The sequence below is a fragment of the Erigeron canadensis genome, chromosome 9 (assembly GCF_010389155.1).
Source record: "Erigeron canadensis isolate Cc75 chromosome 9, C_canadensis_v1, whole genome shotgun sequence".
Lineage (NCBI taxonomy): Eukaryota > Viridiplantae > Streptophyta > Magnoliopsida > Asterales > Asteraceae > Erigeron > Erigeron canadensis.
In genome coordinates, this window is record NC_057769.1 from 3134943 (window position 1) to 3279121 (window position 144179).

At 32.7% G+C, this 144179-nt stretch overlaps 15 protein-coding genes across 17 annotated transcripts; 10 read left to right on the forward strand and 5 right to left on the reverse strand.

The window, feature by feature from the left end:
* Positions 1-3170: 3170 nt before the first annotated feature.
* LOC122582465 (protein SOSEKI 5-like) lies at positions 3171-4790 on the forward strand. The gene is made up of 3 exons (XM_043754859.1): positions 3171-3461; positions 3535-3604; positions 3826-4790. The coding sequence occupies exons 1-3, from the start codon at positions 3263-3265 to the stop codon at positions 4610-4612; spliced, it is 1056 nt and encodes a 351-aa protein (XP_043610794.1). The 5' UTR covers positions 3171-3262; the 3' UTR covers positions 4613-4790.
* A 7118-nt stretch (positions 4791-11908) lies between these two features.
* On the forward strand, positions 11909-12487 carry LOC122581522 (protein ALP1-like). The gene has a single exon (XM_043753752.1). The coding sequence runs from the start codon at positions 11909-11911 to the stop codon at positions 12485-12487; it is 579 nt and encodes a 192-aa protein (XP_043609687.1).
* A 597-nt stretch (positions 12488-13084) lies between these two features.
* Positions 13085-20190, reverse strand: LOC122582848 (methyl-CpG-binding domain-containing protein 7-like). Its single transcript, XM_043755283.1, has 11 exons — positions 19945-20190; positions 18747-18899; positions 18604-18642; positions 18391-18492; positions 18017-18136; positions 17892-17939; positions 17762-17800; positions 16975-17124; positions 16676-16840; positions 16355-16595; positions 13085-13297 (listed from the first exon to the last, which is right to left on the reverse strand). The coding sequence occupies exons 1-11, from the start codon at positions 20125-20127 to the stop codon at positions 13272-13274; spliced, it is 1266 nt and encodes a 421-aa protein (XP_043611218.1). The 5' UTR covers positions 20128-20190; the 3' UTR covers positions 13085-13271.
* A 4948-nt stretch (positions 20191-25138) lies between these two features.
* LOC122580848 (zinc finger protein ZAT12-like) lies at positions 25139-25867 on the forward strand. Its single transcript, XM_043753001.1, has one exon. It carries the CDS (start codon positions 25248-25250, stop codon positions 25701-25703), a length of 456 nt encoding a protein of 151 aa, XP_043608936.1. The 5' UTR covers positions 25139-25247; the 3' UTR covers positions 25704-25867.
* Positions 25868-32293: 6426 nt separating this feature from the next.
* LOC122581524 (zinc finger protein ZAT1-like) lies at positions 32294-39202 on the forward strand. Its single transcript, XM_043753753.1, has 2 exons — positions 32294-33000; positions 38749-39202. The coding sequence occupies exons 1-2, from the start codon at positions 32540-32542 to the stop codon at positions 39200-39202; spliced, it is 915 nt and encodes a 304-aa protein (XP_043609688.1). The 5' UTR covers positions 32294-32539.
* Positions 39203-40986: 1784 nt separating this feature from the next.
* On the reverse strand, positions 40987-45658 carry LOC122581762 (ras-related protein RABE1c-like). Its single transcript, XM_043754037.1, has 9 exons — positions 45387-45658; positions 45170-45300; positions 43236-43308; positions 43041-43141; positions 42268-42333; positions 42062-42159; positions 41907-41969; positions 41688-41780; positions 40987-41226 (listed from the first exon to the last, which is right to left on the reverse strand). The coding sequence occupies exons 2-9, from the start codon at positions 45240-45242 to the stop codon at positions 41143-41145; spliced, it is 651 nt and encodes a 216-aa protein (XP_043609972.1). The 5' UTR covers positions 45243-45300; positions 45387-45658; the 3' UTR covers positions 40987-41142.
* A 4258-nt stretch (positions 45659-49916) lies between these two features.
* LOC122582067 (40S ribosomal protein S15a) lies at positions 49917-52374 on the reverse strand. The gene is made up of 4 exons (XM_043754417.1): positions 52268-52374; positions 51663-51813; positions 51411-51571; positions 49917-50194 (listed from the first exon to the last, which is right to left on the reverse strand). The coding sequence occupies exons 2-4, from the start codon at positions 51793-51795 to the stop codon at positions 50096-50098; spliced, it is 393 nt and encodes a 130-aa protein (XP_043610352.1). The 5' UTR covers positions 51796-51813; positions 52268-52374; the 3' UTR covers positions 49917-50095.
* Positions 52375-55484: 3110 nt separating this feature from the next.
* LOC122581538 (actin-depolymerizing factor 1) lies at positions 55485-59430 on the forward strand. Its single transcript, XM_043753767.1, has 3 exons — positions 55485-55625; positions 58302-58567; positions 59017-59430. Exons 1-3 carry the CDS (start codon positions 55623-55625, stop codon positions 59165-59167), a joined length of 420 nt encoding a protein of 139 aa, XP_043609702.1. The 5' UTR covers positions 55485-55622; the 3' UTR covers positions 59168-59430.
* An 11646-nt stretch (positions 59431-71076) lies between these two features.
* On the forward strand, positions 71077-72485 carry LOC122580856 (CLAVATA3/ESR (CLE)-related protein 46-like). 2 transcript variants are annotated; one of them, XM_043753009.1, is made up of 3 exons: positions 71077-71193; positions 71428-71495; positions 72149-72485. In XM_043753009.1, exons 1-3 carry the CDS (start codon positions 71094-71096, stop codon positions 72224-72226), a joined length of 246 nt encoding a protein of 81 aa, XP_043608944.1. In that variant the 5' UTR covers positions 71077-71093; the 3' UTR covers positions 72227-72485. The 2 variants fall into 2 exon arrangements, with proteins under 2 accessions (XP_043608944.1, XP_043608945.1); XM_043753010.1 differs by having other exon boundaries at positions 72152-72485.
* Positions 72486-72999: 514 nt separating this feature from the next.
* LOC122581229 (inner membrane protein ALBINO3, chloroplastic) lies at positions 73000-79407 on the reverse strand. Its single transcript, XM_043753403.1, has 11 exons — positions 78903-79407; positions 78436-78546; positions 78120-78194; positions 77048-77108; positions 76570-76643; positions 76105-76209; positions 75564-75671; positions 75371-75474; positions 74287-74436; positions 73811-73934; positions 73000-73191 (listed from the first exon to the last, which is right to left on the reverse strand). The coding sequence occupies exons 1-11, from the start codon at positions 79230-79232 to the stop codon at positions 73099-73101; spliced, it is 1335 nt and encodes a 444-aa protein (XP_043609338.1). The 5' UTR covers positions 79233-79407; the 3' UTR covers positions 73000-73098.
* A 1799-nt stretch (positions 79408-81206) lies between these two features.
* LOC122581525 lies at positions 81207-82154 on the forward strand. Its single transcript, XM_043753754.1, has one exon. It carries the CDS (start codon positions 81207-81209, stop codon positions 82152-82154), a length of 948 nt encoding a protein of 315 aa, XP_043609689.1.
* A 1545-nt stretch (positions 82155-83699) lies between these two features.
* On the reverse strand, positions 83700-86351 carry LOC122581527 (WUSCHEL-related homeobox 2-like). The gene is made up of 2 exons (XM_043753757.1): positions 85985-86351; positions 83700-84073 (listed from the first exon to the last, which is right to left on the reverse strand). The coding sequence occupies exons 1-2, from the start codon at positions 86349-86351 to the stop codon at positions 83700-83702; spliced, it is 741 nt and encodes a 246-aa protein (XP_043609692.1).
* Positions 86352-95022: 8671 nt separating this feature from the next.
* Positions 95023-96274, forward strand: LOC122582624. The gene has a single exon (XM_043755041.1). The coding sequence runs from the start codon at positions 95129-95131 to the stop codon at positions 95984-95986; it is 858 nt and encodes a 285-aa protein (XP_043610976.1). The 5' UTR covers positions 95023-95128; the 3' UTR covers positions 95987-96274.
* An 8899-nt stretch (positions 96275-105173) lies between these two features.
* Positions 105174-106939, forward strand: LOC122581926 (dof zinc finger protein DOF1.1-like). The gene is made up of 2 exons (XM_043754246.1): positions 105174-105279; positions 105521-106939. The coding sequence occupies exons 1-2, from the start codon at positions 105226-105228 to the stop codon at positions 106529-106531; spliced, it is 1065 nt and encodes a 354-aa protein (XP_043610181.1). The 5' UTR covers positions 105174-105225; the 3' UTR covers positions 106532-106939.
* A 27267-nt stretch (positions 106940-134206) lies between these two features.
* On the forward strand, positions 134207-138118 carry LOC122581885 (putative E3 ubiquitin-protein ligase XBAT31). 2 transcript variants are annotated; one of them, XR_006321057.1, is made up of 9 exons: positions 134207-134464; positions 135206-135268; positions 135360-135431; positions 135511-135632; positions 135729-135869; positions 136301-136408; positions 136743-137007; positions 137232-137701; positions 137777-138118. XR_006321057.1 is itself a non-coding variant. In XM_043754200.1 (8 exons), the coding sequence occupies exons 1-8, from the start codon at positions 134285-134287 to the stop codon at positions 137628-137630; spliced, it is 1350 nt and encodes a 449-aa protein (XP_043610135.1). In that variant the 5' UTR covers positions 134207-134284; the 3' UTR covers positions 137631-138118. The 2 variants fall into 2 exon arrangements, 1 of the variants encoding a protein (XP_043610135.1); XM_043754200.1 differs by having other exon boundaries at positions 137232-138118.
* The last annotated feature ends 6061 nt before the right edge of the window (positions 138119-144179 follow it).

The window sequence follows — 144179 nt, forward strand, 5'->3', positions numbered from 1 at the left end:
GCACTTACCGTGTTGAGACCTCTAGCTTGAATTATGTGCTTAAAACTATAACCAATCATACAAATCACTCCATATTTCACCTTATTTCGTTATGAAATCCATAATTGTTCAATGTTGTGTTGTTTATAATGATGAATCGAAAGAAAGAACAAATCGAAGTCAAATTGAAAAATCCGGTTGAAAGGTTAAAGAATATGGTCATAAATGAAATTCAACTCACTTATCCATGTAAGTTGATCAAAAGAACCAAAAATTGAAATGTTCCTAAATCATTCTAGTAAATCAACCAAATGAGAATCCTTATCGCATTTCATTCCATTATTTCCATTAAACTTGTATGAATACCGAAGTGATAGTTTGAGTTATGAGGTCTTGGTTCGATTTGTGTACTAGCCTATGACTTTTAGTGTGCAATAATGACTTGAGAGCTTCATATATATATATATATATATATATATATATATATATATATATTATTAGCACATATTTTGCTAATTCATTCAAAAATATGAACCGAAGGGAGTGCATATTGTGAGAGTGTGATGCATGTATTGTGGCAAACTTGAGGTTTATTAAGTTTAATTGCACATTTATATATTTTTATTTGCTAGTCGTAAATCTTTTGATAGTTGTAAGTCTCATGAGTTGGTTGTGTTATGTGGTTTGGTTTGCATTGCTTAGTTTTGCCCAAGTGTACTTTGAAGGTTGCTTGAAGATCGAGTTTTACAAGTATGTATAGTTGATATAATTCTTATATGGTGTTTCTTTGGTGATAAGAAGTATTATAGGATTGTAAATTAGCTTTGACACATAATGAATGTCTTTTCGGGACGAAAAGAGTTAAGTTGGGGAATGTGATAAACGCCTAGAATGCATGATCTTAAGATGTAAAATCGAATTTTTTTGTGAAGCTTAATAGACAATTAGGGGTACCTTTATGTTTGTTAAGTGTTTCAGGCACTAGATGATGAAATGGAGCTAATTGAATCAAGAAACGAGTCAAGGAACCAAGAAGCAAAAATCTGAAATTTTGAAGAAACAAAGGGCGTAACTTACGCCAGACTTGGTAGTAGGTTACGCCAGTTGAAAATACAAGGGGCGTAACTTACGCCCAGGGGGGTAGTAGGTTACGCCAGTTGCTGTGTGAAAATTCGAATTTTTTTGGTTTTAATTATTTCCAGTTTATATTCAATTAAAACACGACTTGGGGAAGTTACCACTCATATTTTCTCATCCCTGGAGCAGTTCCTAACATTCCCAAGACCCTAATTTCATCATCAAATCACAATTCCATAGAGATTAAAGTCTTAATTGAAGAATCAATGATGATATCAATGATGAAGATTTTAGGCTAAATTTTCTTTTGATCATTCTCATGTGAACAATTATGTAAGACAATTGTATTCAACTTTTCTTATGTTCATGTTGGATTAGATGTTTAATTTCTCATTAGCTTTTTAACATCTAATGTTGTTTAGATTGTTTGAATGATTACTAGTTTATAATTTTGAATGAATTCCATCTATCTTTTGATTTCAAATTATTGTTAATCAATTATTATTGGAAGAATCTCTTATGAACTTGTAATCTTGTTAATGAATAGATAATTTAGTTGTGTCAATTCACCGGTTTTCATTATCGTGAATCATCACAACCTAATTGATTAGTTCTTAGCATTCATTCAATTCAAGCTTATAACGAATCATGTCTATGTGATTTTCAACGAATATAAGTTAGGTTATACTTTTGAAAACATAATTTGAAGCATGAGAATAATCCCCTTTATTATCATTGTTTAATTTGTTAATTTCATAATTAGTTTTAGTTTTTAATCAAATCAAATCAACAATCAATCGGTTTTAAGTTTATGTCTAGATTAATTAATTCTTGTAACTTGTTTAACACTTTCCCATGATTCCCTGTGTAAACGATACTCGACTTACCTTAGCTAATTAGTGGTATTTAGTTTATATTTTTGATCGGTCCAACGACAATGATCAGGTGTTCAACATAGGCTAGATACTCCTCAAATGTTAGGTTTGTATATTTGTATGTTAGACTTTTGTAATCGGTGGCTATAGCTCATACGAGTAATATTCATGTATCAGTAGTTTTTTTGCTTTGGAAATCAATATAAAATTTGCGTTTTGGAATTATCTTTACTGTTACAATGGTCTGTTGTTGCTACAATTTTTGTGAAGGGTTCCATAACATTTTAACATGCCCATCATCGCTCCATAGTTCATACAACTATTGTTGTTATTATTATTTTTAAATCACTTTATTATAAATACGTAGAATTTTCAAGAAATTAGTCGGAAGTTGAGATATTATTATTATTATTATTATTATTATTATTATTATTATTATTATAAGTCTATTATCGTTAATTTTATTTTTATAAGACATCACTTTCCAATTTCCATTTAAAATTAATAAGATTTACAAAAATTAGCAAGAACTTAAGATAGGCTCTCACTCCTCTATCTATAACAAAACTAATCATATTATTATTATTATTATTATTATTACTCAGTAAAATTATTATTATTATCATTATAATTGTTACTTTTATTAGAAATTAATAAGATTTACAAGAAATTAGTAGAAACCCGAGATGCTACTACTGCTAACTATAGTCAATTTATTGAAGAATAAATTTATTTACAGTTCAAATGATCATCTCTTTCTAAATCTAACAAAAACATAAAAATTAAAATCAATAATGGATTAATCAGTTCAAATTTCAATGTCGATTTCATTGTTATCCTCTTGGATCAATGTTAACATTGTGTGTAACTAGATGATGAGCATATGATACACATATCTTGTAAATGCATATGTGAAACAAAAAGAACTCGTAAATACAAGAAATTAAATAATCTATTTCATACTTACTCCATGTAAAATAATTAAAAATACATCACCAGTTCACCACATGTCAACATTAAAAGGAATTAACTTGTATTCCCAGATGAAAAAGTGAGTATTGTTTGAAAAGACCAAAATGACAAGTTAAAAAATTAATAATATCTCAATCACATGTCAAACAATTTAATTCCACAGCTACCTATACACTACATATGGCCTATGAAAGTGAGTACTATAGTTATACTAGTTGTACAAATATAAACGACAAGAACCACCATCCTTTTTCAACTCTTTATTTTGTTTATTTGTGCAGTGTCTCAAGCATCTCATTTTGAATAAATCTTCCCATTTCAATTCCCTCCTTCTCACAATTTTTTTTTTTTTTTTTGCAATGGACCTTCATCATCATCATATGTCCAAAAGATGGAGTGACCAACAACTAAGTCCCGACCGTACTAAAGTTTGGATCGAACCTCCTCATAAAAAGCGTCGAGTTCCTGTTGTTTATTATCTTTGTCGTAATGGCCAACTCGAACACCCTCATTTCATCGAAGTTCCTCTTTCGTCCCCTGACGGACTTTATCTTCGAGGTATATCCCAATATTTTTATTTTGTCACCCATCACTATAATAAGTCGTGTAACGTTTTCTTATTTCTTTTTAGATGTAATCTATCGACTTAATTCTCTTCGAGGTAAAGGAATGGCTGCATTGTATTCATGGTCTTCTAAAAGGTTAGTTTTTTCATGTCACATTATGTTATTTTGTTCATTTATATAATGTTATAGAAATGCTTATAGGAAAAATACCAATTTTTTAAATCTACTTCTAATATGGAGATTATTTTTTTTATATAAACTAGAAATTTTGTGCGGTCTTACTCGCACATATCGGACACCTTTTTTTTTTTAAAAAAAAGATACGACTTTTAACTGTTTTTGTTTATGTTGTGTAGGACTTATAGAAGTGGATTCGTGTGGCACGATTTATCCGAAAATGATTTTATATACCCGGCACACGGGCACGAGTACATTTTAAAAGGCTCCGAGCTCGTCTACAATAATAATAATAATGACTCATCATTCGGTCTAAAATCCGACGAAGCAATGTCGAAGAAAACATCCTTGTCCGACATTAATTTTTCGGTCAATAATACTGGAAGTGGAAGGAACCAATCGTGGACCGGGATCGATGACAACGAGTACAAAGTTTATTCTGGGGTGTCCTCGGCCGTCAGAGTTGCCGCAACTCAGACGTCCAAAAACCGACGACGAAGAGCGAGCGTTGATGAAATCGAGATTTCACCTCCGCCATCAGACTCGAGCACTGAAACGCTCGAGTCACTAATGAAATCGGATGGTAGTGTAATCGTACGGTCAGAAGAAATAGATGATAAAAATGTCCACTTAAATCCAACGGTTGGAAATAAAATGAAGGCATCGTCCGTGCTAATGCAGCTGATCACGTGCGGGTCGATTTCGTTTAGGGATTGTGGGCCTGGTGAGAAAAGCCCATGTTTTGCATTTGATTCGGGTTGTAAATCTAGGATGATGCCACGTGGCGAAGAAGGGAGTGATCGAACGGTGAAGATTGTAGGTGAAGGAAGAGGGGAGAACGGTGTCACTTTGGTGAGGAAAAATAATACGGAGGATAAAGAATATTTCAGTGGGAGTTTAATACAAACAAAAAAGGATGAATTTCCAGCTTTAAAGAGGTCAAATTCCTACAATGCAAATGGCTAAAAAAACTACGAGTACTTTATATGATATTAAAAAATCGAAATACGATTTTATTTTAGTTTTTATTGTAAGTTAGTGTGAGTTTTTTTTAATTATTATTATTTCGCCATCATAAATTTGTGGATGTTTCTACCACGTGTGTAAATGAATGCTTTCGTTATAGTATTTATTTTGTTTTTAATTTTCTTGTACCAGCTGTTAATGATTTTTTTTTTTTAACATTAAAGTTGTTAATTTTATTGCTATGAAGACTGACTAGAAGTTAGAAAGTACATAACGATGAACAGGGAAATTTCGATGTAGCTAATTACCTCTTTTATGGAAATATTCAGGATACATTAATTTCGGTGTAGTTACCTTTTTTATATATGTAGCTTATTTCTAAAATAGAATTATTTTTTGCGTTCATAATAAGTACGAAATGAAATGAGGCATGCCCACCAGAATTCATTATTGATTACAAAACGATTAATTATGTTGCATTGTAGTGATGTTGTACCCACCGTTACCCAGGATAAAGTCTCACCCTAGAAATGCTAAGAGGTCATCTAAGGTATCACATAGCCTGAGAAAAAGAAGATAAAAACGAAAAAATACGATCATATCACTTCCTTAAATAAAGGAGATCGTTACCAAAGATAAGAAATGCGTTGGAGACTTTCTCTCCACGAAAAACCACTATAAGAGGGGGAAAACCCTAAATCATTATCATTATGCTCATCAAGGGAAAAACCCTAAAAGCATATATACAAGATCCACGGAAAAACCCGAAGAGATCTAAATACATCTAAACCGGCGTACAAGGGAGGAAGACTCCTACCAACAAGGAATCGCCGTCCAATCCATCAAACACCCCCAAATCTCTTAACCTAATCTAGTGTACAAACAGGTGTATATTAAACTTATTTCAATAAGTAATTAGAGTGTATGTTAAAACTTAAAAGGGATTTTTTTTTTCTTTTTTAATTTCTAATTTTATAAGAAAAACTAAAATGATATATTTTTCCCATTCAATAAGAGTGGAATTTGATCTATTTGACACATATAAAGTGTAATTAATGCATCAAATATTAAAGTAAAAATAATCTATTTTTTAAGACATATAATAATACCTTTTTTATTTTAAAAACTAATGTATTAATTATATTTTATGTATATCTTAACTCTTAAGTATCTACATGGTTATGGTAAAAAAAAACAAACTAGATATAATGTTCGGGGTAAACGGTAATAATCAGTGGCGGCTCAAAGATTTTGGAGGCCTCAAACGAAATCAATTTTGAGGGCCTAATTCATTACCATATAAATTAAAGTAAAAAAAAAATAGTTTGACTTTTGTTATTCAACAACCGATAATAAAAAAGATGCATATGTTGATGCAAAAAACAAAAAGATGTTACTACAATGCAAATTTGTACTTAGTTCAAAATCCAAACATTAAACTAATATACAGAATATTGAGGCCTTAAGATTTTGAGGGCCTAAAGCGATCGCCTAATCTCATAGTACTGTTGAGCCACCTCTGTAATAATGCACACACTCGAAAGGTTTTACTGCTATTTGACCAACATAATAAATTTACATCGATTCACCAAATTCACAATGCAAAAATATGGACTACTGTCGTTATAAGAAGGTACATAATTATTCATCCTCCAGACCTTTTTCGTACCAAGATTCGATATTATTTGATTCTCTTATCCAGTTTTTACCCAGCAGTCAACAAAATTTGAACTGCATCTTTTGATGGTACAACTTTCCTTAAATATCAATTAATTGTGTTCTGTCACAATTCATCAATATTCCAAAATAGAATAGGTTGAAAAGTAATCATGAAGTCATACAATTATTTCCTTTAAACGTTTATACGAGTAATATGCAAACAAAATACTTCAGTGAAAGTTTAAGTTGTTATATATACAAAAATGTATAGTGGATGTTAAATCCAAAAATTTAAATATATATGAATTAGTAGTGATAGACCGAAAACAATATAAACAATTTCTAAATTAAAAACTGAATTCTTTTAGATGTTTCTAAAACATGTTTGTAGCTTTTCATAGAGAAATCCCTTTCCATATCAATAAATATCGACACGAAAATTCTTTTTCTTGGGTCAGAAAATTCCCTGGAAAATCACTTTCTCATTAAAAGGTATTTACAGTAATACTTCCAACTACTGTGATGTAATGGGCATACCTGTCGTATGGTCCTGGTCGTATGGGACTATGGGCCTAGTTTATTTTTGGCTCCATATTGTAAGAGAAAAATAAAACTCTGTTTTTCCTCTTTTCAAGTTCATTGGTTACCAATTCATGGAGTGATACCTATTATCAATGCAGTTTGAGTTTATGTGAATGAGGTTCAGGGACGTTGATTCGATCCTTAAGGATGAGGTGGGTGTTTTACCGGCATCAACAATTTTCCGGAGAGATCATAATCCAATACATGATTAAAAAGATATAGTGGTCCTCTCAATTGAATATAACTTTGTACATAGATATCGAAACTTCTTTAATAAAAAAAATGTTAAAAAGTTGAAAATGTTACTAGTGTTGAAGAAAATTACGTAAATAAAAAGGATTGTTATAGTAATAAAGGCCATGGTTTTTCATGGGCCAATTGGAATACTGACTGGATGACTGGGCTAAATTAAAAGAATGTGCGAATGTTGGACTTTAAGTTGGAGCCCACTTGTTAAAATATAAAATGTTGTTAAAATAGTCCTCTAGGTTTACCTCTGAATTTGACTCAATGACTTTTAATCTTTATTATTTAGAACTATAATTACAACTTTAGTTGATCAAACAACTGCTTAATTGTATTTGACTTACTTATAAATAGAAGTATTGGGGTCAAAACCCTAAAATACAATCGCCGCCGAGTTAGCAGTATCTTTCAGTGTGTTCCTAACAAGAATCGTTTGTTTTTTTACGTAACTAGTACTTAATTGTGTTTCCGCAACAGTGTAAGTACATTTTCGTATATGTTAATTTTTCATGATTTAGTTACCTGATCTTTAAAGATCACGACGTTTATTAATATCTAAATCAGTTTTAAACTTTGAAAAATCTAAACTTTGATCAGATGTTACCAACTATTTCAAATTTATGTAGTTGACGAGGATCTAAAAGTAGCTGATTCTGCTACCAAAATTTACTAGGTGAAAATTTCTTTAACTTTTGACAAATTCAAATAGTAACTGCTTATTCTCCCAATTCAATCTCAAAAGGGGAGATGCGATAGAAGTACATTTCATCTTGAAATTTTATGAGCTTAATAGATACTATAGTTAAATTGGGTAGGTTATAAATCTTCTCAAAGAATATCCCAAATTTCACTTGCATTAAAAAGAGGATATGTTTTTTCAAGTTGATTTTGATTTCTATCTAAGAGTGGTTACAAGTTGAAAATGTAATTTTCTTTTCTGATACTTACACGTAGTAAGACTTGTAAGCCATGACACTTCTATGATTTTATAGGGTTAGTCACTTAGTCGAACATATAGACTTTCTTAACATTTAAGAATCCTTGATAAAAAGAAGTTGAGAATAAAATCTACTTCCACACATTTCCTTTTTTGACATAAACATGTCGCATAAATATTTGAATGTTATACAAAACAGGTATTTGTTGTTTGGTCCACAGAATTTCACCAATGATCAAAATTATGTTTGTCAGTAGTCATCATTAACAATTTAACATTTTGGGTTTATATTTTGAAATAGATATTGTGCTGAAAAATGGCTCCAATAAGATCAAGGAAAGGTAAGGAGATAGTGAAATTCAATGACAAAAGTGAATTTAAGTGTCCTGAACCGATTCGAGATGAAAGGGTGGTATTCTCCAGAAACATTGCTGGTATGTTCTTTTGAAATAATTTTTATACCTTTACTTCATATAAAATGTCAAATGGTTGGACAAAAGTAAAATTTTTAAGTCAAAAGTTGATTTTAGCCACTCACCTTTTAATTAAGGGAAAATTACACTTTTGGTCCCTGAACTTGACACATTTTTCACTTTTAGTCACTAAACTTCAAAAATTGCAAATTATACACTGAACTTGACACATTTTTTCACTTTTGGTCATTGCGTCAACTTTGTTAGTTTTTTTCCGTTAACTTGCCCAGATTCGTTAATTTTTTTTCCACTTTTCGTCCTTCCTATTATTCCATAACTAAAATTGATAATCGGTCCAACTTCACATCTTATATATTGTTTTGGCTGATTAATGAAAATACATATTCATTTATTATGTTTTGAAACAATTTTTTTATGTTTACAGTTTACTATCTATTGGTTATACAGTAGTTTAATTAGGTGAAATAATTGTTTTTTATTTTTAACGACGATGAAATAATTGTTATTGAAATGTTTATTTATAAAGATTAATTTATTTAGTGACTATGTTTGAATTTTGAGTCTTCTTATATAGTTTTTATTAATTCATTTTATTAATTATTAATAAACGAAAATAAAAATAAGATATTGTAATGTTTATCTAAAGTAACGTGTTGTAGGTTTTTCTGATAATATATAACGCCTTATGATTTAACCGTAAATATTTTTGTCTATGTTATATAAATTTGTTATAGAACATATAATAATGAACTAATTTTTAAATATACTTTTCATTGATTTAATTTACACCAACTACTATATATTACAAATAAAAATGTTTAGAGTCAAAGTTAAAAGTAAAAATACTAAGAAAAAATCAAAATAATAACATTTAAAATTGGACGAATAAGGTATATATAAAAAAAGTAGGTAAATTACACTTTTAATCACTGAAGTTTGTCTATTATCGATTTTAGTTATGGAATAATGGGAAGGACGAAAAGTGGAAAAAAAACTAACGAATCTGGACAACTTAACAGAGCAAAACTAACGAAACTGGGCGCAGTGATCAAAAGTGAAAAAAAGTGACAAGTTCAGTGTATAATTTGCAATTTTTGAAGTTTAGTGACTAAAAGTGAAAAACGTGACAAGTTCAAGGACCAAAAGTGTAATTTTCCCTTTAATTAAGGTTATCTAAACTATTATTGACTTGTTTATTGTTAACAAAACAATCACGCTCAATTCGTCTATGGTGACATAAGGATGAATATAACTTTCCAACCCAAATTTTCTCTTGTTATCCAACCTCCAAAGTGGGACCGAAACCAGTATCTACTCTTGTTAGTTCTCAAAATAGGAGACCGTAAAGTATCAAAAAGTGCTATTGAATTTAAAAAAAAAAAAAATCAGTACCATGTTTTAGTGATTTTCAAGACCCGTGTCGTCAATATCAATACCTGTAGGGGTCGGTATCTATCCACGCCCATTCCTACCAATTTCACATATTTTCCTCAATTCTTTCATACTTGGTTCTAAACCTCTCTCTCTCATCTTTACCATCTGTGCATACTGCATACCGTTATATACACAAAGCCAACAAAATTTTCTTTTTTGAATGACATAAATGTTACTAAATTGTAACCAAAATAGCAATATACTAGCTATTATGAAGTACAAAAAATCTCAAACTACATAAACTAGATTTTTCCTGGCTTTGACTATAAAAGTAGCAAACTATTGTTATCGGCATCATTATACGGATTATTTGAATGCTAGTATATTTACACCAAAGGTATCCTGGTACATATTGAAAGTTTCTTTCCATCTCAAAACAATCCAAAAAAGAAAAAATATATGAGAAAGACCATCAAGGTATTCAGTTTTTATCCCAAATTAATCCGATTATCCATCAATTTTACATATCAGAACTTTATGTGAGCTGACAAAGTAGCCCTTTCTTTCAATTTTTTCATATGATAAGGATGTGTTTGGTAGATTGGAATTGGAATCAAAAAAAATGAAATGATTTCATTTCCACTTTTGATGAGCAAAATGATAATGAATGGAAAAGTAAATGATTTTGTTTTGTTTGATTTTCATCTAAAATAAAGGAAAATGCAAATAAATGTAAGAGATTTTTTTATTTTTATTTTTTGAAAGAGAGTTTCATCTCTCAAATGAGTTTATATAAAGTTGGTTGAATCATTTAGCTTTTTAGTACTACACATTGTACTATTTAACATTTCTCAAGTCAATTTCCTCCTTGTTACCGAACAAGATTTCTTCACCGATTTCATTTCTCTTTTATTTTATTTTTCTGTTTCATTTTATTTCTTTAAGTTTCTTACGACCAAACGTGCTCACTAGTTTGTAGGGTAATGAGCCTTTTCATTAACTTGTTATTTCATTTCGCGCTCAAAAGGCAATGAGACTTTTCATCATTTTTATGTTTCATATCAAACGCACTTAAAATTTTACAAGGGAATCAGCCTTATCATCATTTTACAAATTCTCGGTATGTTATTTGATTGCAAATTGTAAAAATTAAAATTAACCTATATATATGAAATATGAAATGTTCAATAAACAGTTATCTTAATGAAGAAATTTGAATACTAGCTAGGTAGGAGTGTTCGATTCTTTCGTCGACATCCAACTTAACGATATTTAAATTGTGTTAGGTTTTCTATTTTCTTATCCATATGTGGTTTATCAAGCGCCTTACTCGACAACTCAAATGTTTGAATTATATTGTTCCTATGTTATACACTTATACCTAAACCTTACTACTTATTCCTATGTTTAAACTTTAAACTTGAGTTCGACTCATTTGGGCTAGAGCCTCACTAGTTTGAGCTGAATTTTTTCGAGCTCATTGAATCTTAATATCAAATCTATGCTCCACCCCTGTTTGGAAAATGATGACTCGAAACAAACAGAATAAATATAAACAAGTTGAAATTGACATCTCTACTTGACCTCACTCGTCTCTTTGCAGGTCTTTTATCTCCAGCACCGGGCTTGGACAACTTCAACTCCTTTTTTAAGATTTCAAAAAGAACTTTTACCTACATACGTTCGATTGTAAGGGAAGGTATGCAATCTAAAGCTCCAAAAGCCACATTCTTAGGTGGCCAACAAATGTCTATAAATGACAAAATAGCCATATCTTTGAAAAGATTAAACAGTGTTGATTCAAATGAAAACATAGCGTTTCTATTTGAAACGGATCAGCAGACCATCAATGAGGTCACATGTCGGTTCGTGAATACACTAAAAGCACACTGTGTCCCCTACATTTCATGGCCTTCGGAACTGGCACAGATAAAATCGGGGTTTGAGAGAATTGGTGGAATGCCAAACTGTTGTGGTGCAATTGAAATTACTCACCTGAAGATGTATCTGTCTGATTCTGAACGTAAATCCAAGGCCTGGCTCGACCGGGCAAACAACAACAGTATGAAACTGCAAGTAATTGTGGACTCAACAATGCAGTTTATTGATGTGCATGTGGGGCTTCCTGGATGTTTAACTGCTGAAAAAGTCCTTCCTTTGTCAGAGTTCTATAATCTGGCTCAAAATGGAGAGAGGTTGAACGGGAATGAAATGGATCTTTCCCAAGGGACAACAGTTCGTGAGTATGTAGTTGGAGGGTCAGGTTTTCAGCTCCTGCCATGGCTCATAACTCCATATTGTGAAGAACAACCGACTGAGGAACAAAACGAGTTCAACGACATTCACTTGGCAACCAGAATGGTTGCTAAACGGGCTTTGAAGAGGTTGAAGGAGGTTTGGTCAGTGATTGACGGCGGCATGTGGCAGCTTGACAGGAATCAGTTACCATACATTGTTCTCGCGTGTTGCATACTGCATAACATCCAAATTGCCAAGGAAGGTGATGGAGTGTCAGATGTGTCAAGCATGTTGTTTGATCACGACCCCGGGTATCCACCTGAAAAAAGTGCATTTGCCGATGAAAATGCTGAGATCGCGCGGGACAATCTGCGTCTCTACTTGGCCAGAAAAGATATAGCATGAGGCAGTTTCTCGTTTGGTTCTTTCTTTTAGCAACAAACACATATGATTAACATGCTACTATCGTTTATTTCTGTTTGGCCAATGGAATTTGGATTTTTCTAGAGTTTAAATATATTTCATTATATGTTGTTTCAAATTCCAAGATAGAGTCAGTGTCAGCATAACTATGTTGATAAAGTATGTATGCCAAATTGTTGATAAAGTAATACTGTACGGGTACTATACTACTACTAACCAACTATTGTTTTCAAAAGGATTGGTTGTATGCCAATTTGTTGCGGTTCCATTGAGGCCACTAATCTTAACTCTTGAGTTGTACCCGATGATACTTAAGGTGAAACTATAGTGTGCCTTGACCATCAGAAATTGTGGCAAACCCAAAAAATGCGGTTTCTGGATGTAGCTACAAGCAGGATGCTAGGACTTGTGACATTCTGTGAGGAACCGGAATTCTTTTACTTGGCTGGAAGGAGAGAAGTTAGATGGGAATGACATTGAGCTTCCAAGGGAACAAAAGTTAGAGGATTGTTCAGCTCCTGCCTTATTATCGCGTTTTCTTTTTGATCAATGCTACTCTTACTCATTAAGATTTGCATGTCTTAATAACATGTCAATCGATTCATTAACTTATCATTTTATATCCGATAGCTGAACAGGCAAGACAAGTCCTGGTACCATAACATATATGCATTGCTAAAACATAAACATCACTAGTTACGACTTTTGTACAAAACTTTCTCTAAATACCTCCAAACTTGTCTGTGCCATCATCTGAACTAAGAACTCAAAAAGCCAGCCTTTGGTTTGTTCCTGGCAATAACACAAAAAGATATTATCAATATTGATCAAGTATTTATTAGCGGTTGTTTATGTCTTTATGATATGATTCTGCTACGAAGCACAAAGTCAGGGGGATACATATAGTTTTTTATTAACTAGTTTATCTGATTATTGTTAATTAGCTTTATAATTTGTGGGATAAGTAAAGTTTCTGGAAAAGCATTTAATTATAAATAAGGCATTACGGCTGTAATTCTCGGATGATGAATAGATTAAATTAAGATTTTATACTTTTGGGAGATCAATGTTTCTTGAAATACAGGAACTTTTTATTGTTTTTTGTCCTTTATATTGTTTGATAGTGATGATTGGGATCAATGTAAGCTATCCAAGACTGTTAAAGGAAAAGCTGTTTATGCAACGGTGGTAGCATGTTTAAAACGGTGGTCGATGCAGATTGGAAGCCTTCCATGGGTTTTTTATATGGTGAGCTAAAAGCAGCAAAAGAAGAAATCATAGTAGCTTGTCGCAATAATAGGAAATGTATGACCCTATTATGAATATCATTGAAGAAAAGATGGAAGGTAGACTGAATACTAGCCTACACATGGCAGCCTACTTTTTAAACCCTTTCTATCTTTACAACAATCCAGAAGTCCAAGACGATGTTGCTGCGAATGATGCGGTTGTTGAAATTATTGAAACTTTATATTCTGATAATGTTGAAGAGGCTGATGTAATCTTGACGCAGGAGTTTCCAATGTACAAAGGTAAACTTGAAAAGTTTGGTCGATTGTTTGCAATCAAAGGATGTGAAGTGAACCATGATAAATATGATCCTGGTAATTCATCTGTCTCCTGTTCTTTCCCATTCTGTTCTGTTTCTTTTGTATTCTGTTATGGTTCGTTTCTCTTCTCGATAATTTGCATGTTTTATATTTTTAGCAAATTGGTGGTCAACTTTTGGTGGTTCGGCTCCTTGTTTGAGAAAGATTGCTACAAGGATACTATCTTTAACCATTAGTTCGTCGGGATGTGAAAGAAATTGGAGCACGTTTGAAGGGGTAAGTGACTTTAAGTCTTAAGTAAGATGTACGATATGTAATATAATTATATAAGTATATAACATTTACAATGCACTTAAAATTCTTGTTGCATAATTCTAACTTTTAGGTCCATACAAAAAAAGAGAAATAGGCTTGAGGCAGCCAAATTAAACAATCTTGTCATTGTTCAATTCAAATGCCAATTTGATGGAGAGAAACACTAAGAGAAAGGCAGGTCATGAAGTACTTCTACCACCTGATGCAAATGCAAGTAAGGCTCAAGAGTGGATTGTTGATGGGATTGTTGATGAGCACGTTGATGAGGTTGAGCCGCGGGACCTCGAAGAAGTGAAAGAGTATCGAGAGAACTTTTTGAGGATGATTTTGTATCGAGTGAGGATGAAGATGAAGATGAGGATGAGGTTGAATATGAAGATGATAGTGTTCAAATCCTTGAACAATATGGACAAAATGATGATGGGAAAAATGATGATGAAGAATGATTTTATCAAGTATCAACTAATAGTCTAATACAGTATTATGTTTAATTTTCAAGCTTTTGAAGAATTATGTTATTGTTTTAGACAATTATGTTTTGAGTATGAAGTGACATTTATGTTTAAGTATGAAATGACAATCATAACCATGCTTAAGTAGTTAAATACGAAGTTTCTTATATATTTTTACTTTTATATTACATATAACTTTATAAATTTTTATATTTATATATAAAATAGTCAATCCGATATCTCCCCGATATCTCCCCGATTTTTCAAAATCTCCTGTCTCCCCACCTTGCCGATCCGATCCCGATCCACGAGTTCTACAACATTGGCCATTAATACGAATCCAACCAATTCTTATCAATTAGTATTAGAGGCTTGGTTTCAAGAGTTAGAAGGTAGGTTGGATTTTGGGCTAGCAAAGTTAAAGACAGAACTAGAGGCAGATTAACTATTTTCAGGAACAACCAGTTCACGGGAAGGATTGTTATATAAACTGATGCATTTCTCAAGTTTATAATATGTTAACTAGTCATCCATTGTTTACTGGATAGACCAATTCTTTAGGAGAGTTTACTAGCATTTTCAGTTGGTTGAAGTAGTGGCTTTGGGTTAGGAATATATTCTTTTTTTCTAGGAGTTTAGTTGTAGCTCTACATCTGTAAATTGAACATGTCAGTTTGTAGTACCGTATCCAATTTTCACTACAATAAACCTTCCACTATATATCTGTTGCCTTTCTCAATTTCTCCCACTTTGTAACATACTCGCCTGTAGCCAAAACCAGGAACCTTGCCCAATGTGGAGAAGAAGATGAGCATTAAAGCAGTGAGAACATCTTGGGTTATTGAGAGAATAACAAGCAATGTACTTCCACGGGATTTAACAAGATCTCGGGAAGGAATAGACAAAGAAACCTTTCAATATACATGCTTACGGGGCATCAAATGTACATGTTTATCAGCTGGGCATAGTCACTGAGACGAGGGGCTGTGGCCCACAGACAACTTTATCGGCTTATAGAGAAAGGAAGATAGGTCACTCATACTTTATGAACAGCCATGGGGTCTCTTTCGTGGACCTGATACTTTTACTAGACATAGTGCTCAAAGAAAGCTATGGGATCCCGGAATCATTAATTGCAAGTTTTTAAAGCAACACCTTGAGGACAATGGTGTTTCACAAGCAGGAATACTGACACGAACCAGAAAGTTAGGGGGTTGAGTGTCGCTTTTTATTAACTTGTTTAATTAGTTTATTGTTAATTAGCTTTATAGTTGTTGGGTAGATTAGGTTTCTAGGAAGTATGTTATTACAAATACGAATTGGGTTGTAATTCTTGGATGATGAATAGATTGAATCAAATTTTTATACTTTGGGAGGTCCGTGTTTCTTAAATTACATAAACTTTTTATTGTTATTTGTTCTTTATACTGTTTATTAATACGGATCCACCTTGTTCTCATCAGTAACCATCCGAACAATATTACTACAAGAGACTTATGATTTCAGTAATTAATTTATTTTACATTAAATACCTGTGCTACCGCATCTTGAAATTGATGAATTACGAGTGATATTGTTAAGAGCTAATGTGAATTTCTCTCCCCATTGCTGCTGCAGAGAATCAGAAACCGGTGTATCACCGACAAAAGCGTTCCAAGTTTCTGCTTCGGTGCTACCAACAACCCAATTAATCTTACTTGGAGGATTGCTAAATGATGATTTTTGCACTTTTCTGAAATCTCTTTTCTTGCATGAAGCATATGAACTGCGCCTCTACATAAACAAAAGCATTGCCAAATTGTAAGTTTCTAATTGATACTTAGTGGATGAAACGTTAACTTGTAACAATTAACCTTTCTAGGAGTAGCTGATCTGAAAGCCCTGGCGAGGGGTACATTGTCTTCTATTTGTTCTTCTGGTACTACTGATTGTGGTGAACTATCTTCCAGCTCTGCTAGGTGCTTTTGGACAGCTGTCTTAGATCGGAACTTCTGTCCAGTTCCTGGCTCATAATAATACTGCAAAACAGTAGGAAGAAAAAAGAATATTTTCTTCAATTTCAGTAGTTATTTCATGCCAGTTATAATAAGGGTGGGTGAATTAATAAAGAACAGAGAATATATACATTCATGTAGAGGAAATGTAAAATTACCCTGTCAGCACAATGGTTACCCGACTTTCGGGGCACCACTTCCACAATCCAACCATCTGGGAGTTTAAAATGGGAGGTGGATGGAGACCTTGTTGGGGTTACAGTAACCAATTGATATTGATTATCATTACCTTCTTCAAAATCTAGCATCTGTATCATTAGAATTATGCACAGGTATTACTGTCAAAAGTAGGGACAACGTAAGTTTTGTTGAATTTCTTCATGCACTGTATCCGCTAGATAATAGTCTGATCAATAAAGGTATCTAAAAGTAGCACATTATGTTGATAAGCGTAAAAAGTAGCACCTTGTCATGCATGTGATATATGGAACATATCATTTTATCATACCAACTCAGAGGGAGTAAACATTTTACGGGGTATCTGGATGTTCATTTTGAACATCATCATGTGATATTGAGTGATTATAATCTTAATCAGCTGTAATAAAACGTGTTGTACGAAATAGTGTTCAGATATGCCCCGACTGATTGAAGTAGTAAAAATTACTCGTAGATAATTAGATGTGTCCCTTAAACTACTTTTAAGGAAGAAATAGAAAGGAACTGTTTTTCCGTGTTTTGTTGAACCTGATATAAAATTGATTATTCAAAACTGATCAACAGAGCTTAAACAAATAGAAGCATAGTATGCTTATCCAAATATAAACAAAATGATTATTGCAGCTTCAAGTAGTAATAATTAGATAACTACTTCAAAATGCAAATATAAATACCCCCTTAGTCTATAATATATTAATATACGTTGTTTCGCAGCTACAAGTTTACCTGTCCACCAGAGACGATCATCTTCCGATAGCCACTTGTCTGCAAAGGCTAATAAACATAAACAAAACATATATATATATATATATATATATATATTCTCCAAATGTCATTTGTGGATCTAAAAATTTACCTGTCCACCAGAGTCGATCATCTTACGATAGCCAATTGTCTGCAAAGGCTAATAAACACAAACAAAACATATCATTATATTGTCAAATGTCATTCGTGGATGAAGAAATAAGCTGCGGATCTCACCTTCTCATTGTATGTAAGTCTATTGGCTACTGATTTAGAAGGTATAATTCCTTCTATAAGGTATCTCTCCACGTCTTTAAGGGATCGAAACTTACGTCCAGTTATTGGATCATAGTAGTACTGCAGAGAATTATTAAAACCAACTAGTTAATCTGAACCCCATATTCAACTACCTTTTTATGAAAGAAGTTGTTTAAGCAAGAATTCAAAAGGAAAAATAAAAGAATCTGGTTCCGCGTCCAGTTTAGTACGGGATCGGTCCAGTTCTTGGTCACTAAATTTTCAGTTTCAGTTTGGTACAGGTCTGGTCTAATTTTGAATTGTTGCACACCCCTGTGCGCATATTTATTAGTGTTAAAGCAAATTCATATTACCTTGTCACTACTAGTATTTCCAGACTTACGAGGAACTATCTCCACAAACCAATCTTCAGGTAGAGTAAACTTTGTGGTGATCCAATTTCTTCTAGGACTCATCTGCAACAAACATTTTTTCACAAAATTTCTCCATGAAATGATATTCCACTATATTAGCAGTTATTTCGGGCGCTAAAAGTTCCAAATGACTAAGAAACAGATGAATCTCACACTTTCTCCAGCTGTGATCATCGTTCGATCCATCGAATTCTATAAAATACCAAGAATACAAGCATATTACACCGCTGACATGTTAATACTATAAGATATAAATCATTTTCTTTGTTATACCTTAGGCCAGATATAAGCCTCACCTTAATTTCATAGTCAACTCTTAAGGGCTTAGGCTTGGGCTTGAGTTTGAGTTTGATTTTCAGTTTGGTAGCTTGATATACTTCAGGATTCAGGTATCTCATAATGTCATACCTTGATCGAAATTTTCGCCCTGTTTCTGGATCAATGTAGTACTGCATAATGTCGTCACAATACAAAACTGTTTTAGTTTAATGCTAACTATAACATGTAGAGGACAATAAAAGTCATAATCGAAAATCAACCAAAATTGTACAGGTTTAATATCACATTATTAAAATTAAGACCAATCAACTAAGCATTTCAACAGGCAGCTTGACGTGATGCTGATTGCATGTGCCTTATGGAGACATTTAGTGCCGGTTCCAAATGATTCCGGCTCAATGGTTGCCCGGTAAGCCAACCTTTTTGCTAGGTAACGTTTTAACGCTTCTAAAAGAATATGACACGTCACTATATCTTCTCCTTAGTTAAGAATATGACACATCACCCTCTCTCCCCACTCTTTGACACCTCCACCTTCCACATATTTACAGCATCACCGCTGGTTTGACATCACAGACTCCTACAGACTGGTAGAGAGGAAACCACTAGAAACCGGAAAAGATAACAAAGAAACCTTCGGAAACAATTCACCGTCACTACTTTGACCCTAAAACTTGAACAACGACAAATTGAAAATAGACGACAATTCTTCCAAATCACCAGCTAATCCAATCTACATTTCCCATTTTCACCACAACGTTAAAAAACGTTTTAAAAAAATCCGGTAAGCGTTTCAAATATATACCATTTCAGTACAAAATCTATCATATGTATCTAACTTAGAACACTTCGGCTGTTCGCGTCAAATTTCAATACAGTTATTGTATGTGTCCGACTATCCGTGGTGCTTCTGCTGACGTCAGCAAAAAATACTACACTAGATAACAATATTTGAAAATCTATATATACAATTATTATAGATACATTTTTCATCCCTAAAAATAATTAACATCACATTTCAATTAAAAGGATCAATCTAGAACTTGCACAAAATGTTAACTAAAAACATGCAACCACATTACAAGGCATAATATAATTCAAAATCGATTATGTAACTAAAATACATACTTATATACATATATAAAAACATAAAATGTAACTAAATATATTTAAAAATAAATAAATTTATTAATTAACATGCAACATAGAGATAACCGTATCGAGACGCGTGCCATTGGAGCGAGGGACCTGCTGAATAATCCAACCGGCAGGAACAGATAACGGAGGGATAACGGAACTAGAAACGGAATGTGAGACAGGAGTAACGGCGAGTTGACGGTGCAAGTTGTAATCGTCACCGTCGTTGACGGTGGACAGTTCCGGCTGCAGCTCCGGCATTTGTACTTGTAACTTGGTAATTATTTTGGATTTTTTGGTATTTATCTGGTGAAGTTATTCAGTGGCAAGTTTTGCCCAAATGGTTTTAACTTTTAACTGAGCAACTAATTTTGGGCTTTTGTTTTTCACCTTATAGTCCCTGAGGTTTTTACATTTTACTAGTATTCATTAACTAAGTATTTAAAATAAGAATCACATTTTTTATATTTAATCATTAAAATTTTATAAACATGTCTTATAAAAAATATAGAATTTCTTTTTATAGTTTAAAAAGACATAATGTATCATAAATTAATTATACGATATACTTAAATAAAACAAATGATTGGTATTTCATTTCATCATTAAACCATTTACAAAAATCACCATGAAAAGTTGTCAGATACAGCTAATAAGTAATACTAATATTTGTTCCTGTTGTATAGCACGAACTTTAAACTAGTAATTTATGCATGTTCATAAACTCTTCTATATGTGGATGGTTGAAAATTATAAAAAGAAGTTTACTAAGTTTACTTTTAATGTCACATTGCTAAAAAAATAATCAACAAGTTTACTTTCATGTGCGAGGTCATAATCGATAAGTCACTCATGTGCCATATTTATATTTAAACATCCTTCGACTTCATCCAACATGAGAGGCCAATATGAGATGATTTTTCTTTTAACAATCTTCGAACATTTCCATGTTCCACTATGTGGCATAATAGGGAAAAAGTCATGCATTGCAATATTTCTGTATTCGAAAGGTCTTTTAGACTTTTACATCCCAAAAAAAGAAAAAGAAAATCCCTTTAAGAAACTTTTCTAACACTTCAACTATGTGAAAAGATTTTAGATGAAGACCAATATTACATTTGAAAAACGTCCAAGTTTCTAAGAAACAAGGAAGCAAATGACATTACCAGCATGACCTTTCGTTTTTGAAATTTAACAATGACAAAATTAATCAGGGCCCACCTCAGCCTTGTGAAATGTGATCAAGCTAGCTAACAGTACATCCACAAATTATGGTAAGAAACTAAAAATTCTACTCAATGATTTAAAAGGTTACTATACGCATCTAAATCTTTTCAAAGACGACAATCACTTGTTTAGTTGGGTATATATAAACTTGACATGTTAAACACGTCAGATATGAAAGTTGTATATATTTATGACTTTGAAGACGGTTTTTTTTTTATGGGTTTGATAACATTCAAATAAATCAAATGTACTTTTTAATGTCATTATCTCATATATATATTTTCTAGCTTTTGGCAACAAATACCAGTTATATATTTATAAACATCTAGAAGTAAATTGTTTTTTTTTGCCTCTTGAAACAATTAAGTTGCATGAACTGAAAGGGAGACAGTACTTAAGCATACATACAATTTCCAAATGTTCGCCAGCACTTGCTTGATCATGTGCGACTTACTATCCAGTGAAGCAAATCGTCGATAGCATATATTCTCCAAATGTGCGTTGGCTACTGTTAACTGAATAGTGAACCAACTAGTAAAGCTTGTAAAATGCGTGAAATGTGTACTCAAATTCTTAATATCTATGTTTTTTTGATAAAAGAAAAGCTCTACGCCTCTACCTATTAATTTATTTTTATATTTAAAGAGAATCGCTACGTATTTGTTCAGATTCAATATAGTTTACATACTACCCTAACCAAAATTAAAACCATCTCAAATATGCATTAAGTATGTTAGGTGAAACTAGATTTATGTCCGTACAATGCGGCGACAGTGGGGTAGTGATGTCGGAGGTGGGGGCGTGACGGAGGCGACGATGGTGATGAATGTAAAAGCAATTGATGCTAAAGGTGATATTATAGTTATTTTAAGTGTTGAAGGATTTATACTGTTAATTATTTCATTAAGGATTTAAGGGTATTATAGGTATATTAGATAGAGATGTTTAAATTAGTGAATAGAGTTGAAGGATATTTTTGGTTTTTTAAATACGAAAAGTTTAAGAAAAAAAGAGCTACTTTGTTTTATTAGATAATATAGATGGGTTAATAGGTTGATAAGCTTAAGTTAACACCCATATTTAGAGCATTTTTTATTCATAAAAACAACCACCGGAATGGTAATATTGTTCAACATTTCATAAGTTATCACATCAGCGTAGATTGTAATCGTATACTTTAATGAAAACCCTCATATGATAAAGTTCATTGCATTTGGCGGTTAGATACAAAATAATTTGCAGTTATGACAAAGTACCCGACAATTCCATTTTACTTTGTTTGATAGATGAAGATATCTGAACGAAAGTAATTAAATATTTTTTAAATATGCATATTATAATAATCATACATAATTATAACGTTGTATATAATAATATAGAAATTAACCCGATCAAAAAGTTTTAAAAATAACCAATAATCAGCTAATGCCTAATTTACTACTATTCGGGAATAATAAAAATTCTTACAAAGTGTGAAGTTTGTTATTTAATATGTGGGAAAATGAAAGCACATTCGTTGAAAATTTGTGGGTAAAAAAATGATATCTATGGTAAAACTGTGGAAACATAATCCGTGGGAATTTTGTAAAAAGTCAATTTGTTGAAATCCATGGAAAAAATCAATGGAAACATGTGGAAGCAACATCAATGAGAAATCGGTTGAAAATTAAAATCCAAGGGAAATTGTCGGAAATAAAAGTTCGTGGAAACACTATGGTATATACAGTGTGTGGGAAATCCGTGAGAAGCTAGATAAAGTGTGTGAGAAATTGGTGAGAAGTGAATCCGTGAGAAAATTTCCCACGAATTTTTGCTCATGGGAAAGTTGTGAAATTATAAATTGGTCGTGGAAAAATTCATGAGAAAATGTTACCAAGCCCCTTTAACTGACAACCAACGTCCATGAAAAATCCGTATCAAATTTGTCTTTGTCCACATATTTGGCTGTGGGAAATCAATGATTTTGTGATAATGCTTCTCACAAATTTGAATATTTACTTTGATAGTTTATAATTTAGTTATATCATTTTTTATCGCTAATACTATGTGCCACTTTTTCAAACAACTGAAACAAGTGTACTCGACACACTACACGGGATGTTAATCACTTAATTGTATGTTCATAACAAAACCTTTTTAGCAATTTTTTTCCACATGAGTTCACCTTTTTTCGGTTTTTGGCTTGACCCGGCCCTGCCCAACCTACGCAACCCGTGACCCGAAAATGCAACAAAAGCTTGACCAGTGACCCGACCCATTAGCCCTTCGGACGGGTCGGTTCAGGCTGGTTCCGGCTCTGGTCACGGGTTTCGGTTTTTTTTCTCATCCCTACTGTGATATATAGAGTGTGTGAGAAATCCGTGGGAAACTAGATTAAGTGTGTGAGAAATTAGTGGGAAGTAAATCTGTGGAAAAATTTCTCACGAATTTTTTGCTCGTGGGAAAGCCATAGAAAATATAAATTGGTCATGGGAAAATTCATGAGAAAATGTTACCAATCCTCTTTAACTGACAGCCAATATTCGTAGGAAATGTCTTTTTCCACATATTTGGTCGTGGAAAATTAGTGATTCTTTGATAATGCTTTTCACAAATTGAATATTTACTTTGATAGTTTAATTTGGTTAATTATATCATTTTCTGGGAAGGTTAGGTAAAGCATGCAGTAGTCCATAGTTGTCGACTCGTAACTTTTGATTCGACTCGAAAACATAATATTTTGACTCGTGACTCGAATCGTGAGTTGACTCGTAAGAGTCGGGACATTTTTAAGTCCTACATAATTTAGTATAATTATCTATATGTGACGTTTGTAGAAGTATATTAAGTTCGTTATCTTAATAAATTTACCAAAATATTACTTATTCGATAGTTTTTGAGACATAAACTTACAATTTATCTCCAAATTCGAAAGTAAAATGATCAAAACTACATAGATAACACCCAAAATAATGGAGCAAATTAAGTATAATATATAATATATAACCATAGTATCAAATTAAAATAGTTATAAGTTTGCGACTCGTGACTCGGTCCAAGTTTACATAGCGACTCGTAAGAGTCTGGACAAAAACGAGTCACCTAACGAGTTGACTCGTTTTCGGTGTAAATTGACTCGACTCGTATGAATCAACTCGTGACTCGTAAGAGTTTAACAACTACCTATCTTAGGTAAAGCATGGGGAAATTATGTAAAATTTAAGGAGGGTTTATGTAAAATTCAGGGGAGGTTATGTATATTTATCAAATTCAAAGATTTAATTTATAAGTTTTTTTTTTAATGGGGCAGTACCTAAGCTTAGGTAAAGTCTGCAGTATGAATCATTTTCCTATCATTTTCTATCGCTAATACAATGCGCAACTTTTTCAAACAACTGAAACAAGCGTACTAGACACACCACACGGGATGTTAATCACTTAATTGTATGTTCATAACAAAACCTTTTTGGTAATTTTTTTTCCACATATGAGTTCCCACTCTCTGTATAGATGACGCATAACAACGTGGCCGTCACACTTTCAAGTCTTCAACGAACCTTCTCGAACATTTACATGATGATGTAGACCAATCCAATTTCAACTAGTATAACTTTACTTGTCCTCCAATGTTTATCCAATTAATTAATTAATGCTATAGCTACCTATTCATATAGTTGAAACAATAAACAAGTGAAGTAACACTTCTTTTTTTAAACAAAGTAAACAAACTCAATTTTAATTTTTTTTATCTCATTGATATTTAAAATTAACTTATATTAATATTATCACACGTTTAAAAAGCTTCTATTAGTCGTCTAATAAATTTCGTTAAAACCCAAACGATTTTTTATTCATTTAATTTTATAACTAGTTTTTAAAATACTCCTACTTACTCCGTACTAATTATTAAATTTGAAAACAAAATCGTTGCGTAGCTCATCACTGACGCGGCTTACACGTTAACTTTCTTAATCAACAAGACACTCCTACACGCATACTTACATCCAGTAGCAACCGTCCCACATCGTCATATGTATATAAATATCCTTCTCCTATATCTATATGTTTAACCACTCGATCGACCAAAAATTAAACATTCACAAAAAAAAAAAAACAAATCAATCATTCAAAGAACAAAAGTACGCATTATAAACACTCCAATTATATTGATCAAAATGACGGTTAAGAGACCATTAGAAAACGATACCGAGATAGAAACAATGGCCATGGCCAACTGCTTAATGCTTCTATCTCGTGTAGGAAAAACCGGTTCAGATTCATTATCTGAACCGGGGAGGTTGTTCTACTGCAAGACGTGCAATAGACCGTTTCAGTCGTTTCAAGCACTAGGTGGCCACCGTGCAAGTCATAAACGACCAAAGTTAAATGATTTGCTTAAGCAATCTCCACCGAAACCGAAAACACATGAGTGTTCGGTTTGTGGACAAGAGTTCGCGATCGGTCAAGCTTTGGGTGGTCATATGAGACGGCATCGTGACGAAGTTACGACGAAAAGTGTTCACACGGTGGTCAAGAATGAAAGTGAGAAAAGAAGAAGTTTGTTTTTGGATTTGGATTTGAATCTGATGCCATATGAGAATGATTTAAAGTTGTGGCCTATTGTTACTTAGATATGTACGTACGTACGTAGTTACCTAGATAGGCCGGTACGGTTTTGTTATGGATCTGTTTTATTTGAAATTGTTTGTATAGAAGAGTTCTTTAATTATTTTTTGAGCTACGAGCTATATATCATGGTTTTGGAAATATATATATAGCTAGAGTACGTTTTGTAGAAAGATGACTTGATATTATCGGATACAGTTATATATTTGATTATGGATATAAATGTCTAGCTAGCTTGTTGTTTGATATATCGATCATTCATGATGCATTAATATGGAGATAGACGCGCGGATCGAAATAGAATTGCATATAGACATATAGTAGGGGGCTTTTATTTTGATATATTTTGTAAGTAATTAATCTTGTTTCTAGCTCGTAACATCGACTGCAAGCAGATTTTGATGGATGTTTGACTTCTGTGCGGATCAGATTTTTTGGCTATGTCGATCTATACTGCTCAATTTATTTAATTTGGGACCAACTGATCAGCTGCTGCAGGTGGAAATTCAGACCTCTTGAATCGCCTCTGCTCAACTCCTGGATTAATTGATTGGTTCAGAAGCTTATTTGTTTGGCCCACGAGTTGGGTTTTAAAAAGATTGCCGCCCTAGCTCCGTACGTAGTGTTTTGAAGTGGTCAACCAAACCGCCCTTTGGATTATTAGCACAACAAAAACAAGATTCAAGTCGATCACTTGTGAGTTGTGGCTATATATATAATTAACAAACCTGAGAGAAACTACTCTTCACGATCAAATTATTTGCGCTTCTACTCGATCTCTTTCAATTCACTGCTTGGATATATATATATATATATATATATATATATATAGTTGGATAACGAATGGATGTAAACCTTGTAAATTGATTTGGGTGGATCGAGTGGATTTGAAATCCTACATACTTCATGTTTCGATCTGTACTTCTTAATTTATCTCTAGTAGTGTCTTCATGCTTAAGATGTTATGAATGATAATATATGCTGTTCAAAAAAAATGATATCATGTCACTTAACTGGCAACTATCAAGTTTACAGATTGCGATCCTCTAAAATTAAAAGTTTCTTCATAAGTAAGGTTTGAGGATAGATTTTGACTTTGGATTAAAATCAAATGTCAGATTCTTCAACTTATAATCAACGTTGATTACAACGTCAGAGGATCTATCTATCCCTAGATTACATGTATCATGGAGCAAATCATGACCTAACTCATTATATAAATATTACAATTGAAGTATGAACATTGAGTCTTAAGAATTAAGTTCAGGTTAGATTTTTATATAGATTTCTGATAATGCAAGTCTTGTGTACGCATATCGGCAAGTCTCCATTTTTGTACCTAAAAGAAGATGAAGTCTATTTTTAAGTGACTAGTATTATTTTTATAATGGGTTTGTACGTTTATAAAAAGCTAGCCAAGCTAGTTTCAAATTTTATTTTAAATGGACTTTTGAAGTGATTAAAACGCGGCGTCTGCAGTACGAAACTAACTAATAATGATGTGTGAAATCGTGAAAAACCATTAGCCAAAAAAGACGAGAGATACGACTAATTAATTGGTTTTGGTTCTATTAATTATCAGTTAATACGTACGATTGTAACAACTAGTCATTAAACTTTTCTTGAAAGTATATATTATGAGGATTGTAAGATGATTACGACTTATCAACCCATTGAAAGAAACCATGGATACATCAAGTTGTGTGCTATAAATGTATTCGGCAATTGCATATATAATCAGATTGTCAAATAGTTTGAAACTAGATTTTAGACCCGTGTCCAATACTGGACACGAGATTTACGATATTATCAATATTAAATATTCATACATTTAAGTCATAAATTATAATTTTGTAAAAATATGGTTTTAAGTGTTATATTTTGCAAGTTGTAGTACAATAATCATAGGTTCGTCACTGTCATTATTAGCCTAGACATATTGATTGATATGTTTGTCGTAGTCATTCCACAAGACACATGTTATATATAATAATTTCTCTATTATAGAATATTTTGAAACCAATTGTACTCATAATGTGATATTATTATGAAAAATATTTAAGAATTAAAATATAAACATACTTGTGATTCTGTACTTGACATTCAAGTATATGTATTTGATCATAATGCGGATCCAAAACACGCATAGGTTTATTTTCAATCACATGTCCTATAATAATTTGATTACAGTTAGAATTGTTTCTATATTCTTTGATAACAATTAGGACTCTTGATTTGAAATTCCTATTGTGTTTAAAATGATGATGTTATATATAGTCATCTGTTATTATGTTTGAAATATATATCTAGAGTTTAATTTATGTTTATATTAAATATTAAACTAAATATTAATATTTATAATTTATAAAAATCTAATCTAATATTTGTTAATAAGTCATTAGGTTTTGAAATAAATTTTTGTAGACAATATTTCATATGTTGAACTTTTTTTAATTAATTAAATGATTGCAAATTTTAAATAGTTCTCTCAAGTTGATGACTAAAAATATATTTAGATTAAGTATTCAGGACTAAAAAGTGTAAATTATTGATGAAAAACAAAAAAGTGTAAATTAATGAGACTTTTTATACAAATTAATATATATATCAATATAATAATATATTTGGATAATGATCATCAAGATTTTTAACTTGTAGTTTATCTAAATGATGACATCATCAAAAGTCAATTTGATGAAATTGAGTGATGTAATTGGTTGATAAGTCATTAGTTCAACTGTCTTATAATATATTAAGATTAAGATTAAGATATCGAAACAACCTAAAATAGCAAATAGTCTACTCTAGGACGTACACTTCAATGTAATAATCATGCCAATATTACTTTCATATATCTCCGAATTGATCTGAATGTGTTATTGTGTAACATGTTTACACATAAAACATAATAACTAGATATATATAGTGTGCAGTTGTGCACTACAGAATATTACTTTCATATTTATTCACATTTCAAAGATAAACAAAAACAACACGAAACTAGAAAATTAGGCTTACATTAAATAATAATATCTTTACATGATTGTGGATAAAGAATCGATACGCTACATACCAAACTATAGCAGTATATAACATTTATCTTCTTCAATTTTTAAAACGTTATTTAATACCCCCTCTCTGATTTTTACTTTTGTTGTATCTAATTAAATACATAACAGTATGCAAGCTTTTCCCAACTATATATTGCGTGAATTATTAATATTGAATGATTTTCGATCTTTTTGTGATTAACAACACTTTTCAGCTACTATTTTTTTTTCTTCCGCCTTTGAAAAGATAAGAAAATCGAGTATTGGAACTCTTATCAATCATATCCATTTACGAGTACATGATAATTTAACGTGTTGATTAATTAATGATAAACGAGTGAACATTAGTTACAATCACTAACGAAGTTTCCACATAAATCCCACCCACCCAATGAAACAAATACTTGTGAGTAACGGTGAAACTAAAAGCAACAGATACTGAAAGTGATTAGTCGTTGTTAATCACACAAGAAGAAAATCCAAATCGGCCTCCAATCAGAAGCATGCATGTGGATGTGGTCCTTTTGATTGCCATCAACTAACTGAGTATTTCACACTGTACTTATAAACTCAAACAAAGTTAGAAACTAGATTGGTTTATGGATATTTTTAGTTGAACCAAATATATATATAAACCACTTAGTTCTATCAAAAGTTTTACTACTCGATCGTACCTAATTAATTCAAAGTTCAATTTTACTCACGCTCTTAGTCTTGCCTAACTAGTGTATTGCCAACCAAATGAGTTAGTGGGCCCAACTCTTCAAGCCCGTCACATTGCACTTTAATCAATATCCATTAGACTATCTCCAATGGGGTGTCTTTGTGTTTCCTTGAATATTCTTTGCCGTTGAAGATTGTTCAAAACTAAAGATTTTTTGAAGAATGTCCTTACTTGTTTTTACCTAATATATTTTTGTTTTTAATTGAAGAAAAAAAGAATATGTAAGCATATGTAAAGATGTTTGTAGGGTTGACAATAAAATTATAGGATTTAAATGATGTATAAGGATTTGTAAAAACATGATGTGACAGCTCAAGTAGGCATTCTTAGCATTGGATATAACCTTACAAATAGCTAGAGGTGTTTGATCAAATGAAAAATCTAAGATATAAATTACTCACCACTTCTATCCAAAAAAAATTAGCCACCAAACATTTGACTTTTTAAATTCAATTTTTGTAACTTTATAAATTGGGAAGTGATATTCATACCACTTCTTTTGATAGATGTATCATAATTGTGCAATGTTAACTTGTATAGTCAGTTATACAGTTTGTACATTATGATACATCTATAAAAATTTATGGTACAAATAACATTTCCCTTATAAATTGTTATTTTAAGTATTACTCTTATAACACAAACAAATTAAATGGTTAAGGTTAAAACTAATATAAATGACTTTTAAAAAAAAGTGCTGAAACAGAACGAGTACTAAACTCTATTAACCTTTCACAAGCGAGAAAAAGTATATGCTAGGAACTCTTAAAATTACAAGAACTTTTAGGATTGCTTACACATGTTCCTAGTACATAAATTTTTACTACCGGTACGTAATGATGATATGATATAAGAGTATGATTTTTTAAAATTTCTTTCTAAGTATTAAATCTAAGTCATCAAATAAAATTAGGTCACAAAATAAATAAAAAGATGAAAAGTTGAATCCCGCAAGTTAAAATTTCATAATATTATCATAATTTTTAGAACTTTAATTTATTAGAGAATGAATAATTATTTCTGAAGTAATATATATAGCTTGCACTTTTTACTAGTTACTAATTAGTAATTAATTATACTTAAATCAAAATTCAATAGCAAGTTGTTTTGCTCAATCAGCTTAGTGATGAGGATAACTTGACTGTAACAAACTTTTGGATAATTGTATTAAATTCCAACAATAAAAATACAATAGAAACTCTATAAAATAATACACTTGGATCAACAAAATTTATTAATTAAAAGAGTTATTAATTAATCGATAAATTAATAGTTTATAGAGTTTACAAACACCTTTCAAGCTTCCACTTAATTATTGTATACAATACATGTATATCAAATGAACGTTATTGGAATTAATAAAGATGATATCGATGAAGAAGATGATGAAAGTTCTACAATGGAGCCCCCTTCGTGAAACGAAGCTATTAAAGCGGCAATCACATTGAACAATTTCTTGTTGAGCTATGAGAAAACAACATCAGAAGTTCATACCATGCTAAGAAAAATTAGAGACGAGATTCAAGGGGAAATTGATTTCAACAAAAAACAAAAGACAATTGAGTCATTTTTCAAGAAACCTTCATAAATCATTCGTGTATTATACTATATATAAGGAATTGTTAATTTATATTTTTATATGGGGTCTAAAGAAATTATCAAAAATGTATTATCTTATAATTTTAGTGAATTATTAATTTAGCACCTTTTCCTTGATTCAGGACCGGCAAAAAATATTATCTTAGAGAGTTTATTAAATAATCGAGTATTAATTTATTGAGTTTCTATTGTATAAGCAATAGCAACGTACATAGAATAAAATAAATTCATTTCAAAATAAAACAAGTTTTTAAAATTAGTTAATACTATTCGCTCAATGAAACCATTTTCATTTTATTTCCTACGCCAATTCATCAATCTAGATATATGGTAGTAAATACGGATCCGGGTTCACACAGTCCCTGAACAATTCAAGAGGCGGCGTATATATAATATATAAAATGTATGAGATATATGATGATGGCAAAAGCCGCTTGTAGAATTAGAATTCCTGCACATATAGCTAGCTTCTATATAGTGCTAAATGCTAATAACTACTTTGAAAAATATATCGATTCAACCTTCTAGATTTTTTGAATTTCAAGTTTCAAATATATATATATATATCGATCTAGAAATTATTTCGGAAAGTCCATATTGTGATACAATTAAGCTAAAACACTCCCGTCACTCCTTCTAGTATGGTTTTATTTGTTATTCAAGATTCTAATTAAGAAGAAAAAGCTAGAAGAAAAAATTTGTTGAGTCAATAATGATATTAAGGACCTAGCTATATTTGGATCACAACTATAAAGAAACTAGATACTTAGAAAGGACTAATTGAAATGATACTTCTTAATATAATCTAACTATAGGGTATGTAACTAAGCTGGTTAATTATTTGTTAATTCATGTATAACTAAACGTTTAAAGTGATAACAAAACATTAGCCGATTAACGTGTAGTCCGGTAATTAACACACATTTTTTCCCCAGAAGGGATTTACTAAATACAGTCTTTAGAGCTGTGTTTAAGGTGCATAAATTGTTTATATATTTATCATGAAAATTAAGATACGGACTTTTAATACAGAAGGTATTGTATTTAGCATTTCGTTTTACAGAATATTACTTTTACAATTATCATTTGGGAAAAAGAACTATATCTCCTAATTAAATAGAAACACACGCGCGTGAGGTGCACGTACATGAACGTATATAAGATGAATTTCCTGGAACTTTCGTCGATCGATCTATTCCTTAACCACAGCAATTACCAATCTTTTACAGGCGTACGTACGCGCTCACTTACACGCCCCTCATCTTTGCTTCAAGTTTCAACAACACACATCACTCCACATACACACACACACACACACATAATAAACTTAAACTATATATATATACCACCAAACCCTCACTCCAAAACATAAAACCATATATTCCAACAACACTATAAAGGCTTAAGACATTATCCTTTTGTGTCACACCAAACATATCAACTTAATTAATTATACGTACAAATTAAAATGACAGTGAAGAGAAGCTGGGAAGACGATCAAGAAGTCGAGAAGTTAGCCATGGCAAATTGCTTAATGCTGCTATCACGTGTCGGTGAATCGGGTGGTCGGGTTTTTAATTGCAAAACATGTAACAAAGAATTTAAATCATTTCAAGCTCTAGGGGGGCACCGTGCAAGTCACAAACGTACTAAATTATTATTATCATCAAATAATAATCAAGTACAATTATCTCCACCGAAACCTAAGTCCCACGAATGTTCTATTTGCGGCCTAGAGTTCGCGATTGGACAAGCGTTGGGTGGTCATATGAGACGACATCGTGACATTATTAGCAACGAGAAAATCGGTGTGGTCGTTTTGCCTAAGAACGGAAAAAGAGGCGGGTTGTGTGATCTGGATTTGAACCTGACACCTTATGAAAATGATATGAAGCTGTGGAGTACTAGTGTTAAAACGACTCTTGCTACGTAAATTTAAACGAAAAGGTGTCGTTCTTTCTTGAAAGTACGTACGTGCGTAGTATATATATGAAGTTGATGGCATTGGTATATAGTCATCACTGGATCGATTTTGTATATATAATTCAGGATTATATGTATATTCTAGATTTTAAATTTATGTACTGATATTTTGATCTTTTTTATTTTTGAGTTTAATTAATTAAGTAAGTTTTGTGTAGAATCTAGGTAGGTAATAGAGCCTATATTTAATTTCATATAAAACAAGTTCGTTTATTATTTACCTAGCTTAATTGTATATATACTTAACGTATTTGATTTCTGTTTTTGATTTTTTTTATTTTTTTCATAGTAATAAGTACGGAAACAAATTAAAAAGCAAGAAACCATGTTAAAATAGATAATGACGGCGACCGCTGGCGGTGGTGGTAACAGTGGCATCGTTAAGTGAGATACATAATTGATGTCACTACAAACAATATTGCATTTTTCACACTTTTAATGAATGTGAAAAAATAAAAAATTTTGTTACGCTTTGTTGTGTGTAAAAACATATAGACATAAAACTGTGAAAAAATTTCTCCACACTAAAAAGTATGTAGAACTAAAAGTTCACACTTTTTAGTTGCCGTGAACAAATGAGGTGTTACAAAATAATTATGAAATTTCACACTAAAAAGTGTGAATTCATAGTTGTACAAACTTTTTGGTGAAGGAAAATTTCTACACACTTTTATTTTTATATATTTTTATACATAAAAAAGTGTGACAAAATTTTTAATTTGTTTACATAAAATAAAATTGAAGCTTAAAAAAGTTTTGGTCAAAATAATAAAAAGTTAAAACACTAAACATATCAGTATATCTTTTAGTATCACAAAAATTAACACCGTTAGCAACAAATAAGCCGTTAGAAACTAAGAGACTACATTAGCGACTAATTTATGGGAAGACGCAAATTAACGACATCTTTAGAGATGCTTTTATCAAATGACGCCAATTGACGACACCATTAGCGATGTACAATAGGAAGTCGCAAAGTTAGCGATATCATTAGCCACATGTTCAAGAACGTCGCAATTGCGACTTAATTTGCTACAACTTTTGCGACTTTGTAAAATTCAAATATTTTGCGATTCGATTTTCGACTTAGGTTGCGACAATGACAACGAGGGTGTCACTAAACAAATCTCTACTCGCATCGCAAAATAGCGACTTCTAATTGTGAGTCGCTATGTTTGTCTCTAAATGATTGTTTTCTTGTAGTGGACGACGTATAGGTTGTGAGGTAACGGAAAACTTCCCCTATGTATGTATAGTATAGGGATTAGTTTTTTAAAATATAAATAATTTTACGTGAATTGTCATAGTGTGTGTGCAACTTCATTAATTCATATTCATTATATGTAATGGAATTTTAAATCATGTGCGTTCTATGTATCCGTGTATATGTGGCAATCATATAAGCTGTCACTTGTAAATTTTTTGTTGGTCGAATACATACAATGCACACGATTTTAATGTTCATTACTTACAACGCACAAGCTAGATTGAAGTTCGACACACATTATGATAATTTGTATAAAGTTGTTTACATTTTGAAATACGAATCCCATGTGTATATATATATAATAGTATGAAAAATGGTTGAAAAATAAAATCGGTCTTTATAAAACGAGCCGTTTAACACGCTCCAACCTCATACTCACACACTTTAGCCCCTTCTCCATGGAGAAGGGAAATCACGAGTTCACGACGGCAACAAAGACGATGTAGTAGTGTCAATAATTTTCTTCAAGACGTGGAGGACGGCTGGTGTCGTTATAATTATTTTACTGGGGACGGCGCGGTTGCACATCAAATTTAGTTACCGTGGACAGGAGTTAATTGCTTGAGGTCGTCCTTGGTTGTGAGTCTAGAAGAGTAAGAACTACATTACACAGTCAAATTAGTACTAGTACATAACATACGGCTGCTTACGTAACCACTTCAATTCATTTTCAAACAAGCTAGAGAACTCTGTTACATATATTTTTCTATATTAATTGGGCCCCGTATGCAGTTTTTCCAATTGACACACCATGCTTAAAACCCAAATAACTATATATATTATATGGGTATGTTTTACTATTTTTATTTTTCATATTTTTAAACAACTACAAAATTCACTAAAAATTTATATAACTTTAAACCATAACTCTCTCAGTTTATATGTTGTTCGAAGAGATATGTTTCTCTATGCGCTATAAAACTTAAATGGAATTTTACTAAGTTCTCTTTATCTATATGTTGTATGTAAAATGATAAAGGGATAAAAAGGGCAAAGGAAAGATAAGTAAGCGGTTCGAAGAACCTCAAACCTGGGAAGTATAATGGTGTAAATGGTAATTCATTACCCAAATTCAATAGAAAAGACTTTAAAGGATCGAATCATCTTAACTCTTTTTGTCAATCATTTCACGGAAAGTTTCCAATAAAGTAACACCATAGCTGAAGGTCATGATTTTTTTATATATAATTCTTTTAGAACTACGAGTGTTAGACGATAATGGTTCAAATGCAGCAGTGACATCTAAATAGGACAATATGCTTTAAGTTGAAATCCACGTAATTTTGTAGAACAAATTAAAAGTGATAACAATATGCCCATACGCTCTCAAGAGGTAAATGTCTGAAATCATGGATGCCGTCCCTCCCTCCCTCAAACTCACGACCACCACTAGCCACCACCAGGGATGCCGTCCACCACCATCAAAACCACCCAAAATCATCTTCAAACATCATCTATCAACATCTAATAACAATTCATGGTGATTTGAGTAATCAAAGCCTTGAAATCTAAGTCTAATAATAAGATTTAATATGAAAAACCTCCCTCTCTTCTTCTCTTTTCTTGGCTGATTTTGAACAACCCCAAGACCCCTAAAAATCATCTTTAATCATCAAACACTGTTGTATATCATTAGATCTAAATCCTTGGGGCAGAAACAAGGTATATGGAAGCCGAAAAGACCACCCTTCTTCTCCATGAAGGGCTGGTCGAAATTTAAATGGGTGAAAATCCATATATTCTCTTTTCATTTCATCTTCTAAATCCTCTTCAATGATTTGTCTATGCATCATTGATGTTTGGCCTTTGGGTTCAAACCCTTAATCATTGTTTAAGATAAAAGAATGATGAATTTAGTTACTATTATATTTCTAGTATATTTTAAATTATTTTCATTGGGATTCATCACTAAAAAGTTTATTCTTATTATTCCTTATTAGATCCAAGTTGATTTTATTTTTTTGTTGTATATTCTTTGTTCTTGTTTGTATGTGATAAATTATGTTGGATCTAATGATTGGATAACATAAGAAAAATAAGAAATGTAAAGTAAACTCTTTGACTCATTAACATGAGTAAAGATTTATTAATTAATGTACTTTTGTTTGGATCTATGCATGTGAAAGAAATTCCAACAAATTGTATGGTTTCACATCTTAAATCCTTACACTAGAATATAGTTAATATTTTCATCAATCATGTCATATCACTTTTGTATTAATACATACTTGTGCACTTTAACTACAAGTGTACCGCACACGCATGAGTATGAGCACAAGTATGTGATGATCCAAAAGATTCATATGTGTATATATAAGTTTATACTTATATGTTTTCTCTAGTGCACTTGGGAAAACACCTACCGATTGTATGGTCTTGGGTGCACTAGTGTGTTCATGCAAACGATTATACCTATCCGAAACACCACATCCTTGAATTGACGGGAACCGGTATCATGTATGGTCTCGTCGGCATCAACACGTACATATAAATATAAAGTATATGTAAGTATATGTTTAAGATGGAATTAATACAAGACACTTTTATAAGATCTACATTTATTTGTCATCTTAAATGATAAACTCAACAACCAACTAAATAAACTTTAAACCATACTTTCAATAAAGCTTTAGGGTGATGAAAACCTTTAAAAATAATCCAACACTAACATCCTATACTAAAATAAATTATATTTTCTTCTATAGGGCATACTTAATCAACTCATCCATTCTCATCATCTAGACTCTCTAAAGATGATATCTCCTTAGCCCCATCTTACTATTATATTTTGGGCTGCAATACATACTCTTACTTTTATGAACACAAGCACATGCACAACGGTATACAAGGCTATTATAAGTTACTATGTTCACAACAAGTCCTCACAATCATGATACGTTAATTATGGATTTAAATGTGGATATGTTGAATAGCACTATTTGGGTTGACACACCCCACCCGACATAAACACGGCGGGGAGCCGAACAGGTGACACATAGCTAAACGTTTTATTAAAACCTAAGAGACTCACCAACATTATGTTGACACAATTTAGTATGTATTGCAGGTGATTAGCTGTTGTCATGCTCGGAATGCTACTTGCATGTTGTTCGCTTGTACTTGTTGAATAAATACCCTACCCACCATGCCTTCTAGTGCTCCATCTTTTTCTAAAAGATATGGACTCGTAGATCAAATGTCATTTCTTAATGTTTTCAAATCAAAACTATTTCGATTTCATGTAATGTATTTGGATCCTTGAATAATTATGTTTTATAAAATGCAAGTTTTAAAACGACTACGTTTTGAGTCGTTCAATATACTCTTGTGTTGTGATATTATGAAAGTCACGCCCCACCCGTTGACCCGTATGTGATCGACTTGTATACTTGTGATCATAGCAATATTCGTGCATATGTGATCAAGAATCCAAATCTTCACATAATTGTATAACGGATGATAATTCATGCCTTTACACAATTATAAACTTCAAAATTATACATAAGTTATTCAGAAAGCAATCAAAAAACAATTTTCATGTAAAAAATATACATTGGTTGGGCTTGATTTGAAAAGTTCTCAAAGGTTCTCGTAAAACAAAAGTTGTCAAAATAACTTTTCACTATATATACAATATATATATATTTTCTTATACATCATTTTGAGTATTAAGTATTAACTCAAAGATCCAAGATATACCAGAGTAACACCCTCCTCAAATCTTATATTATAACTTCAAAATACTCAAATATTTTTCTCTTTTATTAACTATTTTAATAGCCTTACCTAATATATCTATAATATCATTATTTATATAATTTATAATGTAAATCTGTCAAGCCTTAAAATAAAAATACATTACATCCTTTAACATCAATTAATTTTACATTACTAACATTGTCTCCCCCACCATCTGTCACCTCCACCACCGTTCCCTGCAGTCGCCACTGCCGCCGCCACCACCACCCCGTGCCGCTATTACTATCGCCGTTGTATTACACGGGCATATGACTTGTTAATTTTTACGAAAGATTTTTTTTCATTTTCCCTTTTTTGAACTATGTCTACGTAAATCCGTAAATGAATACCTACAATATGGGTGATTTATACATCATATACATGGTAATTACAACAACACCAATGATGGTCCACACCTTGACTAAGACTCAACAAGTTTTGACATAAACAAATCTTGACTCTTTCGTCAAAGACTTCCGCAAACTTCCTCGAATCTTTAAAAAAAAAGACCAATGCAACAATAAGTTTCGTATAATCTATCCTAACGCGCTCACCACGTCATCATTTTCTAATGGTCCATATATATAGGTTAAAATGGTAACAAGAAGTATATAAACACATTAAGACTTTTCTATATAACTCACTCTACTCTAGCTATTTTGCTAGTGTCGTTTTTTGTAAATTTTGAAAATGATGATCAAGAGAGGTTGGGAAGACGATAAGGAGATCGAGCATTTGGCAATGGATAACTGCTTGATGCTTCAGACTCCCACGGATCAATCAAGTGCAACATCCACGATGGGCCGAACGTTTCATTGTAAGTCATGCAACAAGGGGTTTAAGTCATTTCAAGCTTTGGGTGGCCACCGTGCTAGCAGCCACAAGCGGTTCAAATTGTTGGACCAACAACCAAAGGCCGAGTTGCCACCAAAGGCTAAAACGTACGAGTGCTCAGTTTGTGGACTTGAGTTTGAACTTGGTCAGGCGCTAGGTGGTCATATGAGGCGACATCGTGACATAGTGGTGGGGAGAGAGCTTTTACCAATGGCGTCTAGCTCGACGGGTTTGGGTTTAGATTTGGATTTAAATTTGACACCGTATGAGAATGATCTGAAGCTGTTAAACCGGCCGGTGGTGATTTGAAACTCAATTAACTAGTTATTAGTTACTACCATCATTTAAAATAATATGCTAATTTAAAGTTATAAGGATGTCCATTCAGAAGTCAAAAGTTTATATTTCTAGGCTAGGATCACAATACTCGATTAAACTAAATCCTATCTAGGGAGTTTTTCTTGTGTCTTGGGTCACTTCTTTCATTTAATTTCCGAATTTGCTTGCGACAAGTCCTAGCATTAGTATGAGTTTGTTGACCTCGTAAGGGTAATCCATCTTGATGACGAATTCCATGATATGATAACAAGATATAGAAATTAATCGTGCGATGTCTACTCGTTCTCCCCTCTTCAATTCCCAATGAACAACATGATCTTGACCTATCATTTGTTCAATTTGGTCGATCTGATACTGTAATTGGCATGAGTTTTTTTACTCTTTTCATAATCATCGCAATTAATGTTTCATGATGAGTCTAGATATGTTGTACTAGTTTATATCTAGATTATTGCTATAATTGTATCTTTTGACAACTAGCACCTTACTAGTTGTTTTTATTAATAAAACTTTTTGCCGTTCTAAAAAAAACTAAATCCATCTAATTTACATACTAAGAATCACAATTCAAGTACGAAACAGTGGATAACAATAAGGACAAAGGTCTTAATAAGATCATATTAGATATTTACACTAAACCGTCAAATGTATGGTTTAATCTGGTGTGATATTTTATCTAACCAAATAATCCAAAACAAGTTAGTGTAACTTTTGGAGTAACATTACATCACATAAAACCAACTATTTTTAAGTTTTATTTTAACCATAAGTCATTTAATGAATGATGATGAATAAGTTTTATTTTAACCATAAGTCATTTAATGAATGATGATGAATGAGGTCTACTTTAATATGGTAGTCTTTTTAACAACTTTGTATCCGGAGTCCGGACTAACCAGAAATCCCAATGAACATTTTCAAACATTTTTACTAACCATCCGAAGATGTTTACAAAACAAAGACCTCGTAACATTTTACCTTGGTGGTCAAATGGGAATGTTGTAATTTCAGTGATTATAGATTAAACTTGTGGCATTGGTTGTAAGTTTTCAATTTGATTATCATTGTAATGATAGTAGCTTATGTATAATAATTTCTCGTATCAGATCTTTCAAAATGAACAATAAATCGTCTCTCATTTGATCATTGATACCTGATGTAGGCTTAGATCTTCTTTGATTATTCACTTCGTTTTATTTTTGTATTGATCATTGATTTTATAGTTTTCTTCATCACATTTGCAATGCTTGGTTCACCCTCTTGGATACCTTCACTTGTATTCCTGTCTTTGGGCTGGGTTTCGATTAATATTTAGACTACTTTAACCCCTAGATATAAAATTTAACCCAGATACTTCATTCAATTGCTAACTTACCAATTCGATTATATTGCATCTTACCCGAGAGCATGGTTAACCATTTACCTATTTAATTTATATAGTCGATACGTTTTTTTATTATAATGTCACATACAGAAAGACTCCAATACAAAGGTTAAAATTTAACTCCATGCACAAGGTTGTTTGAGTCTTTCAGAGAACGAGATCATTACGTAGAATGTGACACTTCATATGGGTAACATCACTACCATAACTCAGAATAAAACATATGAAACATTTTCCCAAAATAGGATGAGGGGGCTGTAATAGTTGCAGGTTTATTTTTCACATGTTCTAGCAGGTTTGGATGTATGTTGCACAAATCTAAGACGATACTTATCACCTAGTAACCCAACCTAATAGTGAAACACAAAGATTGTGAAGCAAAATATAAGTATCCTGCAAGAAGATGGAATCCAGTAATTGAAACCTATGTTTATCACACACTAACACAAAATGTTTAGAAAGAATAGCAGATAAGTAGAAAATTACAAAAGACCCCCAATATATCATGTTGTCGTCACAGTTAATTTTAAGAACCACAGCAAGCAGATTTCTGTGCAGCTTGACTACTCCCAGCTCCCCCGTCTGCTTGGCTGATCTTAATTGTCGTTGGCTACAGTGGAAAATACAACCATAACATTGTCATTTTGTGATTCCAATACATCATCATCTTTCTAGATTTGATAATATTCTCGGTTCTAGTATAACTAGAGGCCACACGACGGGCAGGTCAGACAGAATGGATAAAGGATCAAAAATCAATTGGGTCTAGACACGTGCTTTTTGGTATGGTTTAGAGTCCCATACCACTTTGTGTCCAAAATTCTTGAAACTTTTTACAACTAAATTATGTGTCATATAATTATGAAAGCTATATAATTTTTATAAAAACCGAATATTTTCTCAAACAGAAAATGATTAAAGAAGATTTATACACAAAAATACAACTTGGGCAGCTATAGCATTGGCCATTTATAGATAGATACATAACCCAAGTCATTTGATTTTGCAAAGTAAATTTGGGTCTGACTTTGCCCCCTTTAACTAATAAATATATTAATGAAATTAACTTACCTCAGCCTTTGTATCGGTGTCAGAAAGCCTTTGCTTGATATCCTTCGCAATAGAAAAGAAAACTTGCTCCACATTTAGATTTGTTTTGGCACTCTGAATAAAACACAATACAGGAATTATTTAATAGGGTAAGAGGATACATATAATTTAGTTTGTTTTTCTTCATCTTAAACAAGTCATAAGAAGCTTAAAGAACAAGCACATCAATGGTTTACTTACGGTTTCAAAGAACTTAATACCATACTCATCAGCTAGTGCTTGGCCTTTTGCGGTAGGTACCGCCTGTCAAGAAAAGATTGTTGCCGTGAGTCACATTTTTCATTTTCTTAACTTCAGAGACTCACCATAAATTTCTTAGAGACTATAAAGGATACCCTTTTGCTTTCATCCATATCAGCTTTGTTTCCGACCAAGATCTTGTTAACATTGTCTGAGGCATGTTGTTCAATGTTGCGAATCCAATTTCTTATGTCTGGCAAAGGAAATGGAGAACAATAATCAATTAACTAGTTAACATAAAGCAGAAAAATAATGAAATTAAGGGTAGAAGGTGACAAAAGTGGAGGGAAGAAAACCTTACTATTGAATGATGACTCATCTGTAACATCATACACCAACAATATACCCATGGCTCCTCTGTAGTAAGCTAAAATTTTGAAGGAAAAGTGTGTAAATTACAAAGCTCAAAAGCATTATCAACACATACAAAATCTCCTAAGTATAAAATAAAGCAGTTCTCAGAAGTATAGCGCTTTCCTGTTCTGAATCCTGGATCCAGTCGCCACAGAAGTTATAATCACATATAAGATCTCGTAAACATAATATAATGCAGTTCTCAGAAGTATTACGCTTCTTTTCTGTCCTTAACCTTGAATCCAGTCATCAGAGGTCAAACCTATAGACACTAGTATAATCTAGTAGAGGTGGCACATTTGATTCATTTACTTATGAATACGTCGACTCGGGTGTGTTTTATCTCTCCGGGTCAAACTAAATAATAGTTTAAATGAAAGCAGACAAGTCTTTAAGAGTGAACTTTACTATATATGCATAAAATCTCTTTTAATGATATATTCACTAAAATAGATTTTAACTGAAATGGTGTAACCTTATAGCTATAGCTGCCATAACAATCATCTACTGGAAAAGGGTTGGAGAATACGTGTTTTTGGTCAACTCAACCCTACGCATAGAAAAAATAATCCATCTGATTTAAAAAGGTATTGACCCGACTACCCGAGCATTTTGGCACCTATGTAATCCAGGAATGTAATCTTGACAACTGAATGTATGTCATATGCCAAGCCACATCAACATGATCGACATAAATAGAAATAAAGTTATAAAACATACCAGTTGTAATTGTCCGGAACCGTTCCTGACCAGCAGTGTCCCAAATTTGGAGCTTGATCCGCTTTCCATCAAGCTCAATAGTTCTTATCTTAAAATCGATACTGCAATTCAAAAGAATTGTCTTCAAAGTGTCAAAATTATTCGTCAAAAAAAAAAAAGTCAATTGCTAGTTGAGAAATAATTAGATCAACTCACCCGATGGTGGTGATAAAACTAGTAGTGAAAGAGCCATCAGAAAAACGCAAAAGAAGGCAACTCTTTCCCACACCTTTGAGCAAAGCAAAATACGGCAAATGATTAATTTGTATGCAAAGTTAAACATAAACTATATTCTATCGATTTATCATACCATAGAAAAAGCATCCACGACAACCCAACATATATGTGAAATAAATGTGTATGTGTAATGTGTATGACAAGAAGTTGCAACAGAGTCAATGCTTAACTGTAGTTCTAGTGTTCTAATAATAATTGTGTCGTGGTATGCATCTACTAGAATTTAATGTAAAACATGCGATGTATGTTAAACGCTATTAGAAGAGTAGATTCATACATTGGTATGTAATGATGCATATCAATCTGCATTATTAATGTTGGTTGATGACGATTGTTGTCGTACACTTTTTGTTGTTTGACACATCTAATATGAGACAAGCATCTATCATTCGTGCACCTAAATGAACTTGAAAATTATTTGTAACATTCCTAATAAAGACAAACTTCGTCCAAGCTGTTTCAATATAGAACAACCAACGAAACTTGCTCCAATTTCCAAAATCAAACAACTATTTAAAAGGCATTGACATGGTTAGCAATGAACTTGAATTGTGAATATTTGTGAGTTGAATAAATGAAGAATATGAAACGTGTCATCAACCCTATACCTCTATGGTGTTTAAACCATTCTTCAAAGGGATTAATATTTCAAAACGTAAACAACTTTATATGAATTGTCATCATATATATGGAACTTCAATCTTTGTGCATTGTATGTAACAAACTTTCAAATCCCGTGCATTGTATGTATCCGAGTATATGTGGCAATCACATACGCTGCCACTTGTAAGTTTTTTATTGGTCGAATACATACAATGCACATGATTTGAAAGTTCATTACATACAATGCATATGATCAAAGTTCGATACACACTATGACAATTCATGTAAAGTTGTATACATTTTGAAGTACTAATCCCTTCTTCAAATGAAAATAGCCTAGCTTTCATGAGTTCTAATCTCCAAAATACAAAAGCTTAAATAACATTATTCTAGTAAATACTCTAAAGGTAGTAGCATACATTATGATCATGTCATTTGCATATAAACAAGAACATAATTATCCATGTCTTCTATTTTCCTCCGTTTCTCATGCCGTATCTATTAAACGTAACTATTACATTACGCAAATTTTACCAGAAGAAAAAGAAAAAACAAAAACACCACATAGTAACAAATATCTTTCACAAAAGAACCACAATATATACATACTTACATCTATGTACATATAAACTTGTATATCTATACTATATATTATAAAGCAGATTCCTCCTGTCTAAAATTTTAAGTTTCAACATTTATTTCTCCAAAATGCCCCTTCTATCAATTCTATATCACCAAATACCATTTCTCTCTCCTCAAATCTCAATCAATTATCTTTTTTCTCTCTCCTTCATAAATCATTTACCCCTCCAATTCATTCAAAATCTTTTATCTCACAAAACGTACAACAATAAATTATAAAAATTATATGGGTGTTCTTAAAATTTCATGCTCTTTCATTAGAGATGTCATTCGATATACTTTCAACGAATTTTTAAATCCGAGGGCGGAACCCATACGGTTAAGGCCTTTGGCTATCACACTTTATGACCTATCATCCCACCATCTCACCGCCGCAACGCGCGGGTACTTACTCTCGTAAAATAATAATACATCTAAAAATTCACTTTTTAACTTCAAACAAACACATTTATCAATATTTCATCATCCAAAATCCACAAATACGTCCGATTCAGAAATAAAACCACCAAATTAACCTAGATCCGTACATAAACAGACTCTATCAAAAAAATTAATAAAAAGTCATTATAATAATAATTAAAAAAAAAAGTAAATAATAAATAAGTTACCGCTATCGCCGATCAAAAGAAGCTTAATCAGGTAATCATAATCTGCTCTTGCCCTAGCCGGTGGAGCAGCCATTATATAAGCGTATATATATATATATATAGACACACACAGACACACTTCACAGTTATACCTGAAGAAAGAAAAAAAATCAAAACTAAAAAAAAAGAACAATTAACTAATTTTAATTTAATTAACATTTATAATTTAAATACAAACCAGATCAGATATGAGCAACGGATCTGCTAATATGCGCCAGCTTCCTCCGTTCTTCTTCTTCTTTCTACAATATGTGTTGATGAATTAATTTAAAATTTGTTTGTGAACGGTGCGCAGGTTAAGAGTTTCGGAGGCAAAAGTGGCGTAAGTTAACAAAAATTAATTAGGGAGGGAGATGATAGAAGAATGTTTGGTGATGGTGGACAAAAATATGCGTTTGTGTGTGATGATGGAAAAGGAAAATGGAGAGGGGAGTGTATGGTAACAACTTTGTGCCAGCGGTGCAGGCTGGATATATTGAGTTTACTTTCAGCTGGTGATTGTTGATTGGATAATTAACAATTTTATATAGATACCAACTTATGTTATTGAAATCAAATTTAGAATTTGATAATGTGACCACCCTAACTTTTATTAAGTTTCACTAAAATTGTGCTTTCACTTGTTTTATGCAAATTGGTGAATTTTAATTGGGTTTAATAATATGCAAAGTGGGTGATGATTAAAAAATGTATGGTATATAATTCTAGTAGAGGGATTGAATCATGTTGCATGTTGATTATTGCCGATAAATAAATGGCGACTTTTTGCATGTCTGATTGTTGTCGATGTCTCATCCGATGACACCCTTTACCGTAAGTTTTGATTCATGTACTTGCATCTTAATTTAAATTGACTAACATGTGCTAGTTATTTTAAAACATAAGATCATTCTCATTAATGATGTAAATATGAATTGACCGTTTTAAAAATAAATGAACATAATATTATATTGAATTAGCGTTCTCTAAGCCATGATCGTTTGTTCAGGCAACCTTGGCTTTAACCTTATTTTGCCCATGTGTCTTTTTATGAGTGTTTGTTTGGTATATTTTTTTAGTTAAAGTTAAGTGTAGGTTTGATTGTTAACGAGTGTAAAAAGGTTGAAATGTTGAATTAAGTTAGATTTATTTAGGTGAAAAAGAGAAATAAATTTTTCATGTTTTGGTTGATATAGATTGTGGACATGAATGGTGTAAGTCCATTGATAAGGTTTTTGACTTAGTAAGGGTCCATTTGAGTTCAAACATCGTTTCTCATATATATGGAATGGATTAAAAGGGATCGATGTTTTCGAAATTTTTAAGTTTCATCTCAGGTTTATGATATAGAATTAGGGAAAATGATCCGTATTCCAGACTTTACATAAGCTTAGGTACTGATACATTAAAAAAAGTTACAGATTAAATCTTTGAATTTAATAAACATACATAACCTCCCTTTCTGAATTTTTACATAAAACCCTACTGAATTTTACATAAGCCTCCATGTTTTACCTAAGATAGGTATTACATGTTTTACATAATCTTTTCTCATAAAATTATGGTTAAAATAATATACCGTTAATGAAATAGAAAAAAACCAACGACATCGATACACAATGATTTGCTATACAACTGTCAAGTTACCTGTTCGACAAGGTAGAATATAACGAGAAACAGCTAATCATTCATAGCCAACGGTGCAAACTTACGATACTGGACATGTGGCAATGATCCTTTAATCATCTAAGTATCTAACTACATCTATCTATCTAATCATGGTTGGTGGAAATAATAGACAGTGTGGTGGCTGATCAAACCTTTCATGTTTGTTAACTAGTGTTTCCAGGCCCACTTCTTCTTTGGAATTTTTGTTACGGTATAAAAGAGTACTAATGTTCAAATCATCGATTATTACTAACTAATTAAGTGTAAAATGTTACTGATATCATTGAGCTAATTGAAGGCCTATTCGTGGTTTTAAACCACGTTTATACTTTATTCTTCTTCTTTTGTCCAAAAAATTAAAAAAATATATACATCGTATTTCTCTTAGTGAAGCATACGATTTGAGATTTGAGAGATAGTATGTTCATATGACTAATAATGGAACCAAGTATATACTTCTTTCGATATGTATATAATAGTTTAGTAGTGTAGTCCAATGGATTTGGTGCGTATGTGTTTTGCATATAATGTTTGTGTTAAGAAAGATAAAAAGAGGAAAAATAGTAAGTAACAAAGATACTCATGGGCAACAAGGGTGTGATTATCTCGATGATCAAGTGGTTTTTCAAGGATATCGATCTTCAAAGTTTATGAGTAGTGGCAACTTCAAAAGAAAGATCGAGGGACATTCTACACTTGAATAGTGCGAGTCCAATATGATTTACAACGAGATTGGGCGTATAACTTAATATATACAATGTGTCAGTTTAAAACTAAGAATCAGTTGTAGATGGACGTGCTAGCATCTTACGCCTCAAAATCCATTGACGTTTCCTTTTCTTTTTTTCTTTTTTTTTTTCCAAACGGCGGGATTATTATTAAAAAAAACAAGACCAACTAGCAAGGTGCTAGTGGTCAAGACACAAAGATACAAAACTAAAATATTCAAAAATACATCTAGACTCATCCCAAAATCTAAGTTGTTAGGGAAACATGAGATCAGCAACTGGAAATACAAGCAAAACAACTCAAATCGACAAACCAAGTAACACTATAAGACTAGCGTCCAGTTTTTAAGCCACTCATCCCAACCAATGATGATCTTCGCTCGTCTATTTCAGAACCAAAGACAAGTTAATAATGGAGTCAATCAGCACGTTATCCCTTTTCTTAGAAGGGTTGAAAATGACGTCATTTTGAAACTTCCATAGCTCCCACCAACTTGTAAAAATAATAGTCGGCACCATGTCTTTAATCACCTTTTTTCTGGTCATGTTATCCACATATATGAGGAGGTCGACAGATTCAAGGTGAGTGGAGAGGTCCATTTCCAGCCACTTACAAATGGATTTCCAAACCTGTTTAGCAATGTAACAATCCAACAAGACATGAAAGGTAGTTCGATGTCATTTCCATAGCTTGGACAACGCAGTGAATTATGAGAAACTCCCCTAAACCAAAGATTGAATCGTGTATGATTACAATCCTTAACCATTCTCCACACATGGATATTAAATTTCCTTGGGACAACTTTATTCCAACGAGTGGTCCATTTCCAACCACTTACAAATGGATTTCCAAACCTGTTTAGCAATGTAACAATCCAACAAGACATGAAGGGTAGTTCGATGTCATTTCCATAGCTTGGACAACGCAGTGAATTATGAGAAACTCCCCTAAACCAAAGATTGAATCGTGTATGAATACAATCCTTAACCACTCTCCACACATGGATATTAAATTTCCTTGGGACAACTTTATTCCAACGAGTGGCTAGATAGTGTGAAGGTAAAGATATACTAACTTCCCTTGACGTTTCCTTTTTTGGGCACCTTAGTTGTGTGGTAAATTATTGATGGGTTTGGTTGTATCCTTTTAATGCACTTGGACCTCTTTATAGATATCGTTACCTTCAGGCCTCAATATATATCGTTACCAGTAGGAAACCAGAAAGCACTCATGAACTGAGCCTTATGGATAGATAAAATCGTCATGCAAATTCTGTTTTTTTGATAAAAGTCAAGACTTCTTACTTTTTGTAATCCAAATACAAACAAGGACTTGTCAGCCAAAACGTTTAACACCGAAAAAGTATTAAAAATTAAAAGTTACATTACAACATTTAATCTCTTTTTTTTAAGAACAAAAGGGTCGGATCACGGGTATCCGGAATACATTACAACATTTAATCTATCTGATCAATTTGACCCGTTCCACTTTAGCTAAATACTTTTTTGGTCATGAAAACATGAACACGACCCAAATCAGCTCATCTAAACTAAATAAATCAAAACTAAAAATTACTTTATTTGGATTTTGGAGGGCTGTGTTCTGATAGCTGAATGGCTAATAATCCAAAATATGCAATGTAAAAACTAAGAAGTAGGGGTGAGTATGGATCAGTTTGGTTCGGTTTTTCCTTAAAACCGAAACCAAAACCGATCCATTCGGTTTTTAGAAAACCAAAATCATTGGATTCGGTTTTTGTTCGGTTCGGTTTCTCGGTTTTCCGGTTCGGTTTGGATCAGTTTCGGTTTTTTTAATAAATTTTGTTTTTCAAGTTTTTTTAAAATATTATGTTATAAATTTAACTTTCAATTGTTAAGAAAAAAATATGATATAAAAATTCAAATACAGAGAAGTTTTTTATTAAATAATTATATTTTTTAGATGTTAAAATTTGTATAACTTTTATAAAACGAATTGTTTTACTGCACATTTTTATTAAAAATATACAATTTGTATTAATTTGTACAATAAAAAGATAAAAAGATTAAATTATTAACATATTTATAAATTATAAGTAATAAATATAAATGTAATATGATATAAAAATAAAACAAATTAAAATATATTTAGTTCGGTTCGGTTCGGTTTTGATCGGTTTTTTGGCATATGAAACCGAAAACCGAACCAATCCGTTCGGTTTTTAGAAAACGAAAACCAAACCAATGGATTTCATTCGGTTTTCGGTTTGGTTTTGTCGGTTTTTTTCGGTTTTTGGTTTTCCGGTTCGGTTTTTGCTCACCCCTAGTAAGAAGGGTGCATTTGTAACTGCAGATAGCCTCGTAATATAAAATCTTATAGCAGAAATTCATAAAAGATCATCCTGAAATGAAACAGGTCACCAAACGAAACAAAAACCAGGTGGCAGGTGCCTTCACAAAATTCGATATAATAATACAAAAGACTTAAACCCAAAATGCGTACACCTAAGACAGTCATAAAGTATCATGCTTTTCAGTAGAAGAAACCAAGAACTTTACCACCCACATTCTTCCTTCTAGCCTCTTCATGATCCATAATTCCGGCTGATGTAGTCAACACAATGTACCCAAACTGCAAGTTGCATTGTGCAATTAGTTAAACTCAAATCCAGAAAGTGTTCAGATGTGCATCTAGAAAATGATTCGGTTATACTAAACTAACAGAATCAGACTAATAGCTGTAACGAAACAAGCTGTAGATAGTAGTGGTTAAAAGTAAGTGTGCCCACTGCTTGAGGTTTTAAGATATATACAAGAAGCTCTCCCAGATATGTCATTCATGAATAATGATTTTATAAAAAAGGAATACTAAAAAGAGTTCTGAGAGACAAGTTATAGTTCTAAATGAGACTTCTGACTTGAAAAAGAAATCACAAACTAATGCAAAAGTGCTGACTTCGTGCATTGAACAAAACATCACAAGCAATGACCTTGATGCAGAAAAACAACATACCAAATCCCCTTCAAAAACAAGTATCAATGAAAAGTTTGGAGTTCAAGCTATTTTATCGGTATGTATTGTCATACTGAATCCGTAGTTACCAATATTGCAACATAACTAAAACACAAACTAAAAAGTCAAAGTCGAAAATCTAACATAAATTATAGAATCTTCATCCTTTAAGAAAATCATAGATTTAGAACAACCATACATGGGTATGAGATTTCACAAAATTATATTCAAACGTTAAAAGATGTTAAATTACAAGTTTAAATTGATAAATTTATATCTGAAACAATCTCTATGACCTTTCCGCAATCCTTGTAGTTATTTTTAAATTCTGAAATTCTTAATGGAAGAACTTGCCAGAACTAAAATGATACCCTCTATTCCTCTAAAGCAAAATGTTCAAGCTCACATTTGATAAAGATTACAAATATTAACATGTTACTAAACTGGCAAACAGCAAAACAAAGTGATGCAGTGGATGCACTACAAAGTATTCCAAACTCCACCACAAATAACTGTTGTACTATTCCTATTTGCTCTTTAGCTCTGTGTTCTCAAACTCACCCTTCGGCAGTTTGACATTTTATGACAATGCTTTTTCTCTAAGCCATCTTTGTAACATTTTTGAAAAGAGTATATGGGTGTGCTTCTAATGTTTAAAGTCTTATCAACTATGTAATTACAATATTCTGGAATTAGTAAACTATTTACAGATATGACTAACTCAACAATGACATTCTTGTTTTGAAGACTAAATAATAGTCATAAATACAAACAAACATAAAAACCGCAAGTCAAACAGTATTAGAAAAGAACAGGTACAAGTTATAAGACTAACTTGTCGAGAAGGCAAGAGCCTAGCAGTCCATGGTTCAATTTCTTTGACACCAACATCGAACCGAGGACTAATAACCCCACACTTGTTCAACCTTCCATTCAGTTCCACAACGATTTTACCGGACCTATGGTCGTCGACATACTCAAACTCACCAATGTATCCTACGAGATGTCCCAACAAACAACAATCAAAACTAGTTATTCAAATGTTCCAAAAATGCTTTTTTAACAAAAGGGTTAGAACAACATGTACCGTGTTTTTGCATAACCATAAGAAACTTGATAATAACTTTCGACGAAGGTCGAATCATGACTTGTCGTTTGCCACGCTTCTCGGCATTATACATGCTCTTAAGAGCATCATTCAGTACACTTACTCTCACCATCCTTAAATACTCAAAAAACTGTAAAAATAAAATATAATAAATTAATAATGCACATTAATATATAGATAATTAAAAATAAAAAAAATAAAAATAGCTCATTAAGTACTACTAGCTTAAAAATGTAACAAAATAGCAATTGGGTAACATCTATAAGTAACAATTATAAAATGTAATAATTATATCAGTTGTATCAAACATATAACCAGCAGTAAAAAAAAAAAAAAGAGTAACATATATAAGTATTTAAATTAGATGCACTGTATAAATGGTATCAATTTATAATACTAGCAGTAAAATAGTTACATATGTAAGTATTTTATATAAAATCGATGAACTAATGTATATATGCAGAGAGAATCAGGTACAAAAGCATATGAAAGAAAGAATTATACAGAATCATACAAAGATATTAAGCAAATTAAGTTGCAAACATATAGATATAATTTAATATGTTAATGAAAATAGGGTTTACCAAGAAAGCAAATGGCAGCGGCGTCTGGAGAGAGAGAGATCACATAGACTGAAAAATGAGTTAGGGTTTTGGGCTTTTAAAAGAGAGGAAGGCAAATGGGCTTTACTGTGTTCATTACAATTTACAAAAAGAAAAAATCTTATAAATTAAGTTTTTTTTTTTAGGGTTTTGTTAAATGAAACCATAAGAACTTTTGTTAAGGTGCATTAAATAGTTGTATATTTACCATAAAAATCAGGGGTGGGCTTTTGATATGAAAACCTACAACCTTTTTATGCACGTTAAGTGAAACCCTAAGAGCTTTATTTAATATTTTCCTTATATTTAAAGTGTGAATTATACGTGTATATTGGATGATCTAACATACATTATTAATCGGGTCCGTGTTTAAAAGTCTTTCACTGAATAGATTCTTAATTGAATTTTTTGATGAGAAACTCAAATCTGATAAGAAAAAACTCATCTAGGTCCATCATAAGTGAAAATAAAATACGGTCATCTCTAAATATATCTAAGACTCGAACTTAATACATGATGTAAGAAAAAAGTCTTTATGTCACTAGACAATTTGGTGATGGTTTCTTAGTTTGAGTTGTTTTGACATAAAAAAACCAAATGTATGATTATGTTAACGAATAATTTGAGATAATACTCATCCATTTTTAGTTTTGTTGAATTATATGTTTTTGCTCTTATATATGATAAGCCTCGCTTAATAGCTTATTCGTATACTTATGAACTCATTCTTAGCTTATTTGGTACAGCTAAACATATCCACCAATCAACTGAACACATTCATTGGGTTGATTAAAGGCCTTAATGTTACAATGAAATACAAATGCATATTTCAAGCCACGTGCTTTTTTTTGGTGGTGGTCACTTTGATAATATATTGCAGTAAGGTTACTTTTAGAGATTTTTTTTTCTTAATAATGATAATTTTTTATGTATGTTGTTTATATCTTTGGATTTCTAGTCGATGTAGGGAATTACATTCTTTTTGGCTTTTATGCAAGCTAATATTGTATGCATGATGTGTTGATGAAGTTACTATTGTTTTAAAAAAAAGTAACCTTTTAATAAAAACTAATAACAATGTAATTCCTTATATCGTGTATCAAGTTGACATTGGAGATAATGCCTCAAGCTCAAGAATAATATATAACGGTTATCATGATCAGGTCGTCTTCGAGAATGCCTTTAAAAAATGAGGCCCGAGACACACACAAAAAAAAAACAACTAAAATTATGGTCGATTAACTAAATGAAAGTCAATAATAAAGCATAAATGCGATAACAATAATTTAAAGTATTATAGCAAATGAATATAATTTGCATATTCAAAGAAAACATGAGACTCATTTAATTTATTTTTTTCTTCATGAACAATGGGTGCTAAGCTTGGGCATAGCATGCCTATCTCAAGCGCCAACCTTAATCGTGATCTAATGGTGGTATTTCGTACATATTCTTTTTAGAAAAATAAAAACACTTTGAATTTAAAAGTAAATTATCTTTTGTAGTGTAGCAACCTTTATTACAGTCATCATGTTCTTATTAGTGACCATCATCATGAATATTAATTCTCAATATCATATTTTTAAGTTATTTAAGGAAAGAATTAATAAATATATATAATATGGGGAAAAAGCAATATTTCAGAGAGATTCTGATTGTTTCGTATCAGAAAAAAGGAGCTTATGTTGCAATTGACATTTTATTTCTAACGCGCGGACCTCAAATATCTCGCAAACCTGCCCCTCATACTCCCCAGATTATACAGCGGAGGAAGGTTGTAGTAATCACGGCTATGGAGACTTCATTTCCAAGCAAAAAGTTCTTACTTTCTTAGCGCGTTGATTCACTCCATATGCAGACCACTGGTTCCCCATACCGGTTAAGACTAACGTTAAGGCCTATGCCTCATCTTGGTCTTATCGGCTCCATGGCGAAAGCTGACTTTCCTACCATAGCAAAGCTCACTATGAGTGCTAACGCCAAAGAAAGTGCTGCCCAACATCCCCTGAAATGATTTCTCCCTGCCACACGCGAGAAGGGTACAACCAGTACAGGGGATGCAGAGTTATCACTTTCCACAACGCCTGTTACTTGTGGTTAATGATGTGATTTTAAGTTCATAACCAATATAGATAGGTAACATATTTGTAAATTTGCCTATCAGGCAACTTTGGTTGTCATTTCTTTTTCCAACTTAAATGTTTGTATTTCGAGCTTAGGATGGTTTTTGAAATTGCAATTTGAAATTATCATATTGTTTTTGCATTTGTGACATAGAAAAAAAAATATTTGGTTGTGTAATTGATTTTTTTATATATTTATAGAGATAAAATGCAGTTTTAATGAAGCACGTTGGTGCATTTTTTTTTCAAACAATGACGTTTTAAAAATGCAAAAGTTGTTTTGAAAATGAAATTTTAGACACTTTCTTAAAATTAAAAGCTCATCAAGCAGCATAGTTTGGACCAGTAGTAAACACCCTGATCCTAGAGATAGAGGTCATGGGTTCGATCCATCTCATGCCAAAGGTTGGAGGGCTTTTTCTATCATTTAGGTAGAAAATAGAAACATCCTATCTACTTAGGTAGAGGTAATGTATGTCTACATCTTAACCTCCCCCATACACAATCAAGGTATTAGGGCTCAAAACCCACGAAAGACGGCACTGAGCAAGTTTCTTTCTTTTCTTTCTTAAATTTAAAAGCTCATCTACAAATTGACTTTTTTTTATTGATTGTCATCTCTATTAAAACTCATATGAATCGTTAAAAACCATGAAAATTGCCATTACCGTATGATTATATGAATATCTCATTACAATGTGATATAAGTGAGAAAACCATTTGTAAGCTAATTCGTTAAATATTCAATTCGAACCAAGTCTAAACAAACCAAAGTTAAACTCAAACTTTTTGCAAATAAACCAGCTGAGCTTGATCTTAATTAGCTCTGAAGACTTGTCTTATTTAAACACGATATATTTGTGTTGATTAAAACATAACAAATGATGTTTTGGTTAGATTAGAAAACAGGGGTAGGGAGTGGGTAACCACTAAGCCACCAAAATATCTTCCATCTCTATCTCACACACTTTATGAGTATTTATTTATAAATACATTATACTCGTATTTCTATCTCTAATAATATAATATAATAATAATAATATTACTATATATTTCTATATCTATATCTATATATCTTCATTCGCACTCCCCAAAAGTCTTTTTCCATCATCACCTCACAACCTTCTTTCTCTCTCTAAAATATTCATCTCTACTTTCTCTCTCTAGAAAATTCCGTTCCTCGATCTTCTCCGATCAACCGCCTGCCTGCCGCCATGGTTCATCTCTTATCTCACACTTTCATTTCTTTTTTACTTCTGTTGACTATTTGACTTGCTAGATTATATATCTATATCTGTATCTATATTATATGTATCTATATATGTATCTCTGTAATTTATTATACTTGATTATTTAATTTGAGAAATTTACATGTGAATATGTTTAGAAATTGTGGTTTTAGTATTAGGAGGTTTCTGATCTGTTTGGCCATAGCTTAATTTGAAACCCTAGAATTGTATGTATATATATATATAGTGCTGTTTTCAAGATGTTCCTTTTTATCTGGATCTGATTTATTTATTTTGTTCAGGTTGTATTATGTCTAATTTTGTAAAAACTTTGTGATTTTTGCTCAATTTTAAATAAAATTGCTTTGGCAGCTTATTTTTACTAGTTCTTGTATGAAAAAAGCGTTAGTACGTGCTTAATGGAAACTTGTATTGATAGTAAGGAAGAAATGTTTAATGTTAAAGTTTGGTAAATGTAGTTCGGATGGATCCAAATTTGGTTCTTGTTGCGTGCTGTTAATCTTTTGTTTAGTTGACGGTTAGATCTGACTGATCTAGGAGGTATATCTGTATAGTAATGTTCTAAGTAGGATATCTTACAATGTGACTTACGGTATGTATCATTAGGGCTGCAAACGAGGCTTGCTCAGCTTGAGATCAGCTCTGTAGTTTGGCTAGCCATCTTGGGCTTGATGGCCTAACCTCAGCTCGAGAAAGGTTCAAGATGGGTTGAAATTAGCTTTAGATTATTTTAGTGTTAAAAGTGTTTTTGACAAACGGAGTTATCTCAAATACATGTAAAGTTAAATTTTGCTAAGTGCCTAAGGCTTGATAAGAGCCACGGCAGAACCGTTAGAATCCCAAGCTCAGCTTGATATAAACTCAATTTTAAAGCTTGGGCTCATCATGAACCTGAAATAGCTCAACTTGGATGAGCCTAAGCTACCCCACGGCTCGGGGTATATTGATAGAATAGCTTTACTCATTTGCAGATTTAGATAGTTTTACTTTATCTGATTTACTAAATCATTTCCTAGTTAAGTTTATTTGGTCAAGAAGATTTCCATCATCATGCTTGCTAGCAAAATTTTGGTCAATAATGATGCGCTTTGAAATGAATAGAATATCAGTCTCTCTTAATAAGCATGGGTTCTAGATTCTCTATAGATATGTTGTAAATGAACTTGTTTGCGAATAATAGTTCATGGTTTGCAAATAAAAGTTATGTGGTCAGTATCACAGATAAATTATCTTTACAGTTTATGGATGGTTATTTTAGGATGGAAAGAATATGTGATGGAGAGGTCAACTTGCTGTTCCACTTAGATTTTTTTTAGTTATATTGATGACTTTCTTGAAGCATCATTTTCTGCTCTTAAATGGTCATTTTACACTGAAGAGTTAAGAATCTGTGCTAAAAAGTACACCTTAAGAGTGGTGATGTTTGAAAATAGCTTGCTACATTACTTTTTGGGGCCCTTGACAAATGTCTGCCTATTATGTACAGAAGTCAACAACAGTGAATCACCTCAAAGGTTTTTGAATAGGAGTTACTTTTGGCTACCTTTCAAAAAAATATTATATATTTACAACATCAAAGTCATTATAACTTATAAGAGCATGAATGGCTGTAAATGTTATCTTAAAGAAGTTAATTCAGTGTGTTGTAGGCCAGAATATATCACTTTTCTAACCTTTTCTCTACATTGTTGTGGAAGCTTTGTAGTTGGTCCACCTTCTCTGTATGATTAATGAAACACTTATGCAGTGCCTTCGATTGGGTTGTATTATAGCTTTTTTATGCTCATGGGAAATAGTAATATATCTGTGAGCTAGCAAAGATGTAAATGTTGGTAACATATCTCTCACTTATAGTCTAATACTGAGTGACACTTCATCAATGGCAACTTGGCAAGACCTAGCCTGATTTATTTTTATTCTGGGCACATTTAAATACATACCTCAGTAGTTACTAATCTGTCAAAAGCTTTTCGCTCCAAAAATATTAGTGCCAATACGCTGAGCTGAAGCATACCAGTTTTTGGAGTTTTCTATGGTTTGGAGCCAATGGATCAACTTTTGGGCACTTAGTTGCTTCTTGAGGCTAAAATTCTACATTGAAAAGTTGCAATTAATGTGACTGGCACATTTGATCACTGGGTACTCTAGGTACTAGCAAGTGTTCAGTTTCTGATAAGGCCACAAAGATGCTTCATTTGATATGCGGCAGGGAACATACATTTTAATATAATAACCTTGTTTAGCGTCAATAGTTTAGCTCAATGCTGATTGCTACCATTATGCCTTCACAGGTTGAGATTCAGGGTCACTAGGGAGTATAGTAACAAGTGGTTGATAATTGTTAACATAATCATTCCTACGTAGTCTTGTAGTTGCATACGGCTGAGTTGGAAACTTAGGTTATTCTTCTAATAATAAGCGGCTTTTAGTGGGAAATATTAGGCTACTATTAATGTAGCAAGTGGCTTCAAGTTCGAAAGTTAGGTTTGTCTTCCAGTTATTTTCAACTGAGTTAACATGGGTCAATGTTTTTTTTTTTTTTTTTTTCTTCCAATCTGCTCTCTTAATTCAGTTTAAAAGTATTTTAACTTTTGGATGTTTGGTGTTGTATTCTAATGATCAGTGAACTGCCACTTGTTGTAGGCTAATGCTGCATCTGGGATGGCTGTTCATGATGAGTGCAAACTGAAGTTTTTGGAGCTGAAAGCAAAAAGAACATTTCGTTATATAATCTTTAAGATCGAGGAAAAGCAAAAGGAAGTCATTGTAGAAAAGGTTGGTGAGCCAGCTCAAAGCCACGAGGATTTTGCTGCCTGCCTACCTGCTGACGAGTGCCGTTATGCTGTCTTTGACTATGACTTTGTGACCGCAGAGAACTGCCAAAAGAGCAGGATCTTTTTCGTTGCCTGGTAGTACATGATATAAAAACAAACCTTATTCTCTTTCTAAAGGTAGCAAAATGGGCGGGTCTAGTGGGTTGGGTTTGGATTTGGGTCATCTTGGGTTTTATATGAAAGGCTGGGTCTGATTGGGTGAACCGAACCATTTCCTAACACTTGCTAGTTTTTCATAATATGATTACATCTTTAGTATTTCACAATTACTCAAATTCTTTGTATGGAGGTTGTATGTATTATAAGTACAGGTTGGGCAACTTTCTGACTTATTTGGCCCTGTTTCTCTCTTACCATTTACCAAGTATATTAATTTGGTCCATTTTTCTGAGTCAAATGATAAAACCAACTCATTTATGAATAATAAGTTTTAATTGCCCCACCTCTATCTCTTTCTTTAACTTAGAAACATCATGTCCTGAATGTTGTGTTATTATGGTTTATCATTGGATCGACATGCAAAGGTCCCCTGATACTGCAAGGGTGAGAAGCAAAATGATTTACGCCAGCTCCAAGGATCGGTTCAAGAGGGAGCTTGATGGAATTCAGGTGGAGCTTCAAGCAACTGACCCGACCGAGATGGATCTTGATGTGTTCAAAAGTCGGGCTAATTAAGACATTGCAATTAAAGATCATTGCCTTTTTGCTCAAGAGAGATGTTAATAGCTTGTGGGGGGTATATGTTTCCTTTGAGCTGCCTATGATATGTTTCTGGTTCGTCGTTGAAGTGGTATTTTCAGTACTCTATAACTGTTTTTTGGTTTCCTCTACTTAAGTAGCAAATTCAGTGATCTTGGGCAAATATTTTGTTATGTGTTTTATGTGAAAACTTATAACAGATCTGCGATATTGATGATATTACCTTTCGGTTTGCTCTATATTCTTGTCATATTTGATGCTAGAGCATTTGTTTTTTCTGGATTTAACTGCCTCTTGGTGAGTTTAGTTGCTTAAAGAACATTATGTTTTGAAACTTTACAAATTTTGCATCATATTATGTTTCTTTTTCTATCATTCTTATACTTATCATCTTCTTTCTATTCTATTCTTGTCATATGTTTTACATTACAAGGATATCCGTTTACGAACATAAACGAACATATAAAAACACATATTAAATTTATATATATGAACATATAAGGATATCTGTTTACAAACATAAGCGAACGTTCACGAATTAATAATTGAACATTGAATACAAAAAGAGGCACAAAAATTTTGTTTATGTTCGTTTATTTAATTAAATCAATAGATTTTTGGATTTACATTTACATTTACATTAAACTGTTTATAAACATGATCAGTTCAGTTTGTTTACTTTTGTACCATAGCCCTTTTTTTTTAGATTTTGAAATTGAGGTTTTTGTGATTTTTTTGGGATTGAATTGGAAGACACAATAAAGATGGGTTTGGCAATGTTTGGATGGGCGGGTTTTTATATGAACGGTGTTTCCTTCTTTCTTTACAATTTATGATTATTTAAATATTTATTACTCTCTCTCACTCAAACGCCAGCGTATAATGTATAACAAAACCTATCCTAGTCGATTTTGTTTTTCTCTTTGTTAGTTAATTTTTTGGTAATTAATAATAAATGATGTCGTCGGATAAAGATCTCATGGATTGGGGTGAACGTGAACTAAAAGCATTAACCGCTGCAGAGTGGCAAAACTTGATTTTGATTTTGTAAAGGAGGTTTTCCGTTTGCTAAGCGATGAAGCGATGAATCGGCTAAAGTATCAGCAGCGGCTCTAACTATTCCCCAAAAGTAATAATTTTTTTCTCTTTGTTTTTATTTTTTTGTATTTCAATTTCAACTGTGCCCAAAAGTAAAATAATAATAATAATAAGACTGTAAGGCGAAGACGTAGGACGCCTCATACCCTTTAGGCCTCCGCCAACCCAAGACATCATCCTCCCTCTCCTATACTGTCACATCAGTTTTTCTCTCTCCTAAATCACCTATTTCTCGCTCACTACAAACCCTACTTCTTCCTCCTCGTCCTTATCTCTTCCTCACTCACTACCAACCTTTCTCGATCTCTCCTAAAATAAGTTGTAAAAGGTTTTTTTTATAGTTTTATTAGGATTCCCCGGACCCACCATTCGCTCCCCCTCCCGTCCACCACCTTCGTTGCATCGATGGGCTTGAAGACTCGGCCTTCGACGACATGAGTGCCAACCTAGTCCCCATCGACGAGTTGGTCGAAGAGACCATCAACGGGGCGTTGGCTCTGGCCTTAGTCTAATACTCCCCATGGTTGTTTGTTCGAGGTATATTTAGTTAAATTCCTCTATAATTTTTTTTTAACAAATTCGTTCATTGATTATTGTAGCTCGGGAACAATATCATAGTGGGGTCTTTCAAGCACTTATGTGGATTTTGCGACCGATGCTTTGCATACCACACAACCGCTATTGGATGAACTAGAAAAAGCGGCTACGTTTGAAAACAGGAAGGAAAAAGAAGAAGAATCCATTAAACGGCGGGGTTGTACTTAACTCGAGGAGGATTCAGAAGGAGCCATTGTTTACCATAAGTTAAGAACTGCATCAGTTAAATTATCAACAGCAACTCTAAATGTTTCCCGAAACTGGGCATCGTTGGATTCCTCAATCCTTTATGAGCTGCTGGAGCATGGACTCTTTGCTTTTTCTACCATAAAAACAAATATTGGTTGAACTATTCCCCAGCCGATATTTACCATACGCTAAAAACTGCGTCTGATAAAATATCAGTAGCGGCTCTAATTAACTATTCACCAAAACTTGGGAACAAAATCATTAATGTCGGATTCTTTAAGCCGCGGTTATATGGAGTATGCAAGCTTTGCTTTGAATACCAAAAAACCACCATCTATCATGCTAAAAGTTTTAGCGCCTCTGTTTTCATCTACTAAACCTATTATTAAAAAAAGCAGGGAATCCCAGGAAATTACTGAAGCCATTGGTGGTTACCGGCCATATGCTAAGAGCTGCATCAGATATAATATCAGCAGCGTCTCCAACTATTCCCCAAAACTGGGGTAGAATATCATATAATTTGGGTCTTTCAAACCATTATTTGAATTATGCAAAGTATGCTTTGCGTACCATACTATCACTATTGGATGAATTAGAAGCTAAAGCGGCTCTGTTTGAAAACAAGGAAAAATCCATATATGGTTGTTTACCCAAGGATTCAGATGTACTAAAAGCCAAAAAGGGGGGGGGGGGGGGGGGGGGGTTCACCCAAGGATCCAGATGAGCTAAAACCTGATGCGGCTGACAACTTATATCTATACAGGCTTACATGTTGAGTTTGTATTAGAAATGTTTATTTAGTGTATTACCTTGGATGTTGGCTTTTGGTTTTATTAGTTTTGTCTGGTTTGTTTGATAGTTTAGGTCATTTGTTGCTAGATTGGTTTTGTCGATCGAGTCGTGGAGGTTGTTGCTTCATGTGGGGTTCATGGTCACATAATTAAGTTGTTTTCCATCTATGGTCTTTGACTCCTTGCTGTGTAAAACATGTAGCAAGAATGGTGAATAGTTCATAAAATTCAACTTGTCGTACAAACTAGCCAGTTGCAAGGTATTGAACAATGACAATCAGGACACAGGTCAAGAACTTTGAACCTGTAGAAGGCAGGTAAAGAGTACATATATACGGCTAGGTTTCTAATTAACAGATCACAAACATTTTAGTGATTGAAAGTTAAAGTGCCTGTGAATTGTGATATTAACCAATGAACTTTTTGTGCCGGACGAAAATTAAAGAACATTTGACATGTTGAATTTGAAATAAGAATTGAAACTACACTACCCCTTTTAAGTCAATAATTTATACTACCCACTGCCGCTATTACTACCACTAGTCACTAACACCACCACACGACTGCCGTTACAACCATTGCTTCCGTATGGTGTGAACTCTATGCCGCCGCTACCATTACACTTGTCGTTGTCGTCACCGCCACACCGCTGGCACTATCACCATCGCCTCCCCATGATGCAAACATCCATTCTACTATATATTAGTAGTGATGTTTCATAATTTATTTGAACTTGATAAATAAATAAACAATGATGTATAAAAATGATTGCAACTATCATTAATTATATTTGAACTTTATTTCTCTCCAACAAAACATGACTCAAAAGTAGTAGTTTTTTTTCCCATTATTCTCGCTTATTTACTTTTGGTGTGGGACATAATCATGCCATCTACAAAAGTCAATATTCGACAATGATTCAGTTTTTTGTTTCTTTTAACAAACGTAACATCTTTTTTAAACCACACTGCCAAACATATTTATACCGTGCCACTTCATCGACATGTGACTTATAGTTGGAAAAAAAAAAAATGCTCGGTGCCTCCTTTCGTGGGTTTTGAGCCCCAATACATCGACGGTGTATGGGGAGGTTAAGATGTAGACAGACTTTACCTTTACTTAGATAGAGAGGTTGCTTCCAGTTTCTACCTAAATGATAGAAAAGACCCTCCAACCTTTGGATGGATAAGGGTCGAACCCATTAGAGAAGCTGCTTTCAGTTTTTACCTAAATGGTAGAAAATGCCCTCCAACCTTTATATGGGATCAGGATCGAACCCATGACCTCTGTTTTTAGAGGCCAGAGTATTTACCACTGATCCAATCATGCTGCTTATGTGACTTATAGTTGCTATTTGCATAATTAGTATCACCTGACTGTAAATTATCATCAGGTTTTTTAGAGTTGCTAAAAATCATACCACAAGACACATAAAATTTGACTTTAAAAGATTGATAACAATTTACATTAATACCTAGATGTATTTAGCTTGCTATTCTTATGCCACCATTCACAATATTAGAAAAACCGTTTTTCTAATATTTGTCTTAAGGTCACACATAAAGATGTTGGAAATTTTATGTAATAACATAGAATATCCAAGTTAATAGATATGTTAAAAGGAGTTGAAAGAGTAATTAACTAATGTGAGTTTGTCCCACATTGGTAGAAGAATAAACATTAAGTGTGTTTATAAGGAGGAGTGTTGGAGGAATTATAATTCCTTATAAGGGGCTACACCCCAAGTGGGCTAGGAGGGTGCGACGCACCCGACGCACCCGAGCCCGGGACCGGGGGCGATGAGGCGTAATGTGGCGTTTTAGTGGCGCACTTTGCACTTAGCACGCTGACTCGATTATGGCTCAGTGGGTGGTCCTATTCCAGGCCTTGCACCTGGCAGGACACTTGACTTAGTCTTAAGTGTAACACATGTTGTTTAACCATGCAAACCAACATGTGTCCCACTAAAACATCCACTAACCAGGTTATATGTATATAAACTATACTTAGTGGTGTTTTTTGGTAGTTCAACAACAATGCAAATACTCTCTCAATCTGGATCATCAACCAGATTTTCTTTCACTTTCTTCATTTCATATTGTTCTTGAAGGTATAATTCCGGGTTGTGCTTAACTCCGGCAGTACAATCTGCTTTGGCTGTTGTACCCTGGGAAACTGTCGGGTTCACTTGGGTGACCCGAAATCAGTTTTAAGGGACCTTGGTTTAACCATATCCTCAGCCCATTTTTGCCTTTCTTTCTGATTCTGTTTTGTTATTTATTTTGCTTTCTTGTATTATTTATTAGTACTTAATTTACTTATAATTCGAATGTATCTTCAATAAAACTGTTGTTTTCTTGAATGGTGCTCCAACAATCTTAAAACTGAATTTTCTTTCTTCACCATTCTGTTAATTCGAATTACAGAAATATGTTTTTCCAAAACTTCGTTATATACTTTTCTGTAAAGTTATTCATTTAATTAGTCTTTAATTTCTGCAAGCGTTTTAGTAAAACTTTGATTGTTCTATTTCAGAAATGGCTACTGAAATGAACTCCTCTACTAATGGAACTACTTCTTTTACCACCACCAACAACGTTGGTGCAAATGTTTCTCAATTTGTAGGACATACTGTCTCTACAAGCATGGGACCTTTAGTAGGTACCCAAGCTGCCCAAACTATGGCCAACCACTGTGAAAAACCAGAAAAGTTTTCTGGTACCAACTTCAAGATGTGGCAACCAAAGATGTTGTTCTATCTGACCACTTTGAATCTTGCAAGATTCCTAACTGAAACAGCACCTCAAATTCCTGAAGGTTCTACTGATGCTCAATCAGTAAGTCCTGTTGATGCTTGGAAGCATTCTGAATATCTATGCCGAAACTATGTGTTAAATGACCTTGTTGATTCACTGTATAATGTATTTTGCAAAATAACAACTGCCAAAGAATTATGGGAGTCTTAGCAAAAGAAATACAAAACCGAAGATGCCGGAACTAAAAAGTTCATAGTTGCAAGGTTTTTAGAGGTTAAAATGGTTGACTCTAAAACTGTTATGGCACAGGTTGAAGAATTGCAAATCATAATCAGTGAAATCTTATCAGAAGGAATGGTTCTTGGTGAAACATTTCAAGTTGCTTCCATGATTGAAAAGTTGCCCCCAAGTTGGTTGGATTTTAAATTTACCTTAAGCATAAGCGAAAACCTATGACCGTTGAAGAGCTTGTTGTTCGTCTTCGAATTGAGGAAGACAATAGAGTTGCTCAAAATGGTGGTCATATTGAAGGTCTTGCTAAGGTCAACTTTGTTGAGCATGGCCAAAGTTCCAAAGGAAAAGGTAATTTCAAGGGTAAAGGGAAAGGTCCTATTAAAAAGAACAAAGGAAAAAAGATGGATTTGAGTCCAAAGAATGGTGGTGTGAAGAAGAAGGTTAGTTTGTTCAAAGGGATGTGCTACAATTGTGGTGAATTTGGTCACCGAGCTGATCAATGTAAGAATCCAAGGAAGGAAAGGGCAAATATGGTCGAAGATGACATGCCTTTTGTTGCTATGATTTCTGACCTCACGGCTAAGTTGGAAGAGGTCAATCTTACCACCGATGGAATCAAAGGATGGTGGGTTGATACGAGTGCAACCCGTCATGTGTGTCCGGATAAGACTATGTTCCATAACTTGAAAGAAGTATCCGGTGAAGACAAGTTGTATATGGGAAATGCCGCCACCGCCGATATCAAGGGTGAAGGCGATGTGATCCTCAAGTGGACTTCGGGGAGAGAGCTCAAGTTAACCAATGTGTTGTATGTTCCTGAATTGCGCAAGAGTCTTGTGTCGGGTTGGTTGCTTAACAAGAATGGGTTTCGTTTAGTGTTTGAAAGTGATAAGTTTGTGTTAACTAAACGTGGTTTGTATGTTGGTCAAGGTTATACCCTTAATGGGATGTTTAAGCTCAATGTTGTACCTATTAAGCAAGTGAATGAAAATGAATCTACTTCCGCTTATTTGATTGAGTCTTCTAATATTTGGCATAATCGTCTTGGACATGTGAATTTTAATTCAATACGTCGTTTAATTAAGTTAAATTGTATACCATCTTTTAACATTGATTCTAATTCTAAATGTCCAACTTGTGTTGAAGCTAAACAAACCACGAAATCTTTCAAATCCATTGAACGAAACACCGAGCCACTTGATGTAATCCATACCGATGTATGTGATTTTAGATCGATTCCCACTCGAGGTGGTAACAAATATTTCATTACCTTTATTGATGATTGTACAAGATATTGCTATGTATACTTGCTAAAGAGCAAGAATGAAGCAATAGATAAGTTTATCTTGTACAAAAATGAAGTTGAGAATCAACTCAACAAAAAGATTAAAAGATTAAGGAGCGATAGAGAAGGTGAATATGTTTCTCCTTTTGCTGAAATTTGTGCTCAAAATGGTATTATCCATGAGCAAACAGCTCTTTATACCCCACAACAAAATGGCATTGCTGAAAGGAAAAATCAAACTCTTAAAGAGATGATGAATGCCATGTTAATAAGCTCGGGCTTAGGACAAGATATGTGGGTAGATGCAGTTTTATCAGCAAACTATCTTTTGAACAAAATACCTTTCAAGAAAAAGGATGTTACACCTTATGAGTTATGGTTTAATAGAAAACCATCCTATAAGTTCTTGAAAGTGTGGGGGTGTTTAGTAAAGGTGGTGGTTCCACCACCTAAACTTCAAAAGATAGGACCAAAAACTGTTGATTGTGTATTCATAAGATATGCTAAGCATGGCAGCGATTGTGAATCCTCAAAGCTTGTTGAACATAGTAGTGCATATCGGTTTCTAGTACATGAGTCTAAGAACCCGGAAATACACAAAAACAATATACTTGAGTCAAGAAATGCTTCGTTTTTTGAAAATGTGTTTCCTCGTTTGGATCTAGGAAAAGCTTCTACATCAACTCCGGTTGATAAGATTGTTCCAGATGATCATCAAGAACAATCAGAGGAAGAAGAAGTAGAACCGCGAAGAAGCAAAAGGCAAAAGATTGAAAAATCTTTCGGGTCTGATTTTGTTTCTTATATGGTTATGAGTGAACCTCAAACATATCATGAAGCGGTTACTTCACAAGAAGCGCCTCAATGGAAAGAAGCCATCAAGAGTGAAATTGATTCTATTTTGCAGAATCATACTTGGGAATTAGTTCGTCTTCCACCTGGTTGTAAACCACTTGAACATCGTTGGATATTCAAGAAAAAGATGAAAGTTGATGGCTCTATTGATAAGTACAAGGCAAGACTTGTGGTCAAAGGATATAGACAAAAGAAAGATCTTGATTACTTTGACACATATGCGCCTGTAACTCGAGTAACTTCGATCAGATTGGTGCTTGCGATTGCAGCATTGAGAAATTTGGAAATACATCAAATGGATGTAAAAACCGCCTTTCTCAATGGTGAGCTTGATGAAGAAATATATATGGAACAACCTGAGGGTTTTTCCGCTCCTGGCCAGGAGGACAAAGTTTGTAAACTTGTCAAGTCTTTGTACGGATTGAAACAAGCTCCAAAGCAATGGCACCAAAAGTTTGATCAAGTCATGCTCGACAATGGTTTCAGGATTAATGAGTGTGATAAATGTGTTTATGTCAAAGACATATCTAAGGGATATGTTATACTTTGTCTATATGTTGATGACATACTCATTGTGGGTAGTGATGATAGTATGATCAAATCTACCAAAGACATGTTAAAGGCGAGATTTGACATGAAGGATATGGGTTTAGCAAATGTCATTCTTGGAATGAAAATTACTCGAACCCAAGATGGTCTAGTGTTAAGTCAATCTCACTATGTGGACAAGATCCTTGAGAAATTCAGTCCCGAGGACTCAAGAGTCGCTCGAACTCCAATAGATACCACGCAACACCTATCGAAAAATAGAGGTGAAGGTGTTGCTCAATTGGAGCACTCAAGGGTAATTGGCAGCTTAATGTATCTCATGACAAGTACTAGGCCTGACTTAGCCTATGCTGTTAGTAGGCTAAGTAGATATACTAGTAATCCTAGTTCGGAGCATAGGTTACTAAGATACTTGAGATATACAAAGAATTATGGGCTGCATTTTGGTCGAGATCCAGCTGTATTGGAAGGATATAGTGATGCTAATTGGATATCCGATATAAAAGATTCCAAATCCACAAGTGGATATGTATTTACTCTTGGAGGAGCAGCTATAACTTGGAAATCGTCCAAGCAAACGCTAATTGCTAGATCCACGATGGAATCTAAATTTATAGCATTGGATAAAGCTGGAGAAGAAGCAGAATGGCTACGACATTTCTTGGAATATGTTCCAAGATGGCCAAAGCCGTTAACGGATGTTTGTACACATTGTGATTGCCAATCGGCTATTGGTAAAGCTCAAAATACAATGTATAATGGCAAGTCAAGACATATTCGTCGTAGGCATAATAGTATACGACAACTGCTCACAACAGGAGTTATCACTGTTGACTATGTGAGGTCAATGGATAACATTGTGGATCCGCTAACTAAAGGTTTAAGTAGTGAGGCAATTTATAAGTCATCGAGAGGAATGGGGCTAAAGCCTATTGAGTAAATTTGTACGAAGGAAAACCCAACCTAGATGTAAATGGAGATCCTATGATCTAGGTTCAATAGGACAATCTAATTGTACGAATAAAGGAGGTCATTGTGGGGGAGCACCCCAAACATCAAAGGGAGTTTACAGTCACTGTGGGGGGAGAACCCACCACAATGAAGTGAGTTGCAAATTTTCCTAGCCCATTCCTATATCAAATCAGTGATATCATAGAGGTTAAGCTTATAGCTTTTAATGATTGTGAGCAATCACCTATGTTAGAGAGAAGTGTGGTCACTTCGAATGGCATTGTGGGGGCGCAATTCCTAGAGCTCTCGGAGAACCAGGATAGTGTTCCATGACCATAACGGACACGAAAGTGAGGGGTTAACCAGAATAGGGAAAGTATTGTGTGATGTGCAATAACGTCTGCGTAAAAAGGAGTTAGTTCAAAGACATCAAGTTCTACTAACTGCTAGGAGACTAAGTACACTCACAAAGGAAATTTCAAAGGGTAACACATACTTATCCTGCAATACTTGACTGTCGGAATTTATCTTTAATAACCATATCTATTAATGTGGGGGATTGTTGGAAATTTTATGTAATAACATAGAATATCCAAGTTAATAGATATGTTAAAAGGAGTTGAAAGAGTAATCAACTAATGTGAGTTTGTCCCACATTGGTAGAAGAATAAACATTAAGTGTGTTTATAAGGAGGAGTGTTGGAGGAATTATAATTCCTTATAAGGGGCTACACCCCAAGTGGGCTAGGAGGGTGCGACGCACCCGACGTGCCCGCGCCCGTGCCCAAGCCCGAGACCGGGGGCGATGAGGCATAATGTGGCGTTTTAGTGGCGCACTTTAACCATGCAAATCAACATGTGTCCCACTAAAACATCCACTAACCAGATTATATGTATATAAACTATACTTAGTGGTGTTTTTTGGTAGTTCAACAACAATACAAACACTCTCTCAATCTAGATCATCAACCAGATTTTCTTTCACTTTCTTCATTTCATATTGTTCTTGAAGGTATAATTCCGGGTTGTGGTTAACTCTGGCAGTACAATATGCTTTGGCTGTTGTACCCTGGAAAACTGTCGGGTTCACTTGGGTGGCCCGAAATCAGTTTTAAGGGACCTTGGTTTAACCATATCCTCAATCCGTTTTTGCCTTTCTTTCTGATTCTGTTTTGTTATTTATTTTGCTTTCTTGTATTATTTAGTAGTTCTTAATTTACTTGTAATTCGAATGTATCTTCAATAAAATTGTTGTTTTCTTGAATGGTGCTCCAACAAAAAGATACATATCCAATGCTAATTTTAAAACAACTACTTGTTTTGGGTGTTTTACTTAGTCGTTCATACTATTTTGAGCTAGAGTGCATTTTATTATTTGAACTTTGAGAGTGTTGATGAGTTAAATATATTATAAATGAAGATGCATAATACAATGGCATATATGGGAAAGAACACATGTGATAGAAAAGAAAAGAATCTAAAAGGTTATTAAGATAGTTCAAAGAGAAAAGTTATTGATGAGTTATGGTCAGATGGGTGACCTTAGAAAACACTTACGGGCTTGAGACAACTCCCGCGAGCTATTCACTCATAATGGATGTTTCATTTAGGTTTCGATATCTTGAATGAAGCTAAGCTAGAGTGTTGCTCCGAGGACCCTGCACTGGTCACGACCCCTAAGCCCCCAAATTTTTGTTGAGAATTCGTCGTTCCAACTTCCAAAGTTTATCTTTAGATGTTTTGAATATATCATAAAAAATGTTAGAGGTAACAAATTTAGCATAAAAGTACATTATTATTACAAGCAGGCTAACATATACCAAAAGAAGCCAAAATCCGTACAAGTACATTATTATTAACAAGCATCATGCGATGGCCCAAAGCCGGACGGCACGGGTACCAGCAGCACTTCAGATCCAAATCATTCAACACTTGAAAATTGTTCATCATATAATGATTTGTTGAAAATAAGTCAACTCACATACAAAAGGGAAACCCCATTAATAGCAGAAAAAGTTAATTGAGATCCTTTTCTTTTTTAAGTACCAAATAGTTTAATATATGAAAACTCTGTATCTTTATTGCTTATGGATACTACTTATTTTGGTACGGAGTAGATTATATCTGATATGATGACATGCTCACAGATTTGCCCATACTAACTTAACAAAATGTGAACACTGATTTCACGTAAAAAAAAAAAAAAAGTTTATGCCCGTTCGTACCAGACTTTATAGTTTATACTACTGAAAACAGTAAGCCATCAAAGTAGACGACTCCAATGAACCAAAAGAAATAGCAGATGATAAAGTGATAAACTTGGTGGTGGCGCGACATGTATAGTGCAACACATCATTGACAAGCTTATAATTATATTTGAAAGAAGTATATATATAGGTAACAAATTTTGGATTGAAATGATCACATTGGATCCTGAGTGCTACATATACAATAGGCACTACAATATGTCAAACATAGATATGATTATTATGGGGAGGAAGTATTTGTCATAAATTAGTCCAATCATTATATACCTGGGCTCAAGGTCCCATTTCTATCTACAACTTTTGCATTCTTGAGACATTTACATTCTCAACATGAAGACACTGCAGATCATTCTATCTCTTGTCATTTGGCTACTGTTAATGCCACCATTCCACGATGCATTGGAACATAAAGTTTATGCAACTGAATCAGGTACAGAGTCTGATTTTGACCTTTAAGGTCAAACTAATTCAAATTTTGATATGCATGTTTTTCTTTTACTTTCAACTTCACTGCTATTTTCTGTAGAAATTTGCAAGATTTTTGTACATTTTGAAGATTTGATTCCCAACATGACTCTGGACCTCAAACCTACATTATTATGTTAGAATGCTTTTTAGTGAGGTATATTATATCTGAATTGCTATTTGCTACACCCATCCCCAGTTGGTTTCATGCTACGGGCAGCACGACATAACACAAAGCCTGGCAGCACCTATGGGACTACTCCTCAGGTAAGTATCAAAACAAGACTACCATCTATATGTGTCATTACCATTTTCAGAAACATGTGATTTTCAACTTAAATATGGCCATGTAGACACAGTTATGGAATAAGGGGTCAACTTGGATTGTACCTTTGCCATTAAATGAAGGTCAAATGGGTGAACTTGATACTTTTTTAAGCTATCTTGAAAATAGGTTCAAAGGGTTGAGAGTCACCCGAAGTGTCTTCACCATGCATAGAAAACCTTCTATATGGTTGGCATTTCAAAAGCTTTAGGATGAAGTTTTTTCCTATTCATGTTATGAGGAAGACGAGTCTTTTTGACTCAGATTTAAGTGGCCTTACCAGGGTATCTCGCGGCCGTTTCCAAAGTTTTCCTTAGCCACCTCCAACATTTTTCCAAGTGAGATTTGAACCTAAGACCTCTTGTAAAGAAGTTTAGGATGATAACCATTGGGCTACCTTGGAGGTGGTTGGTTGCATTTCAAAAACTGAACAACAATTCAAGATTACACCTTTTTGTCATACTATAAAAATGAACTATTGATAACTAAAGTAAAGAGCATACAAAAATGTCTTTATGGTTTGGTTCGGCCCAAACTATCCATGCCCATTTTCCCACCATTTAACCTGTTTGAATACATTGTATCTGTTATCTAGCAGGAAGAGAAAAAGGTATTCAAACAACCATCTGGACCAAACCCAGCGGGGAATCACCTTCCGCCTTCAAAATCATGAGCATATGGTGCAGTTCCACTGAAACTAAGCAGATTTGGAGAAATTGAGATAACGCTCAGTGCTTTCCGAAGCTGTGTCTATTAGTATTACTAGTCAGGAAATTGGGTCCATTCTGATTGTATAAAGGTAATATAAAGTATGGGGCTTAGTATTCTTATCGAGCATGTAAAATAAAGGTTAAACAGAATCGGCAGGGTTGGGTTATTCCGTTTATTGTATTAACATTAAGCAGTATTTCATGGTTTAAGTAAATTCAGAAAGAAGCATTTACTCTTGAGTGGTTAAGATCCATTCACTTATGAAGTTATGAATGGGTTGATTCAGGTTATGTTTTACCTCTGAAGAATAACAAAAAAAATAACTTAAAATGTGTCAAATGGATCAAATAAATCAGAAGTCAGCCAAAGTGTATTTTTTATGCACAAAACCTCCCAAAATCATGTTATAAAAGAAAATTAGATTGTCACTAATATAATGTGATTCCTGTAACACATGTGATACACGGAATGTTTAAAACATAACCAGTTATTTGACCAAAAACATCTTTGGTTACCTGGTGTAGCAAATTTGACCGACTAACAATCTTTGTTAACTAAAACGAACCAAGTGATGAAAAATGATGGTCCAATGAGATCTTTTAATCGATGCAAAGTCAGGGACAGATGGTTATGGTATATACAAAACGTAACTTCTACATGCTAAATGGGTTTATATCACAGAGTGAATGCAGACGTTTCCAATCTAACAAAAAATATAATTGTTGCTCGTAGAAAAGGTAAATCAGCCAGCTGAAAATGGCAAGCCTATATTAACTACAATATGAATTTTACAAGATATAGTGTTCAAAAATACAGCTACACACTTATTTTCTATCATACCGAACGCTTTCGCTTTGATCTCTTACTCCTCCCTGGAACTGGGACTGGTTTCGTGGGGGTAGAAGCATACGCCTCTTCCAGTACATCCTGAATGTGTAAAATTTGGTATCAGCTGTTAATCTTATTACAATATAAAAGGAAGCTTACTTCTTAAAGTTGAACACCTGACACTGAACTCGTTTAGAACAATTGAAAATTATACTGTAACAGTTTCCTATCTGTTTATCTTTTCTTGGACATATAGAGGCCAAGGATGGTGATGATCACTATAATGATAATAACAGAGGTGAAAATTTGACCCATCTACTTATGAATGGGTATATCCAAGTATTTTCTCCCATTGGGTGAAATGAATAAAACAAACTTCTAAGTACTGAAACGGTTGAAAGTCTCCAAAGTTTTTTTTTTAAAGCTTAAACCTCCTATATCATTGTATTTACAACTTTAGATCGTCAAAGAGATGATAAAACTTCTGTACGCATACTTGATATACTATTAACTTTTAAATAAATCTATAACTTTAGCCAAAATGTGTCTCATGCCAACCCAACTTGACACATTGCTCAACCCACAAACCCACCCATTTTGCCACTTCTAATTTTAAATGATGAATAGTAGTCAATGATACATCTGGAATGCATGTTGATCCTGCAGCAAACATTTCCTTGAACCCATTAAAATAGGACAGTGAAAAAACAGGAATTACCGAGGACTTTGTTTCTTCATCTGTCTCTTCTTCAGAATCTGATGTAGATGCCAAAACCTGAAGATTTTGGTCTGGCAGTGCCTTACTTGATCTGCTCTTCTCTTCTTCTTTTAGCTGCTTAAATCTGTTCACATACAAATCCTCTTTTCTAAGCAAATACTTTTGACTACAAAAATTACCGATTCCTTCACAACAGTGGCAATTTCAAACAATTTACTTAGAAATGGGTTGATCTTCGTAGGTTTTATCTCTAATGGGTTGAATCATCAACTTAATAACTTATCTATGACTCTATGAGTGAAACATGTCAAATGGATTAAAAGTTGCCAAAGTGTTATTCATATGCTCAGCTTCTTAAATCAGTTTATTCAAATAAATTTGATATTACTTAACTAGAAAACTTTTATTACTCATATTTAACACAACCCGTCCATCCTGCCCACTTAGCCCCACAAATAATATACAGAAAGACTAACCTAGAACCAGACTCTGATGGTTGAGAAGAAGATCGTTTTGCACGGCCTGCACTTATTATTCCACCTGCATTCTCATCTACGGCAGGCTTTGCACCTCCCAACTTCCTTAACCATACTTGCTGGGCAGTGCTGAGCACATTGTTTGTGAACCTGGTAATACCAAGCTATTACGAATTTGTAAAACAAAAAATGATACATAAACGCACCAGATATACAGACCAATTAGATCTTCCCATTATGTATTTTACTTTTAGGCTTTTAGCCACTATTTGAGTCTCTACTTTCAGTTCATTGTTCATGGAAATAAAATGTGTCATCAACTTCCTCATAATGAAAAAAGCTGTTATCAATGAACCATATCAAATCATATTTACTATGTTACTACGTTAGTGTCTTAACTTTCAGGCACGGCATTTAGTGATCTCAGATTTTAGGATGATTACCACTGGCCGCTAATATTTGTACAGTGATATGGTTATAGTATATGAACGGATGCAGTTTAAACTTCAAACCAAAAATATGTATAGTATATAAATGAGAAGCTAAAATCACTAGTAAACTCGGAAGGAAAACAACATATTTTGTCACTGATGAAAAGAGGAGGCAAATTTGACCCATCGCATACAACTTCCTAAATCACTTTATCTTAAAAAAGTTGGAATCTTAGAGTAACACTATTCTTTCATATCATCATATTTAGCACATTATATACATACTACAGGTTTAAAATGAACAAAAAGGTATTCCGGGTCGACCGAATACGAGCCATACTAGAGTATTACCCATTTTGTAACCGGTTACCCAACCCACATTATGAAACTTTTATTGAAGAGTATCTCCACTTCTAAGTAATAAATGACAGAAAGTTCAATCTTAAGCTGATTACACATTAGGTTCCACCATCAGTTATGTCCTGAGGAAGATTAGACTTTCAATGGAACTTTCAGACAAGGTAAAGCTGTGCATTTGGTATGACATTTTTGCTTATTTAATAATAGCAGTGGGGTTTGGGAAACAACAAAATAAAATGTACTTGGCAAGTATTAATTATAAACTTTGTTTGTCTGAACAAGTGAGAACTTACCAGTAAATTGATAAACCCGATGGGACGGACAACGAAAAGTAGCCAATCATGAGTGGAAGAAACTTGAAGACAAGAAGAGTGTTTTTCTGAGCTGGATCATCAGTCTGCCAAAAAATAAGACAGTTTTAAAGAATATAAGAAAAATGAGCATTCACATATATATAATACATAACATAGAAAAGTAGGTTCTCACTTGGGGTGGCTTCATGATCTCCATTGATACATATTGAGAAAGAACAAGAAGCACGGGTAAAACAAGGTAAGCCGCTGTGTCATGCCAACCTAGAGGAGGATGGCCGTCCTGCCAACGGAAGATTACATACAATAAGCACTCTTTTAAGTTATATGATCAAAACTGATATTTAACTATAAGATATGTGTAAAGCATGCATATGGAATTAATGTTATTCATATAATTTATATTTGTTTAGCGAACTTTTACAAACTTTTTTAGCTTTAGATACTATCAACTAGTTAATCACAATGTGGCATGAGCCTAGGCTTCTAGAAATGGAAGTGTTGATACTTGAAAGAACTCCTACAGTTCCTAAAAAGGGGACACATGTTGGCTTTCTAGATGAATGTGTAAAAGCAACTTGTCTTAACTTCATAATTGATGAAAAAAATCATCAAAGGTTCATAATCAAGTTAGTCGATATTGGTAGAGATAGATATTATACTGTGAGAAAGAGAGAGAATACATCCAACTTAAGATGCTGAAAGAGTTCTATTACCACAAATGGGAAGAGCCAAGAAACTCCTGATCCACTTTGCCGAGCAGCAATTGTTGTTGGGCCTCCCAATGAGGGAATCCAGAAAAAACCCTCAGTAAACAGTCCCTTAAGAATAAGTAATTACATGAATCAGCAATTACTTTCAGGTTCTTAAACAGATTAGTCCCTCCGTCCCAAAAAAAACACACAACTTTATTGACTTGTCTCAGTTTTGAGAAAAATGTGTTATTATATTAGTTAATGGCATAAAAATGGAGGAATCTTTTGGACCAAAATCAAGTATATAACTATATTCTAAGACTATTACTAAGCAGAAAGGTAATTTTGGATTATAATCTTGAGAGAGAAGATGCAAGCCCCAAAAATAAAACTTGTTTCATTTATCATGGGACAGAGGAAGTATAACACAAATAGTGCACTGAAACGATGCTAACGCAAAGAAATTGACAGTTTAACGGTCAATACCTCATTTGCAACATTTGAAAGGGCTTGATACAAGCCTATCCATACTGGTATTGTGGCCAAAGTGGGTAAACATCCTGCCATTACAAGAAAGGATTAGATCTGTGTCAATATCATAATGATCACGATGGAACTGATGAACGCCAAGTAAATTATGGGAGTCTACATGTACACAAAGTTTTCTTTACTGCTGTAAGATGAAGATTACAACAGTTCCTATAGAAACATTTCACGAAACTGAAAAATTTGCTATTTTGGGAAATTTCTAAATTGAAGTTACCCATTTGCTCAGTACTATCAATTGGGTACATAGCCCACCTTCAAGGTGGCCTAGTGGTTAACATCCTGAACCTTTTTATAAGAGGTATTAGGTTCAAATCTCACTAGGTACAATCTTGGAGGTGGCAATGGAAAGGTTTGGAAACGGTCAAAAAAGACTAGCCTTCCCAGGGTTACCTGAATAGGGAAAAAAGATACGAACCTGCCAATGGATTGACCCCTGCCTGTTTATATAAACGCGATGTCTCAAGTTGTATTCTTTCCTGAAACGATAATCAAATTTGTAATACACAAATAGATGAATGGAAGGTTAAAAAATAACATGCCATGATAAAATGTCATCCCGGAAGCGATCGAGGGTGAGTCCTAATCCTACTCACCCCATATGACCGAAATCCAGACAGTAGATAGCGTCAATCAATTCACAAACCTAATTAGATTATGTGCTCATTCAATATGAGTAGGTAAGTTGCCTTATGCCAGGACTCGTCCTTAGGAGGACTAGTCCTAATCAACACCACATCAGCAAAAAACCATCCAAGGACTAATCCCCCTAAATCCAACCTTATACCAAGGACTAGTCTTGGACCCACCTTTTATTTAAATATACGCTCACAAAAAATTTAAAAAAAAAAAATGCTTAAATCATTCGTCCATGGGGGGACCAGTGGGGAAGGACGAGTCCAAGGACTAGTCTTGGACGAGAACGTAAGGCAGCTTCTTAGTCATCGCTTGGTCATTATCTTAAACAATTTGCTCACTTGTATGCAAGAAATGTTTTCATGATTAATAATTGATTTTGAAGGAGAATCACCGTACTTGCATCGTGACTAGTAGTTCTCATGTTAACAGCCAAGCTTAATTTTCTTTGTCATCTTTGCAAGTAAACCTATAACATCTTAGCATACTGCGTACTAATTTTAATTTTGTTAGACTAAACATGCAAGTAGTTTTTTTTCATGTTTGCTCATAAATTATTAGATAGGGATCAAGAATATAGACAGCTGTTTGCCTGTTTCTAAATACTTATAGCGGATTTCTAGACTTATGACAATATTGTTATATTGAAAGTTTTGAGTTTCTTCTTAGAGGTGCAATGACATTTTGCTGCCTCTTTGCTGGATATACTAACTTCAGATGAATCAGGACCGTATCAAGTCTCTGACTTAAAGGGATGACTGAACAAGAGTTCTATTACATGATATATTCACTTTGGCACACAACAATATATTGTCTTAAGTTAAAAATACAAGACTGTAGTTATAAAGTCACACCTGATTTCCGGCATATCTTTGTTGAATTGCTTTAAGCTTCGGTTGCAGGTTTTGCATCGCCAAAGTAGACTCAACCTTTTTAAAATAAGTGAATACATTAACAATGGGAGCGGAAGACCATATATATCAACATACATATATGATAGATGAAAAGGAATGATGCAGATTGGAACTCTATCGGAGCTGTAATAACTTGTTTATATTCAAATATATCATACAGCAGTCAGAGTTGAGAGTATATGTATTAATGGCATATTTGGATCATCCATATGACATATATCTTAACACGATAAAGCATATTAGAGAGGAGCTTTACCTGTTGCTTTGTCAACGGCAAGGTTGCAACTTTAACAAGAACAGTAAGCAATATAATTGCAAATCCGTATGCATATGGCACATGAACGGCCGTCAGTCCATCCTTAAGCACCTGGTTAAAATTTAAGATAGTGCAAGCAAAGTTAACACCAACATATAGCAACACTTATGAATGACCAAATTTTACAGCGCGGAAAATAGAACATCTGTAGTCAAATTGAACCAAATAATAAAACAGGTTTCTATTTTCAATCACAAGAGGTCACATGATCCTAGAATTATATATCTATTCGATTCGTTATCGTATATACAATCACATCAAATTGTTACAGCACAAAGCAGAAGCAAGTCCTAAAGCTTCATCTTATTATAATCTAAAAATCTAATCACTTCCAATACACACATCCAAACACCTAATTATAAGCAAAATAATATATGTATAATCAATACACAACTGAACTAAACTACCTTGAGAACAACTTCCATAGCATCAGAGATAAATCCAAACCAACCGCCGGACTTCTGAACCGTCGTGGAAACCGCCGAGTCACCGGAATCAGCAGCAACAACCGCCGCATCAGCTAAAGTATACATAAGCCTCTCCGCACGGCTAGCAATTGCAGCGAAATCAACCGAAACCACGTCGTACGACGATATCGGAGGTAATCCGTTAAAACTGAACTTAACTCTAGTAGATATAACCTTATTACTATTAACTCTTGGTGAAAAACTTGATAGTGATGGAAACGGTGTCGTTCCGATGAACGATGACCGTGATGAAATCAGAGATTTCGCCATTTTTTTGAAATTATTTATATATATATTTTTTTATGGATTTAAAGTAGTTATATGTATAGGTGTGTATGTATAGGTGTGTGTTTTGCTCACCTTCTTCTTCTCATGTGAGTGTGTAGTGAGAGAAGAGAAGAGATGAGGGTGAGGAAATGCGTCTTGTGTTATCCGGTTTTTTTTGTGTGATGATGATGAGAAGAAAAAAGAAAAAAGAAAAATTATAATTATATTTTGTTGTGTCTCTGAAGAGGGATGTTCCACGAACAGCCAATTCATTTCTGCCACGTTAGAGTTTATAAAAACTGATTTAGATATTTTGCACATGTTACGTGTAGCTAAGTTTCAAAATTAAACCAATTAAATAAACAAGTGGTGAGATTTAGCATGTGTTGGTTAAAGTTTGTGTAATAGCAACCGGTAAATTGAAAATTATCTATGATATATTATAAAAAAATGATACCGAGTATTTTATTTTTTGAAAGTGTTAAAAAAATATTTAATATTTTAACTTTATCACCTCTTAAAATATTTTTACTTACATTATCTCTTTAATATTAGTCATTAAATTACACTATTAATTCTTTATCTTTTAAAGTATCTACATTTACATTAATTATTTACGTCACTCGATGTCTCATCTGTCACCACATCGTTGTCGCCACAACTATCGCCTTGTGCGGGTAACGTGCAGTAAATTCTTATAAAAATTAATTTAAAAATCACTCTAAAAGCACAAAATTATGATGTGTAGATTCCACTTATCTTGTTATTATAAAGATTTTTAGATTAGTTAAGTAGAAGGATATATCATTTTCATATTTAGTAGTTTGAACTTGTATCTTGAACTTTTAATAATATGATACGTTTGGGGTTACATATATAGCTGAAGTCGAGGTTTAATTACTAAGTATGTAAAAACCAAACATATTGAATTTTACAGGTGAAATTGAGATTAGTTATGATTGTGTCTAGTAAAATTCTTTTTAAAAAGCTCAAATTTTCTAAAGCTACTTTAAATACCTTATGATTTATGAGGTTATGAAAACAAAAAAAAATAAAAAGTTTTATAGCGAAGATAAAATTCCATGTGACAGCTAGCTAACTTATAAAGATGTTTTTGTTGGATTGGATTTTGATTTTCTTACGTTGATTTATTTGGTTTGGTTTCAACCAGCATATTTTAATCTAAATTATAACACAAGAAGAAAAATTCAATAAATTTTGAGAGTGTAAGAAAGTTTTACTTTTTAAAAAATGCTAAGTTTGTTATACGAGTAAAACGAAACATAACATAATGAATACTATTTACTTCTTGAGTTCTTGATAACTCGACTTATTTATCTCTATATATAAGCCCATATATTAAGTCATTAACCAACCAAACAGAAAGAAATTACAAGACTAATATTACAAAAAGAAGCAAAAAAAAGAAGGAAAAGAAAATGAAAGTTACGAAATACCAAAAGCCAAACAGATCATCAAACCTGCAGTAGGCTGCAAAAGGCTGCAACCCATGTATTTGAAGGAAACGGGCTTTCCAATGGGCCCAAATATAAGGGGGGTGGGAGTCGACTTGGGGTGAGGCGCGGTGAACCCCGGCCCCGCGTGGGAACACCGCCGCCGGTGGGTCAGGGTGGGGAAAAGAAGGCCGAAAACGGGGAAGCTTCACCGAGGAGAGAGAAAGGGAAGTGGGGCCCGCGCGCAGGAAAGGAGCCAATGGTGGCTGGACACGTGGCGAGGGGAGCGGGAGGAAGCTAGCCGTTGCCTTTTTTTTTTTCTTTCTTTTACCTCTTTCTCTATATATATACACTATTTTCTTCCCAAAACAACACACAACTACTTTCATTTTCACTACATTTTTATAAAATTCAAACACCCCAACCTTTTCATTACTAATTTCTTACATCCAACACCAAAAAATATGGCTTCCGGTATTTTGGATAATTCGAGCGACTCTCCCGACGAGTCAAACGATGCTCTATGGAATTCTTTGTTAACGCGTTACACTTTCTTGAAGATACGACAACTTCTAGTGCTCCTCAAACTCGACGGTATACGGACCGGCGTCGGGAAATTGGTCTTGATACTCTTTTGAACGATTGGTTCGTTCAACAACCAAAATACGAAGACGATTACTTTCGAAAGAAGTTTCGAATGGACAAGACCATGTTTTTAGATATCGTGCGCGACATTGAAGCAAACTTCTCGTATTTCCAAGAACGTTACGATGCAAGAGGAAGAAAAAGTTTTATGGCGATACAGAAATGCACATCCGCCGTTAGGCAACTCGCGACGGGTAACGCACCAGACGAGTATGACGAATACTTGTGCATGGCAGCCAGAACAGCACGAGAGACCCTTGATTATTTTTGTGACGCCATCATTCGGTTGTATAGCCGAGAGTACCTACGCAGGCCGACGTCACACGACGTTGCACGCATCTTCGAGGCCCACGAGCTTCGACATCATATGCCTGGGATGCTTGGTAGCATCGATTGCACACATGTTGAGTGGTCGGCATGTCCTAGACGTTTGAGAGGGCAATACACGAGGGGTGACCACAACGGTCCAACTATTATGCTTGAAATCACCGCGTCACAAGATTTGTGGATTTGGCATGCTTTTTTCGGTGTCCCGGGGTCGAACAACGACATCAACGTGTTGAACCAATCCGATTTGTATGTCACAGTGCGTAACGGAACGGCTCCGGATTCTTCATTCCACGTGAATGGCCGACATTATAAACGTGGCTACTATCTTAGTGATGGAAGCCACAACAAGTGGTCAACACTTGTTAAAGCATACCCGTATCCAACCGACCCTAAGGAAAAAAGATTCAAGAAATTGCAAGAGGCGGTCAGAAAAGATGTCGAGCGAGCTTTTGGTGTCCTCAAAGGTAAATGGAAAATTCTTCAACGACCTCTTTGACCTCTAACGAAAGACAAAATTGGAAAGTATGTTCATACATGTATTATCTTACACAACATGATCATTAAGAGGGACGGGAGGGCAATCTCATCGGTCCATATAATGGACCCGCCAATGCAACCGGTGTTCGATGAAAGTGTGTATGCGGAGTTGATTGACGAAGAAGTTCACCATCGCCTTCGATATGATCTTACGAAGCACGTATGGGCTCAAGATTTGGCGTATCTCGATGATTAGTTTTTTTTTAGTATTATGTAATGTTTTTTTTTTTTAAGTATTATTTAATGTTTATTGTTTTAAGTATTATGTAATGTTATTTTTTTAAGTATTATGTAATGTTTCTTGTTTTAATATAATAAAAGGGTATGTTTTTTAATTTTAATATAATTTGTGATTTTGTTAAGTAAAAATAAATGGAAATAAAAAAAATGATGTGAAAATTGGGGTTGGGGTGAGTGGCGCCACCATTTTGGGATGATTTGGGGTGAATTGGGGAAGTTTGAGGTGGAGAGTTTTTATTGGAAGATGGTGATGTGGATATTTGGGGAACTTTGGGGTCGGGGAAACCACTCCCACCCCCTAAACGTTTAAAAACAATTTTTATAAGAGAAAAATCGTAACAATAGTCAATTTTCGTTACGATCGACCAAAATAGCTAAGGTTTTTCGGATTATCACAAATTAGCCAACAAAATTGCAACAAAAAATGCGAAAGCGCAAAAAACAAATGTCAAAATTGCAACAAAAAATGGTAATCGCAACAAAAAAACGCGAGATCGCAACTCGCAGTTCACAACAGTTTGACTTTGACTTTTTATTTATTTTTTAAAGATACTAGTTTATGATATTAGACATTAGAAACTTAAATAAGCCTTAAATTTTCATTAATTTTAAAAACACTATACAGCTAAATTAATGAAAATTTTTAAAATTAATAAAAGTTTAGGGTTTATTTGAAATTTTGTATTCATGTCTAATATAATAAGCTTTAAAAAAAATAAATCAAAGTCAAACTGTTATGAACTGCGAGTTGCGATTTAACGTTTTTTGTTATGATTTTCATTTTTTGTTGCGATTTAGGCATTTTTTGTTGCGATTTCGCGTTTTTTGTTACGATTTTGCGTTTTTTGTTGCGATTTTCATTTTTTGTTGGCTATTTTGTGATAATCCAAAAAACCTTAGTTATTTTGATACGATAGCAAGGAAAATTAGCTATTTTTCTCTTTTTATAAACAACCCATGACGTTGTTAACCATCAACATTTGTAAGTTGAAAAGAATAAAAAATTGAAAAACAGTTCAGAATCTTATAAGAAGCATTTTACGTAAGAAAAGATAATTTAAATTACCCAGTTATAACATAGTTAAAATATGTAAAAACAGCCAGCCAAGTTGATCAACAACATTTGCATGTACACTTAACTAGAAAATTTTTCTTAAAAAATTAAAACAACAAAAGTTAATCATAAACAATAGTATATTAGTGATAAATACTGAATTATGCGTAACAATTGACCCTCAATTCGTACAATCATTACACTTAATTACTAGCTAGAGAAAAAATTAAAATAGAGTTGGTCTCGAGAATGACCGATAGAGCTCGATGAAGTCAAAGAGCAAGGACTAACATCGATATCAATTGAAGTCACCTCTTTTTGTTCCAAAATACCGGTTGGATGGAGTGGAAAAAGATCCAAAGTTTCTTGATGAGTAGTGTAATTTCTCTCGTTGACCACCTTTGACTTAACCGGATTATTATTACCTCCGATAAAGGCTCCAGCACCGCCAGACTGCTTAGGTTTGGAATTCCGGTGTGATCTTGATCTCTTGATGGTGGTGGTATTTGGTAGTAGCACCTTTGGGTAGTGTGTGTAGAACCCTAAGTCATTTTGTGGCATGTAGCAATATGGACCATATAAAACTGAAAAAAACATTGCCAAGATATATAAATTAAGATTAAAAAAAAGAAGAAGAATGAATTACAATAATATAGATGTAATACACCTTTGATAGTTAAAATCGTATTTCATTATGTCATAAAACTTAATGACAATGTACACCAAGATTACACATTATCATATTTTCAGTCACGCAACAGAAAGGTACGTACTATACATTTGTTACCAAAATTTTCTTTTTTGCAGAATAGGTGTAGTGTAGATAGTACACCCAAATCAATAATTGTGAAATTTTATAGAATTGACTGTCAATGTGATTGAAAGAAGATACATGGTACAAAAAATATATTGGGAAATTAAGATAAACAAAATAATGCAGGAAAAAATGTGTAAAATTTGTTGGCATCTATCCAGGGTGGAAATAACTTGACAAAGATTGTCAAAGTTTATGAGTAAAAGCCCATAAACAAACAAAAATCAGAAACCTTTGGATTACATTTATAGTACAAAATAACAGATGGATAGAGACAGTCAGACAGACACTCAAATAATTTATAAGTACTACTCTTTGTTTAATTAGCCTTCATGCATGAATTCTGGCAACAAGGCTACTGTTCCTTTTGACTTCCAATCCTTTAAAAAAAGAAAAACAGTTCAGATGCCAGGTTTTCATTTGGATTGTAAGTGAACATCCTAGTTGTTCAAAAAAAAAAAGTTGTTTTTAAAAATAAAAAAATGAAACAAAATAACTCACTTTCATAGAAAGAATTACAGTTCAGCAACTAGAAATATTATCCTAGTATTACTTAATTAAACTTATTATTTTGATTTTGTTGGTAAAATATTAATTTATGGTAGTTCTATGTTGATTACTGTATTACAGAGCACCTAAAGCAGTACTATAAACATAAAGTTCATAGGGATAACATTGGTGTCGCGAAATATTTCTACATATGTTTTGTCATACACAACAACGGCCGGTATGCTTTGCATATTATACAACAATATATATGATTAGCATGCTACTCGTATTTGTTGTGTATGAAGAAAAATTGTTGTGTAGATTACATAATTAATAAACGTGTACTCAATCAGCAACACCCAAATTTGGTGATTTCATACCCAAATTCTGTATTAAAAAGTATAAAGCATAGCTAGAGAATATACTTTAAAATATTTATGAAATGTATTTTAATTAACTTGGTTAATTACATATATATAGACTATATATATAGTCATATACCATTCACATACGAACGTACATATCAGGTTAATTACTTCGTAAATTAAAAGTTCTAATGATTCTTAGCATTCAAATCGTTCTCAAATGAACATCTTTTTTATATATAAATACCCAAATATATCCGATCGATCCAGTATCAGCAAATTAAAATTCAATAAGCAGAAAATAAGATTTAGATAATTTAATAAGTAAACGTTATATATATGCTTTTAGTATTACCTAGAAAGATATTATATAACAACTAATCAGATTAAATTCAAGATTTGGAAATTAACTGTACGTACTTTGATGGTAGACCATGCATGTACTATACTATGACAAATTTGCAGCTAGCATAGACCTTGAAAAGGTAAACAGTAATAAAAAATCACCAATTCATCATACCATCGTATCATATAGTTAGTTAAATTCCAAAACCAATAATGTACAGTAAAAATCGAAACAAACGTGCATATCCGGAAGGGCTGAAGTATATAAAATTAATATATACAGTATGAGAAATAATGCTTTGTTTGTCTATATGAATCATGCTTCAAAACTTTTATTAAGTAAAATGCATACAAATTAATTTATATAGCAGCATTTCTCTTTTCACATATAGATCGAATGCCCTTAATTGGCAACAAGTCATGAATAAAGCGCAGGAAAATATTGTACATATATTAACATATATACAAAAAAATATACTAACCATTTGGATGATGATGATGATGAGGTATGGGAAAGATAGTTGTTGGGGGTTGTCGTTGATGCAAATATTGATGAAAGTAATTAGTCGACAAATGATGGTCTTGTTTTTGCTTTTGTCTTTGCCTTGCCTTATGATTTTGAAACCAATAAAACACATTTTTGCCTTCAATGTGTCCAAAAGTTTGTAACCTTGTTGTAATTTCTTGAATCTGTTCAGCACTTGGTGTTCTTACTCCTTGTTTATACAAATTTTCCAACATGTTTATTTGCTCTTTTGTTGGGTTCCACCGGAACGGTACTCCTGCTCCGCCGACGCTTTCTTTTCCGGCCACCGTGGTTGCTGTTACATTGCCATTATTGGCTTCCATGATCACACACACACACAAAAAAAAAAGTTTGAGACTGTTTGGTTTCTTTAGCTTTTGATTTTAATTTGCATGGGCTTTACGAAAAAATATCACTCTTAGCTTTTATAAAGGACGAATGAGAATTATGTTTATCATTTATTATATATGCTCCTTGAACGTATACGTTGTAGCATATCACCCCATTGTGTTTTTAGGTATAGATGGAGTATATGTATGATTAATGTGGTTTTCAAAAAATCCTACCCGTGAATTGAAATTTTTTTTTTTTGAAATTTGTGGATCTGTTTTTAAGAAATCCAAGAGATCCTACTCGTGAATTGTAAATTTTATTGTCTTTTGCATTAATACGTCATTGAAAATGACATGAGGATAACTAAATATGAAGTTATTAATTAATGCGTAATATTATCACATTTTTTGAAGTTAACTTTAAATAAAAAAAACATATGCGAAACATATAAATAAGAAAAGTGAATTATTGAAGAAGCTAGCATGTCCCATGATGCATTTATAAAAACACATTTTTTGGAAATTAAAATGTATCATTGATTTTCTACTTAATTATTTTATACATACATCTACGTAAATTTGATTTGCCATTCGTAAAAATAAAAAAAGAGGTAAATTTGATTACAATCTATTCGTATGAAGATGTAAGATTTCAAAAAGGTTTTCCACCAAGATACATTTATTGCACACTATATATATACTATTGTTAAGCTTAAAGTGTTTGAGGGGTATAAAATGTCCGATAATAAATTCAGGGGGATTGTTGTAGACTTGTAGTTTACTCACTCTTGTGGATTTCAAGACAACATTACGTTGAAATGTTATATGGTAATTGCCATAAGCCTTTAGGTTCATTTAGTTTAATCTTTAACTGATATACCCCAAGGTTTTTGATATCTATATCTATACTATCTATATAAACAAACTACCCTCCCTAAAATTTAACACTCTACTTTTAAAATCTCCAATTTACCCTTTTAATCTATATTAACATAAAACACTTTATTCCTGGAATTCCAAAAATACCCTTAAAAAAAACCTTACGCGTGTCTCTTCCCTTCCCTTAAGCTGCTCACATAGTATACCAAAAAAACACACATGCGTTACCGAATTGAATAATCAATCAACATAAAAAACGTTCACTCTAAAATAATAACGGTGGTAAGAAACACTTGAGTTAAATCATACATTCATGTAATAACACGGTACAGCTACTTAACCAGCGTTTTTTTCCTATGTCCCGCTGCATCGTGCGGGTACAAGGCTAGTATAATAATTATTGAATGTTATCATCATAACTAACTTAAGTACCTTTCTAAATAAATAAAAAAAACTAAATTTACACATGGGAGAGCAAACCCTTTAGGTCATTACCAAGATTCGAACCCGTCGTTGGCGCATCAAAGTTGGGAGTGTTAGCCATTTATCCGCTCTGTCTTTAAAAAAAAATTAATAATGATAACAATTTTAAATATACATATATATAGTCGTAGCTCTACAATAATTGTTTAAAAAGGTAATATCATAAGAGTTTTAGCTAGGATAGCATTTTTAGTGTTATTTGTGATACATGATACAGCATTTCACAATAACAATGGTAATTAAGTTTATGTGTCTTGAGAGAAAGAGAGAGGAAAGAGCGATACATGAAGTATATAGTATTGTTTTTTGGTGCAGAAGTTATCTCTGAAAACATTGAGGGTAGCGCGGCCAAATTGGGAGAAAACGGAGCTAGGAGGTGCAGGAAGTGAAAGTGCAAGTTTACCCCTACAAAAGGCAACAAGGTGTGCATCTTGGGAATGAAAGAAGAGAGAAAGGAAAGAAGAATGAAGCCAAGTAAAAGGGAGTAGGGGTAAAAATGGAAAGTGATAGTGATAGTTAGTAGGTTGTTGGGAATTGATCAAGGTTTGATGAGATGACATGATGATGAATGTGGCTGAAGATTAACAAAAACACCGATCGAGGTGACGTACTCTTTGGAGGTGAGTTTAAATCATCACACTCCATTTGTCATGTCTTTGCACAACTTTAACTCGATCACATATTCACATGACTATCGTACTACTAGCTAGTATCATTTCACCCCAAAACTTATGCTAAAAGCTAACAACTTGCAAGTCTGTTGTATATCTAACAATGATATTATATATTATAGCTAAAAGTTTGTCGCTTCAAACGAATGTAAATAGATATCGTGTCCAAGTAAAAGAATACGTAATGACTTTATTTTGTGTACGTCCAATAAATAATACTTCATTTGTCCCATATTAAATTATTAATTTTGATTTGTTGAGTTTTTTTTTTTTCTTTTTAACTTTGTATAAAAATATATATCTTTATTTGTGTTAAATAATGGTTGATGAAAATTATATGAATGAAAAATATATATCTAAAACTCAATTCGTCTATATATTTTATATGAAATGTATTTCTAGAATTTGTGTGTTTACTGTAGTTTGTATAGTGTACTTGGATCTCTAGCAATTAGCTGTGAAAAAATTAAATTGGGTTAATAATTACTTTGTGTTAAATAAAATAAGTGGTGTAAGTTATTTGAGTAATTCATAATTTACTATTTAGTAACTTTTTCAACGATTTTTATATCAGAAGATATATAGATTTTATTTCAACATTGTTTTTTTTCTTTGGTAAATAACTAATATCTATAAGCATTTTGAATTCTGAGAAACGCTAAAGAGACATTGAAAGGGATTGTGTTTGTAGCATGTTAGTGCCTATGTAAAGCACAAAATGAGAACAAATGTCTATGTGCACTCGGAAAGGATTATACAAGACATTAAGACACCTGCATTCTTTTGGTATAATTTGATATAGTACAGTGTGTTTAAGGATAAAGTTATTTTTAAATTAAAAGGGTTTCATCTTGTATAAGAAAACGATAATAGGTGATTAATAGGGTGAAAATAGATGATTTTATATTTGTTGGCGGTTCCCTACTAATGTAGAGAACATGTAGCTTCACGTCACCAAGTGATGAATATGAGGGTGTTTGTGTGTGTCTTTCATTGGGGTTTAGTTGTATTATTTGAGGGGTATTTATAGACCTCAAAAGAAGAATCCAGAGGTTGGAGCGTTTAACGGTGACAGTAACGCCTAAAAGTAGTCGTTATCGTTGGACAGACGCGTAACAGACTCTGGCTTGGAGGTACAAGCACAGTTCGTACGTACTGGTGCACGTTCTCTGTTGTACTATTTGTCTCTTACGCGGGCGTAGCCGTCGGAGCCTGTCAGTCCTTCCGAGTATTAGGCTCCGATACTTGCCTTCAAGGGGTTTGACTTATTATTAGCATAGTCGATCCGTAGGGTTCGTAGAGTTTAGCGATGGTATATCATCACAGTGTTTGGAAACGTTAGCTAAAAAGATTGGTATTAGTTCACTTGTAAGTATTTTGTGTATAGTCATGCCCCTGTGATCAAGGGTGGTACTACACAGTGTCGTTAGGGATGGCAACGGACGAGAAAAAACTCGTAACCTGTGGATATCCATCTGTCATGGATGGGTAATTTCAAAAAAAAATTACCGTGAATACATAACGGATATAAATATGTACCCGTTTGCGGATCGCGGATGAATAATGGATATATCATATCCATCATAGATATATTCGTTTAGCGAACCCGTCATACCATAAGTATAACCCGCAAATATATTCATAATATAACCCGTCAAACCCGCATACTATTATTTATATATGATAAATATTGATAAATATAAAATTTTTAAAAATCAATCTGTTCCATTTTGAGAGTTTGTTCCAAATTTCGGTTACTATGTAAGGGATATATTTCCAAATTCTAATTCCAATTTACATCACATTATCACAGTTAGTCTGTGGCTTTAACATTCTACCATTAGTCCATTACCTCTCTTCAAGCTACTTGGAAGTTTGAACTTTAGTAGTTTTATTGAGTTCATTTCTTTTTAAATAAAGATCCAGTGATCGACTAACTTCTTTTCTTGAAAAATTATTGTTTTTTTTCTTCTGTTTTTTATTAATGGCATGTGAACAATTTTGCAATGTTTTTTTATTTGGTATGCATTTCTTTTATTGTGATGGTTAGTTACTATTAGATTTATAATGAAAACCGTGGATCTATCCGCGAGCTTGTATATCCGTGGATGATGGACATGGATTAAATATTGAATCCCTTTGCGGATATCCGTGAATTGGTGGATTAAAAAAAACCGCGTGGATGGTAATGGAAAAAGGATATCCGCATCCGTTACCTACGGGTGCTCCATCCCTAAGTGTCGTCTTTAAGAGTTTATAGACCTAGGACGAGTCAGAAAAATGACCCTTAGTTAGATGCAACGATTCATATTATTAATTTTATTGAGATTATTAAATTATCGAGTATAAATTTATAGTTCTATTGTACATAAAGTATTTTATATTAAATGACGAAAGTCATAGTATACTACTCCTCCGTCCCATATTAAGTGTCTAAATTTGACTTTTTAAGTCTTTGTCTTTCAACTTTGACCATATTTTTTTTGTATTATATAACACTTGATATAACATACATAAATTGATTGAGTTTTAAGTGTACTTTTCATTGATATAACTTTTATCAAATAATATATCATATAAACAAAGATATTTACGGTCAAAGTCGAAAGAAAAAGACTTGATCAGTTAAAATAGGACAATTAAAATTAAAATAGGACAATTAAAATGGGACGGAGGAAATAATAAACATAACAAAAGTTATTTTTCAATAACATGTGAAAAAATCAAGAAATAAAATTAAGAAAAAGAGATTTAGTCGAATCCATATGTCATCCTTTTGGCATTTTATGGGGATTATTAAGATAATCTTCAAAAATATATATCATTTTACAAATTATATTTAACGGAACAAAAAAATATTACATGTTGAATACATCTATACATATAAGTTCGATACACTTATACACTGTACACATCAAATTAAAATATGTAATAGTATTTTATATAGTTATTTATTGAAAAGTAGTATAAGTTTACAAGGACATTAGGGTAGCTTACGGCTACATCCAAGATTGAAAAATATAACTTTTTTTACTTTTAAAAAGATGTGTAAGTATTATATGGTTTAGTTTGGTTAATTGTTAGAATTTGTAATGAATTAAGTTGATTACATAAACATTTTTTATATATATACACACAAAAAAACCAGCCCCCTAAAAAACAGGCCTCGGTCCGTCGTATACTTTGTCCTACCCCTAAACCGACCTTGGTACTACATAGAGGCAAGAGGGGCCAATATTAAATCCAAAATTTAGATTTTGTCATGTATTTTTAAATTTTTTTATCAATTTTTAAATTTTTTCTATAGATATTAACAATTTGCTTTCTTTTACTTTTATTTTTCATCAATTTTTTAATTTTGTCCAATTTGAAATTTCTTTTTTAGTATCATCTCTGCCCATGATTGTATGAGATAGCATATGAATAATAAACACCTTTATCAGCCAAACTATTCTCTTCATTTGCAACGGAGTTTTAGATAAAAATGAAAAATTTATTACTGTATTATGGTTTTAAAAGGGACACTCGATCATGGAAAATTTATTTCTTTTGGTAAATTGATTTACTTGGATAATGTGAATGTTTTTAGGTGACCTATTAACTGTTTTGCTTTTGATAATGTTTTTTTTTTTCATCATTGGGTTGGCCTCATCCATAGTACTGCATGTATTCACAAGATATTCCATTTTATTCATTGACTTTTTACCCTTTTAAGTTTCATTGGTTCTAGTAAAATGTGATCACCTAATCACAGGCGTCACATTTAACCCTCAAAATTGGTGCATAACTGCATACGTAATCATCTTAAAATTTATGAATCCGATCAAACTTTAAACATTGTAGTGGGGGATTGAGACGGCGTTGATGGCACGACCTCGGTGTTGTAGGACCATTCGTTACAAGACGGGGTTGAACCCAGGTCGATGACCCGACATCATTTAATCGACGTTTAGTCATTCAATTTTGATTTTTTTTAGCAAACATCATGTAAAATAAACAATTTTACCTTAACCAAACAAAGAAAAATATTTTGATTCATTATTCTTTTGGAAAATTTTTCAGTTATATCAGTTTTACCTTAACCAAAACCAAACATCGTATGTATTGTTAGTAAATGTCATATTGAATACATGATTATACATATTTTTTACAACAAGACGGTGCATAACTTGCATTCTATCTCTTCCGTTTAAATTTTGTAGTTGTTACATCTTGAAATTTGAATAAACTTGTTACAACTTTAACTTAAAGTTTTTGGGCCGGGTTACTAGTTGAGCCATTTTGAGAAGGCTAAAGATCTAAAGTAACTTTAAAGCCCAATTTCTATAACTTATAGTGTTTGGGCTGTCTTAATGGGTTTGAAATTGTTTCTTTAAGAAAGCCTTTTAAGTTAACTTGGTAGTTGGTTGATAACTTGATAATTGATATTGTATCCTGCAATGCGGCAACGATGATAGTTCGGTGATGTGGTGGCATCGACGGATGATGACGGCGGCGGCGACCGTTGTTAGTGGCATATGCGTCAAGTGGTTATCTTTTAGAATAGTGGATATCTTTTAGAATATAATGAAATAATTGTGTAAGTTAATTAATTAAAGATAAAATGGTAATTTCGTATGTCTCAAAAATCTTAACTTTTCAACGTAAGAGTATAGTTTTTATATAGTAGTTAGATAAGAGAGGATAGCCGAATGATGCAACTATCATATCAGCTCGACAACTCAGTTTTTTTTAAGTGTTAGCTTGTGATTAACTTCCTCTAGATGATGCCAAGTCATCATTCGACTCTTGAAATTTAGGCTTGACATTAGGGGAAAGTTACAATCAATGTTTTTAATGAATCAATTATTATAAATCCATACTTTTTTGTTAAGTTTAATCCGTTAACTTATGAAGCTTTCAAGATAGAATATCAATAGAATTTCAAATTATATACAACACTAATTGATGTTGATACGATTAAATGATCAATTCACCAAAAATCATCTCGATAGAAGGAGACAAAAGTGTTGCTTGGATGCTCGACGACCATAATTTAATGGCGATATCAACTCTCAAAAATCACAAATTCTTCCAATAATGAATTGTTTATATTTGTTTCCCAAATTAATGTAAGATAGCGACTATGGAAGTGTAACTATCAAGAGGGTATATAAGTTTAAACTCGCTTGTCCATTTTTCTATTCATGTGATATTCATTTGTTGTTTCTTCTAAAGTCAATTGCCAATTTTTCAAAATGCTTTTTAAATTTCGTTTTTTGTTTAAAGTTCCACAACACTTTTGTTTAAATTGCCACTAAAAATTTAGTCTTGTGTATACACAAATATTTATGATATTCATCTGTTTAAAACTTTTTCTTTTTTTTTTTTTTTTTTTTCAAAGTTTTCATTGATAGATAAAGTAATTTATGTAGAAATATAAGGCAAGCGGCGGCAGCCGCCACTCATTTTTGTATAGCAAAACTAAGACGTTTAAAAACTAAATTCGTGCACGGCGTTATGACATTACTAAAACTTGTATCTCACCTTGTTGACCCTTAAAACACAATTATATAGCATATCGATATCTTTTATAAAAAAAAAAAAATCGAGTATTAAACTGGGCAATCAAGATAATGTCACAAATACTTTTATAAACAAATATAAGACGAGCACATTGATCTGTTATAGAGGGGTTTAACACACGTTACACACCATCTATTCATCTATCATACCAACTTAAAAACTAGAACTGGGGCACCCGAATTACTGATTTCTCCAATATTCCGAGTGCAAACTTATATCAAATTAAAAAACCTACAAATAAAATTGGTAAATTTCAATATGAAATACGTGTACAAGGATGACTGCGGCCAGCTTCGCTGATCACTGGTTTTTTACGAGCATTATTTAACAAACAGGTATAAATCTATTGTTATCGGTAGAGTAATTAATTTGCACTTAAGTTTTTAAATTTAATAAAAAAAAATGCCCATAGGCGTCTGTGAACAGAGTACAAACAACTTGCTATGTGTACTAAATAACTAGAAATAAATGCGATTTATAACATTGTCACACTTTATGGTTCACGAAATATAAATAACTCTGCAGATAACGAAACTATAATAACTTAAAAAATAAAACATTCTAATTTTAGATTGAAGTCTTCACCTTGGTTTCAAAATTGTCAAACCCACAAAGACAGGTTTCTTTGTAGCACATAAGTTATGTTTTCTATTTTTCTTTAGAATGTTGGTAACTCTTTCTCCCAAATAAACAAATACAAACATTACAACATCTTGTGCATAATTCAATTGCAATATATAATCACTAGTTCACTACTCTGAAATCTGAATTTGGTAATTTTGGTTCGGAAAAAATGGCTTGGACATAATTTGTTGTGTGTCACTTTTATGCAATCACTCAAGCATGTGAGAAGTTATCATTTTCTTTGGCTCTTGTGATCTTTTCTAGCTTCAAAATATAAAATTCTTGATTTAAATAATGTGTCATTATCAATTTATTTAAAATCAAATCTTTCATTCCAATTTTATTTAATATATTAATTCAAGAACAATTTGTTTTTTTGCCAGAAGTTTCAATATACATATTTCTTCTTTCTTTCATTTAGCTCTAGCCCATGGAGCTTGATTACAAAATATAGCTTTACAAACATTAAAAGAATCTTAAAAATTTTTTTTTTTCAAAAATAAAAAAATTAGGAGCTTTGATGTTGAATATCTTTAAGGGGTAAAAATGGCAACTTTTAGTAGTTTAGAAATTGGTTTAAGTTTCATATGTGGATTAGTACTTTTGGGATGTGCTATTGAGGTCTACTATCTTTTATGGTGGAAGAAAAGAAAATATGAAATTGATCAAGAAAACCAAAAACCATCTGTTCCTTCATTTTCTTCAACCTATAAACCCACTCACATGTCATACATTTCCTGTTGGAAAAATAATAGTTCTACAAAACCAACAAAAACCCAAGAAAATAACCAAAATCCAGACATGGGTTTGGTGCAAGATCTTGTTTTAGATGATTCTGAAGAAGAAAGTTTGGATCTTGAACTAATGAGGCTACATAATCTTCAAGGGCCACCAAGGTTTCTAACCACTATTAATGAAGAAACCAAAGAAGATATAGAATCACAAAGGAGTAGAAAATGTTCAAGAACAAAAAGTTTAAGTGATTTACTTGTGCATTTCGAGACCCCACAAGCTTCATCACCAATTAAGAGTAGTAGTGCTTCACAATTGTTAAATCTTGAAAGTTTCAAGTTTCATCAAAATAATAATGGATTGAATTTGAATAATCCTCTGTTTGATATTGATACATATAAGATGAGATCTTCACCACCTCCCACATTCAAGTTTTTGAGAGATGCCGAGGAGAAGCTTTTGAAGAAGATGATGGAATTTGAAGCTGCTGAAAAAGAGGTAAATAATAATAATCAACAAATTTTAGTTGCTTCAAAGGTGGATGAGAATAGTGGTTGTTTTGTAAAAATAAGTGCAAGTAAAGGCAAAAATGGGATGATTCAAAATAATCAACAAATTTCATCAGCTGCTTCAAAGGTACTTCCATTGGCTTCTTCACCACCAAACAATTAGTGTAACTGATATGAAATAGGCAATTTCTGTTACTTTTTTTTTTCCCCACTATTTATTTTCTTTTTGTATTTATTTGTTCTTAATTGATAGTGTAGTACACTAAGTGTACATGTAGTATATATAATTAGCAATTCTGTGTACGTATTGTTAGTCCTAAGCTATCTCCAACAACATTAAATTTGTAAATCGATCTTTTGATGTATATGTCAATTAACTTGTTTATCAAGTGAATGATATGTGAACTGTAAAAGTGAAAAAAATTTGCTTATTAGTAGAAGCAAAACAAAAGGATTGTTATAGTGAAAGGTCGCACTTTCAAAATTCTACCCCTCCGTTGTTGCTCTCTTTTTTCTTTAATACCAAAAATGTTGAATTAAATTTTTATATAAACTTACTAATACAAGAATTAAACAATGTTAGATGTTAGATGAATAAAGGGTCATGGGTTCAAAACTCTTCCACAACACTTTTTTTTTATTTTTTTTTTATTTTGCATTCTGCTTTTATTGTTTTTTCATGTTTTTCCTTTTAAAAATTTGTTTGCCTTTTAATATTTAACAATTGATCCTTACTTTTGTGTCTCGAACCATGCATGTCTGAGATGAAACCTAGGACTCTCGAAAACTCCTGGTGGATTTCTCCAAGGTCAAAGACCTTACCAAGGGCAATGTAGGAAGTGAGATTCGAACCCTGTTGGATTTCCCAAAGTCAAAGACCTTACCAATGGACCACAACCTATTTACTTTATGATATTTAATTCATATATCTTTTAATTTTTACTTATCAAAGTAAATAATAATATATTTTATTATAAGTTAAACAAAATATTCATTCCCTCGTTAAGTTATACGTAGTATAATAATACTAGCTAGCTCCTAGCTGTATAACAAGCTATTACAAATTTACATGTATATATTATTATTTGTGTGGTATATTAATCTAGATATAAATTATTTATATATGATTGTATGTATATGGTATATATGTTTGTGGTTGGCAAGTAATGGCAATGATTTTGATAACACTTAGCTGATATAATGGTGATAAGCATGAAGCATGTTCTTTTGCTTCTTGTAATATAAAACTTGTGGGGTAATGTGTTCCCCTACAATTTTAATAAACATATTAAAATTTGGTTTGGAAAATGTTAAAATGGTCACATAAAGCAAGAACTCAATCCAAATCTTACGTTCTAGTCTTCTAGCTAGCTCCTGGTTGCATGTTCGACTTATCGTGAGGACATATTTAATACATTTTTCATCCGTCTTCCAAATTAGGCGTATAAATAAGGCGAGCTATTCGTGAGTTCCAAATTAGGCGTCTTCCAAATTCGATTTGCTAAAAGCTCGACGAATCCGAGCCTGATCAAGCTCGAATCGAGTTCAAGCACGATATGGAGATTGGGTAATAATCAAGCTCGAGCGTGAGCTTTGAACACTAGACTTGATTAGGCTTAAGAGCTAGCCTAAACGAGCTTCAAAAGACATCAATTTACTTAATTGATAATGTCATAAAATCTATATTTATAACTAACTAGTATTAATACACGTATGATATACGGATTGACTATAAAATCGATTTAAAATAATTTTTAGCATTACCATCTCATGTGTTTGGTTTCTCTAGTTATAAACTAATACATATATATGAAAGTGAATCAATCTTGTACTAAATAGATCATGATTATATGATGTATGTGTAAGGAATCAAAAATCCGTTAGATACTAAAAAACACAATGATATCTTATGTAAACATTAGCATTACTTTACTTTATAAGTTTGCCATGTATTTCTAATAAATGGTTTATATAATTTTAGACTCTCATTATACATTCAGAAATTTTTAGGTGATAACATGAAAACATGCAAAGTGGAACACAAATTGTGTTGGTGATCCGATTACATATTAATTCTATATATTTATATTTAATTCTATACAAGGAGAATTAGTTTATCGATTGGATAAGATATGTTACCATTTTGTTTTAGTTTATGGGTAGATATATATTCAAAAATAAATATTTCTATTCATAATAATGGTTGACTTATTTAGATCGATAATCGTTAATATAATAAAATAAAGAAATACTCGAACTCGAACCATTGAAATTACTTACGAGCCAGGTGTGTGCTTTACTAATAAGACTTGAAATGAGCCATACTCAAGCTATGTGAATATAAATGAGCTCGAGTCAATCTCAAGCAAGTTGAAACTTTTTCAGCTCATTTACAAACCCGAGCTATTTTATAGACATCCGCCAATCTTAAACACTTTTTTTTTTAACATTGAAACGAGATTTTATTAATATGATAAATCCTAACGAGGAGGTAGAAGTTACATATGGAGTTTACAAACAGAAAGAACATAAAGCATAAAACAAAGAAGTAAGCCGGGAGAATATCTTTTCTCCCAAGTTTCGACAACTTATTCAACTTAATTATCGATGTATCGGAGATGAATTTTTTTTTTAAATTCAATATGCTATGTATCATAAAAGAACTTACTAAAGGCTAGATTTCACTTAACGGGTTATAGGCCCACCAAAAAGTAAAATTTGGAGCCACTGTGCCAGTGTGGCACAGCCCAGTAGCCATCTTTTTAACTTTGGGCTTTCCTTAATGATACTGGGCTTCGATGTTTATATTTTCAGTAAGAACTAGTTATTAACCCCGCGCGTCGCTGTGGAATACGTTTTTTATACAGTAAAGTTTTGGCATATTTATGTCAAATATTCGAACCTAAATTTTAAAAATGACAACCATAACATTAAAAATATTGTAAAGGAAAAATAAGTCGTACAAATACACAAACAATAACTATATTGATATTTTGTTTCATGAATGTAAGACGTAAACATGATAAGAATTATTATATATTAAAAATGTTATATATATGTATAAAAACGGAAGAAAATAATCAAAAACCAAATCTTTAAAAGTAAAACCATTATTGTGTGCAACGTGTATAGTGAAAACATGAAAACCCAAAATTTTAGTGTCATTAAAAATGAAAACGAAAATTTTGATGTGGGATACAAGTTAAAAGATGAAAACTTTCATTAAAAAAAACTAAACATGTAGCAATATAATAAAAATAATGTAAAAGAATATTAAAATGTATAAAAACATAAACAATAAATATATATATATTTATGTTTTAAGTGTAACATGCACGTAAGACGTAACGATGATAAAAGTTATTGTATAATAACTAACTCCGCCTTCTATATTACAATTCTAGCACTAATCTATTTTTGAGGTATGACCAGGAGTAACCTAACGTTCACCTTTAGTTTTGATCATGCTGAAGAAGATTAATTGATGACGTATACTATGGTCATTAAGTTATTTTTATAATGAAATTACATTATTATGACGCCCAACCTTTTTATATATATAATACACCATTGATTCTTTAAGGCAGGTAAAAGTTTATATAGTTCTAATTATACACATAGACACAAGGGCCTTTACCAAGAAAGAATTGGTCTACTGGTAAGGGAATTACTTTGTGACTTTAAAGTCCCAAATTCGATTCCTGCTTGGCACAAAACTTAATTTTTTTAAGGTATCTATTCCCTATGAAGTCTAGGCTTACATGTGAAATTCTAAAGATATGGTTCGATCTTTCGAGGTGCCCAGATCATATGACTTATTCAGAGAGAATCAATGGATTTCTAATTATGATGTTGGGGTTGGAGTTCCCATTATCCTTTTTTTAGGCACAAGGGCCTTTATCATGCCATTACCACACCAATACTAGTTGAATCATGCCATGATAGGGCACGACCAAGTTCTCCCCACCTTGGACGCTCTAAGAGATTAACACACATTTCAGACGTGTATAAACTTAATTCCACTATTTATCTTCATAATAATATCAAATATCTAGTATATTTAAGATAGAAGAAGATTAAGTATCATATGAAATTATGACCGACCAAGAGAATCTTGATGAATTGGGGAAGAATGGTCACATTGTTAAAGCTAGGCTACTCTTATTCCTTCACTTGTCTCTCACTTTATATCTAAAATATATATTTATAATGCAAATCTCGAAACCCCCACAAAAAAATAAAATTACACACTTTTCATGGCCCACATTTCAAAAATGATTCTCCAGTCTCATTACGTAACGTTGATTGGTTAGCTGGTTGAACCATGTTGGACCAGTGTGGCTCCACCAGCCACTATACCGTTAAATTCGATATCAAAACTCAGGCACGCACGTGCTTTGCACGTCTAAGATTATGAGGCAATTACCGCGTTCACTTGTCTTTTCTAAGTTAAAGTATTACTATTTGTATAATGTGTTCGATGCTACTTACATCTTCATGTTTTGTATAACTTGGTGTTACTTGGTCTATAAATGTGTTATCGATCCACGGACATTTAAAAGTGTAGCTAGCTAGAAATATAGTTTTAGTTATATATATATACAGAATATAAAGATGTTTAATTACCGTTAGCACTTTCACCACATTTTAATTTTATTTATTTATTAAATAAGAATTAATTACATATATGGGTAGAGTAAGCGTTTGGTTAACTGATCTAATTGAAATTAAATTTCATTTTTTTTAATGCGTTTGATTGTTTAAAAATAGAGAATTTCATTTCGTTAGAATGTAAACAATTTTTCATTTGATATACTGTCAAATTCTTGGAGGTATTAGAAAGTTTTATTTATTGTATCCGTTAAAAATTGAAAAATAATCTTTTAAATTTCATTCTTACAAAAAAAAATTATTTTTTCGTTTTTTTTTAAAAATTTCATTCATTCCAAAAATATTACATGGGTCAAACACATTGTTACCATTTTCTAAAACTTGCTTGAAAGAAGAAATATAAAAAAATAATATATATATATATATATATATATAATAGAGTACTATTTATCGAAAGATAATTTTCTATACAAAAGTAATACCGCCCGGCAGTCTGCCACTACCTCAATCGGACGTAGTCTATTTATGCAATCAATCAAATATTAAACAACATGCATGCACGATTGACCCATCTTTTTTGTAAAAGAAAAATCAAATAAAAAATTGTATGGTGCTTCAATCAATTTGTCTTCTTCTCAAAATACACTAGATATTGCATGCACTAAGATAGTGAGATGATGAAAAGGAAGTATGATAATTAATGGAAGGTTACGTGAGTGAGGATTTAGAAAGCTGTCTACTCTCTTGTTTTGTGGTTGTAGCTTTCTTTAATAAGGACCATATACCCTTTTATCTGCCTTAAAGAATCACCACTTTATAATCTTCTAAATAACAACCCATTAATTGATGGAGAGATTTTCAATCTTTATAAAACTTGGCAAAGTTCATCTTGAACTCAAATCGGCCGGTTCCATCAATTGTTTGAATCTTAATTGGCTTGTTTATTATGTCTAACTTGGTAGGTAATTAAAGGAAAAAGTGGAGACTCATTTTGGAGATATTTGCTATTACTAGCTTCATGGTTGAGGCAATGCTCATCACGCCATAGACAGAAGTTAATTACTCTAAAATACCCGGGTTTTTTTTTATGGAATTAGAGTTACGTATATAAAGATTGTTGGACACAACTTTGTTAATTGTAATGCAATGTATCTGAAGAGTTATTATTGCAAAAATCTTTGATGTTGATGTTATTTTGCGGGTTTCCATCACATTGGTGAAGTACAATGGATATTAATGTTGTTTAACTTATACATTGGTGAACTACACTAGATGTTCATATTTTTGTTTGAAAGGAAAAATGGGTGCACTACAAAATTGTCCATTTTTTAATTAAATTGGCTTTACGTACAATATTGTTTCTAGTAATAATTAACATGTGACTCTTTTATATGAATATCGCTTCTTATGGTTTACTAAATTAGAAATGTTTATTTGGTGCATATGAAAAATAAGGACCTATATTGATTGTTGAATTTGTTTATTCTCACATGTTAAAGAATGTTGGTCGCTACGCACGCCATGTCAGCAAGTCAATATATCTCTTGAATGTGTTCCCTGAGGACTATTTCTCATTCAATTCGCTCATGACATACATATATGTTCAATCCTTGGACTAACAATAGACTTAGTTATAGTGAAGCTATATCTTCCATCAAGTTAATTGTTGAAATTGATAGTGTAATATTGATACAGATATGTTACAGACATGCTTGTAAATAACGCTCAGTGGTCACTCGGCTGTCGATCATCTTTAAGATTAAATCTCATTTCACGGAATTATAACGCGTTATACCACAAGATTGTAAATAACGCTCGACGGTCATACGGCGGTCGACCACCTTTAAAGTTAAATCTCATTTCGTGGCGTTATAACGGAGACTTGTAAATTATAAAGGAATTTATATATAAAAAAAAATATATATAATAGCAATATCCTAACAAATCAGTCAAAAAGGACGTCTTTTGACCGTTAAGCTCCGTTAAAACCGTAATTTTACCATTAATTCCTGTTATAACGACCGTTAATGCAGTTAAATCCGTTATTTGACCTTTATTGACTCAGACCTTTAAAGTTGGGAAGTGACATTAGTAACACATAATTTGATTAATTTATCAAAATTATGCATTAACTATTTGCACATTGTGTTGTAATATTTGTCATGTGGTAAATTAATCAAATTGTGTAGTACAAATTTCATTTCTCTTCAAATTTACCCACCAACCCCTTAACGTAACATTGGACCTCCGTTATCGTTATAACGGCTGTTAAGGCCGTAATTTACAACACTGATTAGGGAACACCGTACATTGCTATGGTAATAGCATATGTAATATAATTAAACCTTCTTAAACTCTTGGTATGCGCGCAGCCTGACGCATTCCAAATTTCTTCCACATCCAGAATATAATTTCTTCCTTTATCATATTTCGTGAACCCGTTTGTCGACACATGCAAGAAATGTTGCCCTTGGACCCTGCAGCATAATAAATCAGAACATATTTGATTAATAAGTTAAAATAGAATGTACGTATTTACGTAATTACGAGTCCTTGATTAATATGATAGGATGATAATTATTGATAAACTTTTCTTCTGGACATGTAACACAAATAATCAGATGATGTCATCAATTGTATAATAACCTTTAAGAATTAATTAAAGTCTTTCAAATTTAGAAGTACGTAGTACTCACTGAGATTATTCCGTAATAAGCTTCAATTGATCATGAAACAGCCCACTTTCGTAAAAGCACGACTACTTTCCAAAATATTGAATCTTCGATATATATATATATACCTTAATTTTATTATCTCGAAAGAAGAATTAATTGAAGACAAAAGTATAACTCCAGATGAAGGTAGGCGGCTGGCAAACAGGATCTTATCGAATAATAGTACATAGCGCATATTCGTCGTCGGTTTAATTTCTAGATTTCTGTTGTACGTAAATTTGACCTTATTGTAAATTTTCTCTAAACAAAGAAAGATCTTTATGATTATGCTAGCTAGAAATTAAAGGTATATGGGAAACGAATAAAACTATGTATAGCTTTTTATATATATATTCTTGTTGAATTCATGGCTATATAGTGAATATTTGAGGACTTTTAAGAAGCCTCCTTCTCACATCCATCTTCACAAAGAAGCTAGTTATTCCAAGGAATATAATCCCATTAATGGACAAATTAATTCTTATACTAAGTTAATTATATGTAAAGGTGATGATTCATACATCAATTTTGAAACGTGACATTAATTGGTAGACTAGCTAGCGCGCAATTGCATTTAAGAAGCCAATCACCAAGTCGATTTTGAGCAGATTATAATGAATTAGGGATTAAGATAAAGCTAGCTAGACTATGATATCATAATTAACTAGCCATATATTCCAAAAAAAAAAAATTAAATGATTGATATCATTAATTACACCGTATATGTTTGTCTTTGACCCTGCAATCAATGAGAGAAAAAGGGATTTGTGTGTTGTAATCAAGAAAAGAAAGCAAAAGGAAAAGAGAGAATGTTGCTGAAATTTGTGGAAGTTCATATAAAGGGTAGAATTTAAAGAGATGGTTAAAGGGTTCTTGTCCAGATTATAATATTCATATATGCTAAAAATTCCGGCCACTTTTTTTTTTTCTTAAAAGAATTACACTAAACATTCTGTCTTTTCATTTTGAATTCTAAAGATTTTGTCTATAATTTCATGTAATTTTATGCGTGCATTGTTCAAATCAAAACTATATACAGTATTTGTTACGCAATAACTTTATTGACAGTGGCGGAGCCAAGATTTCTAGTCGAATAGTTTTCATTATACTAACAAACGTAAAAATTATACTATAAATTTGAACTATATAGTCTGGGTTGCCAATTACTCTTAAACTATAAAAATACATACATATAGTACTAAAAATATAGAGTTTTATAGATATTGTGGAGTTGACATGGCTACCCGTGACCACTACATAGCTCCGCCACTGTTTATTGATCAATCCTAAATTATTTCATGAGTTTTTTTAAAGTATATATATATATATATATATATATAAGATGACAAAGAGATTTTGAGTTTCTGAAAAACATTAGTTGCTTATTTATAATTGCATAAAATCACAAACCTCAATGTTTTACTCATTTCGTAAAAGTGAATCATGCTTTAGACTGTTAAACTGCTTAAAGTTAGTTTGAATGTTTGATAATAATATTCCACTTTTGCATATATATATTGATATATACTTATATAAATGTTCCAAATAATCTTTTATCTGTACAATTAACACTCCAAATTAAGAAGATTCTTTTACTTAGCATTGATGAAAATGCATACATCTTCTGGATCAATCCATATATCAATAGATATAGCTAGCTTATGTGTGCCTATATATATATTGATCAATGGAGTGTGGTCAGTGTTCTCTTTTTTACCCAAGCACTAACATATGAAGTACTGTGTCACAGCGTCACTACTATAAGAAAGCTTAAAGGCTAAGTAACTTTGTCCACTCACTTCAAGAACCCTAATTATATAATGAATACAAAAAGAGCTAGATATATACTCATGTAATATTACAAAAGAAAAAAATCACAAGAGAATTGAAATAAGCAAAACAAAAGCCTCCTCTCCCTTCTCTTTTTTGCCTTCCCATCATCATCATCTTCTTTTTCTTTTTATCCTCTCTACTATTTTCTGTATATTATTCTCTTGGTTTGATTCCCTTCTCTCATATATTATCAAAAATTAACACTTTCTAAAAGAGAAAAAGAGAGATCAATTTTAATTAAAACATGGTTTACTCATCTATTCCACCCTATCTTGATCACCACAATTGGCATCTTCAGGTATGATCTTTAAGCTCCTCCCTTAATTTGATGCATAATCCTTTTTTCCCGGATTTTCGTTTTAAATGAAAAAGAAAAAGCATATATACGTCTAAGAAAGATGATATATATGCTCATCCATACATATTCTTTTCAAATTTCTTCTTGAATATACCATATATACATATAGTACATACCTATTATATATGTGGTCATCTCTTATTCATTTTTTTTCTTTGGATTCTTTGTATTTTCTTGGTAGTTACAACAATCGAATCATCAACAAGCAAACGTTGGTGGTGTCGAAAACCAAAATCTACCACCACCACCTCCTCCCCCACAACCAGGGGTCGGAGGTGGTGGTGCAAGTGGAGATCAAGGTTCAATCAGATCGGGATCTATGGTTGATCGAGCAAGGATGGCAAAACTACCTATGCCAGAGCCAGGATTAAACTGCCCACGTTGTAATTCAACCAATACGAAGTTTTGCTACTTCAACAACTATAGCCTCCAACAACCTCGACACTTTTGCAAGACATGTAGGCGTTATTGGACTCGAGGTGGTGCTTTAAGAACCGTTCCGGTTGGGGGAGGATGTCGTAGGAACAAAAGGAATAACAAAAATAGAAGCTCAAAATCTCCAAGCCAAACCGGCCTTAAATCTAGTGATCAAAGTCCATCAAGGTGTAGCACGGAGACGATGGCAAGTACTCAAGTAGTACTCCCTCATCCTCCCTCTCTTCAATTGCCATTCATGAGCTCTATGAGTCAATATGGAGGGCTTGGTGGCAATATGGGCTCAAATCTTGGAGGTTTTCACCCTCAAAATGATCAAATGGGTAATTTTCAATTAGGAAGTGGGAGTTCATCAACTGGAAATAACTTCAACAATAATATTTTATCAATTGGAGGGGCAGAAAATTGGAGATTGCCTTTCTTGGCTGGATTTGAGGTACCAAATAACAATAATCTATTTCACTATCAAAGTGAAGGTGTAGTCGATGCACAAACACCATCGTCAGCAATGGTGGGAGGAGATCACATGCGAATGCCAAACTCAGAAATTGATAATACTCCTATAGATCCACCAGTGAAGATGGAAGACAATCGAGACTCGAGTTTATCAAGGCAATATCTTGGTGTTTCGGAAACTACTAACCATCAACAACCATGGGTGGGTAATTGGGCTGAATTTTCAGGTGTCAATAATAATAATAATAATAATAATAATAATAGTACTTCTTCTACTACTCCTACTACACATTTCATATAATCATATCGATCTTAGGTCTTTTCAAGTTTCTTTTCGGTGTGGGGAGGGAGTCGATCTAACGGTGCATTTCAAGGACAATTTAGCTGAAAATTTCATGCAGCAGTCTTATATATATAAGGGAAGCTAGTGGTTAACTGAACTTGAATAATAATGCAAACCCTAGGTAGCTAGCTAGAAAGAATGTGAAATGGTTTCCAGGTCAAGAAAGTTATTGACTCAATGCCTGAACGTTTCGTCGCGTGCTGATCGAAGAACTATCTAATATGGTAGGTTTATCTTGTATGTTAAGTCTTTTACTTTTATAGTATTATATATGATGTTTTTTTTTTCCAGATTTTTATTTATGTGTTTGAGAGTTTATATGTACTACTACTTTGATGTGGAATGTTCCTATAATTTCTTGTGTAAGTGTGTGCTACTTTTTCTAATCATGTATTAATTATTTGCTAAAAAACTAATCTCTCTCTTTGTTTAACTAATTATATTTTATGAATATATGAGATTATATGTATAGAGTCTACTGTACTGCTTCATGTGTTCAACAACGTTTGAAAATGATAAGTTTTAGAAAATATTTTTGTGTAATTAATTTATGCTCTTCATAAGCTTAAAGAATGACAACCGTGTTATGTTCATTCCCAATTTGTGTCAAATTCTAATGAATTAATCATATTCATCTGCACATTCGACGTCTCTTATGAATTTCCTAGCTATTGAATTACTGTATTTATAATTGGTCGTAACGGCGTTATTTCTATCCGTTTAATTGCATGTTTATGCAAGATTTTCCTCTTGTTAATTTGACAGTTCACAATATAAATAGATTTTAATTTTATATATATATATATATATATATGTATTAAGAACAAAAAATTAATTATCCAAGCATTTGTAGACCATTTTTCTTGTAGTGATAATATTGTAATGCAAGAGATCATTGTAATGTTGACTCAAGTGATGATCTGAGAGCACGTACCATATATACATTCAACGTTTTAATTACTAGCTAGCACATGCATTACTACACAAATGCCCATTTCATCTTCAATTCTATTAAGTTATCAGATGTACGTATGTATGTCATGATAGCTAGATGGTCACCGAATTAAAGGTTTTTCACTATCTCGATCCATCATAGGATTCTTACTAAATATGTAATTAAGGTACCTAATTAAAGTTTTTCACTATTTGAAGAACTTTTACTTCTCTGCTTTTTCAATTGGATTACCTGCCAAATCGAAGCAAAGGCTGTAGGTTTAAATGGTTATTTTGGAGGACGTACTGGAGGTAAACGTACACTTGTGGAAGGTGTACGTAATTCGTGTTATATTACTCAATACTAGCTTGTTTGGTACCATATATGCGTCGCGGCATGAAGCATTTCCAGTCTGTTAATTAATCAGTTACTACGTACATTTAGTTAATTTAGTTAGTGAAAGAATAATGCATATACTATAGCTAGGAACCTATATCTCATCCTTACACAACCTCATATTTTAAACCCTAGCTTTATCTGTGCTTCATATAAATTCATAAAAGAGAAATAAAAAATAAAGCTGCTGTGAAACACTTGTCAATTATATATATTGGTCATGCATCAAAATTAAGTTGGTAATGATTGTGTAATAATAAGCTAGAAAGAGACTGAAATAATGTAAATCGATCTTTAGATGAAACGTCAAAAATTCACTCAAAACAATGCAACTACTGCGCTTCATGTATGTTTGGCCTCTAGCTCAGAAAGAAGATAAATTTTGGTGATAAATAGTATAAGAGAGGATTTTATGAGGTCAAAAGAATATATGTGTTCTTTATATATATTTTTTGGGACTTTGTGTAGAGAAAAGGTAAAGGAGTACGTAGTTTGAGAGCAAATCTCTTGGACTGATAATTACTAGGAAAAACAAAAGTGAAATGAAGGCAGGGTGATTGATTGAAATTATATATATGGAAGCTAGAAATTAAAGAAAGAAGACAAGTAGCTAGTGTATATATACGAGTATAATTTTATGGTAGTCTAAAAAGAAAAGAAAGCTAGATATGATATTGCTTTATTGAATGGACCAACAACTTCCATTAATTAGTCCTTTATATTCATGGAACCCTAAGCTCTTTCCATCCCTTAAAACATTCCTAGGAAAAATAAAGCATTCATGGGATGGCTCAAAAAACCGTAGTACACAAAATTAATAAACGATTGTGGTGACTGGTGTTATTTGTTTCGAAACGAATACAAAATATGGCCGTTTTGATCTTTTGAAACGATATTCTCAATTCTCAAATAGCATACATACATAGTACGTACTGATTGATCAAATAGTCACGTTAGATTATGACCTAGATACTTTTATTATGTGAAATAGGTGAATTGTGCTTGCGGGGTTGCCAAATACATAAAAACAGTACTAGATATATAGAGTTTTATAGAAATTGTAGGGTTGTTACGGTCACCTTTGGTCACCACATAGCTCCGTCACTTTAAGTGTTTTTATTAGGTACAAAGCTTAAGTAACTTGATTATATATGACAAACGCACTTAATATATAGTAGTAATGGTTTAGGGAAACTTTGTAAACTCAAATGATGACAATAGTTATAAGAATAATTAAGTGACTTACCTGAAGTTCTCTATAAACTTGAATTTATTTTTCTAAGACATAATATAACCCCAAAATTTTTCTTATGTCAACTTAATTGTCTAACAATCTGTGTCATACTAACGTAGTATTGACGCAATGCGACAAATTTATGTTTATGATTATAACTGTGATCCGAACCGACCAAATCCAATTTACTTTTCCCGTTCGATGTCATTAAATCAAAGCTAGATCAAGGAGCCTCAATTTCTAGACCGACAATGAAAATTTTTATGTAGCATATTTTCTAAAATCTGTTCGCACAAGAGTTTACCAATGCATGTTCTATTTTATTTCCATATATACACATTGTACACACATTTGGATCATGTAAGAATTTCTCGAAATTGTTAAAAAGATAAAAGATACTCTCAGAACTGTTGTATCTTGTTTTCTGTGTGGTGATTCAAAGTGTACTATGGAACCATGTAGACTGCTTTTGTTTATGAGGGATAAAGATTCGAATCAGCCTTTTACACTTTCCCTTCTTTTTAACTAAATTCATTCAACCAGATAGCATTTTATTTTATTTTTCTTTTTTGCTATTTACCTCATCTAACTCTACTAATTTATGTATTTATATATAAGTTTTAACTAAGGTAATTTTATGAAATACGGAGTATCTTTTTTATTTTTTTAATTTAATGTTTATCATAAAGTTTTGAAATCTGGATGACTGAATGGAGCAATGGAAGGAGAAGAGTGACCTTGATATTTTTTTATATTTTCCCTCATGTTTTAACAAATTTAACTTTGGTACTGGACACACAATCTGGACTATTAGAGTTGGGCTAATGGGATAACGGGCTGAGGACACTTTTACATATGGGCCAAGCGCATCTTATTAAACACCATAGATTTAACAATTTCTTAAAATTGTTAGAATTTTGTGCCACTCGCTTTAAGTGAATCTTGCGATAAAAAGAAAATATACGTATAAATGTTTTTTTTTAAACAGTTAGTTGGTATTCGATATCAGGGAACACCTTACCGTATAATGGTGAAGCCTAACACATACTACGAGATGTATATCATAAGCCATTACAAATTATTCAGGGAAAACCTCACGGACTTATCACTCCTAAGAGTCGAACAACCGAAGACCTGTAAGAAAAACCAGAGATGCATGTTGAGCTAGCTTCATTTGCTACGTATAAATGTTTTATCTGTTATGGGTAATTATGCAATGAAATAAATGAATGTTTATATATATCTTTGGTCATATTAAGAGATTAATTACTTGTAGAATAATTCATCATTTTTAATTATAAATTAATATATATAAATCGATGTATGAGATGACTAATATAATTCTTCAATCTGTTAATTGTTCTTGTTCTTTTAATGTTTAGTTTCACAAGATTATCATCTTTCTTATTTGTTTAAAAAATTGGACGAACAGTTTAAATCGCAAATTGTTTTGCGTTAGTTCACTTCAAGTGTTTATCAACTTTTTTATTAAGCAACATGTAATTATAAATGGGCCGTCAGTTGCTACTTCCTACACAGTTTTTTTGGCCCAGTTTTCTACGAAAGAGATTCCAAATGTTTGGTCCAACACTGAACGTTACCACACTTTTGGTCATGTGGATATGACACATACTACATTGTACATACTACATACTCTTAATAGTTCATCATCTTTATTTCAACGATCATTAATAAATGGATTAATTTTTATAAGATTTCAAATTTTAAAAGTCCTGATATGAACAAAATATTCTCAGAACTGAACACAAAGATTTTTCCACAATAACTTTTCCGATTTTAAATTTTGATAAGAACAAAACATTATACTTTATCGCCTCTCCAACATATGAAATGCAAAGAATTTGATAAAGAAAAACTCTCAAGTCAGCATGCAAAATAATCCAATCACAGTACAAGTTTTGAAAAGTGTTACCTCATACAGACATACCTGCTATAATAGTAAAAGAATATTTTTATTTTAGGTTTATAATCTAACTCTAACGGGTGGGGATTCTTTCAAGTTCCTCAACTTGACTAGTCAAGTTGATGGAATCCTAAGCCTTGAATTAAAATCAATGATCAATATTAAAAGATTAACTTTAAATCTTGACCTTTGATTTACATCTAAGGATTGAGATTATAATAACTTGACCCCTCAAGTTACTTACAACTTGAGGAGATAACCATATGTTTGTGTTTATTGTTATTCTTTTCTTTTCTTTTTGGTTAATTGTAAAGTAGGTCAGTTTTCATGGGGGTCTTTTCTTTTTAACCAATTTGAAATTCAAAGAATATTCCAATGTGTTTGGTATCCAACACATCAGTAAACAAAATATTAAACTCGTAAAATTTATAAAGAAATTTTATAGCATTCATATTAAATTTTATAATCTTAATCTTAATATATACTATAAGACAGTTAAACTAATGATATACGAGTATTAATCAATCACATCACTCAAAAAGTGTCAATTTCATCAAATTGACTTTTGATGATGTCATCATTTAGATAAACTACAAATTAAAAATCCATAATCATTATCCAAATATATTATTATATTGATATTTATATTAATTTGTAGAAAAAAGTTTCATTAATTTACACTTTTTTGTTTTTCATCAATAATTTACACTTTTTAGCTCTGAATACTTAATATATATATATATATATTATATTATATATATATATCTAGCCATCAACTTAAGAGAATTTACAATCATTTAATTAATTAAAAAAGTTCAACATGTGAAATATTGTCTACAAAAACTAATGACTTACTAACAAATATTAGATTTGATTTTTATAAATATTAATATTTAGTTTAATATTTAGTATAAACATAAATTAAACTCTAGATACATATCTCAAACATAATAACAGATGACGATATATAACATCATCATTTTAAACACAATAGGAATTACAAATCATGTGACGATCACAGAACAAAACACGATTTAGAACAGAGCGTTACTTGAATACTAAATCTAAATCAATATGAACTCCATTTAAGATTTATTTTATCTCTCAATCAAGAAGGTACATAATTTTCTCCTTTTTTATATATTAGTTTTGCGTATTAATGTTTTAAGTACAATTGTCACTCAAATCAAGAGTCATAATTGTTATCAAATAATATAAAAACAATTCTAACTGTTATCAAATTATTATAGGACATGTGATTGAAAATAAACCTATGCGTGTTATGGGTCCGCATCATGATCATATACATATACTTGAATGTCAAGTACATAATCACAAGTATGTTTATATTTTAATTATTAAATATTTTTCGTAATAATATCACATTATGAGTACACATGATTTCAAAATATTTTATAATAGAGAAATTATTATAAATAACATGTGCCTTGTGGAATGACTACGACAAACATATCAATCAATATGTCTAGGCTAATAATAACAGTGACGAACATATAATTATTGTACTACAACTTGCAAAATATAACACTTAAAACCGTATTTCTACAAAATTATAATTTATGACTTAAATGTATGAAAATTTAATATTGATAATATCGTAAATCTCGTATCCGATGTTGGACACGGGTCTAAAATCTAGTTTCTTATTATAGTTTGGGTAGCATATGCGAATTACTCGTATTAAATACTTAAGACATTTATTCACCCTTCCTACTAAAACGGTAAATCAAAAGTGTTAAACAATTCAAGTTATTTTGAAATACATTTGAATATTTATCCAGATTAAATGTAACCATGTAAAGTTTAGACAAATGTTTTTGTTCTTAATTATATTGTCTAGTCGTTAATTAGAACCGTTCAAGTATATATTTTTTTTAATACATTCACTACCACGTTACCGGTGCATTGCGGCGGATTTTGTGGCGGCAACGGTGTGGTGGGGGGGGACGGTTGTTGGTGGTAGTGATGGCGTCGAGTGATGTTAGATAATTGATGTAAAAATAATTGATTTAAAGGGTTAATGTTGATATTTTAAAGAGAAGAAAGGCTGACAATGTTATATATTTATTAAAGGTATTTTATTCATTTTAGTATAAAAATATAGATATAGATATTGACAGTATGAAAGTGACCCATTCACATACAACTAAGACTAAACTATCTGCTAGTTTTCTTAATTAGGCTTTTAATGAAGACTTAGTTTACATATATATGGTGACAAAAACATTAATGCTCATTAATATTTTCAACTTGCAACTTGCAGTTGAACAAAAGACACGTGGTTCTCCAACTCGTGATATAAAAAGAGAAAATTTCATTAAATCACCGTGTGGTTTGTCATTTTATCAATTTTTATACCTCTATTTTTTTTTATTATTACTAAGGTGATGACTTTTTATATCATTAAACACCCCTTTCCCAAACACCCGTTTGCAACTTACTGTTAAACCCATCACATGCATACCACGTGAGGTATATTGATCATTTTACCTTCAAACATTTTCTTTCTCTTTTGATTCTCTTTCCAAGATCTAACAACCAATATATTTATATGATATATATGTGTGAAATCTGTATCCATAAAACAAAAACAAAGCATAGGAATCAATAAATTATAACTTTTACCTCTAAAACATCTTTTTATTCTTCTTGCTTTTCATTTCTAAATCTAACATCACTCAAACTAATTCCATATCTTTTTTATTGGTGTTTTAGGTTGTTAATTTGGTTTTTGGTTTTTGTTGTTTATGAAGTTTTTTTGGATTTAATTGATATTGTTAAATTGTTTAGATGTAAAGAAAACAGATGAGTTTAATCTAAAAAGAAGTTGAAGAATAAATGGATGGTATTTAGATCTTGGAAAGAGAATCAAAAGAAGAAGAAATTGTTTGAAGGTAAAATGATCAATATACTCTCACGTGGTATGCACGTGAGGGGGTTAACGACGAGTTGCAAACGGACGATTGGGAGAGGGGTGTTTTTCACCACAGTAGATGGGCGAAAATTAATAAAATGACAATCACAGTGTGATGTAATGAAATTTTCTCATATAAAAAATGAAGTTTTTCATACCTACGTCAATCAGTAAATTAACATATGGATTCTAGTTAATCTTTAAAAAAAAATATCATTCTCTTAGAATATACTCCTATATTGTTTGTACAATGGATTAGGTTAAAAGATTTGGAGGTGTTTGATGGGTTGGACGGCGATTCCCTGTTGGTAGGAGTCTTCCTCCCTTGTAAGCCGGTTTAGTTATGTTTAGATCTCTTAGGGTTTTGCCCGTGGATCGTGTATGTGTTTTAGGGTTTTTCCCGTAGTAGGCATAATGATAATGATTAGGGTTTTCCCCCTTTTATAGCTGCTTTTTCGTGGAGAATAAGTCTCTCACGCGTCTTTTATCTTTGGTAATGATCTCCTTTATTTAAGGAAGTGATATGATCGTATCTTTTTGTGTTTATCTTCTTTTCCCCAGGCTATGTGATATCCTGGGTGACCTTTAAGCTTACCTAGGGTGAGGCTTTATTCTAGGTGACGGTGGGTACACCATCATATATATATAGTCCTATAGTACGTCCTAAACCATTCGTGCACAGGTAGGTAACTCAATAGCATTATTTATGCCTCATAGTTACTCTATTTTATATATATATATATATATATATATATATATTTAGGAAAATGATTAATCAACTTAATTGGTGTACTTAAAGATATGCCTAAAACCTTAAGAATTTGACACGTGGATTCCACTAATTCTCTTTTCTAATCTTGCCCCTGATTTTTCCACATGTCATCATCTTACAATTAGGCATATCTTTAGACATACCAATTAGGTTGATTTATCATTATCCATATAGTTAAATAAATGATTATATAAGTTATAATATAAATTACTATACTAATGCATGCAAGTGGTGCTGCTAGATTTGATTTTGTATTAGCTTGGTTGGCTTATTCGCTGGACCTATATAATACTTTTAAGAAATAACAATCAAATACTTTTATTAATATAAATTTAATGATTCAATCACAAGTTGTATATATTAATCTTGACAATAATCGAATCAGAATATCTAGATATGGTAACAAGGGTAGGTATTGTAAAACAAGTATTAAAGACAAGATTTTGACCTTTAAATGATGGTTAAAATGATGCACAATGATTCACGAAACAATTGATGCACAATGATTTTCATGATGCACGATCACTTTCACTCAAAAGAATTCTATTGTTCTATATGTTTTACTTTAATACTTATTTTATTTTACCTAAAACCATGGTAACAATGCTAAAAAAAACTTACAACAATCTCTCAATACAAACAATAGCACTAATGGAATGATTTCTATAGAAATAATAATCACTACTAAAAATTATACTTTACCAACAGATTTACCTAACCCAAATTACCAAAGAATTTAATGGCAAATCTACTGATGAAAAATTATCGATAACCGGAGTCCGATTGGTAACATTAGTGACGAAGAAACTTTGTAGAAAATGATCAAAACAACATAACCTTCACTGACATATAAAAAAGACTTGAAAACCGAATTACCAAAGAATTTAATGGCAAATCTACTGATGAAAAATTATCGATAACCGGAGTCCGATCGGTAACATTAGTGACGAAGAAACTTTGTAGAAAATGATCAAAACAACATAACCTTCACTGACATATAAAAAAGACTTGAAAACCGTTAAATCTCAATATTTATTCTTATACAATAGTAATTCCTATAAGGTCAGATAGTAACTTGTCAGTAATTTGTAAAAAAAAGGGAAAAAAAATGTTCTTTTCTTTGTTATCTTAAATTTATTTAATTTTTTAAACGACGCTAAAAGTCATGCTTTAATTTGTCACAAGTATTGATAGTATTAGGGGTGTTCATGGTCCAAGAACCGGACCGAACCGGACATGTACATGGACCAAACCGGGAACCGTTTTTGGAAAAATTTGGAACCGAGGACCAGACCGATATCTCCGGTTTGCTTCATGCTCGGTTTATAGTCGGTTTTTCGGTTTGAAGGTTTGGACCGAGAACATGTCAATTCAACATGAAAATTGATATTTGAATGAGACAATAGGATAGTAAACCACATAGACATCCATCATTCATAACTGTGTCCATGCGTAATGTGTTAGGCTTTGATTTTGACGTCGATTTATGGAAATAGTATTGTCAATACTTACTGTTGGTGCAAATAATATGTAATGCACATGTATATACTACATTACTACCTATAAGAACTCGGTAAGAAACTTAGGAAACAAAAAAAAAAAAAAAAACTGTAATAAAAACAAATATAACTTAAATTGAGTATATTTGTAGCAAAAAGATACTACCGAAACACAAATTACATATTTGCAATAGTATATTTACTAGTTACTAATAATGTAATAATGATTGTGCTAGCATTTAAATAAACGCGCGCAGGCTAAATGAAATGAAATGGATTATATAACTTGCTCCGTATCAAATTTATATTTACCGTACCATGCTGCATATACCGATTAATGTCAGATACATTACTTGAGCATGCAAACTTAACTGCAACAAAATGATTAAGGAATGGGAAATCATCTCGGTTTGGTTCAAACCGAATGTTTTCTCGGGTTAAACATGGACCAGACCGAGAACCGAATAGCTTGAAAATAAAGAACCGTGGACCGGACCGATGACCTCAGTTCTATTCGGTTTCGGTCCAAATCCGGTTCGGTTTCTCGGTTTTTTCGGTTTGGACCGCGATATGAACAGCCCTAGATAGTATATGTATCTTATTGGGCCTTATTGAGGGCCATAAAGCTAAATGGTTGGTACGGTGTCGCAATATTTGGTGGAAAAATTAAAGAGAATATAAATTGTGTTATAAACTAAAGAAAGATAACAATGAAGAAAACAAAATAGGAAGAATAGAGAAGTTGACTTCCATTGATCCCTTATTCAACATGCATTAGCCACTATATATAATCTTCATAACATTAATACACTTAATACATACAAAAATAAATACAATATGAAAGGTTATGAGTTATGGAATGTGGATAGCCATAATAAAGAATTCATAACACTCCCCCTTGGCTATCCATTTATCAAAGAATATGTCTCGTTAAAACCTTACTAGGTAAAACCCAATGGGAAAAAAACCTAGTGAAGGAAAAAGAGTACATACTTCTTTTGATACGCTTGAGGATGTTGCCTCATTAAAAACCTTGCCAGTAAAACCCAATAGGACAAAACCATGGTCAAGGGAAAAAGAGTGCAACGCGTATATTCTCCCCCTGATGATCACATCACTAGCTCCTTCATCAATATCACGAACAAGCTTTCTTAATTTGATATACAACTTAGTATTTGAAAATCAATGATGCATTGTCTTCATGTTGATCTATTGATTTCATTCTCTTATAAAATAAAATAAAATATCATAAACTTGATGTGGGCACTTATAAATGCATACTTGTTTCTAATCAATCATCCTGCTTTATCAAAACAAACTAAAACTGCTTTGATGGGTTAGCATAATGTAAACTTATACATTTGTTACCTTCAGAGTTATATAACAATATATTCATTCAGTAGTGGTTCAAGGGTAAAGCAAGTGAAGCAAGGACTTTAGGTCCCAAGTATCCGAAGGACTCATATTTTTCTAATTATACATATGATTATGTAAAAACGAGAATTAGGGAACTTTAAGCTTTATCAATTAGGTAATAGTTGTTTCAACGGATATAAATTTTTCAAAGCTTAACTTATGCGAAAAGTTTTATATGGTTAAACATCACATAAAAGATTAAATGAAATAATACATTTCTCGATTAGGAGTGATTTATCATTTCAAATTAGTGTTTGAAAATTTTTTAAAATTTTTGCATTTAATCATATTGAAAAAAAAATAAATTTAAATCAATTTAGAATATCAATAGCTATGTTATTCAAAAAGGCCCCGATAATAAAAGTTTGCTTTAGGCCTCCGATTTGATTGAGCCGCCAGTGTATTCATTCTAATACATTTTTATGTGATAAAATCTCTATATTTACTAAATGAATGAACAACAATATTTTATAGAGTATACATTAACAATGACCCAATGCTACTTGAATATGTATCTCCACTTTTCATGAATGATAATGATTTTTATCAATATCAAGTAATCATATATACAAACCATCTTAGTATACTCGATAAATAGATATCTTCCACAAAATGTTGTGTACATCATATAAATTTCTTGTGAGTGACTATTCATAGTTAGAATTAATGTTCGATTCCCATATCACATTTTCAAGTATAATTTTCATAGAGATCTTTTGAATTCATAACATATACAAGTTCACATCTCTTTAATATCATTTGAGAAATGAAATAAATTTATAGCTCCAAGCTAAATATTTAAACATACTTTATCATATGCATATTATTATATTAAAACACATACAAGATATTCAACATTTTCCTACATGTTGTTCGATCTCGAGAATATTTCAAGCATGCTTCTAACAATAATCTGGGTCATTAGACATCCTTTATATTTCAAGTAATCTTGCAAATTAAAAAAAAAATAAGACATGCTTTATTCATTATATATCCTTAGAGGCTTAAAGATATGTCAATATCGAGCTCAAAACCATCTATAAGACGCTGTTTAATATTATCTTATATTGCCAGACTTATAAGAACGTAATGGTTGCATCCACCACATGAGAATATGTCTTATCGTAATCAATTCCATATCTTTGCGGAAAATCCTTATTTTATAATTAACTTATCATACTTGCAAAAAAAAATTCGCACACTTTCAAGTGTATGGACTCAAGGTCCCAACTTTGCGTCATTTCCATTTGGCCAATCATCTATGTATGTTAGCACTTATTTTCATGCATGATTTCAAGATCCTCATATTTATACATAGTATTTAGCGCTATATCAAAAAATCATTATCGACGTCAATTTCACCTTATCGATTCCATAATTCTTTAGACATGTTACAACTCATTGAGATCTTATTATTTTCAGGTACCCGGAGTTTCTCAAAAAAATATTAATGTCTAGTTACTTGACAATAATATTCAATGGGGTCTTTCATACTTCGAATCTGACCATCTTAATTTAATACTCCTTTTCTTTCGAGGCTTTTTATTTGGAATTGACTTTTCTACCACCTTCAAATGTGTGTAGACTATTTACAAATTGGAGCATTAGAAGCTTTTTGGTTAGTTTACATTGCTGACAATTACTAAATCATGTGAATGAATTATCTCACATACTTTAAGTTTATATTCATTGATTTGAGGATCTTTAATAATTCATTTACTCATTTCAACAGCTGCTTTTCATTTTTCCCTAATGTTGGGAACATCTCCCCCAAATGTTGGGAAAACTACATGTCAATGAGAAACTTAAGCCATAAACAAATATTCCAATGATGACTTTATTTAATACGTACACCTCTTTCATGTTTTAACTTATACCCAAAACAGCCATACTAGTGTCTAGTCTAATCAGACAGTTTCGAACTGAATCAAAGCATAAGCATACACAGTTCCAAGGCACGTCTATTTTTCCCAACATTATTTTCAACATTCTTTGAAGTCTCACCTTTGTGCATTGTGGTGGAGCAACTTAATCATATATTGCACATTCAAAAGTCTTATGAGACATATATGGTTTCTGACCATAAACCAATTTCAATGGGGAGGAACACTATTGGCATGATGTGAGTTCATATTGTTGCATGTTAAATAACATGGCCCCAAATCATATTCATTTTGATCTAGATAATCATCCTAATTAATCATTATTGCCAATACAATATGGAACATGCTCCCAATCTTACAAGATGAGCAATTAATTATGCAAACATCATGTAGCGACTTTAGTGACCCATTTAGACGATGCATCGATTTAAAACACTAAATGGTCTTTTGGACGATGTATAGGCCTACTTATATCTCCTTTGCATGTGTTCCATTAATTTAAGGAATTCAAGCCTTATTGTACTTGGCATATACTTTTTATAAAGCAAATATGTACAATCCAAATAATCAATTGAAGAACCATGTTGTTCTTTTACATATTTCACATCATCATTGACCCGGGATGGTCCAACCGGTCATGCCAATTAATCAACCAATCAATGTCTATAAACTTTCGTTTAGACTCACATGTGCTTTAATACAAGCCACACATGTATTATCAAATCTCAAAACATTTTTATCCAAAAGAGTCGGTATAAAACATCTTCACAATATCTCAACCAGATGCATATAACTCATCTTATATATATATTTCATTGATAAATTAATCAGATCAACATCTTAGTCATGATACATATAAATCATGTCCACTATAGATCAATCAACAAATCAGAATACATATTTTCCATGCAAATATCAGATGCACATTGAAAACAAATCTAATCGACACTTTTACTAATGTGCATTCCATTAATAAAATTTTTCAATTTCACAAGCATATAGAAAACTATTATGATCATACATCACTAACAAGCAAACAAAAACATATCATACTCAATCAATCAAACAATAATCTATATATTATATACTCAAATATTACAAACTAATTCATATCATATCATTACATTATCTATCGATCTCATCACTGATTATCAAGTAATAAGCATTTGATAAACCTTATAAATTTATATAGTCAAATCTTCTATAAATAAAACTTTAGAGCTCACTACGATCATATAAACATAAAGTTAATTTCACTTTAATAAATGACATCCATATGGATATAATTTGAACTCCATCAAATACACTTTTCCATTTAAATATCTAAAATATTAATAAATCATCAATGCTTTAGATTAATATACGATCCAACACTATAGCATATCAAATAAGCCAACTATATATATATAATGGGATCAGATAATAATTGACATTAAGATTTATTAATTCACATAAAACTCAAAACTTTTATCAACCATGACTTAAAAGTTAATAATATAAAATTAATCCATCATGGTCGATCTTTTGGTATTTATTAGGTTAAAATCGCCCATGAAAATATAAACACCATATATTAAAATCCAGTTAATACAATCATAGGCTGCTAATTATAGAGTATTATTCCAACAATTTTCGTAATGCAATCACTCATAGTATCCATAACGATATAGGAGACAAGTCAAAGAATTATTAAAACTATAGTTAATTCTTTATCGAACATTGTGCGCGTGATCAAACATAGCAAGCTAGCAAAATATTAGTCCAAATAAGAATTGATAAACTACCATTATTTATTGGATCAATAATATTGGAATCGGCACAATATATACTTCGGTTCAAACCATTATTTAAGTAAATTAACTTGACACCATATTTGCATACAAAATAAAATCTATACTTGAATCAATATTCCATACATCCTCAACATATTTTATTTTTTCACTAGTTTTCATTTCCATAATAAAAACAAATAAATCATTACACCGACAATTTAATTTCATTTCATTGACAAACTCATAATATATATCTCACCACTCGAAGTTTTGAATAACAGAAACAGGAGACATATCAAACAAATAAAATATACCATCTTCGCATAATATATTCAAAACGTACCTTCATGTTGATAATATCAAAAGAGAACAAACAGATGTTCCATAATTAATAATCAAGCAGATGCACTACCTTTTAAGATAATCAAAATCATACAAATATGCAAGCATGTAGTCATAGTTATTATTTATTTTGTTTATTTTGAAATGAAATAATTAATTAATGAACTAATAAAGTATAGGATAATACAGGAGCAGTAAATAGTACGTTATACAAAGCTTTACCGATCGACCTCATTCATTTCATCATATATGTTTATTACGTTACTAGTAGTAACGAGCTACACTAATTAGTTTAATATTTTTCTCCATCATAAATTGATTTATATTAAAGTTTAAAACGTTATGTAACTAAAAGTAAATATATAATCAAATTAACCATAATACTTGTTGATATCGAAATTCTATGTTACCATGTATTGATGAACTTATATACAAAAGGTGTTTAAGAAATGGATTAAACCAAAAATTTCACAGCAAAACAAATGGCACATAATATTTGCATATTAAATATATTTTAATCTATATATATTAAAATATATCAATAATAAACTCACAAATTTAGTAAATGATACAAGACTACAAGCGACCTTTGGGTGTCCATATTGATACCATCTATTTATTTATATATTAAGGTTTCGTATGATGCTACTAATATAACAGGCATCACAAATAATTATAGATTCATTCATATAATAACCTAAGAATAGATATAGCTTCAATCTTTGAGTATTATGTTTTATAGAGGCATATAAGAGATAAACATTATTGGTGATTTATAAATCATCACATATTTGCAGTAAACTAGGAAGAATTTGTTAATAGTCGATTAAATTGTACCATGTGTAGATGCAAGATTTAAAGGTCGAAAAGTACCTCAATATTAACAACCGAAAATCAATCTGAACCAACGTGTAAGAGTCAACACATACCAATCAGTATACTTTCTTCTTTCTACTAGAATGTTACTATATAAATTTGACCATTGATGGGAAGATTATCTCAAAATCAACATGCTACTTATCCGTATAGCTTAATGGTGCTTGAAACTAACATCCCATACATGAAACTTAATTAGCCGTACAAACTCAGATTTTGTAAAGACTCGTGCTGATAACGTGTTATAAACTAAAGAAAGATAACAATGAAGAAAACAAAATAGGAAGAATAGAGAAGTTGATTTCCATTGATCCCTTATTCAACATGCATTAGCCACTATATATAACCTTCATAACATTAATACACTTAATACATACATAAATAAATACAATATGAAAGGTTATGAGTTATGGAATGTGGATAGCCATAATAAAGAATTCATAACAAATTGATGAATTAAAATTCCCCTCAAAAAATTATATATTTAACCAATCTTTTAAGCAATGTATTAGTACAAGTAATATGAATATAGAGTTGCGTTTGTGACATAACTTGAAGTTAAAAATAAACGACAAACAAATTTTATTTTATTTTTAAGTCAAGCTTGAAAAACATTAACACAAGTAGTTCAAATGTCATATGTGAACTTGTTAAAAACAATACACATTTTATATATATATATATATATATATATATATATATATATATATATATGTCACTCAAGATGACTTATATTAATATTTAATTCTTATATTTATATTGGAAATTTTTGTATTTTAAATCTATAAGTCTTACTTATATTGAGATGGCCAAAGATAAAAACTTAAAATATGACGAGTAATATGTTTTTCCCGTAGATTTTGGACCATAAAACTTTTTCGTATTACTATATCCATGCGAAGTAAAATTTAACAAATCAAAAACAATAAATGCGAGTATCAAATATGAGCACTAGGGGGACACGAGAAAGAGGTATTTCATCTTTGTTAGATGAGTTCATGTGGTTTTCATGTTTAAAGGTCAATCGCCTAGTTTGACTTTACAGAAAATCACAAGATAGCTGGTACTGTGGTACATGACGATCGCCTTTTTAGGAATGTACGTTACAAGTTAGTTGTTAATGACCAGATATTTAATAATAGAGCTATTTGAAAGGGCATTAGACATATCTCGATTTTTTTTTAGAACGGCATTGACATATATATCTCGATCTATTATCCTTTGTTATCACCTTTAAGAGAAATCTTTGAAAATATCACTCTAAAAATTAAAAGAAACCTTTAGTTATGGTTTTACAAAGAACTAATTGCATTAACAAAGATACACTGAGTATCAGATAAGATAATCAAACTTAAAATTAGACTCTTCTATTATTGAAATACACGCTATAAATGGACTACGATATTTTTTAACCTTATTATGTTGAAAGTGGACTTTTGTTAAAAAATGGAATACTAAAAATTAGGGATAAGTGTCCAGAAATGCAGTCAATTAATGCTCAAAAGTTATTGTGTGCACGAACTCTAGATCAGCTTTATTGTGTTCACGAAACTTGAAGTTTTGGTTATTGTGTTCACGAAACGGGATTATGGCTATGTGGGACCGGTTACTTTCACATTGACCTGTTGACTGCTTACGTGGCATGCACACAATAACTTTTTGGGATTAGTTTACGCATACAATTAAAAAAAACAGATTATTTTTTTTCAAACTTGCCGAAAACTGCAAATACTCGCCGAAAAACTTAAAAATCCGATTAAACATTCGTTTCTTCGAATTAGACCACGGAATTCGCACAAAAATACTCAAAAATCAGCCGCAAACAAACCCTCAACAAAAGTTAAACCGATTGAGACTCGCCGGAAAATTCATCAACTCGCCGGAAAAATTAAAATCACCATAATTTTGTTGTTTATTCGAGTTTCGACTTGAAACCAACACCAAACTGCTCAAAATTGTTGTCCGAAACTCGAAGAAACAACAAAGTTATGGTAATTTTAAATTTTACGGCGAGTTGATGAATTATCCGGCGAGTCTCAATTGGTTTAACTTTTGCCGAGGGTTTGTTCGCGGCTGATTTTTGAGTATTTTGGTGCCAATTTTCGTGGTCTAATTCGAAGAAACGAAGGTTTAATCAGATTTTTAAGTTTTCCAACGAGTATTTGCAGTTTCCGGCGAGTTTGAAAAAAAATAATCTGTTTGTTTTTATTGTGTGTATAAACTAATCCAAAAAATTATTGTGTGCATAAACTAATCCCAAAAAGTTATTGTGTGCATGTCACGTAAGCAGTCAACGGGTCAACGTGAAAGTGGTGACCGACTAACTTTTGACCCGGTCACTTTTGCATGCTATAGGACTATTGAACAAGTACCTGAATACAATAAAGCTGACCTAAAGTTCGTGCACACAATAACTTTTGAGCATTTGTTGACTGCATTTCTGGGTACTTATCCCTAAAAATTACGAGTAATATCTAGCTTATCAAAATAAGGGAAAAATAAGATACATTACAATTAGTCCATTTCTTTTAGACCAACGTTAACCCTGGTAGTATTTATAGAAAATCATTCAATATCGTAAAATATAATGAAAAAAGTACGGTTGGTCTTATCGATCATAACTTACAATCTTATTAAAAACGTATTAGTGGCGGACCTAAGGATGATCTTCTTTTTAAACTACGAGAGGGAATTATAATAAAATTAAGAAACTCTAACAAGCTGTAAAAGAAACAAAAGTACATAAAATACAGGCAAAAATAACAAAAACACAAGTTAGAACTTTTTAACTGCAAAGACTAGAAAAGATCGATATGAAAATCTAATTATGCTAAACTACAAAACATAAGGATGGTCTCGTCGATAATTAATGACCTTTGAAAAAAACATATATGCAGGAGTTAAAAAACACCAAGGTTCAAAAATATATTAACTTTAACTAGCATGGTATATTTGCGTAATGTGGCAGTGATGTGGTGGTGGAAACAACCGGTGGTGATGATGGCGAGTGGTCATGGTGGTGGCGACGAGTGATGATGGTAATTGATCTAAAGAGTTAGGGGCTATATTTTCAAAGATACGAGATTGATGATGTAGATTAATTAATTCATTAATGGTAAGATCGTTATTTCACATCTCTTTTTTTATAACTTGTCAACAGTGATGTATAATCTTTATATAATAGCACAGATATAGATTAATATATATAATTTTGACTGGGAAGGTGTTTTTTTTAAGGCATATTGGATAAATAGCTAACATCCCTAGCTTTGATGTGATGACACGGGGTTCGAATTATGGAAACCCCTAAAGGGTTTGTTTTCTTATGTGTAGATGAGTATAGCGTTGCTAGGGCCCTTTACTATATTTGTATGTAGCCAATATTCGAATTCTTGATCTTTTAAAAAGAAATCATAAAGTGAAAAACTCATTAATCACTAAGTTATCAGCCAAATGACACCACGGGGAAGGTGTTAATTGTACTATGTACTAGCTAGGTTAGGTCCACAACACATAACAGGATAAGTGAGACCAATGAGTCAATGACCACATGACCTTCACACACCTATACTACTACTATGACCCTTATATATTTCACCATGTGTTTCCTTTTGTCTCCCATACCTCCCCTCTCCAAATGATTGTCCTCTCTAACCTTTTGAAATCATTGCCAAGATTTATAGCTGTTATTAATGTAATTATAGCTAGAATTTTAAAGTAATGATTATACCAAAGATATACGGTATGAATTAATGTCAAAAATAGTAGCTTATTTAGTTCTTACACATTTAGCTCACTGATTTATTAGTAACATCGCACCGAAAAAATGTATGCAAGCTCAAGTTATTCATTGAAGCGACAAGGAACCAAAGGGTACCAATAAAGTGTTCATCCACGTTATAATATAATTAATATTTAATACAAATGCTGCTATATATCCATCCTGTTTTGATAATAGGAATGCAAAAACTAAGTACCTAAAAGGGTGAATATAATTTAGCTCAACCTGCTGTTTATATAGACTGTTAATTGGTTGTGCAGTGATCAACAAATTTTTTATGGTTATTATTGCTAGTAATTTAATAGGAGTAGGTAAAAAAAACTTAAGTAACTTTTTACGTTGGCATGTCTGGAAAGAAAAAATAAATAAGAAAAAGTTTACTTATTTTTGTAAGACATTGTTTGGGATTTTAGATTTGTACGGTTCATTTACAAAATACCCACAAGTCAAAATCATAAACTAATACTCGTAGTAATTTATTGTAATATATGTTTGACTATAGATTAAAATAATAAACAAATTTACTAAAAAAATACTAGTATATATGTTTTTATGAGTTAGGGTAACACTCCGGTGAGAACACTTTTAAAATAAGAACGGTGAGAACACTTAAAAACACCATTTTGATGCATTAAAAATCCATAAAACTAACATAGTGCTTAACTAATTATCATTATCTAAGTGTTTAACAACACATTGATCCGTCAAAATAGAAAAAATCACGTTTTTTGTTTTGTGCATCATATTCATCAAAATGATGCATCCAACAAAAAACGTGATTTTTCGATTTTGACGGATTAATGTATTGTTCAACACTTAAATAATGATAATTAGTTATGCACTATGTCAGTTTTATGGACTTTTAATGCATCAAAATATAGTTTTTAAATATTCTCATTTGTTCTCATCTTAATTTGGTTCTCATTTGATTGACACCCTTATGAGTTATAACCATGTCCAATTGTTCACCACAATTGGTCATCCCCGTCAATACCAGAAGTTGCCTCAAATAGTCAAAAAAGTCAAGGCGGAAGAAGAAAAAAAAAAAAGTCGTCATACACTGTCGAAGTGTCGATGGTCCTTGCTTTCCTTGGATGCAGACGCTAACTAGCAATAAAGCAATTCCGTTTATATGATAAATAAAACATGTTTCCATGATTATAGGTGACATGTTTATATGAAAAATAAACAAGTCATTTTTATGTAAATGTCAATAAGAGTCATACAATAATTGACATATATATTATATATAGGTAACATACTAAATTCTTGATTTCCATGATATGATTAATGTATTTTGTTAAGTTAGGTTGCAAGTACTAGTAGTCATCATGAAGAGCCAACGCACTCACCCAAAATTAAGCTAACTTTGAAATTGAGACACATTCCAACTACAATCTGATGTCGTATTGAATGAATGAATGAATGGTAGGGATTTTTCAGCATTGTATTCGACATATATGATCTTCAGCAAGATGCCGAAGTGAAAAGTTTACATCAAGTGTATAGGAGTACTACCTTAACTATATACTCTATAAGTATATAAAAGCATGTTTCTTAATTCTTACGCCGGTTAGAAATCCATAAAAATGGCTAGAACACACAATTATATATAGAAAGACATACAAGTGTATATTATTGCAAGTTTGCAACTTTCGTGAGAAGGGGTAAACAATTATTCCAAAATTAATTTGATGTTCTTTTTCTACGTTCATCTATAAACCCCTATAAAGGGTATTGATTTTAAGAAATTAAGCAACTTTTTCATTCCCATAATACCTTTCTTACTTCAATTGTTTTTTACACCTCCTCAAGTATCTATCGAAAGTATCCTTATCAAAAATTTAAACCCACAAAACACACAACATCCTTCTCCTTCGCATTCTTCGATCACTACCACCGCCTTCATTTTATATCGTCCTCATCTTCTAGCCGCTGCAACGCGCGAGTACTATGCTCGTAATTATTTGTAAGGATTCATTATGGGGCATAAATTAAGGAAGTGATGAGTAAATATTTGGGTCTTCTAATTCACTTCCATTGTGAAAATAATTAAACCTAAAGTAAAAGAGTGGTTATGATGACCGGCATGCATGCTCATATATAATAGTGGCCGATAAACATCTTTATCAAATATATTCTACCTTTTATGAATACATTCACATTGAAATGTCTTCTGTCCTGTTTTCGTTAGAAGAATTACTGAATAATTTGATAAGAGTTGTGCAAAATAGCTTAATTTTCAATGATTAATCAACATGCATCATTTAGTTTTTCGTGTTTTAATGGATTATGTATATACTCATTGTTTTACGGTGTAGGTAATCAAAACCTAGTAAATGACAACATTCTTTTTAATTGCATTCTATCATACTTTTAAATTACATGAATATCCGGAATGAAATCAAAACTATCGAAAATATTTATATTAATTCACCTCATAATTGTGAGAAGTAAGACTCGAGCCCAAATAAATGTTTTTAATTTTTATAAATAACATACTTTCCATTTTTCGTGCAAATTACTAACATACAATACTTGTTTATTTGACAAAAACTTAAAATCATCTATCAAAATAGGACTGTAAGATCTAGATCTCTTTTGGCATAATTTTCCACAATGAGCAATAGAATCTAAGTCGAACAAAGCTTTATTACTTACGATTTTGTCTCCTTATTGCAACTTTGCTAGTACATTGAAGAGTTATTAAATTAGAATTTTGGTCGGCTCTATTTTGTACGCTAATATAAGTCTTCTTTTTTTTAAATGTCGCATTTACTAGTAGCACTTGCTGCCTAACAAGCCATTTACTTTTTTAGGCCCTATATAAACTTTTAAGGTTTGATGCTTTCTTTGATTTGATAGTCAGAATGTTAATACTCTTTGAATTTGAATATAATAATAGTAACTAAACATGTAACTTATGTTTTACGTATAAATCCAACTTCTAATATCATTTATCATTCCAATTAAGTGATCTTAGGTAAAAAAACCCCGGGAGGATACAATCGACCATTCCTTTGTTCTTTTATTATGATATTTGTCTATGAACAGGTGATTACAACAAAATAAAAGAATGAAGAACTGAATGAATATAAGATGCTAATTAACTAAGTTATTGTTGTTGATGATTGCTGAATAAGTGGTGTAGAAGTGAGAGTGTGAACGTGTGTCTATGTCCCCCTCTGCAGATTGATCCTTCCTTCTATTTATAGAGCTAGACGTTGAACTGTATTTCCGAAATATCTGAGATCTCCCTTGAATAACTCTTCTCCGTTGAATTGACTTAAATGACCGTTGAGAAATATTTCCCTCAAGTAATTTTGTTGTCAATCCCGATTCTTGTGGACGAAGAGGTAGACTAGCCGTTGTAACACGTTTTTATTATAATACACGTCTTTGACCTGGTTCCTGAAAGTAAAACCTAATATACTAGACATATATTCGTTAGTTCAATCATAGATCTTGAAGATATCAAGATCCTCATATATCAGGATAATATAAATTGAACAATTAATACTAGATCAAGGATCCTCTAAATTCATACAATACCTCGTATTTATTATAAAAAGACTGAACTGTAAAATCTATTCAAGATCCTAGTAGTAAAATTTCTACTCCAAACAGATACAATTCGGCTAAAATCAGCCAAGAAATCAGTCAATGTTATGGAATCAGGTCATCCATAAAAAAATCGGTTGGGATCGGTCAGATATCGGCGAGATCGATCAACTATTGGTCAAGAACATAAGTCAAACTTTTATTACTTTTTAAAAATATTTTAGAGTAAATTACAATTTTCGTCCCTAAAGTTGGCACGTTTTTCATTTTTGATCCCTAAACTTTAAAAATTACAATTTTGACCGTAAAGTTGGTCAATTTTTTCAATAATCGTCCTTTGGCCTTACGGCGTTAAAAAATGGTCGTTAACGTACGCACATGCTAGACACGTGAGGGCACTAATATCATTTCATGTTACACCGAGGGACGAAAAGTGAAAAAATAGCTACCTGAGGGACGAAAAGTGGAAAAATAGCTACTTGAGGGACGAAAAATGAAAATCATACAAATAAATTTATTCTTCTATTCTTTCTTTTCCGATAGAATTTTCCGACTAGATATTTATTTCCCTTTTACCCCCAAGCCGCTCCAATCACCACCACCTAATAACCACTAACAACAGCCGCCGCTGGCAGCCACCGCCGTCTGTAACCAACACTAGCCACCGCCATCTATAACCACCACGAGCCATTGCCACCCACCGCCGCCTATACTTACCACCAGCCACCGCCATTATAATCAACATCAGCCACCGCCACTATAATCAACACCAGCTACCACCGCCTACAATCAACACCAGCCACCGCTGCCTACAATTACCACCAAGCACCGCCGTCTACAGTCACCTCCAACCACCGCCGTCTACATTCACCATTAACCAACCGCCGCCGACTAGAATCACCACCAACCAACCGCCGCCACCTAGAATCACCACCATCCACCGTTCCCCTTTCAATTAAAATCAAAATTTAGAAAATAAAAAAAAAGATGGCTGACATGTTTAAACTATAATTTGTTTGATTGGTTGTGTTTTGAATGTCATGAATTTGAGTAAATGATTTTGTTTGTGGTTTAGATTTGGATTCAAAGTCGAGTTTTTATTAGGTATCATCAGAAAATAAATGTCTAGTCGGAAAATTCATCGGTAAAAATGATCAAAGAAGATGCTCGGAAAAGAAAAAATGAAAGAATAAATTTATTTGTATGATTTTCATTTTTCGTCCCTCAAGTAGCTATTTTTTCATTTTGCGTCCCTCAAGTAGCTAATTTTTCACTTTTCGTCCCTCGGTGTAAGGTGAAATGACATTAGTGACCTCACGTGTCTAGCACGTGCGTACATTAACGGCCATTTTTTAACGCCGTAAGGCCAAAGGACGATTATTGAAAAAATCGGCCAACTTTAGGGTCAAAATTGTAATTTTTAAAGTTTAGGGATCAAAAGTAAAAAACGTGCCAAATTTAAGGACGAAAAGTGTAATTTACTCAATATTTTATATTGTTTTTAGACATTTATATTTGAATTATTATATCAATTTTTCTAGAAAATTATGAATAAGTTTGAAGTTTCCTATATATTTTGAATTTGCTACTACATATAATTTCATTAATTTTTATTTTTCTAATTAATTATTATGTCAAAAAATCTTATCTCCCCACCCATTGATTGGATTCCGATTTATGAATTCTATAGCCTTGCATCTTCGTCAAATCATTCTATCTAAATGTCACATTACTTTTCCATCCCATAAAAAATGCACAACTTTATCTCATGTATCCCACTTGTTTACACCATTACGTTCTCTTTTACATACCACTATCAAGGATTACAAATGAACAACAAAATGAACAACAAATTCTCATAAATAAACCATAAAATTAACAAAAATATTGTGACCTTCGAAACTATTAATCGCGAACACGTTTTACACGTAAGTATTATGAGTAGATGAACAGTTATTACCTTACACTACAATACTAGTCATAAGATTTTTTTTTGAAAGGTGAATTTCGTTGAAAACTTCGTGTTGTGATTTGACAGTAAAAGGTCAAACATACGTTGTTTTAACCGGGTCCACGCTAGAGAGCTCCATCGAAGTAGAAATGTTTATTTCAAATACCCGATAGGGAAAACCCCCTATTAATCAGCCCGAAGACACGATGATTAATATGGTAAATCATGTCTCATCAGACTTGAAACTGGGTATATCCAAGCCAAACCTTCATAAAGAGACTTTTTGTGTCCTTCATACTTGAACACAAAACCTTATAAATGAAAAAAATGATCTTTCAACAATTGAGTTAAAACTGAAGGACAATACTAGTTATAAGCTAACGATCATATGATTATATATATCATGGTTGTAAAACTCGACCGATACAACTGAGTCTTGAGAATCGGCTCGGCTCGTGTATCGGCCCTTTGGCGATACGAGTTTGTGACACTTGGTCTGAAAATCGGCCAAGGTGTAAGACTCGGGTCAACTTGGTCAAGACTCGTCCGGATCAGTCAAGACTCGGCTGGATCGGTCAAGACTCGGTTGGATCGGATCAGTCAACCAAAGTCAAACCCTTTTTTTATTTTATTTATTTTTTTAAAGCTTTTATTAACTATCTTATTGTTTCTAGACAGTTATGTTTAAATTGAAAAAATATGTTATGTTTAAGTTTGAAGTTTTATATATATTTTCAATTTTTTGTTATATATAATTTCAAAAACTATTATTTTATACATAAAAACCCACTATTCACCGATCCGATTCCGATCCGATTTTTAAAAAATCATGTCTCCCCCTCGCCGATCCGATCCCGATTCTCGAATTCCTCAACCTTGATATATATACGTTATCTTTGTATTGTAAAATTTTTTATAGCCAACACTGAATTATGATTTTCTTTCTATATTTATCATTTTATTGTGAAGATTTTTATAGTATTTTTTTTGTATAATATATCTTTCTATTTTAAGTTATTTATATTTTATCATTATTATTATTACGATTATTAATATTGTTTTATGCTGTATTGATGCATCATATATGATAAAACGTTATATATACAGAGTCAATATTAAGATCAATCATATTGTTAGCTATATAGTTATAGAAAACCATAATTTAAATGTATATAAGGTTAATCATACACAAATTTGTATATCTTCCAATGACATATAAGGTCAAAGGCTTTATAGTAGTGTTTGATCTATCTGAATAATTTTTTATGCCGTTACAAAACAAGGGTTAAATTTCCTTGTCATAATCAATTATCTCTCTCATTCTATAAAAATCAATATACTCAATAAAAATTCCAACTTGAGGCATGGCATGTATTAATTGAAACCCGGTTGGATATTGGAATAGCAATGAAGTTATGAAGTTTAAATAACTACATAGTCGATATCCAACAAATAAAAAATAGTTTCATTAACATTACACAAGTACACAACTAGTATATACCAACATTTATATTTATACTCCTTATTAAAAATTATCAACTCATGTTGAAAGTTTACAAGATTTGGAAAATGTAATTTTACTATTTTACCCCTTCTTATTCCCTACATTTATTCTCCGGGTAATGATCAATCATCCTAATTGGTTAGCCTAAAAATCCTCCTAATTTATAAGATTGTGACATGTGAAAAATCAGGGGGTGAGATTTGGAAAGAGAATTAGTAGATTACATGTGTTAACAAGTGGATATATTAGGAGGATTTTTAGAAGGATTGGTTAGGAGGATTTATCATTTTCCTTATTCTCCCTATTGTTTTCTTTTTGCCACAAAAATACACACCTCCACTATTGTCCTCAAAACCTAAGCATCACCTCCAACGTCCATCGCCTCCACCTTCGTTGAACACCACCACCGCCGTGGAATGTCTCCATGAGACCCACATCACCCCTCAATCTAGACGTCATGTCAATGGTATTCGCCGCAACGCACGGGTACCATGCTCGTAAATACTAAACATTGTCATATAGTCCATTACTACTCCATTCTAAAAACCAAAAAAACTCGCTATTTTTTCCCCTTACGTTTATCACATCACTCTTTATTTTTACATATCGTAGTATATTTTTTCTTCCAAATTAATAAAATCAAAGTCCAGTTGAAAGACTTGAAGGTAATAAAAACAGTCAAAAACAACTCAACTTTATTAACTTAATATTATCTTGTGAATCCACAAACCTGCCCGTAAAATATCTGACTACTACCCGTACTCAAATTTCCATACCATCTGCCCGTTTCCCACCCTCCAATACCTGCCCGTTTCCCCACCATTTCTTAGCTTAAATATGAAACTTTTACTACATTTCTTCCTTCACCACCACCACTACCCATTTATCCGGTGGTAGTAGTGGCTGTTTCCGGTCAGCCTCCGCCGTGAATATGGGGCAGGGACTTAGCTGCAGAGTGCAAGATGAACATGGGCTATTTACAGCCGTACAATATGGTGATATAGAACTAGTGAAATGTGTTGTTGAAAAAGATCCATCTTTGATTCAACAAACTACTGTTTATGATCGTCATTCTCTTCTTCATATTGCTGCTGCCAATGGTCAGATCGAGGTTGGTTTTTCAAGATTTCTTGAAACATTGATTCATAAGATTGTAAAGTTCCAAATTTTTATGTGCAATTTGATGATTTTCTTCTCATTTTCTATGTGGGCTTATGCTTTCTTGGTAGATTCTTGGAATCTTTGTTCTTAAGTTGGTAAAAAGCTTCAATCTTTATGTACAATTTGATGGTTTTCTTGAAATCTTGATTCATAAGTTGGTAAATTGTTTTAATCTTTATGTACAATATGACTAATTCTTTGACAAATTCTATGTGGGTATTGTATTCTTCTTAGATTTCTTGAAATCTTAATTAATAGGTTGGTAAAGCTTCATACTTTGTTGTATATTTGATGTCTTCTTGAGATATTTCTATGTGGGCTTTTTTCATTATGGTTAGATTTCTTTAAATGTTGATCCATAATTTGGTAAAGCTACAACCTTTCTTTCACATTTGATTACGTGGGCTTCTTTTTCTTCTTTTTGGTTAGATTTCTTGAAAACTTGATTCGTAGTTTGCTAAAGCTTCATTCTTTTTGTCACTTTGACGGTTTTCTTGACATTGTATATGGGCTTTTTTTAGTCAAAGTTTATAAAATGTTGATTCACATTTGTGTAAAGCTCCAATCTCCATGTAAATTTGATGATTATACTAGTTGAAATTTTAATACATAATTAGGTAAAGCTTCAATCTTTAAGTAAATTTGGCTTATATGTTGACATTTTCTTTGTGTTTTTTTGTTTGTTTGTTAGATTGTAACTATGCTGTTGGAAGATAGATCAGTGAATCCTGATTCTTTAAATCGTCATAAACAGGTGTGATTTTGTCTTGATTTTATATTTGAGCTTAAATTGTTTGATTACTTAATAATTATGCTTAATGGGAATGTTTGGTGTTGTATATTAGACTCCATTGATGTTGGCTGCAATGCATGGAAAGCTTAATTGTGTTGAAAAGCTCATTGAAGCCGGGGCTAATGTATGTCGATTTCTTTCCCTTTTACACTTACAAATATATTGTTTAAAGTTGAATGCTGATTACATTGTAAAATCTGTAGATTTTGATGTTTGATTCACTAAATGGAAGAACTTGTTTGCACTATGCTGCTTATTATGGTCATTTTGATTGTCTTGAAACCATTCTTTCGGCTGCTCGGACCTCCCATGTTGCTGCTTCTTGGTGGGTCTCTTTTATCTTTATCAAATATAATCATGAGCATTTAATAATTTTTTTATAAGAAGAGACTAATATTATGTTGATCAAATTGGAGTTCAGGGGATTTTCAAGATTTGTGAATATTAGAGATGGTAAAGGGGCTACCCCTTTGCATTTAGCGGCCCGTCAAAGACGTTCACAGTGTGTTCATTTACTTCTAGACAGTGGGGCTCTTGTTTGTGCCTCAACAGGTGGCTATGGGTATAAATTCATGGCAAAAACTCATCTTCTATATATGTAGTTAGTATAAGTAGTAACATTGACCCTTGGATTGATAAATGGGTTGATTCAGGCTGTGTTTTTTCTTTTATGGGTCAGATAGGCCAAGTTAATAAAAGTAATTATAAAAATCAGGTCAAATTGGTTGAACAGATTAGGAGTCTGCAAAATGTAATTTTAAGGTATTCAAACCTTCTAAGTTGTTGAGTGCAGAATATTAATACTAAAGTCTTTGATATTATATGTGACACTTTAATTCTTTATAGAACATTGGACAAAAAGTGTATTGGATCAATCAAACCTGGCCCATATAAAGAATAACCCTTGATACGTTATCAACCCCCACACCTTAACATTGTGGCACCTCGAGTGTTTGGTCTATGTATTCATATGTGGTTTCTATTTGTTTTCAGTTTTGCTGGCAGCACACCACTTCATTTGGCTGCAAGAGGGGGTTCGATGGATTGCATTCGTGAATTACTGGCATGGGGTGCAGATCGACTTCAGAGAGATGCATCTGGGTACATTTAGCTACTATATCATATCAATCTTGACGTGTTAGTGTAATGTAACATCATTTTGTCGTTTAGTGAAATATATCAAGATTTATCTTTGTTATTGAGGATGGACCTTTTCTATAGAAGCCAAGTTATGCATGTGCATATCAAAAGTTCTTATAGGGCACAAAAATAGTTATTGAAATCCTTCCTCTGAAAAAGGTTTTTTATGATAGCGTTTACTATATCCGAAATCTTGAATCCATTGTGGAAATAGCACTTGATGATTCCATGTTCTGTTTTCTTTTTTTCTTTTTATTTTTTTATTTTTTGTAACTATTTTTTACAAATACTGCAGGAGAATTCCATATTTGGTTGCTTTAAAGCATAAGAACGATGCTTGTGCCGCTTTATTGAATCCATCATCTGCAGAGCCTTTGGTGTGGCCATCACCATTAAAATTCATTAGTGAGCTTAATCAAGAGGCAAAAGCTTTGCTTGAACGGGCTCTAATGGAAGCTAACAGGGAGAGGGAGAAAACAATATTAAAAGGCACAGGTTACTCTGTACCTTCTCCATCACATTCAGATAGTGGAACTGCCGATGATGATAATATCTCCGAGGTAGTAATTCAATTCAATTTAGTTTTACAAATTTTCTTTGCAAAAAGGATGGTTTTGAAATGGTCAAAGCTGATGACTTTTGACTGTTGACTAGATTATCTTTGTTGACTTAATGTAACGTGGAATTCTTGTCTGAGAAACATTCTTGCTTTTTTTTGGTCTTGTTGTCCACTTTAATTATGAAATTTTGCTTATGCAACAAAGTATGCATACTCTATCTGCAGGTAAGTGAAACGGAATTATGTTGTATATGTTTTGACCAAGTATGCACAATTGAAGTCCAAGATTGTGGTCACCAAATGTGCGCACAATGCACCCTAGCCTTATGCTGCCACAACAAGCCCAACCCAACCACAGCGTCCCTTACTGCACCCGTCTGCCCATTTTGCCGTAGCAACATTGCCCAATTGGTTGTTGCAAAAGTCAAAGTCAATGCCAACACCGCTGACCAAGACCTTGACCTCTATTCCTCTACTAAACTACCAAAATTACGAAAGGCTAGAAACTTTAGTGAGGGAAGCAGCAGCTTTAAGGGTTTAACGGGTGTACCATCGTTTGGGAAAATGGTTAGCCGTGGCTCCGGAAGGATATCTGCAGATAATGCATGCATTGATAAACCATAAAATAGTCAAATTCAGTCACTTCAAAATGCGGCATAGAAAAATTAGCTGAAGAGAGTCCGGGCCCGAGACAGGTATTTGTGGAAAAATGTCTTCTTTCTACTCTTTGTGAAGATATCATAATAAGCAAGAAACATGATTTTTTGCAGAAATGAGATGGTGGGCGTTGTTTCTTTGTAATCTTTTTCATGTATTACTTTACCTTCAAGATGCAGCATATGCCTCTTTAGAAAAAGTATTCTTTTTCCCCCATTTGAAGGTTAGAAAAATGCATATAAACTGGTCTTCCAAATTCTTAAAGATTGTTCCCTAATCACATTTCTTAAAGACAGGCACACTTCAAAAGTGAAAATGGTGAGTGGTAATTTGGACCCCACCTTTTGTAATGTTGCTGCTTGATCGAGTATGGAGTGTAGCATTGTATAATGTAAAAAATCTTGGTTTTCTTATTTCTATGTATACTTTGTAATAAATGATTGAATTTTCTGGTATAAGTCTCACCAAAAAGCCTGTGTAGTTGTTGGTTTGGCATGACTCATAATCATGTCTGCTTGCTTATATCATATTATCATTTCAATTGGAAGATGCAAAGTTACCATATTACTCTTGATAGACATACCTTAAGGGCAAGGGTGTAATCGGCTTCTTTTATCGGCAAAAACCATCGACAATCGGCTACTCTATAGCACGTGTATCGGCTAGTTTTAGCAAGTTTATGTTGGAAATAACAGTATAATAATAATATGTAATTCCTTAAATATATATATATATATATATATATATATATTACAAAATGATAAAATAATGATAAAAAAATTAAAGAAGAACAGAATGGAGGAACTAAATAAAAGAGGCAATTTGAAAGCTTCCTGCAAAACAAGAAAATGTAATAACAATAAAGTAGAACCGGGCTTGTGTTTGACACAATTCCCTTAAACAGATTCGCCGTCTGTTCCCAGGGTACACCGGTTAAAAGCAGCGTACTGCCGGACGTTGAACATTTGCCTGAAATAAGAACGGAACACAGGGATGGATGTTGCTACAAGAACGAATGAGCAATGTGTATGTGATAGGAGATTGTGTATTGTTCTGTATATCTTTCAAAACCCGATAGGTCCTTATATACACACAAAATCTGTAACTGATATCATAAAGAAGCTAATTAAAACTGACATTAAAGCAGTTATAATGGTGAGTTAATTTATCAGTTACAAGACTGATAATTATGATATCAGTTTCAGAGTTAGAAGCATGCCATAAGCTTATTCTAGATCTTTCTTAAACGGGTCAAAACCCGGGTTGGGTTTATCTCGGATCGCAGCAAAAAGGAGCCCCGCGCGGGCCCCAATTTTTCGAGCTGCATTCGTGTCCGCAGGTCGCGCGTACACGCATTGGTTCAGAGAATTTTGACCCAGAAACCCGTTTTCTGCACCCCCCCCCCTGCGCAGGTAGGAGCCAAAGTAAAACACAACACAAGATCTTGACATAGCTTAGAAACCTCCACTTATAAACTAGCAAAAGTTTATATCCCACACCAATGTGGGACAAAGCTTTTCCAACTCCAACTTATGCACCAAACACACAACTTTGAGACTCGATATCTCATTCACCTTTAACCCAATTTGGACGCATCTTAGTTTGTTACGTAGCCTTGGCCAGAGACTACAAAACCCACTAAACGGTTCGCAATATATGTCACACGACTATATATTTATTGATGTCCAAAGTGGTGGAAAAATGCACTTTTTCCCAACAGTTTAATCGGTTAGTTTTCGCTATATATATCGGCATGTTTTGGCCGATCTTTGTGAACTTTGGGAGCGTGTACTTTGTGACTGTTTTTTTTTGTTCTTGTGCCACTCGCCGGAAACCTAAAAAATCAATTTGGGGGTTTTCGATTTTGAGGCTTGATTTACGTTTTTCTTGGCTTCTATTGCCGGAATACGTGCCGATAAAACTTGTCGATGCTCCTAATGTGATATATCACCCTTTCCGGTGAGATCCGAAACCCCTTTTTGGGGCTTCCGGTCATTGCCGGCCAATAACGTTCACTTTTTACGGCCAAACTTTGTTCGGCTTGTGCAAGGGTCTAGTTGGCTATGTTTACTACTTATTGGTTCGGTTTCCGGCGATCCCTTTTTTGGGGTTTCCGGTTTAATCGATATGGTTCCTATTGCTTTGGTTGGTTCGGTTTTTCGGCGAGCCCTTTCTTGGGTTCCCGGTGAACTGCTGGTGCTCCTGCATGTTGCATCGGTTTTCCGGCGAGCTCTTTCTTAGGTTTTTCGGTGAGACTGTTGTTGTTGCTACGGCGGTTGTGGTTATCCGGCGAGCCCTTTCTTGGGTTTATGGTTAACTGTTGTTGCTGCTACTTACGGCGGTTTGTTTTCCGGCGAACCTGTTCTTGGGTTTCATGTTATACAGCTGCTGTTTATACGTATATTTATGTATATTTATCTTTTTACATTGTCGTTAATTGCTTGTTTGTGATTAGCTTGGTAGTGTTAACTTAGCGGTAACGTTGCCGGATTTTTCCTTGATAGCGTTGTCGGATTTTGTTCCATTAAAGCAATAGGTAGCCGGAAAAAGTAGTTCTTAGCCGATGATAATATCGTTGAACAGTTTTTTAGGTTGCCGGTTAATTGGGCGATGATGATACAAATGTTCGTTAAAAGGAGACTCGGTTGATCCGAGGCGTATCTTGGCGAGGTAAACCTTCGGGTTAGCAGCCATGGCGTCTCCGACTTCTGAAATTCCCGACCCCCAAATTCTGAGCCCAAGTTTTATTTTATACAAAAAAAGGGTCATTTTTTTAGTTTTCCGGCAAGTTCGATTTAATTCCGGTTACCTTTGCTATGTTATGAAATTGACAAGTTTTGGCTAGTTTTGTTTGCTATACCACCTCTTTTGGCTAGTTTTTTGCAACGCCACATGTTGATTTCTTATTCGTCGAAACTTGTCAAAACTTGTCAATTTGCCAAAAGATTGGCACTACACCCTTGCCCTTAGGTCCCAGCTTATACCCCTGCTTCTAACTCACTTGTAACACTATTTATCAGTTTCTCTCTCTTTTAGACATAACAAAAACATCCCCTCCTTATAAGTTATAACCCTCATTTCTTCCCCACTTCTTTCACTATTCATCTATTATTTTATTATATGATTTTTATTTTTCACAAAATTAAATAAAGACATTTTATTATAATTAAAACACATTTTATTATTAAAAAACACATTACAACACTTAAAAAACATAAAACACATTACAAATTCTTAAAAATAAAACATTAAACACATTAACCTACAAATTAAAAATTAAAAACCAACTGGGCTGGATCAGTAGTTGGAGCTCATGCCTCTAGAAACAGAGGTCATGGGTTCGATCCTCATGCCCAGCAAGGCTGGAGGTCCTTTTCTACTTATGGTAGAACCTGGAAGTAGCCTCTCTACCTTTGGTAGGGGTAAGGCTGTCTACATATCAACCTCCCCCATACACCGTCGAAGACGGTATTGGGACCCAAAACCCGTGGAAGACGGCATTGAGAGTTACTTTACTTTACTTTTTTACATTAACCTACAAATTAAACCTAAGAATTAAAACACATTAAACTAAAAATACAAACTAAACATAGATGTCCTTAAAATACGGCCTGTACTTATCCACGAGGTTTTTACGCATAGTCCTGATCCGTTCCAACTCGTCTTCATCTATGCCGGTGGGAATTGGTTGCTGCAGAAACTTAAACGTCGCCCTGACCTACTTTTGGAAGCGATCATCCTGTCTCATCTTCCGCTCCTCCTCTATTTTCTTCCTATCCTCGTCAATTTTTCTCATCTACTCTTGTTGCTGCAAGAACATTTGATTCAGCTTGCTCAAGGCCTGTTCTGACCACTCGAACCACCACGGCTAGAAGTGGCATCTGAACCACTTGACATTTTCCGACTAACATTACGATCTGGTGGTCTCCGAATTGGGTCGTCTCCAAATAACCGGTCTGTCGCCACATCCGGGTCAACAAATTTAGAGGAGGGGGTATCCAGCCAACGGTCAACAAAATTAAAAAAAAATAAAGTTTTTTTTTATTTTTGCTCAAATTCAAATGAAATGGGACCTACATCAATTCACTCGGTTGCGTCTAAACACGGCCCAGGCGCAACTGGTGCTACTAGCGTCTGGGAGGTTGGTTGCGTCGGAAGTGGATCAGACGGAGGGTAGACGAGCTATAAGCAAGGGCCTTAGTCACATATTATATTATATATTTTCAATTGGAGTTTCTTAATTTTTTTATTTTTAATTTTTTGTTATGACTCAAGATGGAAGGTGAAGTTATTCATCTTATCTCAGTTTGTTTTGTTCTGTATGATTTTTAAAAGAAAATATATTTGGGATAAAAAAAACATAGAGATGTCATCATAACAACAATATGGATTGATACCAGGCATGAATGGTAGAAGGCCCAATGTTGTGTAAAAAAATGATAAAAAAATGTTATGGTTAGGTGCAAGCCACCAAAAGGCTTGTTAAGTTGTTGGTTTTTCCTGACTCATGTGATCATGTCTGTTTGATCTTATCTGCAATGCAATTATATGCAATTTTTGGCAAGTATTAGGAATGCATTTCTTTTTTCTATTTTCTTTAACAAAGTGTACGTCCAGGATAAATTGTTTTGGACATAAACCAAAGTATTAGGAATGCATTTCTATTTTTGGTCGAATTCAACCTATTATGGTCGAATTCAACCTTTTATGGTCGAACTCAACCAAGCTAAACACGTTTTTGGCTCGAAAATTATGGATTAGGATCAAACTCAATAGATTAGATGAGTTTTAATATGAACACGAAGAACATGTTCAAGAAGTTATTTGTTCCAAATATTTATTTCTGAAAAAATTATGGAACAAAACAATAGTTTTTTTTTATAACTCCTTAAAATCATATTTTCGATTTATGTTCCAAACAATTTATAGAACAAAAACCAATACGAATCTATAGATCGAATGAACCAATAGCTCTCATACCACATGTTGGAATAATTATGATCCGTATTAAACAATATAATAAAAACATGATAGACTACATACCCGTCGATCCTGAAAAACCTGTAAGATGAAAAAGCATATTTGTCAGTTGTGTCAGGTTCCCAAAACAAGAAAATTGATCAATGATGGGATTGAGATTCGGTTGATATTAGAACCGAAAATTAGAGAGGGGGAGAGCACACACACACAAAATAAGGTGGAAGAGATTAGACTAGAAAATGGTTGTACATGCTCTCTATTTATAATGAGAGCATTTACAACTTAGTCCCTGGTGTTTAGTATGTGTTATATAAGTCCATGTAGTTTCAATCATTTAATGGGAAACCCTATAGTATGTCTTTAAGAGTAAATACGCCCATCGTATAGTTACTAGACATAGGGATTTCAGATATCATTAGTTATAATATCACGAATGATAAACGATCAATGACGGTCACATTTAACGTGGTTCCAACAATGTGATCATGTCTGTTTGATCTTATCTGCAATGCAGTTATATGCAGTTTTTGGCATGTATTAGAAATGCATTTCTTCTTTCTATTTTCTTTAACCAAAGTGTATGTCCAGGATTAAGATCCTCTAAATTTGTTATTAACTGCATAAGTGAAGTTAACAGAATCTTGACCTTTAGATTAAAATCAAAGGTTAAGATTCAAAGTTGATATTTGAATCTTGACCCTTGATTTTAATCCAAAGGTCAAAATCAACTTTACCTATAAAGTTAATAATAACTTTAGAGGATCTCAATCCACACGTCCAACATCTTGGTCACTACAACTATGAGTTTTGAGTACACATGAGCAAACTCGAACGAGGTAAAATTCTTTCTATGAAGAACTCAGCGTGTCCTCGCAACCAATCGAAATCTTCTAAATTGATAACATGGATTCGACATGGCAATCTATTTGGACAACACATGTACCGTATGCATAAAATAGTAGATTTTAAAAATTGGATACACTCATACTCACAATAGACCCATTTAAAGTTCGATACACGTTATAGACTTTTAATCATAGTTAGTTATATTCCTAGTTAGACTATTCGGAGTGGGGGGATAAACCACTCGGCGCTGCCCCTATACCGCCCCGGGGGCGGCAAACATAAAAATAAAACCCTTTCGATCAATATTGATCGCCTCTTGCCACACGAATTTCAAAATTTTTGAATGTTGCAACGAACCTTTTGAGCATAATTCAATTTTTATTTTCTTTAAAACTTTACCTATTTATACAAACTCAAAACCAATTCATTTTATTCAAACCAAAAAGTTCTTTATCCTCATTTTCTCTCTACATCTTCTAGCTAGCTTTTCTCTCTATAATCAAATGGCTTGGACCCGGTTCGAAGAAATAAGTTTGGCATGAGCTTGGGTCGAGGTGGTAGACGACCTGTTGTGCAGAAATTATCAAAAGGAACGTAGACTCTGGTCGAAAGTTACCCAGCTTTTCCTCATTTATGAAAACCAACCATCAACATATCGAGATTCAGATGTGGTGGCCGCAAAATGGAACC

Excerpts from the sequence above, each read along its gene's own strand:
- LOC122581926 (XM_043754246.1), top strand. The coding sequence starts at position 105,226 with ATGGTTTACTCATCTATTCCACCCTATCTTGATCACCACAATTGGCAT. Across the intron at positions 105,280-105,520 it reads ACCACAATTGGCATCTTCAG|TTACAACAATCGAATCATCA; the intron begins GTATGATCTTTA and ends TTTTCTTGGTAG.
- LOC122581762 (XM_043754037.1), bottom strand. The coding sequence starts at position 45,242 with ATGGCTGCTCCACCGGCTAGGGCAAGAGCAGATTATGATTACCTGATT. Across the intron at positions 42,160-42,267 it reads AGATGAGTCATCATTCAATA|ACATAAGAAATTGGATTCGC; the intron begins GTAAGGTTTTCT and ends TTCCTTTGCCAG. Across the intron at positions 41,227-41,687 it reads ACACCGATACAAAGGCTGAG|CCAACGACAATTAAGATCAG; the intron begins GTAAGTTAATTT and ends TTTCCACTGTAG.
- LOC122581885 (XM_043754200.1), top strand. The coding sequence starts at position 134,285 with ATGGGGCAGGGACTTAGCTGCAGAGTGCAAGATGAACATGGGCTATTT. Across the intron at positions 135,633-135,728 it reads TCCCATGTTGCTGCTTCTTG|GGGATTTTCAAGATTTGTGA; the intron begins GTGGGTCTCTTT and ends ATTGGAGTTCAG. Across the intron at positions 137,008-137,231 it reads ATGATGATAATATCTCCGAG|GTAAGTGAAACGGAATTATG; the intron begins GTAGTAATTCAA and ends CTCTATCTGCAG.
- LOC122581538 (XM_043753767.1), top strand. Across the intron at positions 58,568-59,016 it reads AGGATCTTTTTCGTTGCCTG|GTCCCCTGATACTGCAAGGG; the intron begins GTAGTACATGAT and ends CGACATGCAAAG.
- LOC122581229 (XM_043753403.1), bottom strand. The coding sequence starts at position 79,232 with ATGGCGAAATCTCTGATTTCATCACGGTCATCGTTCATCGGAACGACA. Across the intron at positions 78,547-78,902 it reads CTATGGAAGTTGTTCTCAAG|GTGCTTAAGGATGGACTGAC; the intron begins GTAGTTTAGTTC and ends AATTTTAACCAG. Across the intron at positions 76,210-76,569 it reads TTTCAAATGTTGCAAATGAG|GGACTGTTTACTGAGGGTTT; the intron begins GTATTGACCGTT and ends CTTATTCTTAAG.
- LOC122582624 (XM_043755041.1), top strand. The coding sequence starts at position 95,129 with ATGGCAACTTTTAGTAGTTTAGAAATTGGTTTAAGTTTCATATGTGGA.
- LOC122581525 (XM_043753754.1), top strand. The coding sequence starts at position 81,207 with ATGGAATTCTTTGTTAACGCGTTACACTTTCTTGAAGATACGACAACT.
- LOC122582848 (XM_043755283.1), bottom strand. The coding sequence starts at position 20,127 with ATGCCGGAGCTGCAGCCGGAACTGTCCACCGTCAACGACGGTGACGAT. Across the intron at positions 18,643-18,746 it reads GAGTTGACTATGAAATTAAG|AATTCGATGGATCGAACGAT; the intron begins GTGAGGCTTATA and ends GGTATTTTATAG. Across the intron at positions 16,841-16,974 it reads GTAACCATTGTGCTGACAGG|TATTATTATGAGCCAGGAAC; the intron begins GTAATTTTACAT and ends ACTGTTTTGCAG.
- LOC122582067 (XM_043754417.1), bottom strand. The coding sequence starts at position 51,795 with ATGGTGAGAGTAAGTGTACTGAATGATGCTCTTAAGAGCATGTATAAT. Across the intron at positions 51,572-51,662 it reads TATGGTTATGCAAAAACACG|GATACATTGGTGAGTTTGAG; the intron begins GTACATGTTGTT and ends GACATCTCGTAG. Across the intron at positions 50,195-51,410 it reads GGCTCTTGCCTTCTCGACAA|TTTGGGTACATTGTGTTGAC; the intron begins GTTAGTCTTATA and ends TGCAACTTGCAG.
- LOC122581522 (XM_043753752.1), top strand. The coding sequence starts at position 11,909 with ATGAAACTGCAAGTAATTGTGGACTCAACAATGCAGTTTATTGATGTG.
- LOC122582465 (XM_043754859.1), top strand. The coding sequence starts at position 3,263 with ATGGACCTTCATCATCATCATATGTCCAAAAGATGGAGTGACCAACAA. Across the intron at positions 3,462-3,534 it reads TGACGGACTTTATCTTCGAG|ATGTAATCTATCGACTTAAT; the intron begins GTATATCCCAAT and ends ATTTCTTTTTAG. Across the intron at positions 3,605-3,825 it reads TATTCATGGTCTTCTAAAAG|GACTTATAGAAGTGGATTCG; the intron begins GTTAGTTTTTTC and ends TATGTTGTGTAG.
- LOC122580856 (XM_043753009.1), top strand. The coding sequence starts at position 71,094 with ATGAAGACACTGCAGATCATTCTATCTCTTGTCATTTGGCTACTGTTA. Across the intron at positions 71,194-71,427 it reads AGTTTATGCAACTGAATCAG|TTGGTTTCATGCTACGGGCA; the intron begins GTACAGAGTCTG and ends ACCCATCCCCAG. Across the intron at positions 71,496-72,148 it reads CCTATGGGACTACTCCTCAG|CAGGAAGAGAAAAAGGTATT; the intron begins GTAAGTATCAAA and ends TCTGTTATCTAG.
- LOC122581527 (XM_043753757.1), bottom strand. The coding sequence starts at position 86,351 with ATGGAAGCCAATAATGGCAATGTAACAGCAACCACGGTGGCCGGAAAA. Across the intron at positions 84,074-85,984 it reads TCATCATCATCATCCAAATG|TTTTATATGGTCCATATTGC; the intron begins GTTAGTATATTT and ends TGTTTTTTTCAG.
- LOC122581524 (XM_043753753.1), top strand. The coding sequence starts at position 32,540 with ATGACAGTGAAGAGAAGCTGGGAAGACGATCAAGAAGTCGAGAAGTTA. Across the intron at positions 33,001-38,748 it reads GTTAAAACGACTCTTGCTAC|AATGATGATCAAGAGAGGTT; the intron begins GTAAATTTAAAC and ends GTAAATTTTGAA.
- LOC122580848 (XM_043753001.1), top strand. The coding sequence starts at position 25,248 with ATGACGGTTAAGAGACCATTAGAAAACGATACCGAGATAGAAACAATG.